Source organism: Balaenoptera borealis (genome assembly GCF_965194805.1).
Source record: "Balaenoptera borealis genome assembly, chromosome: 6".
NCBI classification, from domain to species: Eukaryota; Metazoa; Chordata; class Mammalia; order Artiodactyla; family Balaenopteridae; genus Balaenoptera; species Balaenoptera borealis.
In genome coordinates this window covers 125,931,474-126,075,652 of record NC_138863.1, presented here as the reverse complement: position 1 = coordinate 126,075,652, position 144,179 = coordinate 125,931,474, and the positions used below count along the sequence as shown (strand labels likewise).

Below are 144,179 nucleotides of genomic sequence, written 5' to 3'. Positions count from 1 at the left end.
GCTTCTCTACATGGAGGTTAGCTAATGTATTACAATGAGTGTATAATGAGGCTCAAGTTCTACTGCAAGTCGAATCTTCTGCCATCTTGGACCTAGTTGGTTCTAACCATTTTTTGTCGTATCCTCAATGGCTGTGTCATTCTTTTACAGGTTGTGCCCTGCCCTCTTCCTTCCTATCTCAGTTGAATGCTACCCAAACTGAGGAGACACTACTGATTCCCTGGGAGACTGCCTGCCCTTGGTCCATCTTGGCCAAACCACCTCTTTCATGTGCACACATGTACAAGAGTTAGACTCAGAGGTCATCACTTGATGTTTTATCAGATGGCAACTGGAGACATAATTCCCAACTCTCACCCCCTAAAACTTTCTCGTTTGGAATGGAGGGGTGGTTTCCAAGTCTTGATTTTCTCTAAGCACTTCTATACCCCAGGATTCTTTGGTTAATAAGGTGTTCACATCATAATAATTTCTTACTGTTCTTTTAATGTAGATTCTGTTTAATATGGGTTCATCCTCTCATTCCTGGGCTGCTTTCAATTATATTCTTAAAGAAACTTGAATAATCACCTGTTGGTGACTATAATTTAGATATTTATTCTGCTAAAATAAAGTAAAATACACCTTTTTTAGGCTATTTTTTTAAGATTGCTTTAGGAGGTTGTGGGGAGGTTTGAAGATGGCCTCCAAAGATTCTTGCCTCCTAGTATTCACACCCTTGCATGGTCCTGCGATATTGTAATTTATGAGAAATATATAGGGACTTCCCTGGTGGCCCAATGGGTAAGACTCCATGCTCCCAATGCAGGGGGCCTGGGTTCAATCCCTGGTCAGGGAACTAGATCCCATATGCATGCTGCAACTAAGAACTGGGGCAGCCTAAATAAATAAATAAATATTTAAAAAAAAAAAAAAAAAAGAAATATATGTATTTGGTCATTCAGATGACCAAAATATATCTCTCATAAATATTTGGTCATCATCTACAGTTCCTGGCTCACAGCTCCAAAATGCTTCGAATTTCCTGAGTGATGAGAGCTTAAAGATGTCTCTTAGGTTATATTAGTGAGATGACTTTTGAAAAGCACCTAAAGGTGAGGGCTATTTGCCAGAACCAACCGTATGATTAGAAGGTTGGAACTTTCAGTCGCCCCACACACACCCCCGAGGAGGTGAGAGAGGCTGGAGATTGAATCAATTGCCAGTGGCTAATGATTTAATCAATTATGCCTATATAATGAAGCCTACAAAAAACCCAAAAGGGAGGGGTTTGGAGAGCTTCCATGTTGGTGAATACATGGAGATTTGGGGGAAACGGCGCTCTCTGAGAGGGCATGGAAGCTCCGTGTCCCTTCCCATGTACCTTGCCCTATGCATCTCTTCCATCTGGCCCTTCATGAGTTATATCCTTTTATAATAAAAAGGTAATCTAGTAAATAAAATGTTTCTCTGTGTTCTATGAGCTGTTCTAGCAAATTAATCGAACCCAAGTAGGAGGTCGGGGGAACTTTTGATTTATAGCCAATAGTCTTGCAACTGGCATTTGAAGTCCAGGGAAGGGGTTATGGGATCCTCCGATCTGTAGCCCATCTGTCAGTACCACTGGTAACAACCTGGTTGTGTGATTAGTGTTTGAAGAGGGGGTGGGGAGTCAGTCTTGTAGGACTGAACCCTTAACCTGTGGGATCTGACACTATCTCCATGTAGAATTGACTTGAATTCTAGGACACCCAGCTACTATCCAAGAATTGCTTGCTGTTGTGTAGCAAGTCACTCCCCACCACGAACTGGAATTGGGATCTGGACAGTTTTAGGTCCCCTCCCACAGTGAACATGGATGACCTAGGTAACCAACAGATTATTGTGGAAATTATGGAGAACATCTTTCGAGATTAAGTCATAAAAGACATTGGTACTTCCCTCTTGCTCTCTCTTGCATCACTTGCTCTGGAATAAGCCAACTGCCATGCTAGTGTTGAGACTCAAGCAGCCCCACGGAGAGGTCTACGTGAGCAGGACATGAGCCCCAAGCTAAATGCCGGCATCAACTTTGTGGCCGTGTATGTGAATTATCTTGGAGTTGGATGTTCCCACTGTCCAATGGCTGCAATCTCTGCCCATATCTTAATTGCACCTAGTGAAAGACACCAAGGCAGATCCACTCAGTTAAGCCAATCACTGGCCCCAACTCACAGGAACTATGTGAGATAATGGTTCTTGTTTTTTAATGCCACTATGTTTTGGTATAATTTGTTACATATCTCAAAGCCACAAAGCAGTGTGGCCCTGTGCCAGTGCACACAGAATGGCCTGGGGCACATCAGCCCAGGGAGAACTGAAGTTGGATGGGCAAGGGGTACCCATGCTGGGAGTACAGGCAGCAGCTGTAAATTGTATCTTCATTACTCTGACCAGATATAGAGTTTTGCTAAGGAGTAGTCCATGCTTGTTTCATGCAATTTCTGAGGAATCCCTGCTCCATGTGGTATCCTGAGGCATGTAGCTCAATGATGCCTAGAAAAGAAACTCTGTATTCACTGGGAATCATTTTTTTCTCAATATTGTGTCTTTGTAAACAGTCTTGTAGGAAAAAAAAGTCCAACACCCCAGATTGTTTGAACTTGAGATGAGGTTTATCCATAGCAGCTGCATGTTAATGATAAATCTAGAACAGTGTTTAGACTGCAACAAACAGTAACATATTTCATATTGTGACATAATGCTCATAAACATGTCTATAAAACTGAAAAATATTTCATGAGACAATACTTTATACATTTGATCATGTAAAAACATTACAAAGTTGATATCGAATATTATTCTATTCATATGTATATATAATGCAGGAAAAAATAAACAATACAAAACAAAAAAATTGGAAGGACTTTGTTCAATGCCTGTTCTTGAGTGTATTTTAACCCAGAACACTCAAGGACAAAGCTATTATGCACATATCTGGTTGAGACTTATGTGGACGTTCATAATAAAAACTCAGTGGTAAGTCTCATATTTGCTAACTATAGATAAAATTCTCCTACATTTCACAGATGTGACTTATGTTATGTTAAAGTTAAACGCTACCTAATACAAAAGAAAACAATCAAACTAAAAAAGAAAAAAACAAAAACAAAAAAGAAAGGAAAGAAGAAATACAAAATCAACTGGAAAGCATGATTTAAAATGGCAATGAAAGGACTTCCCTGGTGGTCCAGTGGTTAAGAATCTGCTTGCCAATGCAGGGGACATGGGTTCAATCCCTGGTCCGGGAAGATCCCACATGCCTTGGAACAACTAAGCCCATGAGCCACAACTACTGAGCCCGTGTCCTGCAACTACTGAAGCCCGTGTGCCTAGAGCCCCTGTTCCACAACAAGAGAAGCCACCACAATGAGAAGCCGGTGCACCACAACAAAGAGTAGGCCCCGCTCACAGCAACTAGAGAAAGCCCATGTGCAGCAACGAAGACCCAACGCAGCCAAAAAAATTAATAAATAAATTTATTTTTTAAAATGGCAATGAATACATATCTATCAATAATCACCTTAAATGTCAAGAGACTAAATGCTCTGATCAAGAGAAGTAGAGTGGCAAAGTGGATAATAAAAGGGCCTACAATATGCTGCTGACAAGAGACCCACTTCAGGGCAAAGGACACACATATATTGAAAGTGAGGGAATGGAAAAAGATATTTTGTGCAAGCAGAAGTAACAAGAAAGCAGGGTGGTAATACTCACATCAGACAAAAGAGACTTTAAAACAAAGGCCATAAAGAAAGATAAAGAAGGATACTATATAATGATAAAAGGATCAGTACAAGAAGTGGATACTACACTCATTAAAATATATGCACCCAATGTAGGAACACCTTAATGTATAAAACAAATACTAAGAGATATAAAGGGAGAAATTGATGGGAGTACAATAATAGTAGGAGACTGTAGCACCCTACTGACATCAATAGACAGATATTCCAGATAGAAACTCAATAAAGCAAGAGAGATCCCAGATGACACAATAGAAGAGTTAGACTTCATTGATACTTTCAGGACATTACATCAAAAAAAAAAAAAACACACAAGAAACAGAATACACATTCTTTTCAAGTGCTCATGGAACACTCTCTAGGATAGACCACACTCTAGGACACAAGAGAAGCCTCAACAAATTTAAGAGGATAGAAATTATTTCAAGTATCTCTTCTGACCACAACAGCATGAAACTAGAAATCAGCCACAGAAAGAGAAATGAGAAAAAAATGATTACATGGAGATTAAACAACATGCTACTAAAAAACCAATAGATTAATGATTAAATCAAAGAGAATAATTAAAAATACGTTGAGACAAGTGACAATGAAAACACAACCATACAAAATCTATGGGATGCAACAAAAGCAGTCCTTAGAGGGAAGTTCATAGCAATACAGGTCTTCCTCAAAAAAACAAGAAAAAACTCAAACAACCTAACCTACCACTTTAAAAATTAGAAAAGGAAGAACAAACAAAACCTAAAGTCAGCAGAAGGAAGGAAATAATAAATATCAGAGAGGAAATAAGTAAAATAGAGATAAAAACAATAGAAAAAAATCAATAAAATCAAGAGCTGGCTTTTTGAAACAATAAACAAAGTCAACAGACTTCTGGCCAGGCTCACCAGGAAGAAAAGGGAGAGGACCCAAGTAAACAAAGTAAGATATGATAGAAGAGAGATAACAATGGATACTGCAGAAATGCAAAAATCCATAAGAGAATACTATGAACAATTATATGCCAACAAATTGGACAATCTAAAGGAAATGCACAACTTTCTAGAAACATACAGCCTGCCAAGAAGAAATAGATAAGTCAAGAAGAAATAATTTGAACAGACCAATCACTAGAAGTGAAAAAGAATCTTTAATTAAAACACAACAGAAAACAAAAAAACTCCCTGCAAACAGAAGTTCAGGACCAGATGGCTTCACTGGGGAATTCTACCAAACATACAAAGAACTTACCCTGACCCTTCTCAAACTCTTCCAAAAGACTGAAGGGAAGAGAACAGTCCTAAAGACATTCTATGGGACTTCCCTGGTGGTCCAGTGGTTAAGACTTAGCACTCCCAATGCAGGGGGCCCAGGTTCAATCCCTGGTCAAAGAACTAGATCCCACATGATGCAACTGAGAGCCCGCATGCCACAACTAAAAGATCCCGCATGCTGAAACTAAGACCTGGTGCAGCCAAATAAATAAATAAATAAATAAATAAATAAATATTTTTTTAAAGAATAAATTAACCAAAGACATTCTATGAAGCTACCATCACCCTAATAGCAAAACCAGACAAAGACACTACCAAAAAAGAAAATTACAGGCTAATATCATTGATGAATACACATGCAAAAATTCTGAAAAAAATATTAGCAAACCAAATGCAACAGCACATAAAAAAGATCATACAGGGAATTTGCTGGTGGTCCAGTGGTTAGGACTCCACGCTTTCACTGTGGAGGGCCCAGGTTCAACCCCAGTCAGGGAACTAAGATCCCACAAGCCACATGGCATGGCAAAAAAAAGAAAAAAAAAGATCATACACCACGATCAAGTTGGATTCATCCCAGGGTCACAAGGATGGCTTAACACATGCAAATCAATTAATGTGATATACCACATCAACAAAAGAAAAGACAAAAACCACATGATCACCTCAATAGATGCAGAAAAAACATTGATAAAATTCATTCATGATTAAAAACTCTTTCCAAAATGGGCAAAGAGGGAACATGTCTCTATATAATAAAAGCTATTTATGAAAAACCCACAGCCAACATAATACTCAACGGTAGGGCTTCCTTGGTGGCGCAGTGGTTGAGAATCTGCCTGCTGATGCAGGGGACACGGGTTCGAGCCCTGGTCTGGGAAGATCCCACATGCCGCGGAGCAACTAGGCCCATGAGCCACAACTACTGAGCCTGCGTGTCTGGAGCCTGTGCTCCGCAACAAGAGAGGCCGCGACAGTGAGAGGCCCGCGCACCGCGATGAAGAGTGGCCCCCACTTGCCGCAACTAGAGAAAGCCCTCGCACAGAAACGAAGACCCAACACAGCCAAAAATAAATAAATAAATAAATAAAAATTAAAAAAAAAACAAAAACAAAACAACTCACATTATTAAAAAAAAAAATACTCAACGGTTAAAAGCTGAAAGCCTTCCTGCTAAAATCTGGAAGGATGCCCACCCTCACCACACCTATTCAACATAGTATTGGAAGTCCTAGCCACAGCAATCAGACAAGAAAAAGAAATAAAAAGTATCCAGATTGGAAGGAAAGAGGTAAAATTGTCATTATAGGCAGATGACATGATACTATGTATAGAAATCCCTGAAGACTCCACACAAAAGCTACTAGAACTGATAAATGAATTCAGTAAGGTAGCAGAATACAAGGTTAACATACAGAAATCTGTTGCATTCCTTCACACTAGCAAAAAAATATCAGAAAGGGAAAGGTTTTTTTTTAAATCCCTTATAAAATCACATGCAAAAAATGTACTTAGGAATAAAGTTCACCAAGGAGATGAAAGACTTATATGCTGAGAACTGTAAAACATTGATAAAGGAAATTGAAGATGATTCAAAGCAATGGAAAGATATCCCATGCTCTTGGATTGGAAGAATTAATATGGTTTAAATGACCATACTACCCAAAACAATCTACAAATTTAATGTGATCCCTATCAAATTGCCCATGAGATTTTTCACAGAATTAGAACATATAATGCTAAAATTTATATGAAACCATAAACGAGCCAGAAGTGCCAAATCAATTCTGAGGAAAAAAAACAAAGCTGGAGGCATAACCCTTCTAGACTTCATACAATACTACAAAGCTACAGTAATCAAAACAGCATGGTATTGGCACAAAAACAGACATATGGATCAACGGAACAGAATAGAGAGCCCAGAAATAAACGCATATACTTTTGGTCAATTAACCTTCGACAAAGTAGGCAAGAATATACAATGGAGAAAAGGCAGTTTCCTCAGAAAGTGGTGTTGGGAAAGCTGGACATCCACATGTAAATTGATGAAGTTAGAACACACCCTCACACCATATGCAAAAATAAACTCAAAATGGCATAAAGACTTAAATATAAAACATGACACCATAAAAATTCTAGAAGAGAACATAAGCAGAGCATTCTCTGACATAAATCATAGCAATGTTTTGTTAGGTTTCCCAAGGCAATAGAAAGAAAAGCAAAAATAAACAAATGGGTTGTAATCAAACTTATAAGCTTTTACACAGCAAAGGACACCATAAACAAAACAAAAAGACAACTTAAGACTGGGAGGAAATATTTGCAAATGATGTGACAAACAAGGCCTATTTTCCAAATTAAACAAACTACTCATACAACTCAGTAACAAAAAAACAAACGACCCAATCAAAAAATGAGCAGAAGACCTAAATAGGCATTTCTCCAAAGAAGACATACAGACAATAGGCACATGAAAAGATGCTCAACATTGCTAATTATTAGAGAAATGCAAATCAAAACTACAATGATGTATCACCTCAATCCAGTCAGAATGGCCATGATTTAAAAAGTCTACAAATAATAAATGCTGGAGAGAGTGTGGAGAAAAGGGAAACTTCCTACTCTGTTGGTGGGAATGCAAATTGGTGCAGCCACTATGGAAAACAGTATGGAGGTTCCTCAAAAAACTAAAAATAGAATTGCCATATGATCCAGCAATCCCACTCTGGGGCATATATCCAGTCAAATATATAATTCAAAAAGATACATGCACCCCTACGTTCATAGCAGCACTAGTTACAATAGCCAAGACATGGAAGCAACCTAAATGTCCAGTGACAGATGAATGGATAAAGCAGATGTGGTATATACATATATACAATGGAATATTACTCAAGCCATAAAAAAGAAGGTAATAATGCTATTTGCAGCAACATGGATGGATCTAGATTTTATCATACTAAGTAAAGTAAGTCAGACAGAGAAAGACAAGTATCATATGATATCACTTATATGTGGAATTTAAAAATAGATACAAATGAACTTATTTACAAAACAGAAACAGACTCAGGGACGTAGAAAACAAACATGGTTACCAAAGACGAAGGTGGGGGAGGGATAAGGAAAGTTTAGGATTAGCAGATACAAACTATTTTATATAAAATAGATAAACAACAAGGTCCTACTGTATAGCTCAGGGAACTATATTCAATATCTTGTAATAAACCATAATAGAAAAGAATATGAAATAGAATATATATATGCATTAATATAACTGAATCACTTTGCTGTACACCAGAAACTAACACAATATTGTAAATCAACTATACTTTAATTAAAATAAATAAAATAAAATAACATATTTAAAAATTAGGGGCTTCCCTGGTGGTGCAGTGGTTAAGAATCCGCCTGCCAATGCAGGGGACACGGGTTCGAGCCCTGCTCTGAGAAGATCCCACATGCTGCGGAGCAGCTAAGCCCATGCACCATGACTTCTGAGCCTGCGTTCTAGAGCCCATGAGCCACAACTACTGAGCCCAGGCACCAAAACTACTGAAGCCTGCGTGCTCTAGGGCCCAAGTGCCGCAACTACTGAAGCCCACATACCTTGAGCCCGTGCTCTGCAACAAGAGAAGCCACCACTATAAGAAGCCCACACACTGCAATGAAGAGTAGCCCCTGCTTGCTGCAACTAGAGAAAGCCCATGCGCAGCAACGAAGACCCAATGCAGCCAAAAATAAATTTTAAAAAAGTTTTAATTAAATGCTATAAATCCACCCCCTGCCTCTTGGTAATGGTCAAACTGATCATTTACCAGTGAATCAAATGTCACCTATAAACAAAAGCTTGAGACAACAATAGTAGCAAATGCACATTCCTTGTACCATCTCACTCACAAATTTGTCAAAACTGGCATTAGCATTTGTCACAATGGGTGCAGTTTTGGAGTAAGAATCTGTGAAATGCAGTGTGACATTTTCTGTTCTTTTTTTTTTTTACTTGTCATAGCCCACAGATTTTTGGGTAGTTGGTCCACAGATTTGAAAACACTGGCTTAGAAGCTTTAACCTTTTAAATACATGCAGTATATGGTTCCCTGCCTGTATTAGTTTTCTATTGCTGCTCTTACAAACTACAACAAAATTAATGGCTTATAACTACACACTTGTATTTTCTTACAGTTCTATAGGTCAGGAATATGACATGGATCTCGCCGGGCTGCATTGCCCTCTGGAGGCTCTAGGGAAGGACCCACTTCCTTGCTCATTCAGGCTCTCACAGAATTCAGTTCCCTGGGGTTGTTTGACTGAGGTCCCCATTTCCTTGCTGGCTGTCATCTGGGGCTACCTTTAGCTCCTAGAGGCCTCCCTCTGGTCCATGCACATAGCTCCCTGCAGCTCAGAGCCAGTAACAGGACACTGAACACTTCTCTTCTGTCCTGGCATCTCTCCCACTGCAAGTCAGAAAGGTTCTCCGCTTCTAAAGACTCGTGTGATTAGATTGTGTCCACTTAGGTATATCTCCCCATCTCAACCTCCGTATCCTTAGTCACATCAGTTAAGTTGCTTTTGCCATGTCAGGTACCATTTATAGATTCCAGGGATTAGAACATAGAAAACCTTGGGACTCTTATTCTGTCAACCATGCTAACACACAGGTGCATGCTTACATACGTACATTTTATTGATAACAAAGCTTAGGATTGTCAAATGAAATTATTTCTTTATCATACTTGAGGATGTTGTAGATGCAGTGTTTTGGGGAGCTTTGTAAGCTTCCATCTGGTGCTTTCTCTGTAGACTTCAAAGTGCCATTTGCTTTTCCAGATGGTGTTTTAACATACATACATAAATCTGGGTACACACAATAGCACACAGGAGTCACGTTTAGGTGTAAACTCAGAAGAATACTAAAGATAAAAAAGAGGCAAATCCCAGCCAGTCTTTACTTGTAATTTGTTAGATGTGAAAAGGAAAACCTGAATTTTTCAGGTTTTCCTGAAAGTATCCTGAATGGGACAGTTGGTTCTTTACCCAGTACCCAAAGAATCTTCCTTTAGGCTGCAAACCATCTTGTGTCAGCTGTGGAGGTACCTACTATATACTTTCTAGTGTCCATGGCTCAAGACTCCAGAATCTTTTGAGATCAAACTAGTCACTGGCCAGTTGTGAGGTAGATTAAGTTTGGCTTTTACATAGTCTCTGGTCTCTGTGACCACCACTGACTTCCAGCAGCCGTACCTCTGGTTCCTATTCCAAAGCCCTTGTGTCACAGAATTCCCCACACATTTCCTTTTTTTTTTTTCTTTAACATCTTTATTGGAGTAAAATTGCTTCACAATGGTGTGTTAGTTTCCGCTTTATAACAAAGTGAATCAGTTATACATATACATATGTTCCCATATCTCTTCCCTCTTGAATCTCCCTCCCCCACATTCCTTGATGTAAGAGGGATGGTATATCTAGCAAACGTTCTTTCATTCATTCAGTTAATTAATACTCACTCTGTGCCAGAAACAATCCTTGGCCCTCAAGGAGCCCAGGCTATGGGGAGAGAGACAAAGACACAGATGATCGTAAAACAGGTGAAAGGCAAAGACAAAGGCCATTTTAGGCCATGGTCGTGTGCAGAGGAAGGGCACTAAGCCAGCAAAGAGAATCAGGGAAGGCTGCCTGTAAGCTGTTAACAAGTTTGATTACTTCTCTCTTTTATATGATAATGCTTTTCATTATTAAAAAAATATAACCCACGGGACAAAGAAAATTTGGGAAACTCACATATAGAAAAATTAACCTATACCTCTATCTTCCAAGCATGTCTTCATTTTAAAATTTCCATCTATTTCCTTCTATTATTTTTTCTATTCATAGATTTTCTTTTTTGCTTTGGGAGATTTTATTTTAATATATAAACTTTCACATGCAAGCAGCATTTTCTAAACCTTGAAAATTTAGGGACATCCCTGGTGGTCCAGTGATTAAGACTCCGCACTTCCACTGCAGGGGACGCGGGTTCGATCCCTGGCTGGGAAACTAAGATCCCACATGCTGCACAACGCGGCCAAAAAAAAAGAAAGAAAGAAAATTTAGCTGATCACTATCACATAGATTTGAAAATCCACTTGACATTACTATTTCACACAAATTCCTGGTGTAATTTAATTTTCAAATATTTGGGGATTTTCCACATATTTTTCTGTTATTACTTTGTAATTTAATTCTGTTATGGTCAGAAAACATGCTTTTTATAATTTCAAATTATTAAAATTAATTATAATGTGTTTGACAGATAAGAATATGGTCCATCACAGTGAATGTTCTGTGTGTACTTGAAAAGAATAATTCTGCTCATGTTGGATGAAATGCTCTAAAATGTCAATTAAGTCAATTTGGTTGATAGTGTTATTCAAGTCTTCTTTAATCTTCCTTATTTTCCTTTCTTTGTTATCCAAAAGGTAACATATTTTAGATATTCTTTTGCACTTCACTTTTTTTAACTTATATCCTGGAAATTATCTACATGTTCATGGAAAACTTCCTCTCAAATTTTTTTCTTTTTATTGTTATAGTTTAAATATGAACAGTTTAATGAACAGTTGTTTGTGTTTTAACAAACACATTCAATTGTGTAATGATGACTACAATCATGATGTACAAAAATTCCATCACCTCCCAAAATTCTCCCATGCCCCTTTGTAATCAAACTTCTCCCACCATCCCAGGCCCTGGTAACTACTTCTCTGTCTCTATCCCTGTAATTTTGCCATTTCCAGAATATCATAGAAATGAAATCAGTGTGTAGCCTTTCGAATCTGGCTTCTTTCACTTAGCATAATCTGTGTAAGATTCATATGTGTTGAATGAAACAATAGTTCAGGGACTTCCCTGGTGGTCCAGTGGGTAAGACTCTGCACTCCCAATGCAGGGGGCCCGGGTTCGATCCCTGGTTGGGGAAATAGATCCCACATGCATGCTGCAACTAAGAAGTCTGCATGTCGCAACTGGAAAAAAAAAAGATCCCACATGCTGCAACTAAGACGTGGCACAGCCTAAATAAATAAATATTTTTTAAAAAAGAAAGAAAGAAAGAAACAGTAGTTCATTCCTTTTTGTTACTGAGTACTATTCCATTGAATGGCTGTACCACAATTTTTTAGCCATTCACCAGTCTTTGAACATCTGTGTTGCTTGGTAATTATGAATAGAGCTACTATAAGCATTCATATGTGCATTTAATGTGAGCACTCGTTTTCATTTCTTTTGGGTAAAGCAGTAATACTTGCTGGATAATACTGTAAATGTAAAATTAACTCTATAAAAAATGGACAAGCTGTTTTTCAGAGTGACACAAGATTTTAAAAGCATTCACTTTCTATAATTAGGAAGATCCTGAAAGTAAGTACCTCTTTATGTTTGGCACACTCACTTTGCCTCACTTGCCTCACCTAGCCCCAGCCCTGTCTCTAATACATATAGGACTATTCAGGTTATCTGTTTCTTCTTGTGTGAACATTGGTAACTTGTGTCTTTCAAAGAATTTGTCTATTTCATCTAAGGAATTAGGAAACTTTTTCTATAAGTGACCAGATAGTAAGTATTCATAGGCTTTGTAGGTCACATATATTCTTCGTCACATCTTTTCTCCTCCTTCTCCTTCTCCTCCTCCTCCTTTTTTTTTTTTTTTGCCAGCTTTTAAAAGTATAAAAATCATTCTAGGCTCATGGGCTCATTTGACTCAAGAACCATAATCTGCTCCTGTCCTAAGTTATCAGATTTAGGGGCATAAAATTCATAATATCCTTGCTTCTCCTTTTTTTTTTTTTTTTTGTCATGCCACATGGCTTGTGGGATCTTAATTCTCGAACCAGGGATTGAACCTGGGCCATGGCAGTGAAAACACCAAGTCGTAACCACTGGACCACCAGGGAACTCCCCATTAGTTTCTCCTTTTAATAACTGTAGAATCTGTAAATATATTTCCTTTCTTATTTCTGGTATTGGTAATTTGTGTAGTCTTTTTCTTAATCAGTCTAATTAGAGATTTATTTATTTTAATTGCTCTTTTCAAAGAACCAGTGTTGCTTTCTTTGGCTTTTTTTCATTTATTTTTCTCTTTTCACTTTCAATGAAATTTGCTCTTTATTTACAGAATAGAACAAGCAATCCTAAAATTTGTATGGAACCACAAAAGACCCCAAATAGCCAAAATGATCTTCAGAAAGGAGTTCAAAGCAGGAGGTATCACACTTCCTGCTTTCAAACTATACCACAAATCTAAAAAACTCAAAACAGTATGGTACTGGCACAAAAACAGACATATAAATCAATGGAACAGGATAGAAAGCCTGGAAATAAACTCACATATTTATGGTCAATTAATCTATGACAAAGGAGGCAAGAATATACAATAGGGAAAAGACAGTCTCTTCAGCAAGTGGCTCTGGGAAAGCTGGACAGCTACATGTAAAAAAATGAAATTAGAACATTTTCTAACACCATATACAAAAAAAATAAACTCAAAATAGTTTAAAGACCTAAATACAAGACCAAAAGCCATAAAATTCCTGAAAGAAAACATAAGTGTAACACTCTTTGAGATAAACGTAGCAGTATTTTTTTTGGCTCTGTCTCCTAAGACAAAGGAAACAAAAGCAAAAATAAATAAATGAGACATAATTAACCTTAAAAGATTTTGCACAGCAAAGGAAACCATGGACAAAACGAACAGACAACCTACCAAATAAGAGAAAATATTTGCAAATGAAATGACTGATATCAGGTTAATATCCAAAATATATAAACAGCGCATACAATTCAATATCAAAGAAACAAACAACCTGGTTAAAAAATGGGCAGAAGACCTGAATAGACATTTTTCCAAAGTAAACATATAGATGGCCAACAAGCACATGAAAAATGTGCTCAACATTGCTAATCATCAGAGAAATGCAAATCAAAACCACAACAAGATATCACCTCACATCTGTCAGAATAACTAACTATCATCAAAAAGACCACAAATAACAAATGTTGGTGGGGGTGTGGAGAAAAGGGAACCCTTGAATACTGTAGGTGGGAACCTAAATGGGTGCAGCCACACTGTGGAAAACCAGTATGGAGGTTCCTCAAAAAACTAAAAATAGAACTACAGTATGATCCAGCAATTTAACTCCTGGGTATACATCTGAAAAAAACCACAAAAACACTAATTTGAAAAGATGCATGCACCCCAATGTTCATGGCAGCATTATTTACAATTGCCAAGATATGGAAGCAACCTAAGTGACTATCAATAGCTGAATGGATAAAGAAGATATGGTGTGTACATACAATGAAACATTAGTCAGCCATAAAAAGAATGAAATTTTGCCATTTGAAACAATGTGGATAGACCTGCAGGGTATTACCCTTACTGAAATAAGTCAGACAGAGAAATACAAATACTGTATGTTATCACTTATATGTGGAATCTAAAAAATAAAACAACCTAATGAATATAACAAAACAGAAACAGACTCACAGATACAGAAAACAGACTAGTGGTTACAAGTAGGGAGGGGCAAGATAGGAGTAGGGGATGAAGAGGTACAAATTACTATGTATAAAATAAATAAGCTACAAGGATATAGTGTACAGCACATAAAATATAGTGAATATTTTATAATAACTATAAATGGAGTATAATCTTTAAAAACTGTGAATCATTATGTTGTATACCTGAAATTTACATAATGTTGTAAATCAATTATACCTCAACAAAAAAGCAAAAAGAAAGAAAGAAAGATAGAAAGAAAGATTTCAAAAAAGGCAATCTATGGAATGGGAGAAAATATTTGCAAACCATAAATCTGATAAGGGGTTAATGTCTAAAATATATAAAGAACTCATACAACGTAATAGCAAAAAAACAATCTGATTTACAGAGATGATTTAAAGAAATGGAAAGATTTACCACACTCTTGGATTGGAAGAATTAATATTTGTTAAAATGGCCATGCGGGAGACACAAAAGACCCCGAATAGCCAAAGCAGTCATGAGGGAAAAAAACCAGAGCTGGAGGAATCAGACTCCCTGACTTCAGACTATACTACAAAGCTACAGTAATCAAGACAATATGGTACTGGCACAAAAAAATACATAAATCAATGGAACAGGATAGAAAGCCCAGAGATAAACCCACACACCTATGGTCAACTAATCTATGACAAAAGAGGCAAGGATATACAATGGAGAAAACACAGCCTCTTCAATAAGTGGTGCTGGGAAAACTGGACAGCTACATGTAAAAGAATGATATTAGAACACTCCCTAACACCATACACAAAAATAAACTCAAAATGGATTCGAGACCTAAATGTAAGACTGGACACTATAAAACATTTAGAGGAAAACATAGGAAGAAGACTCTTTGACATAAATCACAGCAAGATCTTTTTTGATCCACCTCCTAGAGTAATGGAAATAAAAACAAAAATAAACAAATGGGACCTAATGAAACTTAAAAGCTTTTGTAATGCAAAGGAACCATAAACAAGACAAAAAGACGACCCTCAGAATGGGAGAAAATATTTGCAAATGAATCAATGGACAAAGGATTAATCTACAAAATATATAAACAGCTCATGCAGCTCAATATTAAAAAAACAAACAACCCAATCCAAAAATGAGCAGAAGACCTAAATAGACATTTCTCCAAAGAAGACATACAGATGGCCAAGAAGCACATGAAAAGCTGCTCAACATCACTAATTATTAGAGAAATGCAAATCAAAACTACAGTGAGGTATCACCTCACACGAGTTAGAATGGGCATCATCAGAAAATCTACAAACAACAAATGCTGGAGAGGGTGTGGAGAAAAGGGAACCCTCTGGCACTGTTGGTGGGAATGTAAATTGATACAGCCACTATGGAGAACAGTATGGAGGTTCCTTAAAAAACTAAAAATAGAATTACCATATGACCCAGCAATCCCACTACTGGGCATATACCCAGAGAAAACCATAATTCAAAAAGACACATGCACCCGAATGTTCATTGCAGCACTATTTACAATAGCCAGGTCATGGAAGCAACCTAAATGCCCATCAATAGACGAATGGATAAAGAAGACATGGTACATATATACAATGGAATATTACTCTGCCATAAAAAGGAACAAAATTGGGTCATTTGTAGTGACGTGGATGGATCTAGAAAGTGTCATACAGAGTGAAGTAAGTCAGAAAGAGAAAAACAAATATTGTATATTAAGGCATATATGTGGAACCTAGAAAAATAGAACAGATGAACCAGTTTGCAGGGCAGAAATAGAGACACAGATGTAGAGAACAAACATATGGACACCAAGGGGGGAAAGTGACGGGGGTGTGTGTGATGAATTGGGAGATTGGGATTGACATATATACACTAACATGTATTGAATGGATAACCAATAAGAACCTGCTGTATAAAATAATAAATAAAATTAAATTAAAAAAAAATAGCCATACTACCCAAAGAAATCTACAGATTTAATGTGATCCCTATCTAATTACCCATGACATTTTTCACAGAACTAGAACAAATAATGCTAAAATTTATGTGGAACCATAAAAGACCCAGCACTGCCAAAACAATCCTGAGGAAGAAAAACAAAGCTGGAGGCATAACCCTCCCAGACAATACTGCAAAGCTACAGTAAACAAAATAGTGTAGTATTGGCACAAAAGCAGACATATGGATCAATGCAGCAGAATAGAGAACCCAGAAATAAACCCACACACCTATGGTCAACTAACTTTTGACAAAGGAGGCAAGAATATACAACGGAGGGGCTTCCCTGGTGGCGCAGTTGTTGAGAATCTGCCTGCCAAAGCAGGGGACACGGGTTCGAGCCCTGGTCTGGGAAGATCCCACATGCCGTGGAGCAACTAGGCCCGTGAGCCACAACTACTGAGCCTGCGCGTCTGGAGCCTGTGCTCCGCAACAAGAGAGTCCGCGATAGTGAGAGGCCCGCGCACCGAGATGAAGAGTGGCCCCCACTTGCCGCAACTAGAGAAAGCCCTCGCACAGAAATGAAGACCCAACACAGCCAAAAATAAATAAATTAATTAATTAATAGAATGTTTTAAAAAAAAATAGAATATACAATGGAGAAAAGACAGTCTCTTCAGCAAGTGGTGCTGGGAAATCTGGACAGCCACATGTAAATCAATGAAGTCAGAACATTCCTCACACCATACACAAAAATAAATTCAAAATGGCATAAAGACTTACATATAAGACACCATAAAACTCCTAGAAGAGAACATAGGCAAAACATTCTCTGACATAAATCGTGGCAATGTTTTCTTAGGTCAGTCTCCCAAGGCAATAGAAATAAAAGCAAAAATAAACAAATTGGACCTAATCAAAAGTATAAGCTTTTGCACAGCAAAAGAAAGCATTAAAAAAAAATAAAATAAAAAGACAACCTACAGAATGGGAGAAGATATTTGCAAGCAATGCAACCAACAAGGCCTTAACTTCCAAAATACACAAACAGTTCATATAATTCAATAACAAAAAAATGAACAACCCAATCAAAAAATGGGCAGAAGATCTAAATAGATATTTCTCCAAAGAAGACATACAGATGGCCAATAGGCACATGAAAAGATGCTCATCATCACTAATTTTTAGAAAAATGCAAATCAAAACTGCAGTGAGGTACCACCTCGAGCCGGTCAGAATGGCCATCATTAAAAAATCTACGTACAGTAAATTCTGGAGAGGGTGTGGAGAAAAGGGAAACCTCCTACACTGTTGGTGGGAATGTAAATTGGTGCAGCCACTATGGAAAACAGCATGGAGGTTCCTCAAAAAACTAAAAAACAGTGAAATAATGACATTTGCAGCAACATGGATGGACCTAGAGATTATCATACTAAGTGAAGTAAGTCAGACAGAGAAAGAGAAATATCATATGATATCACTTATATGTGTAATCTAAAATATGATACAAATGAACTTATTTACAAAACAGAAACAGACTCACAGACATAGAAAACAAATATATGCTTACCAAAGGGGAAAGGGTGGAGGAGGGATAAATTAGGAGTTTGGGATTAGCAGATACAAACTATACTATAGATAAAATAGATAAACAACAAGGTCCTACTGTATAGCACAGGGGACTATTCAATATCTTATAATAATCTATAATGGAAAAGAACATGAAAAAGAATACACATATGTGTGTGTATATATATGTATATGTATACATGTGTATATATATGTATATGAATCACTTTGCTGTACACCACAAACTAACACAACATTGTAAATCAACTATACTTCAATTAAAAAAAAAACAACAGGCAGAGGATCTGAATAGACATTTTTCCAAAGATGATATATAGATGGCCAACAGGTACATGAAAACATGCTCAGTATCACTATCAGGGAAATGCAAATCAACCCACAATGACATATGACCTCACACCTGTTAGAATGGATATTATGAAAAAGACAGGACATGGTAAAAGATGTAAAAAAATGATGTAGAATAAAGGGAATGGTTGGTGGGAATGTAAATTGGTGCAGCTTCTATAGCAGATGATATGGAGATTCCTCAAAAAACTAATAGAACTACCCTATGATCTAGCAATCCACTTCCAGGTATTTATCTGAAGGAAATGAAAACACTAACTCAGGTAGATATCTGCACCCTCATGTTCATTGCAGCATTATTTACAATAGCCAAGACATGGGAACAACCTAAGTGTCCATCAAGGGATGAATGGATAAAGAAAATGTGATAGAGATAGAGGTAGAGATATATTTCAAGGACTAGTATTCTGCCAAAAATAAAAGGAAAGAGTGAAAGCCTGACACATGCAACAACATGGATGGACCTTGAGGGCATTATGCTAAGTGAAATAAGTCAGACAAAGCAAAAAAAATACCATGTGATCTCACTTATATATGGCTATAAATTAGAAAAACAAAAAACTAACTGATAGGTACAAGAGAACAGATTGGTGGATGCCAGAGGCAGGGGTGAGGGATGGGCAAAATGAGGGAAGGTGGTCAAAAGGTACAAACTTCCAGTTATAAAATAAATAAGTCCTAGAGAACAAATGTATGTATACCAAGGGGGAAGGAGGGGTGGGGTGGGAGGAATTGGGAGACTGGGATTGACACATATACACTATTGATACTACGTATAAAATAGACAACTAATGAGAACATACCGTATAGCACAGGGAACTCTGCTTAATGCACTGTGGTGACCTAAATGGGAAGGAAATACAAAAAAGAGGGGATGGGACTTCCCTGGTGGTCCAGCAGGTAAGACTCCATGTCCCCAATGCAGGGGGCCTGGTTCAATCCCTGGTCGGGGAATTAGATCCCACATGCATGCCACAACTAAGAGTTTGCATGCCACAACTAAAAGATCCCGCATGCCACAACTAAGACCCGGTGCAGCCTAAATAAATAAATAAATAATTTTTTTAAAAAGAGAGGATATATGTACAGGTTTAGCTGATTCATTTTGCTATACAGTAGAAACCAACACAACACTGTAAAGCAACTGTACTCCAATAAAAATTAATTTAAATAAATAAATAAATAAAATAAATAAGTCCTGGAAATGTAATGTTATAAATAAAGTAATTGGGTTTCCTCTAGACAGCATATATTTGTCTCCACCTGCTCTTGCTAAGAATTTAAATTCCCTGAGTGCAAGGATTTTGTTGTTTTGTTTATAGCTATATTCCCTGTGCCCAGAAAACTGTTTGGCCTGAAGTAGATATAAAATTTTTACTGAATGAACATCCAGCTTAAATATACTTTACTAGAAAGATTTCTTCATTTAAAGGCATGGTATGGTTCTTCTTATCATTCCTCTGGTATTTATGTTGAGAGTCCTCATTTTTCTTTCTCTCCGATTTGAAAAATGTAATGTCTTCGTTTAGTCTTTTTTTTTCCCCTCTGTTCTTTTCTTATGAGAGTAACTTGCCAATTGAATCTTTGTCTTTTTGCCTTTCAAAGTGATGATTGTTTAGTTCAAATGAATTTCCCTGACTTTTATTTCCCTCTCCTTGAGTGTTTTGTGGTCACAGTATATTTTATTGTACTTCAGTGTAAATAAGAACCCTTACCTATAAAAATCTATTTGAACATTAAAAAAAAAAAAAAAAGAATTATCAGGCCTGGTGAGGGTTTCCCTAGATTTGCCCAATAGAAGGCAAATACATGGTATTTTTAATATGAATAAATTTCATTAACATTAGACTCTATTAACTTTTTTTTTTGGACTTCCAAAGGCATTTATTGAGCACCTACTATTTGGAGGTTCTGGGCTAGACACTTGGGACACAGCAGTGAATGAAACAGGTAATGTATTTACCCTCCTGGAGCGTAAAAACTGATAATAAATCAGTGAAGATGTAAATAAATAGAATATAGGAGGGTGGTAAGTATTTTTTTAATTTTACTGGAGTATGGTTGATTTACAATGTTGTGTTAGTTTCAGGTGTACAGCAAAATGATTCAGATATATAAATACATATATTCATTCATTTTAAGATTTTACCCATGGAGGTTATTACAGTGTATTGAGTAGAGTTCCCTGTGCTATACAGTAGGTACTTGTTGGTTATCTATATTATATACAGTAAAGTGTGTAGGTTAATCCCAAACTCCTAATTTATCCCTCCCCCATGTTTCCCCTTTGGTAATAACTTTGTTTTCAAAATCTGTGAGTTTGTTTCTGTTTTGTAAATAAGTTCATTTGTATCATTTTTTAAAATTAGATTCCACATATGAGTGATATCATATGATATTTGTCTTTCTCTGTCTGATTTACTTCACTTAGGATGATAATCTCTAGGTCCATCCATGTTGTTGCAAATGGCATTATTGTGTTCTTTTTATGGTGAGTAATGTTCCATAGTATATATGTACCACATCTTTATCCATTCTGCTGTCAATGGACATTTAGGTTGCTTCCATGTCCTTGCTACTGTAGATAATGCTGCAATGAATATTAAGGTGCATGTATCTTTTCGAAGTACGGTTTTCTCTGGATATATCCCCAGGAGTGGGATTGCTGGATCACAAGATAGCTCTATTTTTAGTTTTTTAAGGAACCTCCATACTGTTTTCTATAGTGGCTGCACCAATTTACATTCCCACCAACAGTGTAGGCGGAGTCCATTTTCTCCACATCCTCTCTAGCATTTATTGTTTGTAGGCTTTTTGATGATGGCCATTCTGACAGGTGTGAGGTGATACCTCATTGTAGTTTTGAATAGCATTTCTCTGATAATCAGTGATGTTGAGCATCTTTTCATGTGTTCTTTTGGCCATCTGTATTCTTTTGAGAAATGTCTGTTTAGATCTTCTGCCCATTTTTTGATTGGGTTGTTTGTGGTTTTTTTGTTGTTGTTGTTTTGTTTTTGTTTGTTTTTTACATAGAGCTGCATGAGCTGTAGACTCTTAACTTCTAATTCAGTGGTCATTGTATGCAGTTGTCAGACTCTGTCTCTGAGCAGCCCATCTCTCTACTGAACTTCTTCCAGAGCAAAAGCTGAAACTGTGGGAGTGCCCCCATAAAGGTACCAGCCAGACCTCAGCAGCTGGCCTGCACTTGTGCGCGTGTCCCGCAGGTCCTGGGGCACCCACAGGCATCTATGTAAATTGTTAACCAGATGTGTGCTGACATCTCATAGCTCTGCGACCCCAAGTTCCCATGCAAAACACTTGTAGGTTTCACCAGGAATAAAAATATCTTTGTTCCTTCCTTACAGACAGCCAAATGGCACATAAAAAGATGCTCAACATCTCTAATTATTAGAGAAATGCAAATCAAAACCACAATGAGCTACCACCTCACACCAGTCAGAATGGCCATCATTAAAAAGTCTACAAATAACAAATATTTACATATTACTCAGCCATAAAAAAGAATGAAATAATGCCATTTGCAGCAACATGGATGGACCAAGAGATTATCAACTCTCATACTAAGTGAAGTAGGTCAGAAAGAGAAAGACAAATACCATATGATATCATTTATATGTGGAATCTAAAATATGACACAAATGAACTTATCTACAAAACAGAAACAGACTCACAGACATAGGGAACAGCCTTGTGGCTGCCAAGGGGGAGGGGGTGGGGAAGAATGGATTGGGAGTTTGGGATTAGCAGATGCAAACTAGTATATAGAGAATGGATAAACAACAAAGTCCTACTGTATAGCACAGGGAACTATATTCAATATCCTGTGATAAACCATAATGGAAAAGAATATGAAAAAGAATGTGCATATATGTACAACTGAATCCCTTTGCTATATGGCAGAAATTAACAAAACATTGTAAATCAACTATACTTCAATAAAATAAATTTAAAAAAATCTTTGTCCCTTCCTTTGCAGTCACTACTTTTCCTTTCCAATTTTTTTATTGTGGTAAAATACACATAACATAAAATTTACCATGCTAACCATTTTCAAGCAATTAAGCATTTTTCACTATTTAGCCAGTCTCTCACAAATCCTTATACATGAAGATATAGCGGAAGAGTTCCTCTAACCTGCACTCTGCTCATAGTGTCTGGTGTTGAAACTGGCTTCAGCAAACGCCTGAGTCTAACCTTCTAGCACCACTTAGAGTTGAATAATATCAGAGTGGAGAGCACGTCCAAACAGCCCGTTCTGTTGGCGAAGATTATTTGGGTGCATAGAGATGGGAGCCACAAGATTTTACAGTCTCTGTGGTTTTGATTCGGCCAGAGAGCAGTCACCTAAGTCACAGAAGGAATACAGATGCAATCCCGAGAGGATGGCTGGGTCGATCATGATTTCATCACAAAAACAGAAGCCACTTGAGACAGTCCAGAAAAAATTAGAGGTTTACACAACTGTGCTGGGAAGACTCTAAGATGGCCACAGTGATTCCTCTCTCCTGCTGGCTGTGCACACCCTCATGTAATCCCATTCCCATAAGTGTGGATGACCTAGCAACTTGCTTCTAACCAGCAGAATGCAACAAAGACGTTGTACTCTAAGGACATCAGAGGAAGTCACCTTGGTGAGTAGGTTACAAGAGATTGTGACATCATCTTGCTAGTGGACTCTTTCTACTGCTTTTTCTATTTGTGTTGATGACATAAGCAGCCTTGTTGGAAAGGTTCACATGGCACAGAACTGAGGGTGGCCTTCAGGCAGCATCCAGTTGGGAACCTTCACAGCAACAGACCACAAGAAGCTGAATTCTGCCAACAATCACTTGAACCTGGAAATGGATCTTTTCCCACTCAAGCCTTCAGATGAAGCTCCTGTCCTGACCAACACCTTGATTTCAGCCTTGTGAGAAACTCTGAAGCAGAGGACCCAGCTAGGCCATGAGCAGACTCCTGGTTCAAAGAAACTAAATAATACATGTGATATGTTTTAAGCTGTGAGTTTGTGGTAATTTGTTTTGTAGTAATAGAGAGCTTATACAATAATTATTGGAAGGCTCAAGGAATGACTGTCCAGGAGGCTGTTACTGTCTCAGCTGTCCACAGCACATGGCAAAGAACTTAACTTCTACTCTGCATCTGAAATTGCCACCATAGATTCTCTTCTGCCTTCAAAATCTTGAGCAAGGGGACTAGCGGTTAAGTCCAGTGGTTAAGAATCCACCTTCCAACGCAGGGGACACGAGTTCGATTCCTGGTGGGGGAGCTAAGATCCCACATGACATGGGGCAACTAAGCCCACGCACCGCAACTACTGAGCCCACATGCACTAGAGCCCCTGTGCCACCACTAGAAAAAGGCCCATGAGCCACAACTAGAGAAACCTGAGCACCACAGCGAAGATCCCACAAGCCCCAACGAAAATCCCGGGTGCCACAACTAAGACCCGATGCAGCCAAATAAATAAAGAAAGAAATAGTTTTTAAAAACCTTGTGCAAAGGAAAATATGAGTCTGGAATATCTTGGATGCCATAAAATAAGGAAGTGCTTGAATAAATATGGGGGAATGCCGAAAGGACACAGAGCCAACCAGAAGTTCTCAATGGCCAAAACTCAAGCAATTTGGGAAATAAACTAAATAATAATAGTAATGGACAATAATTCATAGAATAAAATAAATATCCATGATTCCTTGCTGATATAAATTAATTAATTAATTGGAGAGAAGGGACAACCTTTCCTTATGGAAGAAAACCAGTTACAAAAGTATTTGGGGGACTTCCTGGTGGCACAGTGATTAAGAATCCGCAGTCCCAATGCAGGGGTCCCCGGTTTGATCCCTGGTCAGGGAACTAGATCCCACATGCATGACGCAACTAAGAGTTCACATGCCACAACTAAGGAGCCCTCAAGCTGCAACTAAGGAGCCCACGAGCCACAACTAAGACCCGGCACAACTAAATTAAATAAATAAGTATTTGGGTTGGCCAAAAAGTTCGTTCATGTTTCCATAACATCTTACAGAAGGAATATGAGAAATGTAAAATAACCACCAGGCAAATAGCATAGCAACAATTGTTGGAGGCAAGTTTCACCAAGGGATGCTAAAATCAGTGGGCAAAATAGGATATTAGCATAATCTCAGAGTAAATGTAAGATAGTTATAAATTACAAAGGGGAAAAATTAGTCATTTTACATTGGAGAAACCCAGCAAATAACACCTTAGCCAAGTGATCAAGATTCACCTTCTGATATGATGCACAAAGTACACAACATCCCATGCATAGCTTCAGTCTAATCATGAGAAAATATCAAACTCACACTAAGAGATATTCCACAAAATACCTCACCGATACTCATCAAAAATGTCCGGGTCGGGCTTCCCTGGTGGCGCAGTGGTTGAGAATCTGCCTGCCGGTGCGGGGGACACGGGTTCGAGCCCTGGTCTGGGAAGATCCCACATGCCGCGGAGCGGCTGGGCCCGTGAGCCGCAACTACTGAGCCTGAGCGTCTGGAGCCTGTGCTCTGCGACAGGAGAGGCCGCGATAGTGAGAGGCCCGCGCACCGCGATGAGGAGTGGCCCATGCTCGCCGCGGCTGGAGAAAGCCCGCGCGCAGAGACGGGGACCCAACACAGTCAAAAATAAATAAAGTGTAAAAAAAAAAAAAAAAAAAATGTCCTGGTCATGAAAGGCAAGGAAATGAACTGGAGTAGAATAAGGAAACACAAGTTGGAGGAGACAAGGCTGTACAAAAACTACATGCAATGTGTGATTCTGGATTGGTTCCTGGGACATTAAAAGGACATTAGAATAAAATAGATAACCAACAAGGACCTACTCTATAGCACATGGGACTATACTTAATATTATGTAATAACTTATGAGGGAAAAGAAACTGAGAAAGAATATATATATATATATATATATATAACTGAATCACTGTGCTCTACGCCTGAAACTTACACAATATGGTAAATCAACTTTACTTCAATAAAAAACTTCTTTTTTAAAAAAAAAAAGGACATTAGGGACTTCCCTGGTGGCGCAGTGGTTAAGAATCCGCCTGCCAATGCAGGGGACACGGGTTCGATCCCTGGTCCGGGAAGATCCCACATGCGGCAGAGCAACTAAACCCGTGAGCCACAACTGCTGAGCCTGTGCTCTAGAGCCTGCGAGCCACAACTACTGAAGCCCGCATGCCTAGAGCCTGTGCTCTCCAACAAGAGAAACCACCGCAATGAGAAGCCCGCGCACCGCAACGAAGAGTAGCCCCTGCTCTCCACAACTAGAGAAAGCCTGCACGCAGCAATGAAGACCCAACGCAGCCAAAAATAAATAAGTTAAAAAAAAAAAAAAAGGACATTAGAGAAAAATCGGTGAAATTTCAAGACAGTTTGTGGTTTAGTTAATAGTATTGTACCATTATTCTTTTCCTGATTTTGATAATCATACACTTATATGATCCTACAAGTTGTTAATATTAGGGGAAGTTGGGTGAGGAACATGTGTGAACTCTTTATACTATTTTCACAAATTTCTGAGTCTACGTTTTTTCAAAACAAAAGACTTGGCATGCGTACATAATCTCCTACTCATATGTAAAATGCCAACAAGCAACAATAATTCCATCATCCCAGTTCTGCCTAGCATCCTGATACTGGCCCTCACACCATCAGAGAGGCTCTTGTGCTCTCGCCAAGAAAGGGAGACCCTGAGCCCTAAAAGTCTCTCTCTAGTAGATGTTCATTCCTTTTCTAGATCAATTACAGTCCAGTTTTGATACATTGTAATCTGAAGTCTAAATTATAAGGTTAATATAAACAAATAAGGTCAGTACTAGCATATCATGCAGAACCATCTACAAACCAAGCCTGAGGGAAAAACTAGTCTGTCTCAGTGGATTGGTCATAGGGAACTCCCCACGAGGCCACGGTGTGAGAGAACAGAGTCAGTGCAGCAGGAAGGGCTACCATGGGATCTAAGCCATTTGCTCACACAAATCACTTGTGTTTTCAGGACAAGTTCATGCACAATCTTATACATACTGTTTCCGCTTGATGTAGAATTACTGGTATGCATGACCAACTTTATAGCTTCATAGATCCAATGACAAACACCTAGATCATGATAACCAACAGAGGTCAATCAATAAAGATGTTTAAAAAAAAAAAAAAAAAAACAGAGGTCAAATAATAACTTAGTTTCCCTTTGGTCTCTACTAGCACTGAGGAGTAAACCAGGGGCTGTTTCTCAAAAAGGGAATATCTGTCTTCAGAAAATGGCATTTCTTTGCTCCAAAATCCTAGAAGTCTGAGCTGAGATTCTCTATTGGGGTTTCCCAGAAGTCCCATCATAGCCATCAAAATATTAGAGATGCTTTGGAACCATTGAATCTACTGCAGTGCCTTCTCTTGCTCAGGCTTTCACTCAAAACTGAAACGTTAGGTATTACTCAGTAAATGTGTCAAATGTATATGTTGCCTCCAGAATCCAAAGTGACCCACCAAAAAGCTATGCCTCTTTATTAGTGGTAGGGGCACAAGCAGCAGTAACTCATTTCATTCGGGAGGGGACATCTCAAAATACCCCAGGCCAAAGAACCTCTAGAAACATCAACTAAGTGACAAACTTTTGGATTTTTATGAGGTTTATCTCCCATTCTCAGTCATGCAAGTGTATGAAAAAGAAATCTAGGGTATTTGAAGCATCTTCATTATCAGATCCAAACAGTGTCAGTGTAATAGACCAAGATGATGACCTGATGAAAGATTGTTTCCTGCAGACTGGATTATGACATAGAGCCAAAGATTCAACATCTTTGAGGAAAGATGATGAAGGTATACTACTGCTATTGTTGTCAGGGGAAAACAAAGTCTGGTAGGTTTTTTTTTAATTGGTATTTAGAAAAAAAAAATTTGCCAGATCAATTACCAATTGATCTGATTGCTGAAAACCAGCCAGAAAGGTCAATTTGCTCTAAAGAGACATGAAATCAGATGCAAGTGGAATTAAATTTATGATAATCCTTTGTTCTCTGAAATCAGTCTTTTGCACAAAACTAATAGGCAGGATAAATGGGGAATCACTATCCCTGCATCTTTGTTTTCTTTACTGGTGATGTTGATCTCTGAAATTTCCCAGGGGATGTTATATTTCTTTTGTGATGTGTGGGGTAATTCCTGGGCTTCCACTTGGCCCTTCCTACCATAATAGCAGCCTTCGTTCTATGAGTCGGAGAGCCACTGTGGGGTTTTACCAATTAGTGTGTATAGAGAAAAATATACAGAGTGAGTTCACAGACCACTAGACCTACTGTGAGACAGACTTGGACAAAAACTCCATGTACCATATGACTCCGTAAGTCACCCATTTGACTAGTAAAATGAAAAGTATTACAGTTTTAAGGGTCAAAATTTAAGATGGGCCAGCAGGGCTGCATTCCTTCTGTGGGCTCTAAGGAAGAATCAGTTTCTTTGCCTTTCTCAACCCCTAGAGGCCTCCGACTTTGCTTGGATCATGTCTCAGCACACTCTGACCTCCACTTTTCTCATCACATCTCCTCTCTCTCTGACCCTCCTGACTCCCTCTTATAAGGACCCTTAAGATTCCATTGGTCCCATCTGGATAATTCAGGATAATTTCCCCATCTTAAGATCTTTAAGGACATCTGCGAAGTCACCTATTCACAGGTTCCATTCTGGGGCTTAGGAAGTGAACTACTTCGGGAGAGGAACTATTCAGCCCATCCAGGAATCCTTGAAAATTCTGGGTATTTTCCTCCCCACAATACACAATCACTCTGGTAAATGGCCACAGATCCCGTGTGGGAGGTGAGGAAGAAGAGTGGCCAAGTTGCAGGGTCTTTCCTCAGGGAGTTTCCCCTTCCCTTCAATTTAAGGGGCCCTAGGGCTGTAAACTGGCTCAGGTGTGAGAGTCAGGTGACGGGCAATGACCCTACAATGTATAGCTCAAATCAGGTCTGTGGACGTCACAACTAGAACACTTTTACTTCTTAACATCGAGTAAAACTTTCGTGGAGTTCTCACATATTTTATTCCTTATTACATGTTCCCTAAGCCATCAGCAAGGATATCTTTTTTTTTTTAATTATTTGCTTTATTTTTTTTTTCTTTTTAAAATTTTATTTATTTATTTATTTATTTTTGGCTGTGTTGGCTCTTCGTTTCTGTGCGAGGGCTTTCTCTAGTTGCGGCGAGCGGGGGCCACTCTTCATCGCGGTGCGCGGGCCTCTCACTATCGCGGCCTCTCCTGTTGCGGAGCACAGGCTCCAGATGCGCAGGCTCAGCAATTGTGGCTCACGGGCCCAGCTGCTCCGCGGCATGTGGGATCTTCCCAGACCAGGGCTCGAACCCGTGTCCCCTGCATTGGCAGGCAGACTCTCAACCACTGTGCCACCAGGGAAGCCCAGCAAGGATATCTTGAGTGAAACCGTTCTGATTGCTGCCCCATCCATGCTCGCTGCGCACCGTGTAATTATGATTCCATTTCTAATGGTCTTTGGCCTGTACTTGGCCTCTGCCCCTTGGAAACTAGCAGCAGGGAGAACCACCGTTGCCATTAAGAAAGGTAATTTGGGGGAATTACTTGGCGGTCCAGTGCTTGGGATTCCACGTTTCCAACGCGGCAAGCCGCACAGCCAAAAAAAGGAAAAAAAGGTAATTTGGGTTTGTGAGCACAGACAGTCGTGAGAAGAAGAGCAGTCACAAGCCATGTGTCCCCGTCATCTTTCTGCGTGAGGGGTGAGCATCGGAGCACTCCCGGTATCTCTTCTGTTCTTTCTGTTCAGCCCGGGATCCTGGGTGACATGTGGCTGAGCCCCAGCCAGTTTACAAAGGCTGACCCAGGCTTGGCCGAAGTTTTTCTCACTTGTGTTCTTCTCACTTCAACTGTAAAGCGGTGCAGCCTAGACCCAGCAGTGTAAGCTGCACCCCTGCCCACGCCCACCTGATTCCTCTGAGGGTCGCCCCCCCCCCACGTCAGCGGTCTCAGCAAACTGTGTGGGATGAAGGACACGTGAGGCTGGAGGAACCCAGAATTGCCCCCTCACTGCCTTTAGCCTGCTTACATAGCAGTAATCATTGGGCCACTTTATCACTGTAAAAGGAATTTCTGACATGCCTACTACGATGATAGACAGGCAGGCTTGGAGGAAATTACTAATTGACCAGGATATAAGCCAAGTGCCTGATGTGGCACTACATAGTTAGACAATCAATGGTGTTGCAAAATCTTGGAAATTAGACAGTCATAACTCTGTGAATATGTCCTGATGTCTTAATGCCTTTCTGGAGAGGGGAGGGAGTGATGCCTAAGGTCTCCAAAAATGACAGAAGCACCACATCCCTCCACCTTTATCACCAGAGCACGAGAGCAGACCACCTGTGAGCTGCAGGGAAATCGGAAGAGTCAATTTCTTGTCATTTACAGAGGTGTCCATAAAGGCAGATGTGTATTATTCCAAAGACAGGAAACTAAAGCAGACTGTTCAGAAGGATTTATAACTAGAGTGAGATCTTAGAATATCCGTGTAACATTTTCCGCTGGCCATGCTGTAGTGAGGAAGGCCCATCAGTTTGTTCTGAGTGACAACAGCTTGGTATAAGTCCCACTTAACCCTGGGATGCCCCACCAATGTCCTCCCATCTGCATGTCCCCAACATCCTCACTCTTTCACTGACACCCCAGCACCTCACATGTATTGAGCTAACATGTTCCCTTTTTGGCAGCATCTGTGAAAGCTTCTTAGGATCCAAATCCAACCAATCAGATAACACCTCGTACAAAATTTAACCCACCCTTAATTAATGCATAAATACTTTTGCTTCTGTAATCTGGCCACTTCTCCCATTACCCTGTCATCACCTACCTCCAGCTGATGAAGCCCCATCTACTTTGAGAGTCCCCACTGGTGTGAGCATTAATAAAGTTTTATCTTTTATGCTTGTTGTTGGTTGTCATTAGCACAGCTATACAGGAAGCTCCTAGATGGTGGATCGCCCAGGGGAGCCCTTTGGGGAGGTCAACACACGGTGAAATAGGAGAGGTGTGTTGGGAGAGACAGTTCTCCATGGGTCTCTCATTTCTTGCTGGGTATACCAAGAATGCAAGTCCCTGACCACCCTTTCCCCTGGTCATTTCTCAGGATTGTGTTTGCAACAAGCAGCCTTGAGAGATGTGGTAATGTTTCATCCTGGGGCAAAGAGCAGGCTTGCATACTGCTTGCCATAAAACAGGAGGTTCCCCAAGCTCAGTGTTTCCCAGCTGTGACGCAAACTCACTGTGTGCACAAAAACTGTCAGGCCCGCGTTGCATCACCCCCATGGGGCTTGTGGAGGCAGTGGCGAGAAAAACACCATGCATGTATAATGTTGATGCTGCTTCCTGTGCTGTGGGTAATAAAGTCCACGCAGTGAAATCTGACCCAGGAGTCTGGTAACTTCCGCCAGCACCCATGAAACAGGAACAGGCCAACGTACTAGCTTGGAGAGAGAATGAAATAAAATCTCAGAGCCCGGAAGGTACAGGAAAAGGGCAACGCAGAGCCACAGAAGAAAGCCCAGAAGAACGTGGTCAAGGACAAAGCTGTTGGTGTTTAGGCATCTCTCTCTCTCAGCAGTACAGCCTTTTTATAGATAAATACCTGCCAGAAAAGTCTTAGACTCTTTGAAAGGGACTTGAGACTCACTACTATATATGCTTCGTAAAAAGAATGAGCACCAACACCACACACTGAAGGCAAACCCTGAGAAATGAAAAACTAAATAAAGAAGAGGGGCAACCAAGATCACAAATTTAAAGAGTTCCCTGGAAGAAGTCTGCAGCAAATGTAGAGAAATTCAAGGACATGCTACATTTTAAATTTTATTTATTTGGCTGCATCGGGTCTTAGTTGCGGCACGCAGTGTCTTTTGTTGTGGCTCGCAGGCTCTTTGTTGTGGCAGGCGGGCTTCTCTAGTTGTGGCACACAGGCTCTAGAGCGCACAGGCTCAGTAGTTGCGGCACAGGCTTAGTTGCCCTGCAGCATGTGGGATCTTAGTTCCCCGACCAGGGATCGAACCCAAGTCCCCTGCACTGGAAGGCGGATTCTTAACCACTGGACCACCAGCGAAGTCCCTCAAGGACATTCTAATAGCCAATATTCCTGTCTTAGACTTTCCTTCTCCAGAGCTTCCTCCTCCTATATCTCTCAGAAGATGGTTTAAATTTAGCATAGAAGACTGTAATAGAGTAAGACAGTTAATACAGACAAAAATGGGAAAACACCAAGCCAGTGATGATCCAGGGGAAGCAAACACGCATAATATTCTAAGTGAAGAGGCCTGCCTGAGGCTTGGGAGATGGTACCTGTGCTTTTGTTGCCTCTGTGTTGTAATGATTCGCTCTGATGGATTTGGACTAGGTAGACTCTAAGCTCTATGGGGTTCAATTTCTCTGGAAAAAACTAAATGGCTACTGGAAATAACTTTTTTCAAGCAACTCTAATTTTTATTTTCTCAACTACAGGATAATAAAGTAAAACAGTATGGTACATGTAATAATCTATTATGTCATAAAATATAATGCAAAATAATATGGAAGCCTAAAGGCTACCTTGAATTTGAAACATTCCTTCCATCATGCGATGGAAATCGTGCACCTTGGTGTGAATACACCATTCATGCATCTAAGTTAAGTCAGTTACACACTTTTAAAATAGCTTTATTGTGGCACAATTCATATAACATACAATTCACTAAGTGTACAGTTCATTGTTTTTAGAATCACTGCAGAGTTGTGCAACCATCACCCACAATCAATTTTTGAACATTTTCATCATCCCCAAAACAACTCTGTACCCGTGAGCAGTCACTTCCTATTTCCCACCAAACGCCACCCCGCTCACACTATCCCTCAGCTGCCACTAATCTACTTTCTGTCCCTATGGATTTGCCTCTTTTTGCCATTTCATATAAATGGAATCATACAACATGTGGCCTTTTGTGACTGGCTTCTTTCACTCATGATAATGTCTTTAAGGTTCATCCATCTGTAGTATGTATCAATACCTCCTTCCTTTTTATGACTGAATAAATATTCCATTATATGGTTGTACCACATTGGATGTATCCATTTATCAGTTGATGGACATTTAAGTTGTTGCTATTTTTTTTGGCTATTATGAATAATGCTGCTGTGAACATTCATGTACAAGTTTTTGTGTGGACATATGTTTTCATCTCTCTTGGTATATCTGTAAGAGTGGAATTTCTGTCCATATGATAACTCTATGTTTCAGGAACTGACAGACTTTTCACAAAGTGACTGCACGGTTTTACATTCCCGCCAGCAGTGCATGAGGTTTTCAATTACACTAACTGCTCACTAACATTTATTATTGTCCCTTTTACTATAGCCATCCTACTGGGTGTGAATTGGTATCTCATTGTGCTTTTGATTTGTATTTCTCTAATGACAAATGAAACTGAGCATCTTTTCAAATGCTTATTGGTCATTTGTATATCTTCAGAGAAATATCTGTTCATATCCTTTGCCTATTTTTATTTTATTTTATTTTTTATACATCTTTATTGTAGTATAATTGCTTTACAATGTTGTGTTAGTTTCCGCTATACAACAAAGAGAATCAGCCATATGCATACATATATCCCCATATCCCCTCCCTCTTGAGCCTCCCTCCTACCCTCCCTATCCCACCCCTCTAGGTCGTCACAAAGCACCGAGCTGATCTCCCTGTGCTATGCAGCTGCTTCCCACCAGCTATCTATTTTACATCTGGTAGTGTATATATGTCCATGCCACTCTTTCACTTCGTCCCAGCTGCCGCTTCCCCCTCCCTGTATCCAGTTAATTAGTACCATTTTTCTAGATTCCATATATATGCGTTAGCATACGGTATTTGTTTTTCTCTCTCTGACTTACTTCACTCTGTATGACAGACTCTAGTTCCATCCACCTCACTACAAATAACTCAGTTTCGTTCCTCTTTATGTTCTTTGCCTATTTTTAAATTGCTATTTGTCTTTTTGTCATTGAGTTATAAGATGCTTTGTATATTTTGGATATAAGTTGCTTAAGAGCTACATGATTTGAAAATATCTTCTCCCTTTCTGTGGATTTGTCTTTTCACTTTTTTGATGGACACCTAAGAAGACTTTGCCTAATGCAATGTTATGAAGACCTACTCCTACGTTTCTTAGACTCCTTCTTCTAAAAGTTTTATAGTTTTAGCTCTCTTTTTAGGTATACAATCCATTTGGAGTTAATTTTTGTGTATGATGTAAGCAAAGGGTCCAACTTTATTCTTTAGCATGAGGATATCCAGTGTTGTAGCACCATTCATTGAAAAAATTATTCTTTCCCCCATTGAATTATCTTGGCACCCTTTCTGAAGATCAGTTGATCATAAATGTGAGGGTTTATTTTTAGATTCTCAATTCTTTTTCATTGATCAATATGTATATTTTTATGCCAGTACCACACTATTTGATTACTGTAGTTTTGTAGCAAGTTTTGAAATCAGGAAGTGCAAGTCCTCCTACTTCTTTCTTTTTAAGATAGCTTTGGCTATTCTGAGTCCCTTTCATTTCCGTATAAATTTTAGTTTGTCAGTTTTGGGGGGTGGGGGAGCCAGCTGGGATTTTTGATACAGATTATGTTGAATCTGTAAGTGACACACATTTCTGGATGGAAATAGATGCCATGCTCTGTACTGCTCTTTTTTTTTTTAATTAATTATTTTTGGCTGCTCTGGGTCTTTGTTGCTGCGTGCAGTCTTTCTCTAGTTGTGGCGAGCGGGGGCTACTCTTCCTTGCCGCGCGCGGGCTTCTCACTGCGGTGGCTTCCCTTGTAGTGGAGCATGGGCTGTAGGCGCGCAGGTTTCAGTAGTTGTGGCACACAGGCTCACTAGTTGTGGCACATGGGCTCACTAGTTGTGGCACATGGGCTTAGTTGCCCTGCGGCATGTGGGATCTTCCCAGACCAGGGCTCGAACCCATGTCCCCTGCATTGGCAGGCGGATTCTTAACCACTGCGCCACCAGGGAAGTCCCTGTACTGCTCTTAAAAGAAGGAAAATCTGAAGACTGCTGGGGAAATAGTCAAATGTCCCTTTTACAGTTAAAGAAATCAAATGATTAGTTCTGCTTTTTCTCTTTTAAATGATCTCTTTACGTGATAAATCAGCATGTATTATAGTCATTGACTTTGAATCTCATTTTGCCATTTAGTCTTGGGAGGAATTTAACTTAATTTAATCTAGTACTGGACAGGCCATTGCAATTCTCCCTTGATTCACCTACACAGATATGCAACTTCTAGGTTTAACATTCATTTGAGATGTTACCATACCTTCCCTTAACTGTAAACTGCATAATTGTTTTCAGATGTAGGTTTAAATATTATTCAGGTATGGTGAGGCCAACAGATCAGGAAACAATTGCCATTGAAAAGACGGTTTCTCACAATTCCCAGAGGAGGGGGCATGCCTCACCATGCAGGGCCACATGGGAAGCAGGAGGGTCAGCCAGGAGGCAGAGAGAACAAGGGTATAATATGGGCAAGAGCTTCTATTGTGCTTCCCAGGGGAAGGAATGGGCGAGGCAGGGTCAGCAGGCTAAGCACGTTTAGGATTGCAAGTGTGAATAATTTCAGCAGGCTCTGGGGTATAGGGGCTGCCTATTACTTCTAATATTAGAAGGGGTACTTTTCAATATGATGCACATTGTGCTGGGTAGAGACAGTGTCAATACTGTATTGTTAGGAATATGTTTGGTACTAGAAAGGATTGTCGTTCATATTAGACAGAATTGATGGTACTTGTCAGGAATCTCCATGGAAACCCCTTTGTAAGAACAGAGGCTCCCTGGGCTTCCCTGGTGGCGCAGTGGTTAAGAATCCGCCTGCCAATGCAGGGGACACGGGTTCGAGCCCTGGCCCAGGAAGATCCCACATGCTGCGGAGCAACTAAGCCTGTGTGCCACAACTACTGAGCCAGTGCTCTAGAGCCTGCGAGCCACAACTACTGAGCCTGTGTGCCGCAACTACTGAAGCCCGTACACCTAGAGCCTGTGCTCCACAACAAGAGAAGCCACCGTAATAAGAAGCCCACGCACCGCAACGAAGAGGAGCCCCCACTCGCCGCAACTAGAGAAAGCCCGCGTGCAGCAACGAAGACCCAACACACCCAAAAATAAAAATAAAATAAAATAAATAAATTTATAAAAAAAAAAAAAAAGGGCTTCCCTGGTGGCGCAGTGGTTAAGAGTCTGCCTGCCAATGCAGGGGACACGGGTTCGAGCCCTGGTCTGGGAAGATCCCACATGCCACGGAGCAACTAAGCCCGTGAGCCACAACTACTGAGCCTGCGCGTCTGGAGCCTGTGCTCCGCAACAGGAGAGGCCGCAACGGGAGCGGCCGCGACAGTGAGAGGCCCATGCACCGCGATGAAGAGTGGCCCCCGCTCGCTGCAACTGGAGAAAGCCCTCGCACAGAAACGAAGACCCAACACAGCCAAAAATAAATATAAATAAATAAATTAATTAAATGGAATCATATAGTATTTGTCTTTAAAAAAAAAAAAAAAAAGAACAGAGGCTCCCTCATTTGCAGAGACGTGGATGGACCTAGAGACTGTCATACAGAGTGAAGTAAGTCAGGAAGAGAAAAACGAATAACGTATATTAACGCTTATATGTGGAATCTAGAAAAATAGTACAGATGAACCTATTAGCAAAGCAGAAATAGCGACACAGACATAGAGAACGAACATACGGACACCAGGGGGGAAAGGGGGGTGTGAGAAGAATTGGGAGAATGCGATCGACATATACACACTACTATATGTAAAATATTTTTTCTCACTTGGGGTATTAAAATTTTGTAGGAGAAAGTTCTTATTCTTAGGAAATTCATACTGAAGCATTTTAAGGTGAAGCGTCTTGATGCCTGAACTTATTTTCCAATGGTCTAGGAGGAAAAAAGTGGGTGTCGACAAACAGAATCACACATGAGAGAATGGGGGAGAGCATAAAGAAAGCAGATGTTAAAAATTGTGGTGCAAAATGTTGCAAATTGTTAAATCTAGGTGGGTGGCATCTAGCTGTTCATTATGCAATACTGTCAACTCTTCTATGTGTTTGAAATATTCCTAAATAAAAAAGTGAGAAAAGAAAAATAACATAGTGGTGAAGTGCTTCCAACAATCAGCTTAAAGGGAAAAACTAAAGCTAACCATGATGCAGAGCATTGTTTATTCCTAGACAGAAGCCTGGATGCGATTAGATATATACATTTGTCCCAGACTGGTTGCTTTCTAGATACACCCTCTGCACCCGTTTGCTAAAATCCAGAGTCTCCTTTAAGGGAGTGCTTGGGTCCTGATGGTGAGGCCAGGCTAGCCTGAGCAGTCAAGAATCTACCCAAACACCACTGCGAATGTACTTAATGCCACTGAATTGTATACTTTAAAACAGTTAAAATGGTAAATTTTGTTATATATATTTTACCACAACAAAAAAAAATTTTTAGAATCAGCTTGTTATAGTCACACACACACAGGGGGGAAAAAAACCTGCTGGGATTTTGACCAGGATGGTAGTGAGCCTCTAACACTTTGGAGAGAATAGAGGTTTTCAGGTTGAGTCTTCCAGTGCATGGAGATGGCATGCACCTCCTTTAAGTCTTCCTTAATTTCTCTCAACGTCATATTATAATATTTGGAGTATAAATCTTGCCATCTAATCACATTTGATTTTAAAATGTTGTTGTAAAACATGATACCTTCTTATTTTATTTTCTTCCTTTTTTATGATTTATTTATTTTACACTAGGTCCTTGTTGGTTATCTATCTTAAATATAGCAGTGTGTACATGTCAGTCCCAAACTCCCAATCTATACCTCCCCCCACCCCCAGTAACCATAAGTTCATTCTCTAAGTCTGTAAGTCTGTTTCTGTTTTGTAAATAAGCTCATCTGTATCATTTTTTAAAAGATTCCACATATAAGCAATACCATATGATATTTGTCTTTGTCTGACTTGTTTTACTTAGTATGATAATCTCCAGGTCCATCCATCTTGCTGCAAGTGGCGTTATTTCATTCTTTTTAATGGCTGAGTAATATTCCATTGTGTATATGTACCACATCTTCTTTATCCATTCCTCTGTCGATGGACATTTAGGTTGCTGATGTGTCTTAGCTATTGTAAATAGTGCTGCAATGAATATTGGGGTGCGTGTATCCTTTCAAACCATGTTTTTCTTGGAATATATGCCCAGGAGTGGGATTGCTGATTCATATGGTAGTTCTATTTTTAGTTTTTTAAGGAACCTCCATACTGTTCTCCATAGTGGCTGTATCAATTTACATTCCCACCGACAGTGCAGGAGGGTTCCCTTTTCTCCACACACTCTCCAGCATTTATTTTTGTAAATAACTTCCCACTTTAATTTCTAATTGTTTTCTGATTATAAATAAAAATGAAAATGATTTTTAAAAAAAAAGAATCATGACCCCCAAATAGATAAATGTTGGCAGTGGGCAGAGATGGGTGGGGAGCCAGAACAGACAAAGTAAATTAAGTAGGGCATTCCTGCCCAAAGGACACTAAAGGTCATCAGTGAACTTAGGCTATGTGGCCCAGACATGAGCCCCATTCCCCAGGACAGCTGGGGATTCAAGGTTCCAGTCCCCCCAGTTCCCTGAAGTCTCAGAGCTGCTCCTCCTCCTCTTCGTCATTCACGGGGCTCCCTCTAGAGGCCAGAGTGTGCTACTGACACGATGGCCAAGTAGGGGCCCGCAGCACAAGGCGGATGATCTGTCCCATAAAGGGGCGGGAGGGAAGGAGATTTAGTATGGTCCTTGCCCACGCCTGGAAGGTATCATTCTTTTCTTTGCGGGAGTGTGGAATTCCCCCAGTGTTGGTCAGGTGGGTGAACCAAAATGGGAGTGCTGTGTGCTCGTGGAAGACAAAGCGAGTGAAGATTCCAATTACTGTAAACTGGCACACTCCACGCTGTGGGGAATGGACATGCTCCATATGGCCACTGACGGTGGGCAACGGAAATGTGGACCTCTTGGGTCTGGAGGGCCTTGTATGGGGCTACAAATTCAGGTCATGGGCTGGAAGTCTAAATAAGAAATGAAGCGGTGAGGGAAGTCACAAAAGTAAGCCAAACATCCTCAGGAGGCAGGAACAGGTCCACAGGGCCTGGGACTGAAGGTTTCCCATTCTGTGCTGCTGATGTTATTAGCTGGTTTTCTAATGGCCACAAGCTCCTCGGGTGGCCTTGGATGGCCAAGACACCTTCTTCCCACTGGTCCTCAGCAGTCCAGAAGTTGTAACGCTGTGGGTCAGTTTCCTGGGCCGAGTGTCAGAGTAGGGCCACTGTCCTTGGGCTGCACTGCAAGAGCAGAGGTGTAAACACAGAGGCGGCCTTTGGGCAGGTGTCAGGTCAAAGTTAGAACCAAAGAAGTCCTCAGTGAAAAGAAACTGGTCAGAAGGAGAGTCTTGGTCATAACCAAAACAGTGGAAGTGGAAAGAAACAGGTAAGAAAGGACTCAGATGAAATGTAGCAGAGGCAGGACCTGAGTCTATAAAAATATACCTGTAGAGATTTTCTTAACCCGTTATCTGTCACAGACCCCCTTTGACAGTCTTGTGAAGCCTATGGACCCTTCTCAGAAAAATGTTCTTAAATGCATAAATACCTAGGGATCCTGGGGAAAGAAATTATATACAAACATGGTTATTATAAAAATATATTTAAAAAAACACATTTGTGCATCGTAATACACGTGCTCCTTTATTAATATATTAACTAACAAACTAATATACTTTCAATATAGGAATGGTTGCAACTTGTGTTTTGAGATAGAGTTTGTGTAATGTGATATGAAAATATACGTGATTTTAATTGGTGACAAAGTTACAAGTACTGCTAATATTACCAAAATCTGTTACTTCTATTTACAGTGTAAGGAAATGGTAATTTTCAGGTAGACATTAGTGAAAATAAACATGTACCTTCTTCCTATCCAAGTTCACACCCCTGTAAATTCTGTACACAGACTCCACTCCAGAACACTGTTCTAGAGTCATTTTCATAAGGAACCCATTTCTTTTCCTTAGCGCTCTACCCAGAAAAAGTGGAGCTACGGTTTCTCCAGGTTTGCCTAGTATAAGGTTTTAGTTCAATTGGCTTATATCAGAACTGGGAGGCAAAATCCTTCATTTCTTCCAGCTCAATGTTTTTCAAACATTTTGACCTACAACCCATAATAAGAAATGCATCTTGCTTTGAGACCCAGTGCACATACACACAAATGAAACTAAAATTTCACAAAACAATACTCTACTATATGTAGTATACGTATAGTACACAGTTTGCTAGGGCTGCCATAACAAAATATCACAGACTGGGGGCTTCCCTGGTGGCGCAGTGGTTGAGAGTCTGCCTGCTAATGCAGGGGACACGGGTTCGAGCCCTGGTCTGGGAAGATCCCACATGCCGCGGAGCAGCTAGGCCCGTGAGCCACAACTACTGAGCCTGTGCGTCTGGAGCCTGTGCTCTGCAACGGGAGAGGCCGCGATAGTGAGAGGCCCGCGCACTGCGATGAAGAGTGGCCCCCGCTTGCCACAACTAGAGAAAGCCCTTGCACAGAAACAAAGACCCAACATAGCAATAAATCAATCAATAAAAAAAAAAAAAAATATCACAGACTGTAGGGCTTAAGCAGTGGAAATTTATTTTCTCACAGTTCTGGAGAATGGAAGTCCAAGGTGAAAATGTCAGCAGGTTAGCTTACCCTTCCCCCTCCCCATATCCTCAAGTCCATTCTCTAGTAGGTCTGCGTCTTTATTCCCGTCTTGCCCCTAGGTTCTTCATGACCATTTTGTTGTTGTTGTTTTTATATTCCATATATATGTGTTAGCATACGGTATTTGTTTTTCTCTTTCTGACTTACTTCACTCTGTATGACAGACTCTAGGTCCATCCACCTCACTACAAATGACTCAATTTCGTTTCTTTTTATGGCTGAGTAATATTCCATTGTATATATGTGCCACATCTTCTTTATCCATTCATCTGTCGATGGACACTTAGGTTGCTTCCATGTCCTGGCTATTGTAAATAGAGCTGCAATGAACATTGTGGTACATGACTCTTTTTGAATTATGGTTTTCTCAGGGTATATGCCCAGTAGTGGGATTGCTGGGTCGTATGACAATCACTATTCTTTTTAACTTGCTGTAACAAGTTTAAAAAACTTGGCTCGTTAAATATCCTGAATGTGTCGAAATCATGTTTCTCTATTGTTTAAAATTTAGCTAAAAACTAAACATAACATAATACAGTCAAGGAAGTGACATCTCCTCACCTTTGCCATATTCTATTGATTAGAAGAATGTCACAGGTCCTGCCACATTCAAGGGAAAGAGATTACACAAGGTCATGAACACCAAGAGGGGGATCATGAGGGGTCATCCTAGAGTCTGTCCACCATACATACTCTGGAGGAGACAGAGTCTGAGTTTGGCCTAGGTAATAAACCAGATGAAGGTAATAAAAACAATGAATGTGAGTGAGCTCAAAAGCTTCACGTTCTTTACGCGTGTAGCTTTTAACCTATACAATAAGATTGAGATAAGTAATGGTGCTCTCATTTTACAGATGAGTTACCTGGAGGGGACTATATTTCCCTGGCTGGGGAGTTGGGCCAAGGGGAGTATCTGGACTTAGAGGAACCAAAGAGTCAGTATCATTAGACAACCCAGGCTCAGGCTGAGAACCATCCGGGTTCAGTGGCAGAGACCAAACAGAGCTTCACCCACACTTGCAGACCATCCACTGACGTTTGACTGACCACCACAGGACACTTGCATCGAGAACTTACTCTCTTTGTTGGCAGAGGGCAGTAGTTATTTGTTCTCTTGGTAACCACCCAGCAGATGTTGTGCCTGATGGTGTCTTTGTTCAATCCATCCAAACTCTCTTCTGTGCACACTATCTCCAAGAACCCAAGATACTAATAAGCCCCCGCAACTGGCAGAGGGGGCTTGAAGACCTGAGAAGTGTGGAAGGTTCACCCTGGTTGGGGTACAAGAAGGCTGTCTTCAACATGCCAAGCTCAGGGGATGGGAATCCTAAATCCTAGCAACACAACCATGGATGAAACATCTATTTTCCTTGAAGTATCCACTACATGAGGGACTAGAGACATAAGTGAATAAAGCAGAGACTGTCTCTAGTAACTAAGGAAAATTCAGATTTCATTCATGTACTACGGATGTGTTTGTGATTATACCCAGCAAACATTTATTGAATCCTTCCTGTTGATGGGAGATATAAAGATGAATAATTTTTCTCTCCGCCTAATCCAGGAAGAATACAGCGTAGATAGATTAGTGCTATAATAGAGGGACCGAAGAAGTATCCACGGAAGTATCCTGTAGGGCAGGGGGAAGGAGAGGAATTTCACGGAAGGCTTCTCGGAGAAGATAAATCATTTCCTTTGCAGTTAGGCATTGGAGAATTGGCAGCACTCTGCTACATGTCTGCTGAAGAGTGAGGCCTATATAAGGCAAAGCTTGAGCAAAACCCTGGAAGCCAAGCTGTGTGGAGAATTGGTGGAAACTATGGTTGAGAGAGTACTCAACCATACTTGAGAGGTACGAGGGACTGAATTATTAAGGCCTTTGAACTGGGTTTAGGGGTTTGGAATAGATTTTGAAGTCATTGGAACATCATGGATGGAAAGAACAGATTCAGAGGAATGCTTTAGAAAAAGAACTCTGCGGAGGACAGGTTCAGGGTAGGAAGAGATTTGAGTGAGGCAGTGTTAGTATAATCCAGACAGGAATTAATGAAAGGTTGAGCCGAGGCTATGGAAGCAACTGGAAAGGAGGTGCAGAGGTCCATAGGGTGACTCTGGGGGATGGAAGAGTGGAAACCAACAAGAATTAAACCAAAGGCAGGGCTTCCCTGGTGGCGCAGTGGTTGAGAATCTGCCTGCCAATGCAGGGGACACGGGTTCGAGCCCTGGTCTGGGAAGATCCCACATGCCGCGGAGCAACTGGGCCCGTGAGCCACAACTACTGAGCCTGCGCGTCTGGAGCCTGTGCTCCGCAACAAGAGGCCGCGACAGTGAGAGGCCCGCGCACCGCGATGAAGAGTGGCCCCCGCTTGCCACAACTAGAGAAAGCCCTCGCGCAGAAACGAAGACCCAACACAGCCAAAAATAAATAAATAAATGGATAAATTGAGAAAAGAAAAAAAAAAAGTTTTCTGTAAAAAAAAAAAAAAAACAAAGACAGAGAAGATGGTGATGCCATTAACCAAACCCAGAAACCAGGGGGAGGAGTACACAGGTGAGGCAAATCAATGAAGGTGTCCGATATGTTAAGTCTCAGGGGCTTGTAAGACATATTTGTGGGACTGTAGGTATACAATTCGAGAGAGAGTTATCTTGAGTTATCTTTATCACCACGCAGACAAAATACTGAGTCATTTTCGAGAACAGTATTTGAAACTGTGAGAGTGCATTAAACTAGTTAGGAAGATAGTAGAGCGCTGAGAGAGGGCTGGAGAGTGCTGTACACGTGAGAAAGAAGAAGTAGAAAGCAACTTAATAGGGACAGAAGTAGAATCAGGAGAGAGTGTGGTTCTGGTGACCAAGGGAAGAATTTTTTTTCTGAGGATAGCTGATTTACGATGTTGTGTTAGTTTCAGGTGTACAGCAAAGTGCTTCAGTTATAGACATACATATATCTATTCTTTTCCAGATTCTTTTCCCATAGGGAAGAACATTTTAAGGAGGAATTACTGTTGGTAAACTAGACAAGATGAGACCTAAGCAAGGACCACCGGGTGAGGTGAGTAGGTCACTGGCAACTTTGGGGAGCAGTTTGAGAAGAGTGGCAGAAGCAGAATGTTCTGCCTAAGGAGAAAGGAGGCTAAGGTATATCACATCAGTTACTTTTAGGGGAAATTTGAGAAGGGAAGAGTGTGAGAAAGGAAAGTGCCTTGAGGAAGGAGAGGGGGTATTTGAGACATTCTTGTAGCCACAAGCTACTCTTTTCCTAGCAAGAACACAGCACGATAGGAAGAAGGGATGCGAGCCCCATTTATTTCTTAACACAAAACTCCAGATCTAAATTACCATCAGGGAAGGGAGGAGGGGGACATCATCTCTATTGTCAGATTCAGATTTTGCTCCGGCAGCTTTGGCTAAGTCTACTGCAGCTGTACAAACTCCATCCCTCCACCCCAGACAAAACAACAAAACACCACCGCCTCCCTCCGCTTCTTCGTAATCTGGAAAAACCGAGCAGGTGCACCGTGCCGGAGTCCTGCGCCAAAGACCCCTCTCCGAGCCGGCTTTAACCCGAAGGTGCTCGGCTCCCGAGCGGGTCCGGCCTGGTGTGCAGCTCCCGACGCAGCGCGCCGGGCGCAAACCCGACAGGGTCGCTTCAGTTCCGCCCACCTGATCCTCCCACGATGCTCAGGCTTTGCGGGCCGTGGCCTCTGTGGGGACATCAAGAACAGTCAGGAAAACCCTCGGCCCAGCCTGCAGCCCCTTCGGCCCGCTGCAGTCGGCCTCCATTACCTTTTCCCGCGCCGCACCGCCCTCGGGAAAATGAAACCTTGTGCCGTCAGCTGAGGCAAAAGGGTATGAGCTTTTTACTAAGCAAAGAGAAAATGCAGAACCGACTCTACATAGCAAAGGGGTGTGTTGCCCCGGCCCGGTCGCCCGGACGCCCCGCCCAGGCCCGCCCTCTCGGCACCGGGGACTACATTTCCCAGAGGCCTCAGCGGCCCCGAGGGGCAGGCCCGTCCGCTCTCCGCTCACACTGAGCGGTGACTGGCTTCCCCGGAGGAGGGCGGGGCCTACCCCAGCCAATGGGTGAGAGGCTCGTTACGGCGGCGGAAGCAGTGGCGCTGGGCTGAGGGGTGGGGGGCAGAGTGCTAGCGCCTCGGCGGCGGCGGCGGGTCCGGGAGCCCGAGGACGCCGGCCCCACAGGCGGAGAGCGCACGAGAGCGAGCTCGAGGCGGCGCGGCGGCCACTCGGCGCAGCACTCAGGTAATGGCGGGACGGGCGCCTGGGAGCGGAGGGGAGGAGAGGGGAGGAGACGAGGGGGCGGGGCGGCCGAGCCGGGCTGCAGCGTCCTTCCCGCTGCGCGTCCCCGGGGAAGGGCAGCGGTCCCTCGTCTCCTGCTGCGCAAACCTGGGCTCTTTCCCGAGCTGAGCACGGAGGTTGGGCCGGCGGCAGAGGCCGGGTGTCCTGTGGCAAGGAAGGGAGAGGCGTCGGGAGGGCTGGGCTGATTCGGGCGTGGGGGCGTGGCGGGCGTGGGCCTTGGCGGGGAAGCTGAGAGGCCGGGGGAGCGCGGGCGGGCGGGCGGCCCAGGGAGTTTGGCTCCTGGAGCAGTTTAAAGTGACTCTCCACATCCGGGCCCTGCGCCCGCCGCTTTCAGACCCTGACCGAGGCGGGGCCTCCGAGCTCCCCGCCCCTTTCGCCTGCGGCGCTTGTCTGCCTCTGCCATTGGCTCAGCCTCAAGAGGTTTGGGCTGCCCCGGCGAGGCTCGCGCCTGATTGGCTGGCAGTCGGCGGGAGGGTGGGGCGGGATCTCAGCGCGCAGGCAGCGCTGGATTGGTGCGGGCCCCGGACTGACGCGCCCGGCGTGGGGCCAATGGGCGGGCGGGGGAGGTAGGGGCAGGTTCGGGGGAAGAGGACTGGAGCGCAGCGGCAGCCGGGCGGCGGGGGTGAGCGGGGCCGGCGGGGCTGGACAGCGGCGGGCCCGAGGCGCGCTGCGGCACGAGTCGTCCCCGCGACCTCGGAGCCCAGCGCTGCCACCGAGATGGGTCCTCCGCGGCACCCCCAGCCCGGCGAGGTGGAATCGGGAGGGGCGGGCGGCGGGCGGCGGCAGGTAAAGGGCACACTGGTCCCGGGGCTCCTCAGAACGCCTGCCCCCCTCCCCAGGGATGGAGTCTCAGAGACCCGGAGTGTCTGGAGACCTGTGTTCTCCGATCTCAGCGGGGGGCTTCAGGGTGGGGGCAGGATTGCGGGCGTATCGGGGATATCGGCTCCTGAGGGAAGAGTGGGGGTCGGTTTTAGGGAAAGTGGTGAAGATCTCGGTTCCCTTTGGCTCAGTGGGGCTCTGTGAAAGGGGCGGGGGAGAAATCCGTCAATGGAGGCCTGTGCAGAAAAGCGTTCGAGAATTCTTTTCGGATCAGGTCTTGATGGAAGGTTTCTGATCCCTTCTTAGGACAGGGCATCTGCCTCCGATTCCTCCTGTGACACACTGATGACAGTTCTGTTCACCTTGGTGTGAGGCTTAAGTCTTTCAAAGGCACATGCCATTTGTCATGAAACTTTACACAGAAGTATATATATTGTGTTAAGACTTGTCACGTGGATGTTATACACAATGTAGTGTCGACTTTTTCTTGTGGCAATCCACAGGTATTGGGGGGCGGTGTCATAATATCCCCCAGCACCACATAAACGATTTTACCATTAATTGAACCTGTGTACATCAAAAACTTAAACAGCTTACACCATTTCTGCACTGTATGTTGAATACAAGTATCATTTTAGATAGATGATGCTACATTTGCTTTTCTAAGGGAAGATGTAGGTACTAAAAATGCTTTACTTTCTCCTTATTGATTCTAATATCAGAATCCAGTAATGACCATATGCCTATGCACTGCAGGTGGAAATGAGTTCTCAACAGTTTCCTCGGTTAGGAACCCCCTCCACCGGGCTAAGCCAGGCTCCTTCACAGATAGCCAACAGTGGTTCTGCAGGATTGATAAACCCAGCTGCAACAGGTGAGATGTGTGATATTTTTCTATATTGCTTCCTGCTTTAAAAATATTGCCAGTTTTCTAATTTAAAAATAAGCAAATTCTTTGTGGGATTTTAGTAAATACTAGATTATCAAATTTGAAAAAAGGATATATTACAGTCCTAATTTAAATAGGGCTTTCTTTCTTCCTGTTTTAACCACTTGATTCACATGTTCAGAGTGTACGTGAAACTTATAGTGAAGCACGCCTACAGGAACTATTTTTTTAAATGTATTAATGTGTTCTTATTTAATTAAGGCCCAGAGGTGTAATAATAATGCCATGAGGGAATGCAAAGGTGTGTAAGGCATAGGTCTTGCCTTTCAGGAGCTTACTGTATAGGAAAAGAGATTTTAAAAAGATGTGTATACGCACATATACGCAATTTGGTTTTTAGTTGTATACTTTTTGAATGCTGAAGATCAGTGGCCTCAGCTGGTGATGGTTTTGCCCCCCAGGGAATATTTAGCGATGTCTCCATACACTTTTAGGTGTCACAAGTAGGGGGTGCTCTTGGCATCGGATATTTAGAGGCCAGGGATGCTGCTACGTACGCGCCGTTAAGCAGGACAGCCCCCAGCCCCACAGCAGAGTACCTAGTCCAGTCAGCAGTGCTGAAGTTGAGTTACTCCTTCAAGTAATTCTGTATTCTGTGTATCAAGTGGAAAGGTGGCGTTGCCAAGTGAAGTAAGGTACTCCTTTTTTTATTCCTTTCTTTACTGCCTGATTTCTATGTTCCTCATTATGGTAAATGGTACTACCATCTACTTATTGCTCAAACCAGAAACTCAGGCATGGTGTTTAATTGTTCTGTCTTTGTCTCTCACCTGTGAGCTGTGGCCTCCTTCCTATTGCTTCACCTCCTTCCTGCCAACCTAGTTTTTGTTACAAATTTATTTTAGTTCTCTTTAGACTTGAAGTAACTTTAAGCTACTTTATTCCTCCTGCTTAATAGTAGCTGCTCATATTTTCTGAACAGATGATAAGTTCTCAATCTTCTTGACCTTGGGACTTTACACAGTCCAGTTTTGTTTTGTTTGCCACAGTCTTTCTTCTTCCTTTGCACACTTATTTATCTGGCTAACTCTTTGTTCTTCTTTGAGGTTTCCTCTCAGATGTCACTTTCTCTGGGAAGTCTTTACTGACTCCCATCATCCACTGCAACTCAAGGTCGGGCCTCCTCCTAGAATGAAGGCCAGGACTTTTCTGTCCATGCTCCTTTGTATGTGCTATCCTTGCTACAGGGTAGAGGTCAACAAATTCTTATAGAGCCACTTCAAGTTCCTGACCCCTTAACAAAGATTTTTGACAGTGTTTTATCTTTTGTATGAATTCACCGTGGATTTTTTTTTTTTTTTTTGGCCAAGCTGCATGGCTTGCGGGATCTTAGTTCCCCGACCAGGGATTGAACCCAGGACACAGCAGTGAAAGCGCCAAGTCCTAACCACTGGAGTGCCAGGGAATCCTCACAACAGAATAATTTAAAGGAGCATAGCTAAAGAGAATATTTTTGAACATCTATTTGCAAGAATTATACTGCTCATTAAACAGGGTATCAATTAGCAATAATTGCCCTCAGACTTTGTTGAGAAGGAAATCATTGACTTAGACCAAAATTGTCTATAATTTTACTTCTGAAATGTGTATGTTGTTTCCTTCAGTTGCTCTAAAAAGAAAATAAAAGTTTTCCTTAAGTAGTTAGATGTCTTTCTATATTTCCTGTTGCTCTTACTGGAAGAAGTAATTTGGGATTCTACGCATGTCAGGATTTCAAGTACATGTTCACAGTACAGAAGTATAGATTACAACCAGTTCTCTTAACTACTGCTTCAAGGTTCTTTTCTGATAAAAATAAACAACTTCAAATACCTAGAAGGAAATGATACATAGTTGCAAAAAGAGCTTAGTGGAAAATGGTCAGTGCCTTATATCTTAAATGAAAATGTCAAAAATCAAAGTCTTCCTGGACAGATAGGTTTGGGGGAAAGTTATGAAATTGTCCAGTTCCTTTAAACTTTTAATTAGGGGAAAATCTGGGCAGTGGGGAAGGTTAACAATCAGTTGATAATGGAAAGACAGAAGTAAAACTCTTTATTCACAAGCATCACGTATACAGAAAATACTAAATGTTTTTTAAAAGCTGTTAGAACTAATAAGTGAAATTACTAAAGGTTGCAGGATAAAAGTTCAGTGTACAGAAATCAATTATATTTCTAAATACTAGTAATGAATAGTGAAATTTTAAAAATGTCATTTACAGTAGCATTAAAAAAAAAAAACCCACAAAATACTTAGGAATAAGTTAACAAAATATGTGTATGACCTGGGATTAGAAAACTATGTAAAACATTGCCGAGAGAAGTTAAAGACCTAGATAAATGAAAAGATCTTTCACGTTCATGGATTGGAAAACTCAGTATTTTCCTTTACCCAAAGGGATCTGTAGATTCAAATGAATCTTAATCAAATTCACATCAGGTACTTTTCTAAAAATTGAATCTAAAATTGAATCTAAAATTTATGTGAAAACCAAAGGACCTAGAATAGCCAAAGCAATTTAGACAAAAAAGAAGAAGAAAGTTGGGGGACTCCACTGCCTTACTTCAAGACTTGGTATAAAGCTGCACTAATCAAGACAATGTGGTATTAGCATAAATCACTGGATCATTGGTACAAACTAGAGGATCCAGAAATAGACCCACACATAATGGTCAATTGATTTTTGATAGAAGTACATAGATAATTCAATAGGGGAAAGATAGTCTATTTAACAAAATAGTGCCAGAACACCAGAATATCCATATGAAAAAAATAAACCTTGACCTTTACTTCCACTATGCACATAAATTAACTCGAAATGTATAATTATGGACCTAAATATAAAACTTAAAATTTCTAAAAGAAAATATAGGAGAAACTGTTTGTTACCTTAGAGTAAGTAAAAATTGCTTAGGGCACAAAAAACACTGATTAAAAGGAAGCAACTAATACACTGTACTTCATCAACATTAAAAATGACTGCTCTGCAAAAGACACTGTTAGTAAAATAAAAAGGCAAGCCACCAAATGGGAGAAGACATTTGTGATAAATGTGTCAGCAAAGGACTTACATCTGGAATACATAAAAAACTTGTAACTCAATAGCAAAAAAGGCAAACAACTTGTTTTTTTGTTGTTAGTTTGTTTGTTTTTAAGGGATGAAATATGTGAATAGACACTTTACCAAAGATGCTATATAAAGGCCAGATAAACAAAAGATATTCAACTGTATTACTCCTCAGGACAATGCAAATTAAAACCACAGTGAGGAACTACTATACACCCACTAGAATGACTAAAACAAAAAGACTGACAATACTGAGTTTTGACGTGTTTGTCGAGCAAGCAGAACCCATGCATTGGTGGGAATGCAAAGTAATCTAGCCACTTTGGTAAGCAGTTTGGCACAGTATGTTAAAACATTTAACGTAAGCTTACCGTACAACCCAGCTGTCTCATTCCTAGGTATTTACCCAAGATAAATGAAAATGTGTGTCATACATACAGTGACTTCTCCTTCAGTGTTCATAGAAGCATTATTCATAATAGCCAAACCCTGGAAAGAACCCAGATTTTACCAACTGGTGACTGGATAAGCAAAGTTTGGTTTAATCCATACAGTAGACTACTACTCAATGGTAAAAAGAAGCAAACTAGCATTATACACAGTAACGTGGATGAACGTCAAAAGCATTTTACTGAGAGAAAGAAGCCAGACCCAAAGGACCACATACTGTGTGGTTCTATTTCTATGAAATTCCAGAAAAGACAAAGCAGTGGTGGTAGAACCATCAATAGATCAGTGGTTTCTAAGGAGTAGGGGTGGGAGGGAGGGAATTGACTGCAAAGGGGCATCGAATGAACTTGTTAGAGTAAGGGAAATGTTCCATGTCATGATTGTGTTTTGATTACAGTACTGAATACATTTGTGAAAATTTAGTTTTATACAAGAAATTAGACTTTATATGTAAATTTTACCTCAGTTAATAATAAAGCTGATTGATTAAAAAATGGATAAGATATGAACATATACTTCACAAAGGAAGATGTATATGAATGGCCTATGGTCACATAAAAAGAAGTTCAACATTACCAGTCAGCATGGAAATGTTAATTAAAACCACAATGAGATACCCAGTACACACCCACTAGAATATCTGTGTGTCAAGAATCCGTGAGGATAAGGGACAACTGGACCGCTAATGCACTGCCAGTGGGAACATGAGATAATACAACCACTTTGGAAAGTACTTTGGCAGTTTCATATAAAGTTTACCATTTGACCCAGCCATTCTGCTCCTAACTTGTTGGTGAGAATGTAAAAAAAAAAAAAATCATTGAACTCTCTTTAGAATAGCCATTTTATTGTACGCAAATTATACCTCGATAAAGTGGTTTTAAAAATCAAAATTTTTTAAAAATCTGAATGACCTAGGAGAAGGGTCAATGTATAGCAGAATATAAAATATATTAATCTTTTCTCCCAGCACTTTTTTCCTCCAAGAGAAAATTTCTGATTTTTTTTCCTGAGGAGATCATTGAACAAGGACTCAGAGTACATATGGATATTGATTCTAGAGTTGTAGACAATAGCAAAAATTTGGAAATAACCTAAAAGCTCATCAATGATATAATGGTTTAAAAAGGTATAGTACATCTATTCAATAGAATTTCATTTAGCACTGTTGAAATAATGCGGTGTATATTCTATATTACTTAGCAATTCCACTCTTAGGTGGAATCCAATAGAAATGGTAATGTTCACCAAAAGACATACACATGAATATTACTAGCATTCCTATTCATAATAGTAAAAAAAACTGAAAACTAACTGGGAGTAAAATGGATAATTTGTAATTTATTCACGCAATGGCATACTGTACTGAGAATGAAAGAGCTACAGCTACATGCAATAACACGCACAGATCTCATACCTGTAAGTGAGAGAGACCAGAACCGGGTACATTTGTTACGAGTGTGTTTATATAAGTTCAAAAACAGACAACGGTAGCCTGTAGCTTTAGAGGTTAGCACAGTGAGTGTCACTGGGAGGGAGAGCGACTGGAATCAGGCTGAGCAGGGGCTTATGGGAACCAGTAGCGTTCTGCTTGTTGATCAGGGGCTGGTAACTCACGCGTTCTCCGTTTGTAAAAGCTCACTGAGCTGTACACTTGTCTTTAGGAAGGTTATAGTTAAATAAAAAGTTAAGTAAATAAAAACCCACCTAAAATTACAGAGCTGAGAAGTGTCTGACATTTTACCAAAATAGTAACTTGGTGCCTTTAGGGGATAGACTTTGGGAGCAGCTTTACTTTCTTTATAGTTTTCCAAGTAATTAAAATTTTTCACGTAAGTATAATCTTTATGTTCAGAAAAATAATGTCAGTGTTGTTTTGGGAAAATGATAGTGCAAATTAATATTTTCACAGACTCTCCTCTTTCATTACATGAGTTCCTTGATTTTTAATAAATTTTTTTTATCAGTGTGTTCTGAATTCACAGCATTTTAAAATTTATTTTTATTTTTGGCTGCGTTGGGTCTTCCTTGCTGCGCGTGGACTTTGTCTAGTTGCGGCGAGCGGGGGCTGCTCTTAGTTGCGGTGCGCAGTCTTCTCATTGCGGTGGCTTCTCTTGTGGCAGAGCATGGGCCCTAGGCGCACGGGCTCTAGAGCGCAGGCTCAGTAGTTGTGGCGCACGGGCTTAGTTGCTCCGTGGCATGTGGGGTCTTCCCGGACCAGGGATCAAACCCGTGTTCCCAGCATTGGCAGGCGGATTCTTAACCACTGCGCCACCAGGGAAGTCCCAGTTCCTTGATTTTTTAAACTTAATTTTTAAATACGTTACATGTTGTCATGGCCCAAAATTCCAAAAGAAAAAGAGTATACACTGAAAAATATCTCTGCTTCCTGTCCCCCACTCATCCACTTTCTTTCCTTTCAGGCAACCAAGATGCTTTGCAGATATGTTATCCATATACAAATACAAATGTATTTGTATTTGTGTGTATTTTATTTACTTTTTTTCTGTTCTGTACCTTGGTATTTTCATATATTTTTTTCATAATATATATATATTATACATTTTCCCATAAGAGTACCTAAAAAGCTTTCTTGTTTTATTTTTATAGTTGCATGGTAGCCTATTGTGTGAGTATACCATAATTAATATAACCAGTCCCCTATTGATGGACATGTAGGTTTTTCGGTTCCTTTGCTAGTATAAAAATACTGAAACAAATAACTTGTACCTGAGTCATTTTATACACATGCTGTGTATCTATAGGGTACAGTCATGCAAGTGGAATTGTTAAGTCTCAAAGGGTGCATGCATTGTAATAATGATAGAGCTTTACTTGTTCACTCTGTAGGGATTTGGACTGAGAAATTGGTTACCTTTTTTTTTTTGGGGCCGCACCACACAGCATGCAGGACCTTAGTTCCCCGAACAGGGGTCAGACCCGTGCCCCCTGCAGTGGAAGCATGGATTCTTAACCACTGGACCGCCTGGGAAGTCCCCAAGTCACCTTTTTAATATTAGGTTTTTATAACTTTTTAAATATTTTAAATGAAATTGTCTTATATTACAATTTCAAGTATTTTAGGTCATTCTAGATAGTTTTCAGGCCCTTTGTTCATAGGAGTAGGAAATTGCAATATTTAAAACAAGTCCCATGTTCCATAGGTGTGACTTTCCAGTTTGCTATCCATCAGGGGAATTTGGTGCCCAAATTTTCCTTGTTAAGAAAATCTCACAAGGAAATGGTCAGTTTATCAACCCTGAAACTTAACTGCAAGTGCCACTCTTATATGTGCTGTTCTATTATTTGATATCGGAAGGGCATGACACACTGTTTCACCCTTCATGTCTTCACTAGTCAACGATGAATCTAGTCGAGATGCTGAAGTCACTGCCAGGGAGCACGTGGGTTCCAGCAGCTCCCTACAGCCCCGTGAAGAGAAGCAAGAGCCTGTCGTGGTAAGGCCCTATCCACAGGTGCAGATGTTGTCTACACACCATGCTGTTGCATCGGGCACACCTGTCACAGTGACAGCCCCACCAGCACATCTGACGCCAGCAGTGCCACTCTCATTTTCGGAGGGACTTATGAAGGTAATGGAGAGGTTTAAAATTTCACATTGAACGACAGCTAAAGACTGGCTAGTATTTCTGACAGTGCTCACAGAGTCTTAGGCTGTATCCTAGGATCATAGCTTTTTCTTTTTGACCTATCAGTTCAGCGCCTCTCTGTAACTCAGAGTGCCGCTGTTCTGCAGTGCCTAGTCTCGTGCCGCTGGGCAGTTGGCATCACAGGATCTTTTCTCGTACCCATTTTGACGTTGATTTTATTTCAAGTTATGGGCATGCTAGTGTAGCTTTTATCTTGGAGTGGCACTCTTCTCCAAGGTTTTGTTTTGATAGCTTGCTAATTTGGGTGTATCAGAATATCGCCTTGTGTATTAACCATATGGATATGTGTCAGTTACTGGGAGTTTTGTTTACTTCCACCCAAACTTGGGAGGCAGCACGGTATAGAAGAAAGAATGTGGGCTGTGAGCCATACAGATCTGGGCTTTATTCCCAGTTCTAGTTTTTACTGTCTGTGTGGCTTTAAGCAAGTGACTTAGCCTTGCTTTGTATGTTTCCACATCTGTAACATGGAAATGTTAGCACTTCAATGGAAAGGCTGTGATGCTAAGAGGTAAAATACATAAGGCTTCTGGCATCTTTCCTGGCACTCCCCAGGTTTGATTTGTGTACGTATATAGAATGAAATGCATCACTAGTAAAAAGCTGTTGATATGTTTCGTGTGGTTTTCTGTTTGCAGCCGCCCCCGAAGCCCACCATGCCTAGCCGTCCCATTGCTCCTGCTCCACCTTCTACCTTGTCACTTCCCCCCAAGGTTCCAGGGCAGGTTACCGTTACCATGGAGAGTAGCATCCCTCAAGCTTCAGCCATTCCTGTGGCAACAATCAGTGGACAACAGGTTTTTTTCCTCTTAATTTGCTGATTTTCAAACTGAGATGCCAAACTGTTGATCATTATTTATTGAATGCCAGCAGTACATTAGGCACTGGACTAAATAAAAAATTAACTGGTCACTGGTATCTGCAAGGGGACGAGAGTAGAGCGGACAGAGAAGGATGGCATCGGGAGTAGGACCAGTATGCACCGTGGTCTTGTCATTTAGCCCGTACGTAGTGAGTGTCTGCTGTGTACGAGGCACCACCTGCAGTGTGAGAAGCAGATCTAGATAAGGCAGCCCGTGACCTTGAGGAGCACAGGAGTCCGGTCGTGCTGGGTTACAGGTCCAGAACTCTCGTGGGCTGAGAGCAGCCTCGCAGCAGTAGTGCTTCTCTAAGCTTATTCTCTGAGGAGAGGGATGTGTACCTCTTGGGCGACTGGCAGGTTCCCTCAGCAGCCTGCCAGTTGTGAACATTTATTTTAAAGTCTCATGTTGTAACTTAATTTTTTTTTTTTTTGAAATTGCAGTCCTCCTCCATAATATGTATTTGATTTATTTAAATATTTTAAATTACTTACCAATGAAAACTGAATCTCACAACTCACTCCCTTCAAGGTTTTAGGAAAAAAATGGTATTCCAAAAAGATGCACTGTGGTTTTTTTCCTTTTGTAATACTGCTGAGTCCTCCCAGAAGTGCTGGAATGTCCACCTGAGAAGCACTGGCACCAGGGTTGGGCAGGTGTGAGGAAGGGACACTTAGGGGTGAGCTGAAGAACTGACGGGGGAGTGCCCGTTGGATGCTGACTGAATTTATTTAGAAATCCTGGCTAGCATAAAGAACGCATGAGTGCAGTGGCGTGTAAAGGAAGTAGTGAGAATAGGAAAAAATAAGCTATAGGCCAAGACAAAGAAAACAAGGGTAAAAGACTAATATTGAAGATGAGAGTGTCTGAAAGTGGACAGTCAAATGTGTCATCAGTGGCAGGAATCTAACACCTAGCTAGACTCAAGGCAGTTGACGGGTCCTCCCTGTCCTGTACCACACGCCTGCTGGCACAGGGCATCGTGCAGTGCGCTGTGAAAAGAAAACTAAATGTCCTTTCCCTTGGGGTGCTCACTATCTAAGAGGAACAACATGACCCACATTTGGAGGCAGCTGACTTCCTAGAAGCAATGGCTAAGCACCCGTGGCTAAGACCAGGCACTTGGAAATAACGTCGCATCCTGTTTCTTGCAGGGACATCCCAGTAACCTGCATCACATCATGACCACGAACGTACAGATGTCTATCATCCGCAGCAACGCACCTGGGCCCCCTCTTCACATTGGAGCTTCTCATTTACCTCGAGGTAAAGGCTGCATGTTTTCTTCAGACTATTGAAATGCAGTGACAGGTATACGTTTGGTAGAAGATACAGTAACACAAAGCATATCCAGAATGAGCTTTTTAAAGCTGCAGGACAGCAGAAATAAACTTAGATTAATGCACATTTTTAGTGTGGCCTAATGGGTGCTTATTATAGTTGTATTGCAACACATATGTGTATGTGTATAAACTCAGAGCAATTCAAATTTTCTGTATGGTCTAAAAATTGTCCTTTATACTAAGGAACTCCTGAAAGCTGTGGTAGTGTAAATATGGGCTTCATTTTTAATAAATAAGTCACAAATGTTAATACTGAGTATTTCTGAAGTTTAGTGAAAATGCTTAGTCAAATCTTTTTATTCACATGGCAATAAGATGAATTTATTCTTCCAATTAAGTTCTGATAGGTTGTAAGGTATTCAGTTTAATGAGTTTTTTCAATTACTTGATCAGAAATTGTTACCTTCTATTGGAGAGGATAAAATTATTGTCGGCAAAATCAGGCGAACGAATACTCTCTCTCAATGTAACTTAGTGGTTCTCAGAGTGAGGTTCACAGACTGCAGGGGGATCTGTGTGAGGATGAAACTAAGACATGTGCCCTTTTGTCAGTGCTGATATTGGCACTGATGGTGCAAAGGCAGTGGTGGTTCAAGTGAACTCTCACTGGTGGTTAAACTGCTGCAGCCTTGGCTTGAATCAGGGTAATAGCAGCACCGTGCTGTGCTTCACTGCTACATACTTGCAGTTTTTAAAAAGAAAAAAAAAAAAAGCCAGTTTCATTTAAGAACACCCTTGAAGAAGCAATACAGATTATCAGTCTTACGAAATCTCAGCCCTTGAGTGCACGTTCTCTTAATTTTCTATATGATGACATGGGAAGTATACATAAAGCACTTAAGCTGAATACTGACATACTGAGCTTATAGGGAATATAATTGTAGCTATTTAAATCATGAGCCCGGAAGCCATACTAATAAAAAAAATACTGTTTTTCCAGGTGCAGCAGCTGCTGCTGTGATGTCCAGTTCTAAAGTAACGACGGTCCTGAGGCCGACCTCCCAGTTGCCAAATGCTGCTGCAGCCCAGCCGGCGGTGCAACACATCATCCACCAACCCATCCAGGCACGCCAGGGTCGTGGGCAGCCAGCCGGCAAGCGCTAAGCGCCTACTCTGAGTTACTCACTGCTTGGCACTGTGCGAGTCCTTGAACCTCAAGCGACTTCGGATCTAGTTGCCGAGATGTAGAGAAGGCTGAATTATATACAGTGTCATGTGATCCGCTGTAGGAATTTAGGAGAGAGGTAGTAAGGGAAGGCTTTTGGTTGGGATGGGTGTGGCAGTGGGGATTCTGAGACGTGAAGGGCACATGAAGGGGGGCAGCCCTCTGAACAAGGCAAGGAAGATAGTGGTGGTTGTACACAATGTGGAGTAAAGACTAGTTAGAACTAAGGGATTCTAGTTTGGGTCGGGGTGTGTGAACCCCTAAACATTTTATGCACATATATATGCTTTTGGAGGAAGACGGTCCATGCCTTTCAACTTTTTTCAAAGAAATCTGTGGCCTCAGTACTACTGAAGTATATCGTGTTACTGCGTGATAACCGTATCTGTCTCTAAATTCGGGACTCTAAGATGAAGGCTGTAAACTTGATTTTGTGCACAGCAGAGAGCTACTGCGTCTTTGGAATATACTGATCTATGGTCAAAGAAATCTCTTTGAAAGATTAATCTAGCTGAATTGCGTACAGAAGGTAGAAGTTCAGTGCCTTTGGGGCCAGACTGGTAGCATGTATGAAATAGCTGGGTTTAAGGTACTACGGAAGAGTGCTGACTGGGACGCAGGGTAAGATATGTCTAGCCTGGAACTTTCACATTAAACAAAATAGAAGACCTTGCTAGTAATAAAACACATGTGGAGAGTGATTAGGGCCCCAGGAGTATAATGGTAGGAAGGGTTGGAGAAAGAGGAGAACCAAGGTCAGGAGCTCAGTAGTGAGGAGGACAGCACAGCAGTCCTAGTGTGAGAGGACAGGCTGTGAGAGCAGCGCCAGGGGGACGAGGTCTGCAGGTGAGAAACAGATCAAGAATGGGCAGAGTTTGCTGAGTTAACCTGCACGTGGCAGGAGCAGGAAAGAAGGACTACTCAGAAGAGCTCAGATGACTGGAGAATCTGATAGTGGGCAAGCGGGTGAAGCCCAGTGTGGAACTCGTTTGTCAGGTGAAGATTTTAACACACAGATGTAGGGGTAAGGGAAGTGTATCCATATGGAAACATCTAGAAAGCATCTGGGCACCCTGCACCTTCCGCTGGTAAAGAATGCTGTTACCACGTGTTTGCCTTTTTTGCCCTCAGATGGCGTGAGAGCCAGCATCCAGTTCTGAGTAGGCCCTCTGTGGGAAGCCCTAGGTTGTGTCGTCATGAAAAGTGTCTGCTCTAGGACCAGCGACAGCTCTGTGGGAACTAGAGCTGAAGGGCTAGATTCCAGTCTGTACTAATCGTAGGACAGAATTTTGAGTCCGGTCATATTCGAAAAGGAGGGGCTTGTGTGCTGTCCAACCAGAATTGGATTTTTGGGGATAATTCTGGCTCTTGGACTTCTAACAACCTATCTGGAAAGAGAACTCGGTAATGAGAATGGTGAGAATTTATTTTCATTTGGACATAAACGCCCTTATTTCTAGGCCCAGTTTTCAAATTATACTTGCAGTGTTTTTGGCATACTATATTTTGCTTTTGTTTTCAATGAAATATGTTTTTCTCTTCTCTTGGTAGTCTCGTCCACCTGTGACCACCTCTAATACCATCCCTCCTGCTGTGGTAGCAACTGTGTCGGCCACCAGAGCTCAGTCTCCAGTCATTACTACAACAGCAGCCCATGCCACTGATTCCGCACTTAGGTATATTCGGGGGTTTGAAGATCAGCCATCCTGCCATCCTCCCTTCTTCTCTCTCCTTTTCTTTTCCTTCCTTCATTCAACTCAATAAATATTTATTGAGTGCTTTTTTCTTTTTTTTAATGAGCTGTGTTGTGTTCTAGACACTGAGGGTAAAGCAGTGAACAAATAAAAAGAAATTCTTGCCCTCATAGAGTTTCTGTTTGTAGGAACTGTGGCTGGAGACATACAATAAAAAAATATATAGTTTTTTAGGTGGCAAAGAGTGCTTTGGGGAAAAATCAGGTAGGGCAAATGGGATTTGGAGTGACAGGGTAGGCAGTGCGGGGAGCTTACTGTGTCACATAAGGTGATCAGGAAGGGCTTCGTTGATAAGAATGCGGTTGAACAGAAAAATGGAAAGATGTGAAATGAGCCATATGGCTGTCTGGGATAAGAGTGTTCTAGGCAGTGGGAACAGTAAGTGCAAAGGCCCTGAGACAGGAGTATGTTTACCACATAAAGGGGCAGCAAGAGGCTAATGGTAGGAGAGTGGCCAGAGATTATTTTAGGAGGTAGCAAGGTCCCCAGGTCATGCCGAGCTTGGCCTGTGCTGGGGGGCAATGGGAAGCTTTAGCAGAGTTTGGAACAGAGCAGCGCCATGATCTGAAGTAGCTGCATCAGCCTGGTTGCTGGAGAGAATAGGCTGTGGGGAGGCAAAGTTGGAAGCAGGTTGTTGGGAAGAGTATGGCAGGAATCCAGGAGAGATGGTCGTTGGAGGTGGAAAGATGTGGTTAGATTCTGAATAGAACTTTGAAGATAGCGGAGGGGATTTCTGAGGAATCACGTACGGGGTTATTAGAGAATGAGAACAGTCGGGCTTATGCTAGGGCCGGTTGGCTGTGCAGCTGGGAGAGTGGAGTTGCCTAAACTTGGGATGGGGAAGAATGGGAGGAGTAGGTTTGGGGAGGAATTCCAGACTCTGGTTTGGGGCATGTTTAAGGTTGTGCTGACTTCTGAGCACCCAAGTGGAGATGTTGAGAAGGCTTAATATATGAGTCTGGAGTCCACAGAAGAGTTTGGGAGGAGGTGATTTAGGAAGGCAATGTAGATGGGGAGGAGGTTTATGAGAGAGAAGATGGCTCCCAGTTTAGAGGGCTGTCGAGGGAAGCAGCGTTCTCAGGGAGAACCAAGATTCATTAGGGCAGGAAGATAGTGGATATATTCACAGAAGAGGTTGAGGTTACAGGAGATTTTGCTAAAGATGGATTGTGAGTCCAGAGGGTATAGTAGAAAGGTTGGGTGGTTGAGAAGTGAAGCCAGTACAGTTAAGAGATTTACAGAGCCATACAGGGAGAGAGTCTGGTCGATGAGGGATGGTGTCTGATGCTTCTTGCGAGTGACACAATCAGGGATGAAGACATCAAGGTATCTGTCCTCACGACCCCCAAGCGTATTGTGCTGGGGAAGCTGTGAAAGTTGGGGAAGGCAGTGGCGTGAGAGTCTTGCCGGGAGCATGCAGTGTTCCAGTGGTCTTTCTTGATGCTTGCCATCGATGATGTGGGTGCCGGGGAAAGAGCCTTCGGCAATATGAACAAGAAGTGATTCACTGGACAAAAGCAGGGGGATAGGGCATGGAGAACAGAGCTGTCGGGAACTAGAGACCCTCTGGAAGACTTGTCTACCAGTTGGAAGCAGTCTGAGATGCCTCCTTGGTTTCCTCCTTGCTTGACCAAGTAAATGAAAAAGAAACAAGGGAAAGAAAGCAGATTTATTTATTTATTTATTTATTTATTTTTGGCTGCATTGGGTCGTTGCTGCACGTGGGCTTTCTCTAGTTGCAACGAGTCGGGGCTACTCTTCGTTGCGGTGTGCGGGCTTCTCGTTGCGGTGGCTTCTCGTTGCGGTGGCTTCTCGTTGCAGAGCACAGGCTCTAGGCATGTGGGTTCAGTAGTTGTGGCACACGGGCTCTAGAGCGCAGGCTCAGTAGTTGTGGATCATGGGCGTAGTTGCTCCGTGGCATGTGGAATCTTCCCGGACCAAGGATCGAACCCGTGTCCCCTGCATTGGCAGGCGGATTCTTAACCACTGCGCCACCAGGGAAGCCCCGAAAGCAGATTTTAAAGAGAAGGTTAAGTTTTGTGATACTGAGTGTGTTTGTGGCAACAGGTAGTTGAAGAGATGTCTGTGCTTGAGAAGTCATTAACGCAGGCTACAGTTAACGCTCTAGGTATCTGAGTCTACCCAGCGGGAATAAATACAATGAGAAGAGGGCCCAGAACAGAGCTCTGAAGAAAATAACACTTAAGTGCAGAGTAGTGCCTAGGACTTAACTTTAACCACTAGCTCTGTCACTTACTAGCTGTGTGCCATTAGGCAAGTGTTTTTAACTTCCCTGATCCTTAGTTCCCTCTTCAATAAAATGAAGACACTTTACTTCTCGGTAATTGAAAATATTGCCGGAGGTACAAAGAGACACAACAGCCCAACATAAAATAGACTGTGTTATTCATGTTAACTTTATAGTACCTTCAAAAAATTAATATATTCAGATGGTATGATGAAATTCAAAAGGTATAAATGTGTTTACAGTGAAAACGAGGGTTATTTTTTTTTTTAAACCATGTTGTTGAATTATCTTTTCCAGTTTATTGTTTTTACTAAAAAATGGATATTGGATTTTGTCAGATATATTTTTAGCATATAACTGTATTTTCACTCCTGTGACAAATATTATTGTGTGCCTCGTCTGTGCCAGTCACTGCTCTAGGCACTGGAAATACACTAGGGAATTAAACAGGCAAAACCGTAATGATCAGATGATTTTCCTACTTAAATTATCTATAACTGTGACAAATTCCTAATGTCTGACTTCCTAGCTAATGGATGTACTGACGGGCATTTTGGCATATGTTGCATGTTTGTGATGGTGTGCCTTCAAGGTGTATTCCTGGAAGTGGGAGTGCTAGGTGAAAGAGTAAAGAGTAAATGTCTCCATTTCCTCACCTAGAAAGTGGCAGTAATGTTACCTCCCTTGACATGGAAGTTAATATATAAATATTAATATGTAAATATGTATATATTAATATTAATATATAAAGTACTTAATACATGCCTGACATGTAATGGTCATTAATACTTGTTATGTATTAACACTTGTTATTTTTCATTAGAGTAAATGAAAATCAAAGACTAGTATAGTCTATGCTTTCAGAAACACTTAACATATCTAAATACTTATTAGAAATGCTCTTTTGGGGGTATATTTTTGTATGAGCTGGACCTCTTAAAATATGAGCACGTTTAAGTTTGAATTTAGGAGATCCTTTCCGGGTGATTCTGTTGGCATTCTTCTTTGTTACAGGTATCTTCAGAATTGTTCCCATAATTAGATTCCTCCACCCTAAAATTTGTGATTATTTTAATTATGTATTCACGTATCTCTCTGAATGCATTTCATTGTAAATGCTGGGAGTGGGCAGCTTTCACTGTACTCTGGTGACCTAAGTCATCAACTATTAAAAATCCAGTCTTCAATAGTAGGCTTTCTCCTCAGTAAGTTCCACCAAGTGTCATAGTTGCACCTAGGATCAGGTCTGATCTTAAAGCATTTTGAGAGAGGATCCCTGTGATGAAACCATTGGTTAGTTTGGATACGTGAGGTCCCAATCACATTTCACCCTTACGGCTCAACTTTTCATGTTTTCTCCTTCCTGATTTATAATCACATGGTTCCAAAATACAAAAACATAAAAAGGTATTCAGTAGGGAGTATCACTCCCCTGTCGCACGTCTACCAAGTTCCTATGTTCCTTTCCCTTTGCCTTTGTAAAGTAACATGTTTATAGCTTTCAGGGTATCCTTCCAATGTTTTTTAAATACAGTCGAATTCACTGTAATTCATCTTAATTCACTGTTAAGATGCAATTCTTAACTTTTATCCTTTTTACCCCCAAAATTGTTTAATTCATAGATTCCTAAGCTGCCCTCTTATTGCAGCCAGCAGTGTGTCAGTCTCATGATTCGTATGTTCCTCTTTGGGTTTTTTTCATATAACAACATATGTTGAAAGCTTTCCATTTCAGTACGTGGAGTTTCGTTGTTCTTTTAGCAGTAGTATGATGACCCATCGTGTAAATGGATTTGAGGTTGTTTTCTATACTTTACTATCATAAATAATATTGCAGTGAATAACTTTATACTCTTGTCATTATGCATGTGTGCAAGAATATCTGTAGGATAAATTCCCAAAAGTGATCAGAGGGTATATGTGATTGTAATTTTGATACCTATGTCTTATTGCCTTCCATGGGGTTTGTACCAATTTATACTCCCTCCAGAATATTTAGAAGTGCCTGTTCCCTTACAGCTTGAACAACAGAGTACCCTGTCAGTTTTTTGGATTTTTGCCAATGTGATAGGTGAACGATGATGTATCAGTGTCTTTTAAATTACATTTCTCTTCCTCTGATTAAGACTTAGTCTTTTCCCTTTGTTAAGGGGTCATCTGTGTTTTCTTTTTCGCAAACTGACTATTCATATCCTTGGGCTGTTTTTTTTTTGGCCTTTTTTTTTTTTATTGGGCTGTTATTTTTCTCATGGATTTCTAGGAGCTCTTCGTATATTAAGATTACACTTTCACCTATGAGTCTTTTTTTTTTTTTTTTTTTTTATATTTTATTTTTGGCTGTGTTGGGTCTTCATTTCTGTGCGAGGGCTTTCTCTAGTTGCGGCAAGTGGGGTCCACTCTTCATTGCGGTGCGCGGGCCTCTCACTATCACGGCCTCTCTTGTTGCGGAGCACAAGCTCCAGACGCACAGGCTCAGTAATTGTGGCTCACGGGCCTAGTCGCTCCGCGGCATGTGGGATCTTCCCAGACCAGGGCTCGAACCCATGTCCCCTGCATTGGCAGGCAGATTCTCAACCGCTGCGCCACCAGGGAAGCCCCCATGAGTCTTTTTACTTTGCTTGTAGTGTGTTTTACTGTGTTAGGAGGTTTGCTTATTGGTTTACAGAGTCAAATTTCTTGATTTTTTTATAGCTTTTGGATTTTGAGAGCTTTTAATTGTTAGGAAGCTCTCCCCCACTCCAAGGCTATTCAAGAATTCTATCTTTTCTTCATGTACTTCTTTATTTTCCATTAAACCTTTCATCATTTTCATATTTATCCTGGTGTACTGTGTGAAGTATGGGTCTAATTTTATTTTTTCCAAATAGCTATGTCATCTTCCTAGCATCATTTATTAAATAGCCCATTCTCTCCCCTCTGTTTGAGATGTCAACTTTGATACACTGTCAAGTTTTCTTACCATTTTTGCAATTTCAGTAGCATGCTTCCCGGTTAATTTGACATGCCGTCTATGTTGATATCCCTTTCAATTATGAGGCAGTCATAACTGTAACTTTATCTTCTGGTAAAGGATGATATAAAATTGGGGGAAGGAAGTCAGTGCTTCAAGGTCACAGGTTAAGCTTCCGTTAATCAAGGTTTTCTGTAATATTACCTCATAACAGTTAGAACCTTAGTTCGTATCTTCAGCTTTGTTCACAGAGTGAAACGTGTTCGTTATAGTAATGTTTACTCGAGATGGTCAGAGAGTGTTGATTAATTATATCGAGGATACTCAGTATGACTAAGGGTTAATTTATTTGGTTCATGGTACACGTTGATACCTTTTAAAATGAGGCTTACGGCAGTTTCAGGAGAGAAACTCGATGGGCAGTTAACTTCATTGGTTCACCTGTGGACTTCACAGACCTGTGAAAAATAAAACTCTGACTGTGACCCAGCACCAGACAGTAAGTGGCCTTGACTGCCTGCATTGCGTCTGGAGACAAGTCCTAGATCGTAATGTCTTTTCTGTCTTCCCAGTCGGCCAGCTCTGTCTCTCCAGCATCCACCGTCTGCAGCGATTAGTATTCAACGTCCTGCCCAGTCGCGGGATGTGACGACAAGAATCACACTGCCATCTCACCCTGCGCTAGGGACGCCAAAACAGCAGCTCCATACCATGGCTCAGGTAAAACCAGAGATGAAGAGCCATCTGTTTACTCTGTGGGTTAAAACCAGAACTGTGCAAAACTCGCTAAAAGCCTGGCAATATCGAAGGCAGTGATTGCGTTTAAGCGGGATTGGGTGGGAGATGTTCTTGTTTCTAACTGTGTTGTGGGGTGTCCCCCCCACAGAAAACGATCTTCAGCACTGGCACACCGGTGGCTGCAGCAACGGTAGCACCTATTTTGGCAACCAACACCATTCCTTCCGCAACCACGGCTGGTAAGTCGGCAGCCTTGCTCTTCCTGCCGGGGAAGAAGGAGGCATAAGGCGTGGGTTCATTTTTTATTTCTCAGCTTCAGGCAGAGAACAAGAGTTAGGTTAGAAAAATTCTCTTACTTTTTCCCAAGAGCTTTTCTTGGGTTTTTGAGAATCTGTAATGTGTGCAGAGAGGCCATTGTTGAAGAATTTCCCTTCTTCTCCTGTTCCAGGATCGGTGTCACACACACAAGCTCCCACGAGTACAATTGTTACCATGACAATGCCCTCACATTCATCCCATGCTACAGCAGTGACCACCTCAAACATCCCGGTTGGTAAGTGGCGTGCAGCCTGCAGATGGAAGCTTACAAGGAATTTTTCAGCCCCGCTGACCAGGTCTTCATATAGCTGGCTAGTGTTGATTTTTTTTTTAATTGTTAATTTTCAAAGCAACACTGACTTTAACTTTGAGTATTATTTCATATACAGATTTGGCATTTTGATGGTAGGGGGAGAAAAAAGAAGATAACCGTCTCTGAGAGCTCAAAGTAAACTACTTAAACTCCACTTTTGACTTATTCATCAACCTTTACCTTTTCTATGTTTACCTTTTAAAAAAGTAAGTTAACTTTACTGATAAAAGTTTGACAAGAACAACAGGAAAAGCAAGAAAGAAGCAAAGGTCTGGAGTGAAGAGACCTTGTACACTGACAGATTGTTCAGGAAAAATCTCTGGGTGATGCAACAGTGGGAAGAATGCTAACCCTCAAGTCACTTCCCCGAGGTTCTTATCTGGGTGCCACCCAAGGTACTTCACGACCATCCTAAAATTCCTTCCAGGCTTTGTTTATTCCCCTTTTAAATATGTGTATATTTCAGTATTAAAACATCTTTGAAAAGTTTCTGGCAGCCAGACTTTAGTTATCAAGAGCAGGGATTGGCAAGCTTTTTCCGTAGAGCCGGATCGTAAGTGCTTTAGGTTCTGCAGGCCTCATGGGTGTGTGCAACTACCTAGCTATGGACAATATGTAAACAAATGGGTGTGGCTGTGTTTCAGTTAGATTTTTTTATGGACACAGAAATTTGAATTTCATGTCATTTTCAGGTGTCACAAAATAGTCTTCTTTTGATTCCCCGCGCCCCCCCCCCCCGCCGCCATTTAAAAGTGTGAACCCATTGTTAGCTCATGGGCCAAAACAGGCATCAGCAAGGTTTGGCCGGCAAGTTGTCAACGCCTATCGTCAGAGCTGATAGCTCACTGTCACAGCTTCCAAAGCAGAGGCTGTGGCCTATGAGACAGAACACTTCCTTCTTTAACCCACAAGTCACAGGTTTTAGTTTCTAGTGTTACCTATGCCTTGGTTCTGTAACAGTGAGTGTGTCATCTTACTCTCCTTCACTTCCAGAGATGTGGGACAGCTGCCATATTTTTAATCTGCTGTACTTTTAGAAGTAAGACTGCCTTTTATGAGAGGATGCACTGACATACTCGATGGTCAGAAATCTGGTGACCAGACACAGAAGTGTCCCCCCTACCTGCTGTGTCCCAGCAGTGGGGTGGTCCCTCCCTCCCTGCTTCCTTCTTTTGCATGTGTGACAGGCTGCAGCTTCCACAGCCCTCCTAGCAAACTTTGAGGGCACTTTTCCAAAATGACGGTAGGACCCAGGAAACCCTTGCTCCTCTTTTAAATAACTGGGCCATTCCAGCCCTTAAATTGGTACTCAGCCCCACAGATGGCTTTTAGCAGAGAAAATAACTGCGGTCTTTCTCACGTTACTGCTCACTCCAGCTTGGCATTGGAGAAACCAAACTTCTGTCACACCCTCTGAATTTAATCTCACTTCTGTGAAGTCTGGCGGTGGGGGTAGGGGTTCGGCATTACAGCACTTTCGTTGAAAAAGATCGTTGATTGTTCCATGTTGTCATTTCAGGCTGTTTTCTGGCTATACCTAACAGTGTCATCAGTTATCCACAGCGCTGTCAAGTCAGAGCCAAGCCCCTTCTTTTCATCTTTATAGTCGAGAGTCTCACTAGGGAATGTGTAGCTATGAAGAAAATCAGACCAGTAAAGAGGGGCAGCGTACCCTAGGGGGCTGTCTGGTTGCATCTTGAACCCTCTCTGTGGAGAATTATTTAGAGATCAGTTCTTCTTAATGTCGCTGTGTCTTCCTAAGAGTAACACTGTGGAAGTAAACTCACTGAAAGTAGCAGGAGACAAATAATGTTCATTCATTTGGCTAAAACTACCAACTTCTTACCTGTCCTAAGTTACCGTATTGCTGTGTTCTCTAACTCCGCAGCTCATTTATCTTTGAATTTTTACCATTTACTAAATTCTAGATATGAAAATCATTTGACAGAAGTGTCCATACAGATTTAAAAATCTACTTAGTGTGATTGCTTTTGTCGAAGTTCCATCAGGTTTATGCTCTAGTTTTGTTTTCCTCTTGTGTAGTACCCCAGATGTTTGTTACATCATAATGGGATCCCTGTACAGAAAGGCCTCAGTTGAGAAGGGAAACCTGATATTAACCCTAGAGCATTGATTTTCAAGTTGAGGGCATAAGAGCTATATTAAAATCACCTAAGTGGCTTTTTCTAAGTGTCACTTGCTTTCTCCAGGTGAGATTAGATATTGAATTCACCCATTGTTATTAATAGGAATGTGTTGGATCAGGGGAAAAGCCTGATAACCCCAAGCATAGGGTTTTCACCTGCAATGAATGCCCGTTTCCAATAGAATGCCACCCTTATTTTCTCCACACATGACAGTGGTCTCAGAATTATAAAAAGCAGAATCAGATGATCGCAGCCTACAGAAAACAGGGATTATCTTTGAAAATAGCCCCAACTTATGATTTCTGCATTATGTTTTTCCTGAAGTTTTTTTATTCTAAATAATTGAGGATGTATGGCCCTTTTAATTAGGAAAAAGTGAAGGTATGATTCATGTGTGTGTGTGGTTACCATCTGATGCTTAGCTACTCTGCCAAACACAGCTGCTTTTTTATTGGAAGCATAATTTTCTCCTACCTTTTATGGGCACAGTGAAAACACAGGCTTAGTCACTTTTCCCTCAGCACCCTCTCAACTGACTACTGATGGAAAATACATCATGCCAGCTTCTCTCTGCGTTAGCCAGCAGAGGCCATCCTCGCTGGTCAGACTGGGCATCTCACCCATCATCCTGCAGAAACTTCTCCAGCTGCCTCCCTCAGAAAATATCTGGGCCCGGGGGGGTTGCTGCTTACCTTTGGCGTTCAGTGTGCTGCACCTTGGGTAACGTGGTGGCGTCCTCCCAGTCTCTAGTGTTTGCGTGCCTGCCATTCGTATGACTTGGGTCTTTACAGATAGAATTAAATTTGAAAACTGTATGATCATTTTGATTTTGCCATAAAATATTATGCAAAGTCACAGGACACTCAGAAGACTTTAGAAATTAAGTGATTTTTTAGAGAAGGCCTCCTCATAGATGAGGAAACTAAGACTTGGAAATTAAAATGACCTTCTCATTACTTACTAGCTATATAATTACTAATTAGTTATGGGCCCCTGAGAAGAATCTAAGGTATTTGCCATTTTTGTATTCAAATTTTTGTTAATTTTTTTTTTTTTTTTTTTTTTAAGTTTTCTCCTTTAAAAAAAAAGGTCTCCAAGAAGCCAGGTCAGGGGAAAAGGGCCTAGTTGCTGATGTTTTTGATGAAGTATTAATGTTGAACCCTGCTTTAACAGATAGCAGTGTAAATATATCAGTGGATTATTGGATTGAAATAATTCAGTTGAACCATAGGTACTCATCTTTTCATTTTTTATTTTGATGAAAACTAAAAATCCAGGCTTCTTATTACTATTTGCATTCTTAAGATTGTTGCTGGCCAAGAATGTTTTGGCATGCCAATGAAAGCATATGAGCAGTAATGTAATTGGATTATACTTTTTGTAGCTAAGGTGGTGCCTCAGCAAATCACACATACTTCTCCTCGGATCCAACCCGATTACCCTGCAGAGAGGAGTAGCCTGATTCCCATTTCCGGACATCGAGCCTCTCCAAATCCTGTGGCTATGGAAACCCGAAGTGACAATAGGTAGGAGGGAATGTGCCCCATCGTGGCACGAATTGTTTTGATTTTTCAGTGAAACCAATTGTCCCACAAATATGGCATGTATTTCCTTATTTTCAGTTTTTCCCCCTGAAAATCTAATACATTGTGTAATTTCTTTTATTTTATGAAACTGTGCTGTATTTATTCATTCTCCTTTTGATGAGTGTTCTAGTATCTTTTTTTTGACTTGTGTACTTCTCTTTTTAATTTATTTTGAGCCATTTTGAGTGTAAGGGTGGCAGCATCGTGACCCCTTATCCCTAAGTATTTCCATTTTCATCTCTAGAGAACAAAGCTGTTCTTACTTAACCACAGTACAGGTATCTGAAACGATCCTTTAGCTTTCCATTCTCTTTCATACTTTGAAATTTTTGAAGAGTATAGACAGGCCATTGTTTTTGCAGAATATTCTTCAATTTGGGCTTGTCGGATTGTTCCTCGTAGTTAGATTGAGGCTGTGCATTTTTTTTTTTTTTTAATTTTTATTTATTTATTTATTTATTTATGGCTGTGTTGGGTCTTCGTTTCTGTGCGAGGGTTTTCTCTAGTTGTGGCAAGCGGGGGCCACTCTTCATCGCGGTGCACGGGCCTCTCACTATCGCGGCCTCTCTTGTTGTGGAGCACAGGCTCCAGACGCACAGGCTCAGTAATTGTGGCTCACGGGCCCAGCTGCTCTGCGGCATGTGGGATCTTCCCAGACCAGGGCTCGAACCCGTGTCCCCTGCATTGGCAGGCAGATTCTCAACCACTGCGCCACCAGGGAAGCCCGGCTGTGCATTTTTGAAGTGAATACCAGTAGGTGATATGTTCTTCTCACTGTTATTACATCAGAGAGCTCATGCTCTCCCTTTGTCCCATTAATAGTTATCTCAACATTAATTACTTAATGAAGGTTATGGGAGATTTTTCTGCTGTAAAGGTGTACTTTTCTTTTTTGTAAATAACTAATTTGTGTGGAAATACCTTGAGACTGTAAGTGTCCTTATAAGCTTTCACTCAGTAGTTTTGCTTCTATTGACGATTCTTGGCTGAATCAGTTGATGGTTGCAATGTGATGGTTGCAAGATAGTGACTTGTTCGATCATTTCGTTGATATTTATCAGTTGACATTCTGATGTAAAGAAAGTTCATCTATCCCCATTTATTTATTTTGCTGTGTATTTTATTTTTGAACATCTGCATGGGCTCATGGATTTGGTTTTATTTATTCATAATTATAAACTATTACTGTCGTCTATTTCGATGCTCAAATTGTCTCCAGGTTCGTCCTTGGGAGCCCCTTCAGACTAGTTCCTGGGTTTTGCTATGTCCTGGTCATTCTAGCCCTTCCTTACTTCTCACCACATTAAGATACTTGAAACTCTTCCTGAACTTGGTCCCTCTGAGCCCTGGAATCTGCCATTTCTCCAAGGAGCCCTGGTTCCTTTGCATCATTTAGAAACTAAGATCTAGCCGTTAGTTCTGTTCGTTGTTACTGGATTGTCACTTCTAGGCCCTTTCAGCAGGCAGAGGTAGGAAGTATATAACATTTTAAAGACTAAGTACATTCTGGTATCTCTGGTCCAGCCCCATTACCTCCCCCATTCTGTATTTGTATCTCCCTTCTCCCACCCCACAGTGAGAACCTGGTGGAGTGCACATGGAGTAATTTCAGAATTGGATCATTTTTAAATATTCTTGTTTGATTATTGTGGTGTATAAAAATACTTATTAGTTTTTTTCTTTTCTTTTTTTTTTTTTTACCAAAGTACAGTTGATTTACAATGTTGTTAGTTTCTGGTATACATCAAAGTGATTCAGTTTTTTATATATATATATATGCTATACAGTAGGATCTTCTTGTTATCTATTTTATATATAGTAGTTTGTGTCTGCTAATCCCAGACTCCTAACTTATCCCTTCCTGCCCCTTTCCCCTTTGGTAACCACAAGTTTGTTTTCTATGTCTGTGAGTCTGTTTCTGTATTGTAAATAAGTTCATTTGTGTCATATTTTCAATTCCACCTGTAGGTGATATCATATAGTATTTGTCTTTCTCTCTCTGACTTACTTCACTTAGTATGATCATCTCTAGGTCCATCCATGTTAAAATATTACTCTCTCTAGGTCTGTATCCTTTGATATAATTGTTTGGGATGCAATTTGGGAAACGTTAGTATGGCAATTAAAAGTAAAAAGAGTTTGTAGGGGATGGGATCATTTGAAGGGAAAGAAGAAAAACCATTGTGGTTCATATTATCTGTGTTCCATCTATAGACCATCTGTTCCTGTTCAGTTCCAGTACTTTCTGCCAACGTACCCACCTTCTGCATACCCACTGGCTGCTCACACCTACACCCCGATCACCAGCTCTGTGTCCACCATTCGACAATATCCAGGTATGAGCCCCACTGTTAAGATGACTTTTAACATTTTAATTTTTGCATGCAATGAGATAGAAATTGATCAGTGAATATTTCTAGTATAGATTTAATTACTCTAGCTTCTATTTTCAGATTCAGATAAGGCTGAAATCTGAAGCTTTAAGGTTGTAAATCACCATCCCTGACATCTAAAAAAGTTGTTACTTATTAGTGATAGTAGCATGATTTTATCCCACCCAGAGGATAATTATGTTAACAGTTTTTGTTATCCTTTAAAATGGAAGTGCAGTTAAAAACAAATAAAGCTGTACTCTTATGGGGCTTCTGTTGTTTTGTGGGTTATTTGTTGTGTTTTAATGTTAGTCCAGTTATGCTCAAAATTCACTATCCAGTTTGGTGAATAGTGTTCTTTTTGCCAATCCAGAATAAACAATACTACTTAAACCTCAGGATTTGTGTAGTCTTTTCCTGTGAGACCCTCAGCTCACTTCAGGCATAAGAAAGCCAGGTTGTCAGATTGTGGCCATTGCCTGTCTGCTGTGCCGTCCAGGACTGCAGCTGCGCCCACATGTGGCCGTTGAGCATTGAAGGGGATCCAGCACAAAGGAAGAACTGAATTTTTTGTTTTACTTAATTAAAATGAGAGAAATTTCAAATATGTTTGGAGCAACTTAGTGATATGCAACTACTTTTTCCAAAATTGTAGATTTTATGGAATCAAGATACAAATCGAATATTTCTGAAATTTAGTCTCTGAATTGAGACGTGTTTTAAGAGTAAAATGTACCCTGAATTTTGAAAACATAATATGGAAAAGAGAATGTAAAGTATGTTATTAATAACTTTTATAGTGATTATATTTTGAAATGATAATTTTTGGATATATTGAGTTAAACAAGATATGTCATTAAAATTAATTTGGCCTGCGTTTTACTTTATTAATGTGGCTACTGGAAAATCTGAAATTGCATGTATGACTTATATTTTCGTTGGGACAGTGCTAGTCTAAAACTTTCAAACACTGAGGTTTTTAAAAAATATATATATAAATTTATTTATTTTATTTATTTATTTTTGGCTGCATTGGGTCTTCGTTGCTGTGTGCGGGCTTTCTCTAGTTGTGGTGAGCGGGGGCTACTCTTCATTGAGCTGCATGGGCTTCTTGCAGCGGCTTCTCGTTGTGGAGCACGGGCTCTAGGTGCGCGGGCTTCAGTAGTGTGGCTCTTGGGCCCTAGAGCACAGGCTCAGTAGTTGTGGCGCATGGGCTTAGTTGCCCCGTGGCATGTGGTATCTTCCCGGAACAGGGCTCGAACCCATGTCCCCTCCATTGGCGGATTCTTAACCACTGTGCCACCAGGCAAGTCCCAATACTGAGGTTTAAATAGCTTTGAAAATAGGTTCCTCCATCTCTACATTGTTCTATGTGTGTGTTTTGATTTTTTTTTTTTTTTTTGCCGGGGGTGGGGGGGTGTTTGTTTTTCAAAACTTTCTTTTTAAAGGAACTTCATAATGGTGTTTTATTTATTTATTTATTTATTTATTTATTTATTTCTTTTTGGGCTGTGTTGTTGGGTCTTTGTTTCTGTGCGAGGGCTTTCTCTAGTTGCGGCAAGCGGGGGCCACTCTTCATGGCGGTGCGCGGGCCTCTCACTGTCGCGGCCTCTCGTTGCGGAGCACAGGCTCCAGACGTGCAGGCTCAGTAGTTGTGGCTCATGGGCCTAGTTGCTCCGCGGCATGTGGGATCTTCCCAGACCAGGGCTCGAACCCGTGTCCCCTGCATTGGCAGGCAGATTCTCAACCACTGCGCCACCAGGGAAGCCCATAACAGTGGTTTTTTATTAACAGTCTTATAAAGTAGAATAATGTTTAATTGATTGTTGCCAAAAGTAAGATGCAAAAAGTATCATAGAAGCATGTTGACAATTAGGAAGTAAATTTCATGCGTGTGTGTGTTACACTAATTGCTGAAAATTCTTAAGTCTCTGTATCAGTAACAGCACTTGCCTTCAGGTTCTCTCCTTCATCTACTACCTTGGCCAATTGATAACTTGTATAACAGTGCAGTCATTTTGCTTTTCTGGAGAAGGTCATTCATGACCACTGTGTATTTCTCTGAATGCTAGCCAGCTGAAAAGGGCATGCAGAGTCTCTCTTGACCTAGAATCAACTATGCAGACACTGTCATTCTATATAAACCTTTATTGTAAAAATCCATTCATAAGAGCACTGTCTCAAGTGTTGGGGATCCTGCCTGTCATCTGTTTCTCTACATTATTCTCCTTTCATCACTGCCGTAGCCCTGAGAGATACACAGAAAAATGAATAGTACATTCAATACTTTATTTCTTCCAGGATCAAACTGTCATTGTTGGTGCAGATGAGAGGTAATATATTATCTCTCAGACATGTGAATCTAAACATGGATGGACACAAATGAAAAAATGATTTAGTAACCAGCTTACAGTATCCTATTGAATATTTATTGAAACCCTACTTTATGTAGGGTCCTATGCTAGGCTCTATTTCTAAAGTTGACTTTTAAACAGCTTTCAACAAGCTTAGAGTCTAGTTGGAAGATTAGACATGAAGAGATACTATAATATGCTAAATCTCAAAAGAGGGGCTTGAGCAAAGCCATGCTGCTTCTGAGGTAAGAGGTTATTTCTACTTGAGGAGGTAGGGTTGGAGGTCAGGAGTGATTTCCTGAAGGAAGTGACATTTGGAAAGCATCTTTCAGGAAGTATAGGGCAGAGCCGTAGTGGGTTTGGAGAAAAGCACTTTTCTGTCTGTGAATAAAGTATTAGCTAGACTATGTGGTCAGAGCAGAGTGGTTTGGTTTGGGCAGGAGCATAGTGTGAGTGAGAACACAAAGTGTGAAATAAGATTGGATCTTAACAAGGCTTGGAGTGGTGACTAGACTGCAGGTTCAACAGCAGGCAAATGACCAAAAACTGTTATTTAACAGAAATAGCACAGATACACTTCTCAGGAAGAAGCTATAACGCTCTGGAAATTGTGTATGTATGTATTTTACAAAGGAAGAATTATAAACCGTGACTATAAATTTACATGTACTAACTTTTCACTATACTTTTCTTATGCATAATAATAATTTAAACCTTTATCTCTGTGGTTTATAGAACGTTTTCAGTCAGATTATTTTTTAAAAATTGAGGTATAATTGACATATATTAGTTTCACATGTACAGCATAATGATTCAATATTTATATATATTGCAAAATAATCACCACAAGTCTAGTTAACATCTGTCACCGTACAGGTAAAGATTGTTTTTCTTGTGATGAGAACTTTTAAGGGCTCCTCTCTTAGCAACTTCCAAATATACAATACAGTATTGCTAACTATAGTCGTCATGCTGTACGTTACATCCCCATGACTTATTTATCTTATAACTAGAAGTTTGTACCTTTTGGCCACCTTTACCCATTTCGCCCACTCTCCACCCCTGCCTGTCACACCCACCAGTCTGTTCTCTGTATCCAAGAGCTTGGTTTATTTTTGTTTTCTGCATTTTAGATTCCATATATAAGTGAGATCATACGGTATTTGTCATTCTCTTTGTGACTTATTTCACTAAGCATAATACCCTTTAGGTCCATCCATGTTGTCACAAATGGCAGTATTTCGGGTTTTTCTTCTTTGATGGCTGAGTAATATTCCATTATGTGTGTATGGATATATATACCATATCTTTATCCATTCATCCACTAATGGACACAGATTGTTTCCATATCTTGGCTATTCTAAATAATGCTGCAGTGAACATGGGGATACGTTATATCTTTTTCCAGATTGTTTTGATGACTGAGAAGAAAAGTCTTTTGTTTGTTTTCTTTCCACAAACAGTGAGAAATCCCTTCTTTTTTTGTCGCTTCCTGGGAATGTTTTTGTTTTCAGTTTTGTTGTTTGTTCGTTTTTAATATGCACGATGATATGTTTGCCTGATAGATAAAAGGACAAGTTAATTCTCTCTTCAGTGCATATTTTGGAATTTAAAATTCGCAACTACTGTATTTCAGAAGTGCCTGTGATAGTGGTTCTATCAATTAAAGCAAAGACTCTTGACCTGGAGGCATGGATGTATCTCAGAAGTTTTATATTAATTACTTACATAGTTGCCTGGCTCACATTTGGCTTTTAATAAATGATCGCTTTTTTCTCATTTTAATGCTATTTCTAGCAATCTGCAGAGAGATCGTATCAAATTGGTGGAAGTAGGGGGAAAAAAACCTCAACGTATAGAGTTTATGTAGCACTTTTTTTTTTTTAACTGGGAGTTTAGATCTTGAACAGTGGAAAAATTGTTTTGATTTGAGTGTTTTTCTCCTTATGTGGACTGTGCTAATCAAAGCTAACATTTTTGTCACTTTTTGCATCATTTTTAGTTTCAGCTCAGGCTCCAAACTCTGCCATCACAGCTCAGACTGGAGTTGGGGTGGCGTCCACCGTCCACCTGAACCCCATGCAGTTGATGACAGTGGATGCATCCCACGCTCGACATATCCAAGGGATCCAGCCAGCGCCCATCAGTACACAGGGGATCCAGCCAGCTCCCATTGGGACCCCAGGGATCCAGCCAGCCCCCATAGGCACACAGGGAATTCACTCAGCAACCCCAATCAGCACCCAAGGACTTCAGCCTGCACCAATAGGGACCCAACAGCCTCAGCCTGAAGGAAAGACTTCAGGTAATTTTAATTTTTTACATGGAAGTTGGTGTGGAGGGAAAAGGTACACAGGGTTTGAATCATGATTCTGCTACTTGCTGGCCTTGTGGTTTCAAGTAAGCTCGCTAGGCCTTAATTTTCTCTTTGTAACATGAGTTGCTTAGAACTTACCTGTCAGGGTCTTTGTAAGCATTAGAAACTACGTACATAAACAGTCTAACATGCATTTGCACATGGGGAGAAGTGGTCTAAAAGAGCTCTTAGTTGAGAGAGTACATTCACCTTATAAGACTAGTGTTCTCATTCCATTTCAAGATTTTCTTTTTCTTTTTTCTTTTTTGGTCGTGCTGCACGGCTTGCGGGATCTTAGTTCCCTGACCGGGGATTGAACCTGGGCCCTGGCAGTGGAAGTGCGGAGTCCTAAGCACTGGACCACCAGGGAATTCCCTAAGATTTTTTTTGGAGTTGTTTGTAAAGCTGTAAAGATAGACTGGAATGTTGGTACCATTATTAGGAATTGAGAGGTGGTGGTATTTCACCAAAAAACTGTAGCAGAACATTTCTTGCAGTATACTATATATTTTATGTATCTTATCTCACTTACTAGTAATTATGACTGTAGAGCAGAGAAAAGAGGTTCTTAATGGTGCATCAGTAGACTTTGTAACCTCTCCCACTTTGCCATCTGCTTTTGTCCTTATCCCTCATCTTCTTGACATTGGACAGTCCTAACATGGATACTCTTGATTGTGGTGGTCTGATCGTTGTTCTTTGTCTTATGTGACATTTTAGTAACATTACTTCCGTTTCCTTCTCCTCATTGCTCTTTCCTGTCCTCCAGCAGTGGTGTTGGCAGATGGAGCCACAATTGTAGCCAACCCTATTAGCAACCCATTCAGTGCTGCTCCGGCAGCAACAACTGTGGTGCAGACTCACAGCCAGAGTGCGAGCACCAACGCTCCAGCCCAGGGCTCGTCCCCACGGCCAAGTATACTCCGGAAGAAACCTGCCACAGATGGGTGAGTAGACCCAGAAGTGCCAAATGACACCTCTACTTCTGGATATAATTGGTGTAAGCAGTAGGCAGTAATCCAGTGCTGATAGCAAACTCAATTTCCTCCAAGATAACTTGACCACCGGGTTATTCAGTAGAGCCTTGCCAAGCTCAGACTGCAGGATGGTAAGAATCCAGGAGTCAGTTGGGTGTCAGTTTGTAAGCATGTGTTGCGTATTACGTACTTTTAGGAGTTCTCTCTGGTTCTGAGAGTTTAATCCTAGAGCCCCTAAAGTAGCTTGAACGGAACTCTTCAGGCTTGTGTAGCTAGGCACAGTAATGTGTGCTGTGTGTTTTTTCCTCATTGTCCTAAATGAATTGTTGCTCGGGGCAAACAGTTTCCCAAGTGTATTAAGGGTCATATTTAGTAGCAAATAGTGTTCTGTGTTGTCATATAAGCTTCTGAGTTGGTGGGTCATAGGTGGGAAGGTATGTGCTCTGCCATAACAGAGACCAGAGTCTCTGTCTTAATAGTAAGTCCATGACACAGTAACCATATCAATGAAAACACAAGGCAGAGCTTGTAGTTAAGATGGCAGATGGAATATGCACTTCTAAATTTCTCTTCCTCTCAAAACCCTACAGAACTTTTAGTAAAGAGGCTTTTTAAAAAGACTGTAGGGAATTTCCTGGTGGCCCAGTGGTTAGGACGCCACGCTTTCACTGCCAAGGGCGCACGTTCCATCTCTGGTTGGGGAACTAAGATCCCACAAGCCACACGGTACGGCCAAAAATAAGTAAGTGGATAAGTAAATAAATATTTTTTTAAAAAAAGATTATAAACCCACAGGGATGGGGAGAATAGGAGAAGACACAACAGCAACACGACTTTGAAGCTGGAAAGCAAATAGGCAAGTGCTCACTCGCTCCCTTAGCTGTGAAAAAGGTGAACATTAAGTCTGCAGAGAAGAACGATGAGAACCATCCTTGTTTAAATTGTGAATCTCCAAAAGGACCAGGAGCAGGAAGAACTGGGGGTAAAAGGCTGGGCTGAAATCTGTCTGAAAAGCGGTTAGAGCTCTGCCTTTCCTTCTCTACCCACACTGTTGGGTGCACTGCCCCTCCTCTCTAACCCCAGTGAACTCTGTAGATGGTCCACTGGGATTAGCCAGCACATTGAAGGGCATGGTGCTGTACCAAAAACGGATTAGGTGACCAAGCCTGTGTGGAGTGCTGAGACTTCTCCCTCGTGGCTGACACGACCCTGGCAGTTGAATTTAACTCTGTTGGCAGAAAGTGAGAAGATGGCTGTACTCTCCTTCTAGGGGCCATTCCAGCCCGAGGGGAAAGAGCTAAGGATACCGACAGTAGGGGTATAAGGACACTCAGGACAGGGCTCTGATTGCCCTTAAAGTAAACAAGCCCTGCCACAAGCTCAGAGCTTCCAACCAGCTTTTTAGTCCCCCCACGCCTCATCATGAGCGTGCAGCCAAGCATATCAGGTATCTGAGGGTTCTTCTAACAATGCAAGATAGAAGCCACAGTGAACACACTGAAAAAAGCAGCTTGGAAGATGCAGAGGCTAGGCAAGGAGAATAAAACTAAAAACAAAACATAAGAACACAAGAACAGAGACAGACACTGTCAGTACCATCTTCAAAGGACAAAAGAAAACTGCATCCATGAAACAGGAAGGCCGTGCTCCACGGAAGGAACATTCCGAGAACAAGAATGTGTCCAGAAATCAAAAAGTCAGTAGAAAACTTGAAAAGTAAAACTGAGGAAACCTCTCAAAAGTAGAGCAAAAAGAGAGAGAGAGAATAGGAGAGAAAAGACCAAAAACTTAAAGAACCAGTTCAGGAGATCCTGCCTCCAAGTGATGGGGTTTCAGCAAGACAGATGAGACAAGAGGAGAGGGATGACTTAAAAATAATTCATAGAAAATCACCAGAACCGAAGGGTAGGAGTTTCCTGATTTAACGAACCATGAAATGCTCGGTACAGTAGATGGCAATGGATGCAAACTGGCACCAAGATAAAATGTTTTGAAATTTCACAGCACTGGACAAAATGAGATCTGCCCCTTCTCCCATGCTTCGTCACCTCCAAAGTCCCTTCTGCTGTGCCCTCTGAGATCGTCTGTCATCATCTGAGTCCCCTGTGGCCTGACCTCTTCTCTGAGCATGGCTTCTTGCTTTAATTGGAACCTGGCTCTTCTTTGGGGTCTCGACTTCCTCGACTCTCCGCAGGGTGGTGGCTGTCTGTCCCTCCCCATTCCTTCCTGTCACTGGGCCTGGGGGTGGGGTAGCTGTCCTCTTTGAGCCTCACTGCCACTTTCAGGCCCGTCCTTCTCAACAGCAGACATGCTTCCTGGTCTGTATTTAGATTTCATAAAATTCGCAATTGAAAAAGTAGTTTCACATAGCCAGGTTAATCCAGACACACTGAAAAGTTTTCCAGTAACTGAATCAAATACCGTTTTTAAATTCAAATTAGTTTAAATGAAATATTGTTAAAAATCTTGCTCATCAGTTGCACTTGTCACCTTTCAAGTGCTTAGTAGCCCCATGTGGCTGGTGGCTACCTTGTGGGACAGATTCAGGTTTGATTTGGGGTCTGTGTTTGTCCTTCAGAAGGTACATAGTGTCTGGCTGTGTCATACCGTCTTCAACTTTAATGTAAACAGAAATGATTTCCCAGCTCTCTGGCCTCTCAGTTGCTTGAACGCATCCTCTGCACCCGCCCTCCCTCAGCAGGGCACACCCATGAGTGCTAGCACTCCACGGCACAAAAGCTCAGCAGCTTTTTCTGTACCCTAGGGTCCCACAGCCCGCCTCTCTTTCCATGTCCCTGGCAGCGACTCCCAGCCAGACCCAGCTGGGAGCCTTCAGTCTGTTGGTCCTTACCACCCTTTCACTTTTCCTCACTGCCTTTCCTGGCCTCGTTGTCTGCTCTCCCTGGTTCAGAGTCTGTGGTCCGTTGCAGTCATTTCCTTGCCTACAGCCTCAGCTTCCCTGTCCTCCTCTTCACTTTGTCAAAATCAGAGTTAAAATCCAACGTTCTGCCTAAGTTGTGTTGTGCCGCTTGCCTGCGTGCAGCAGAGTGTTGCCTCGTCCTGCTTAACCTCACACACCTCCCCTGGGACCTCACAGCGGGCCAGCACAGTCTGCCGGCCTTGACCATTCCTCCAGACACCCGTGTACCTCTGCTGCTTTCCAGACTTCCACGCCTCCTCTCCCACATCCACTTGTAGCTAATGAATGTGCCGCCTGCTTTTTTCTTTCTGCTATTTTCTTGGGAAAATGGAAACAAGCAAAAGAGAAGTTCACAAACTAGCTATCACATACTTACCTGGCTGCCTGTCTCCTGCTCCGCCTCCATCACTCAGTGGCGGGCTCAGCACTCAGAGGTGAGCTCTGGGGGCATCTCTCCAAAGCACCTGATTGCAGCCTGTCTCACCTCCGTGAGAACAGTGCCCCAGCTCTTCTGCCTCTCTCCTCCATCGGTTTTTTCTTGTTAGTGGATCCTTCACATGAAAAAGTATAAACTTGTTGTCATTTCTTCCACTTTGCTCCGCTCTCTAACCCATTTTTTTGCTCCTGTTTGCAATGAAAATGAAGGCGTTGTCTCTATTTGCTAGCTCCACTTCTTCCAGTCTCTCTTTCTTTCAGCACTTTCACTGAAGTGTAGAAAACTGCACAGATAATGTATGTACAGTGTAATGAGTTAGCACAAACGTATAACTGCTGTATCAGTCAAGAAACAGAACATTACCAGCACTTTCTCCCAAAGATTACTAACCAGTTTTTCTTTTTACCCTGTGGATTTGTTTTGCCTCTTTTTGAGCTCCCATAGAATCATATACATTTTTTGTGTGAGTCCGTCTTCTTTCACTTGGTTTTGGGAGATTCATCCATGTTACTGCATATAATTGTAACTTTTCTTATGGTTCTATAAAATGCCCTTGTCTGAGAATACCATGGTTTAACCATGGATATTTGGGTTATTTCCAGTTTAGGGCCATAATGTTACCCCAAACATCATTGTGCATCACCTTTGATGCATCCATAAATGCAGTGCTGTTATGCACCTCGGAGGGGATTTGCTGGGATGTGGGCTGTGCTCGTTTTCAGCTCCAGCAGGTAACGCCAGCAGTTTGTCCAGGTGTCTGTACCCATTTACACTCTCACCAGCAGTGGGGTCCTCGCCTTCATCATCATCGACGCTTGTTATTTGGCACTCTTTTTTAAGTTTGGTCATTCTGTGGGTTTATAGTAGTGTATCTTTTTAGGGGTTTGGAGGGCTTGTTTGTACTGAGGGATGGGGGGTTGAGTGGTCTTGCTTTTTTGTTTATTTCTTACTTTTTATTGTGGAAGGTTTAAACATACAAATTTGAACATCTGAATTTATACCCATCATTCAACTTCAGTTATTAACTTATCAGTTCGTGTTTTATCTGTATGCCTATCCACCACCTTCCACCATATTATTTTGAAGCAAATCATAGGGAACACGTCATTTTGTTTGTATATATTTGTATATATTTCAGCATGTGTTTATTGAAATACGTACTATAAAAAATGTAACAACCCCATAATGTTATCAAATATTTAGTCATTGTTCAAACTTCCAGTGATCTCAAATGTCACAAATTTTGTTTTGTTTTATATTATTTATTTGAGTCTGTATTCTGATAAGGTACACACATTACGATTGGTCGATATGTCTATTAAGACTCTTCTAATATATGTTACCTCCATTTCTTTTTTCCTTACAGTTTGTGTGTTGAAGAAACTTGGTCTTTTGTCCTGTAGAGTTTTCCTCTCCCCTCCCAACTCTCTCCCTGACTTTGTCGATTGCATCCCCATTCTGTTAGTTCCCTAGGGCTGCTATAACAAATTACCACAAGTTTGGTGGCTTAAAACAACAAAAGTTTATTCTCACAGTTCTGATGACTAGAAGTCTGAAGTCAACACGTCAGCAGGGTTGGTTCCTTCTGAACACTCTTGGAGGATCCACTCCATGCCTTTCTTCCAGCTTCTGGTGGCTGTTGGCAGTCCTTTGTGTTGCTTGGCCTGTGGATGCGTCACTCCAGTCTCTGCTTCCATATCCACATGGCCTTCCCTCTGTGTCTGTGTGTCTCAAATCTCCCTCTCCTTTCTGTTAAAAGGATACCCATCATTGAATTTAGGACCTACCCTAAGTCTAGAATGATCTTATCTACTTAATTACATTTGCAAAGACCCTATTTTTTTTACATTCACAAGTACCAGGGATTAGGGCTCGGATGGATCATGTTAGGGGACACAATTCAACCCACTACCCCCATCGCCTAGTTTCACTTGTTATTCTCTCCTCCACATTTTCTCTAAGTTGTTGCTTGAATCTAAAGGCTTGGTTAAATTCACTTTTTCTCCCATTTGGCAAGACTCCTTCATAAGTTGGTGGTTTAGTCTTTTTATCAGGGGAAGTATGCTGTGTGGAAGTCAGCCTTTTTGAGATGTTAGCAGTCTTATGATCAGTGTCTGCATCCATTCATGATTTGGCATTGCAAAGTGGAATGTTCTAGCCATTTTGTCTCAGACCGACTCTTCTAGCATTTGCTTGCACCACTCTGCCAAAACTAAGCGTGTCAAGATCACTTATGACTTCCACATTGCTAAGCTCCAGTAGTTAGTTGTCAGTCGGAGCCACGCGTGGCCTCTCTACTGTGTGACACAGTTGATCACTGGCTACCTTGATCAACTGTTTTCACTCAGTTCCTCAGGTCAATATAAATACATAGGTACAATAATGATTATAACTGCTAAACAGATTTAAATTTTATTTTATTTTTTAAATTTTTTATTATTTATGTTTTATATATTTATTTATTTATTTTTGGCTGCGTTGGGTCTTCATTGCTGTAGGTGTGGGCTTTCTCTAGTTGTGGTGAGGGGGGCTACTCTTAGTTGCAGTGCACGGCCCTCTCATTGCGGTGGCTTCTCTTGTTGCAGAGCACGGGCTCTAGGTGCAAGGGCATCAGTAGTTGTGGCGTGTGGGCTCAGTAGTTGTGGCTCGTGGGCTCTAGAGCACAGACTCAGTAGTTGTGGCGCATGGGCTTAGCTGCTCCGCGGCATGGGGGATCTTCCCTGACCAGGGATTGAACCCATGTCCCCTGCATTGGCAGGCGGATTCTTAACCACTGCGCCACCAGGGAAGTCCCTAAATTTTAATATTAAGTACAAAGGAGATGTGTAGGTAGAAGGTAGAAGAAACAGGTAAAAGAGTCGCAATGGTTGCTTCCTGAAGAGAGACGGGCAGGAAGCGGGGAGGCAGGGGGAAGGGATCTGCTGTATGTTATTAAAAGCATTTTAGTACTATTTGGTTTTTTAAATAATCTGCCTTCATTACTTTGATAAAATTTGAAAATCCATTAAAAAATTCCTAGCCATAGGTACACTTAGCAAATGTGTAGCTCTTGTCCTTTAATGCCGTCTGGGTTTGTCTCTTTACTCTTTCAGAATGGCAGTTCGGAAAACCCTCATTCCTCCTCAGCCTCCTGAAGTGGCTAGCCCTCGAGTGGAGAGCTCTATGCGGAGTACGTCTGGGTCGCCTAGGCCTGCAGGGTGAGCACATCATTGAGGACAGAAAAGTCTAATACATGTCGCAGACTTCACGTCATTTGCCTCTAAAAAGAACCACTAGTGTGTGCATCTGAAAGAACCACTTTCTAGCTATGAGATCTGGACACATTTCTCAACCTCTCTGATCCTTATTTACCTCATTTATGAAATGGGCATACTTATAACACCTGCCTCATAGGCTCCTTGTGTATTTAAACCACTGTGAACAGAGCCTGCCTCATAGTGAACACCCAGTTATTGTTGCTATCGAAAATGGCATCATGACAATAGTTAATACATTCTGTTTTCTTTACTCTTTATCTCCTTAATTCTAAAAGTAATATTTTGGAAAAGAAAATGAGACAATATAAAAATATTTAAGGTATAAAGAGAAAATCGTCCTATTCTCCACCCCCCTCTCCAGTCCCACTCCCCACAGTAATATTGATTGGTTAAAGTTTTGTTAAGCATCTTTCCACGTCTTTTTCTACATACACGTGTAGATAGGTTGATAGATTCTTAAAAACAGGATTTTGTTGATTGTTTTATATACTGCATTTTATACTTATATCCGTAATAGCTTACCATGTTAATATATTTAGATCTACTTCTTCATAAAGCTTCAAAAAAAAATTTATGAATGCCATGTGTGTGCCAAGTATCATTTTAGAATCTGGGGATATAAGAGTGACTGAAATAAAGTGTCCATTCTCCTTAAGCTTGCTATCTAGTGAGTGTAGAGAAATAATAAATATGTGAAGAAAAAGAAAACAGTGTAAACAGAATATAAGGGATGGGAGGAAGGGGTGGTGACTTATAGAAAGACCTCTCTGAGCAGAGGCTTTAAGAGCATGGAGGAATAAGCCACATGCTCCCTGATGTCAGACTGTGTCAGGCAGAGGAAAGAGCAGGGACTAAGACTTTGAGGCAGGAGTATTTGCAGTCACCACTTTGTGCATTAGTGCAGGAATGTGCAAATAACCACGTAAACGGAAACTGTGCATGGTTATTTATAATTGTTCTGTGACCTTAAAAACATTTGTGAAAGTATCAAAAATTCTCTTAACTGTCAGTTAAAATACATAGGGAAATGAAAAACATAGTAAAACTAAAATTTACTTAGTACACTGGAATTTGAACATCAGAAGCGCTAAGAATTAAAGTATTTTATTTCTTTCTAAAAGCTAATGAAGTGTGAATTCCCTGGCGGTCCAGGGGTTAGGGCTCCACACTTTCACTGCTGAGGGCCCAGGTTCAAACCCTGGTCGGGAACTAAGATCCCACAAGCTGTGAAGCATAGCCAAAAGAAAAAGAAAAAATAAATAAAAAAATAAAAGCTAATCAAGAGTACAGTTGGCCCTCTGTATCTAAGGGTTCCACATCTCAAGCATCCACAGGTATCCATGGATTTTGGTATCCGCGGGGGTGGATATTAAGGGACGACTGTAGTTGGAACGGTGCTTCCCTTATTCACATTGAATAACTTATGATACAGAGAGCAAGAGTCCTTCTATGCTTTGGTGAATTGTCATACTCCTTTCTAAGTTTGGGTCTGCCCTGACATTTTATCCTGTCTTTTTTTTCTTTTGGCTGCATTGGGTCTTCGTTACTGTGAGCGCGGGCTTCAGTAGTTGTGGCATGTGGGCTCAGTAGTTGTGGCGCACAGGCTTAGTTGCTCCACGACGTGTGGGATCTTCCCGGACCAGGGATCGAACCCGTGTCCCCTGCATTGGCAGGCGGATTTTTTTTTTAAAGAATTTATGCATTTATTTATTTATTTATTATTTTTTGGCTGTGTTGGGTCTTTGTTGCTGTGCGCAGGCTTTCTGTAGTTGCAGCGAGTGGGGGCTACTCTTCGTTGTGGTGTACGGGTTTCTCATTGCAGTGGCTTCTCTTGTTGCGGAGCACGGGCTCTAGGTGCGCGGGCTTCAGTAGTTGTGGCACACGGGACTCAGTAGTTGTGGTGCATGGGCTTAGTTGCTCCGCGGCCTGTGGGGTCTTCCCGGACCAGGGCTCAAACCCTTGTCCCCTGCATTGGCAGGTGGATTCTTAACCCCTATGCCACCAGGGAAGTCCGGCAGGCGGATTCTTAACCACTGCGCCACCAGGGAAGTCCCTATCCTTTGTCTTTTCAGTGTTGTAAATTATTTCCAGAAGTTCCTTAATGTGAGGTTGTTGCCAGCATCACTCCCAGGGACATCTTTATCCTTTTATCAAACCATCTGCCTTAACTAATCCTTGGAATCTGGGTGCACGTTCCACGGCAGCATCTTTATCTGTGCTCGCAGCTTCACCAGATAGCTTACATTAATCAAATTAATGCTGACTGTTGAAAAAATGAATCCAGCCTTTATTGGCTGTAAAAGGTTTTGGTTTTTTTGGTTTTTTTAATCCTCCTTGTAATTTCCATCTTCTTTCAATGTGGCAGTTAATTCAACACTTTGGTCTGAGTGATTGGGTTGTTGTGGGGTTTTTTTTACAGTCTTCAATCCAAAATGGAAGTAAATACTCCGTTTCACTATAGTGGCTTACTGATCCTACTGCAGTTTCAACTAAAAGATGGTATGAAGTGACTTTACCACCTTTTTTATATTCATTGGACTTTCTCAATGTGGTCCATGCCATAGCTTCGTACAAGCCTAGGTCTCATCCTAAATTATCTTTGCTGTTACCATTTTCAGATCTTCTAATCACATCCCATTTTACTTCTAGATTTGTCACATTTTTTTCCTGCGTTTTCATCACTGTTGGCCAGTTCTCTTTCAGTCTTTCATTTTTGTAAAATTTCACCTGGGTTTATCACTAGGAAACTAGACAGCACAACTACACACTTTGCTGTCTGCATGAACTGAGCAGTAGATGTGCAGTCATCATCCAGTCAGCAACATCCTGCAGAAGAAGTGATGTGCGATGTGCATGTCTGTGAGTTACAGAGTGATTTGTGGACTGAAGAGCTAGTAGCAAAGGTTGCACTTTGTGAAGTTACTCACAATTAATAAATATACTCTAGTAACTGGAATTCGAACAGTGTTGGCGGGGGACTTGGGGAATACAGTTACACGTATGTATGTGAAAGTCACACATATCAGTGTTGTGCGAAGTAAGCACTGTCTGTGTATTAGGAATGAACAAGGAGCAGCAAGGGAGAGCAGCCTAGAACGAGGGGCAGGGTTGTACAAAATAGTTCAGAGATAACAATGAGACCCAGATTATGTATACAGGGCTTTGTGGGCCATTCAAAATCTTTTGGATTTTGTTTTGAGTGAGACAGGAGTGCCATCAGAGGGCTAAGGCATAGGAGTGACATGATTTGACTTATTTCTAAAAGGATTGCTCTGGCTGCTGTGCTGAGAATCAACTGCAAGAAGACAAGAGTGGAAGCAGTGAGACCAAGTAAGAGATGATAAAACCTTAGACTCTCTTAATGGCTTGGACCAGCATGGAGGTAGTAAATGTCTTCAGAAGAGTTCAGGTTCGCAATATGTATTGAAGGTACAGCTGTCGGAATTTTCTAACTGAGTGGAGACAAAGGGAAGGAGGCAATGATAGCTACCAATTTTTGCCTGAGCAACTACAGATAAGGAATTACCCTTTCTGAAGTGAGAAATAGCAAGGGGGAAATCAGGAGTTTACTTTTAGATATTTTAGTTTGAGATATCCAAGTGGTTAAACACACCCAAGTGGAGATGTCACGTGCATAGCTGGATATATATTTCTGAAGTATGTACAATTCTGGAATTGAAGATGGAGGTCCATGCTGATGATTAAGATTTGGGAATTAAAGCAGGTACCGGCATACCTTGTTTTGTGGCGCTTCACAGATACTGCATTTTTTACAAATTGCAGGTTTATGGCAACCCTACATCAAGCAACTCTATCAGTACCTTTTTTTTTTTTTTTTTTTCAGCATTTGCTTACTTTGTGTCTCTATGTCACATTTTGGTAATTCTCACCGTATTTCAAACTTTTTTGTTATTGTTATATCCGCTATAGTGATCTGTAATCAGTGATTTCTGATGTCACTGCTGTGAGTCCCTGAAGGCTCAGATGACGGTTAGCTTTTTATAGCAAAAAAATATTTTTTACAATTAAGGCATGTATATTGTGTTTTTTTAGGCATAATGCTGTTGCACACTTAATAGACTACAGTATAGTGTAAACATAACTTTTACATACACTGAGCGACCAAAAAATTTGTGTGACTCGCTTTATTACGATATTCATTTTATTGCAGTGGTCTGGAGCCAAGCCTGCATTATCTCTGAGGTATGTTGTATGTATGCTTTAACACCATGAGAGTGGAAAAGCTCCCATTGACAGTGAGTATAAATAGAGAAGTGGTACAAGGACCACACCTTAGGACATAACCATCTTTAGAGGTCAGGAAAGTGCAAAGCCAGAAAAGGAGACTGTATTCCTGTACTGTGTGATGTTCCCAGATAGGCTGGTGCCATAATTAAGTCCTCAGTTAATGAACATTTAAGTTATTTCCATTTATCACTGTAATAAACATTACTACAGTGAATCTCATTATCTATCATTGAGCCTCGTTGCAAACATTTCTCAGGGATAGATTTCTGGAAGTAGCATTGATGGGTCAAAGTAAACGTGCAGTTTAAATTCTGATTTCCAATCACTCTACCTTTTTACATCCCATTTCCTGCACACCAGATATTAAATTTTGCAAACGTAATACACTTATTTTCAGTTGTTTAAGATTTTTTTTTTAAAACAAAGCAGCATATGGAGTTACTTTTAAAGTGGTAGAAAAAAAGTAGTTCATGAAGGTGAAGAGCACACTGTGATGTATCAATACAAAAGTTTATCCCTTGTGAGCAAAATGTGCAGAAACTTGGGTGAGGAGGGGCTGTTGCAGACTCTTTCCTGGGCTTAGTATGGTTCAGAGAAGTTGTGGGGTGGGCCCCACACAGGCACCCAGGCTGGCCTTTATTTGCAGTTGGCAGTCTGTGTCTGTGGCACCTGAAAGAAGAGAGTATTTGGATTGTGAAAAACAACCAGCTGAAAGAGCAGTTTTCCTACCCTCCCACGCCCAAGGAGTCTCACGTAAATGGCTGTTTCTTGGAATAGCCCAACTCATTTACCGACGAGTAATAACAGAAGGATTGATGGGAAAATAAGTTTAAAAAGTAGGAAAAAAGCAACAAAATATACTAGTTGGTTCACTGAGAACACGCACCAGAAAAACATTTACAGGGGACAGATGAAATTTATAACAGAATATTTGACTGTGAATAGAAATTACTTAACAAAATAGCCACCACTTTTATGAAACATAACACAAGGATGAAATAACAAAGACTCCCAAGAATAAATGAGAAAACATAAAGAGATGACACATGAGTGGACAGAATTCAGTAAAGATCTAGAAGAAACCATCACAGAATGAAGTACAGTTAAAACAGAAAACAGTGTAGGCATAGAGGATGGAAATGAAAAAAGTAAACAAAAATTTTAAAAGAAACAAAACGAAAACCATACAGAACACGCTGTGATACAAGTAAGATCAAACATATACATGTCAACGTCTCTGAAATCAATATATAACTTTAAATTGACTGCATGTTAATATCCTATCATTAAATAATGTATTTTTAAGTTGTTCACAAAATATTGGTGTATTGTATGGTGTTGGCAACTTAGATTCAATGAAATACTGAAATAGAGTGGTGTTGTGTAGAGATGGTAGTGGGTAGAGTGCAGTTGCTGAGTTGCATTGTACATGTATATTTTTAGTTTTATAAGAAACCTCCAGGGCTTCCCTGGTGGCGCAGTGGTTGGGAGTCTGCCTGCGAATGCAGGGGACACGGGTTCGTGCCCCGGTCTGGGAGGATCCCACATGCTGCGGAGCAACTAAGCCCGTGCGCTGCAGCTGCTGAGCCTGCGCTCTGGAGCCCGCGAGCCACAACTACTGAAGCCCCCGCGCCTAGAGCCGGTGCTCTGCAGCAAGAGAAGCCACCGCAATGGGAAGCCTGCACACTGCAGCGAAGAGTGGCCCCCACTCGCCACAGCTAGAGAGGGCCTGTGTGCAGCAACAAACACCCAACACAACCAAAAATAAAAATAAATAAATACATAAATGAATAAAAATAAATTTATAAAAAAAAAAAAAAAAGAAACCTCCAAACTGTTTTCCAGGGTAACTGGACCATTTAAAATTCATACCTGCAACATAGGAGATCCTTTTATTATACAACCCTGCTAAACTCATTTATTAGTGTTAGAAGGTTTTTTGTAGAAATAGCTACTCCACATTCTTTCCTGCACTTGGTATCTTAGGGTATTATATTTTCACCATTCTGATATGTGTGTGGTCGTATATCATCAAAGCTTTCTTTGCATGTCTCTAATGGCTAATAGTGTTGAACATTTTCTTGTGTGCTTATTAGCCATCTGAATATTTTCTTTAGCAAATTGTTCATTATTCATGTGTTGTGCCCATTTTTAATGGGATTATTTGTTTTCTTAGTGTTGAGTTTACAGACTTCTTTATATTTTCTAAATATAACTCCTTTATTAGATACGTGTTTTGTTTTCATTTTTTTAACCATCTTAAGTGTATATTTCAGTGGTATTAAGCATATTCCCAGTGCTGTGCAACCAATCTCCAGATATTTTTCATCTTGCAAAACTGCAGCGGTATACCTGTTTTACAGCAACTCCCCATTGTCTCTCATTTCAGCCCCTGGAAACCACCATTCTGCTTTCTTTTTCAGTGAATTTGACTACTCTGGGTAGCGCATATAAATGGAGTCCTACAGTACGGTCACCCCTCGGTACCCTCTCGGGGCATTGGTTCCATGACCTGCGCCCCTGCATATATCAAAATCCGTGGAAGTTCAAGTCCCTTATATAAAATGGCATAGTATTTTCATGTAACCTACGCATCTCCAGATTACTTACAATACCTAATACAATGTAAATGCTGTGTAAATAGTAGCTAGCATGCACCAAGTTCAAGTTTTGCTTTTTGGAACTTTCTGGAATTTTTTGTCTCTAAATATTTTCCATTCACTGCTGGTTGAATCTGCAGATGTGGAGCCTGCGGGTATAGAGGGCCGACTGTATTTTTGTGATTGGCTTATTTTACTTAGCATAATATTCTCAGATATATGCAGTATGTGCTTTGCAGATATATTTTTCAGGCTCTGCCTTGTCTTTTCAATCTCTCAAAATGGTCTTTAGCAAAGCAAAAGTTTTTAATTTTGATGAAGCCCGATTTATCAGTTTTTTGTGCTTTTGGTATCATACCTAAGAACTCCAGTCATAAAAGTTTTATAGTTTTACATTTTTACATTTAGATTTATGATCCTTGTTTAGTTCATTTTTGTATATGGTGTGAGGTTTTGGTCAATATTGAATTTTTTGCCTATATAAGTCCTGTTGCTTGGGGCCTTGAACTTGAGGGGTATTATCTTGTGTTGCTTTTGATATTCTAAATTTTCAGCAGTAGTATATAAATTTTCAGCAGCAGCAATATAAATCAGTAAAGCTTTACAGCTGTCAAATGAAATATTTTACTTAAAAAAAATGTTTGAGAAGAATTTGTAATGACATCGATGACTTCTTATAAAACTGAAAAAAGTAGAATATACATTTTTGAAGACTGTATTTGTAGTTACTTTAGATGTCTGGAGTATTTCTGGTAAAACATACTGGAATGTTGTGGTGACCCTGGGTAGAGGGCTGGGTGTTGGAAGTGGAGGGGAGTTATTCTCAATTTGTATTCTTTTCGATCTTTTCCATGTGCATGAGTTTCCTGTTTTATAAGAAGTAGGTTTACAAATGACATATGAAGTGTGAGTATAGTTGTTACTAAAAAAAAAAAAAACCTCCTAAGGCAACATACACAGTAATGGAGGGAAAAATACACTAATGTAATGAAAATTGGTTGTCTTTCAGTGATGTGACTTTGATTTCTTTAAAATGTTCTTTTTTTTCCTAAGTTAATTTTATTACTGCCTATAAAAACGATGGGGATGGTTCTGAAACTTGAATTCCCTTTAAAAGTTACCTTAAAGTTCAACTTTTAAAATCAAGGAATAGAGTTTTAGTTGTGCTGTGTGTTGTACAAAAAGAATTGGACAAATATTCACCTTCTGAGATGATGCAGGTTAAGGCAATTTTTTGTGTTTGCTACCTCATCTTTGCTTTCGTGTTTCAGTGCCAAACCCAAGTCAGAGATCCACGTATCGATGGCCACTCCAGTCACTGTGTCTATGGAGACCATGTCCAATCAAAATAACGATCAGCCCACTGTTGCAGTCCCACCCACCGCTCAGCAGCCTCCACCAGCCATTCCGACTATGATTGCAGCAGCTAGCCCCCCGTCACAACCAGCGGTTGCCCTTCCAACCATTCCTGGAGCAGTTCCCGTCACTCCACCCATCACCACCATTGCCACTGCCCCTCCACCGCCAGTGGCTGTGGGCAGCAGTCTCTCCTCTGTTTTGGGCCCTCCTGTACCTGAGATAAAAGTTAAAGAAGAAGTGGAACCAGTGGACATCATGAGGCCAGTTTCTGGTAAGTTCATTCACAGTATACTCTTTGCTGGCAGTTGCTTCTTCCCCTTTTCCTAACTCTCCTCAGAGTCCAAACTCTTGTGTGACCCTCAGCCAGGAAGCCTGACACCTTGATGCCCATTTGAAATTTGTATTTCATTAGTTTTTAATAGATAGAAGAAAGCATTTACGCTCCTTTTGAAAACTAAAACCATATTGCTGCCCTTTTGTAGTTAATTTTCTAACCAAAATCATGAAAAAGATTATTATTTCCCCAAGAATATCTTTAAACATAGCTTCTTGTATTCATTAAGAAAATATTGCCATGTAAAAGGGGTTCACAATACAATCATAGCTAAGTGCTGATTAGTTTACAGTGTATTCCCTGCCAGTTTTTGTTGCCTTGTGTATGCAATAAAGTAAGATTTGTGTTGTAGAAAGTAGTCTCTTAATAAATTTATTTGTGATTAGTAAAATCTCAAAACTACCATTACCCCCTCCCTCTTCTCAACTCTAAACTTCTAGTTTGTAGAAGGCAGGTCACTAAAAAAGTTTTCTTTTTGTTTGTTTGGTTTTCTGTTATTTTAATAACTTATGTGGAATCTTATTTTTCCTGACTACAAAAGTAACATTCAGTGTATGAAATTTATAAAATACAGACAAAGCCAAAGTGGAAAACAAGTCAGTTTGTCCCATAGTTACCCAGTATTACTCTCTTACCATTTCGGCATGAAGGCCCCCATCTCCCATGCCATCTGTTCAGTTATGAGGTGTGGTCATGCTGTGTCTACAGTTTTTAAACCTGCTGTGTATTTATTTGCTTATTTATTTTCATTTTATTATGCCAGGAAATATCCTTCTATGGCACCCATATTTAGCCTCAGCACTTCAGTTGAAAGGTACTGTGGATAACCCTGGAAGGGAAAGGAAATGGTCTCACTTTTGCTGTTCATCTGCTCTTTCAACGTTCTGGATACTTCCTCTTAACCTCTCGGTACTAGGAAGTTGGCAGTAGTCCTTCCTCAAACCGTAAGGCTCTGCACCGGCCTTTGTCCTGTAGGGCTCGTCACCAGGCACTGATGATGCAACCTTGTACAAAACAAGCACAACTCCATCCTGTTGGAGCTTACCTTCTAGCAAGGGCGACAGATGATAAAATGAAGTAGAGACAAAATATAAGGGAAAGTTAGGGCTGGAGCTGTGATTTTTAAGAACGTTTTAAAGGGAAGGCCTTACTGAGGAAATGATATTTGCACAGAGACATTAAAGAGATGAAATGCTGGCCATGAGGATATCTGGAAAAAGATCATTTCAGACCAAGAGAGCAGTAAATGTAAAAGCCTGGTGTGCTCAAAGAATAGCAGAGGCAACAGTAGATGGAGCTCAGTAAGTGAGGGGAGCAGGATAGACAAGTTCAGAGAAACAGGGTCAAGACTGTGAGAGCCTGTGGGCCACTGTAAGGCCTTCGGCTTTGCTGAGGGAGGTGGGAGCTATTAGAGGGTTCCGAGCAGAAGAGAGACTTGAGCTCACTTCCATTTTTAACAGACCACTCTGGCTGCTCTGTGGGAAAAAGACTGGGAACAAGGGTGGAATTAAGGAAGTGTGTTTAGAGGCTGCTGCGTTAATTGCAGGGACCAGTGAAGGTTTCAGCCAGGGTAGTAGCAGTACCAGTAGTATGAAGTGGTGAGAGTCTAGATATATTATTGAAGTAGAACTGAGAGGATTTCTTTATTAAGATGGAATGTTGTGTGTGAGGAAGGGCATCAGAGGCAGCTATAAAGTTTTTGGTCTTAGTGTATGGAAGCATAGCGTTGCTGGCAGCTGAGGTAGGGGAGGGTGCAGGGGGACTCCATTGTGTAGGGAGAGATGAGGAGTTAGTTTTTAATCTTATCCATTAAGTTAGATCTTAATGGATAAGATCATCTGAGGAATGAGCGCCGATAAAAAAACGGAAGCAGTTGTGAACTGAGCCGTGGGGCACTGCAGCATCTTGAGGAGGGAGAGGAGGCCGAAGCTAGCAAAGGGGAGACTAAGTGGAGGGGCCAGAGTGATCGGGACAAAGCATGGAGCATGAGGTCCTAGAAAGCCAGGACAAGGGTCACGACTGATGAGAGATCAAGTAAGGTAAGCACTGAGCAGGACCGTTGGATTTAGCAATACGAAGGTCATGCAGATCTTGAGAAGAGCAGTTTCCACGTCATGATATTGGCCACAGCATGATGGGGAGTGGGTTCAAGAGAAAGCTGGGAAATAACTATTAGAGACAGTGAGTATAAACAGCACTTGAAGAGTTTGTTATAAAGCGCTAGAAAAAAGAAGGGCAATATCTGAAGGGAAATGATGCCAGGGAGAAGTTACTTTTAAGACAGGACAAATGAGTTTTGTATGTTAATGGGAGTGATCCAATAGAGGGGAAAGAAGTGATGATGCAGGAAAAAGAGATGACTTCCTGGAGCGATGTCTGAGGAGGTGAGAGTGGGTGGGACCTATTGTGTATGTGAAGGAATCTGTGTCTGCTGAAATCACAGAGAGAAAGGAAGTGCCTGGTCACAATGCATGTAAGTGGGTATAGCTGGTGGGAATTTATGGACATTTCCTTCTGATTATTTCTGTGTTTTCCAGTAAGATAGAAAGCAGGGTCATAGCTGAGGGTCAGGGTGGTATAGGAGGTGTTGAGGGTGAATGGACTTGGCAGATGCGGGAGGATCGTCCAGCAGCAAGGGCCTGCTCGAGGCCAGCGAGCATGCTAACAGGACACCTGTGCCCGTTGCTGTGTGTTTTTCTCTGGCTACACTCAGCTGCACAGGTGCAAACTGGTTGGAGAGTTGGATTTAGCCTGTTGTGCTTTTTGCTCAGTGAGTACAATGAAGCAAAAGAAAGGACAATAAATGAATAAAGTGAATAAAATTGATGGGAGAATTAAAACCCAGTGATATGAGAGAGTGGACATTTGAGGGATGAGTGACAGCAAATAAGTGGTATGATTAATGGATAATAGTTCCTAATGGGGTCTAGGAATTGTTGGAGGTAAGTTACTAAGAGAAGAGACCTAGAAAGATAGTTGGGCTATCTTTGGGCTGGAAAGTCAGGTGCTAGAAATTGAGATGTGATGACAGAGTGAAGGGTATGACTGTTGAGAGTGGGTGGCTGAGGAAGGGTGGAGGGAAAGGATAGGCCAAGGATATATGGTATAGAAGAGTTGAGGAGAACTTTCTCATGCTTTGCGAGTCCCCAGGTACATGATCCATACAAGCCCAAACAAATGATGTTAACTTTGTACTAAGCATGCTGCTTATCTGGGGGCAGTGGACTGTGGTAGTCAAGTAGTCCAGGCTCCGAAGCCAGACTGCCTCTGTCAGCTCCCAGCTGTCCCACTTCCTACTAGTGTGATTTGTGCCACGTTTTCTCATCTTTAAATTGGGGCATAATATAATGCCTACTTACTCAGATTACTTTTAAGATTATATGAGTTAATGGGTTATCTCCTAGAAATCAATGCTCAAAGGCTTGAAAAACAGTGGCTTGAACATGTAAGGTTTTATTGTCTCCCTTGAAGCGAATCCTGAGGCAGACAGCCCAGGCATGGTATGTGGACTCCATAAAATCATTAGGGATCCAGGCTCCTATCACCCCTAGCATTTGACCCTCATGCTCTTGATTCAAGATAGCTGCCGGAACTCCAGCTATCCCATCTGAGTTCCAGGGTCACAGGAAGAAGACGAGTGGGTCATGCCTTCTTTCTTTTAAGGAAACTTCTTAGAAGTGCTACAGAGCACTTGTATTTTCATTTCAAAAGGCCACAATGAACTGTAAGGGAGACTAGTAAATATGGTCTTCCAGCCAAATGACAGTGTGCCCATTTCAAAGTGAGGGGTGCTCGTGCTAAGGGAGGTGAAGATGTGCGGTATTAGAAAGCAGTTGGCAGCCTCTGCCACAGTTGGAGTGCTTAGCGTGGTGCTGGGCATGTCAGAGGACTCCATAAATGTTAGCTCTCTTTCCTGTCTTCCTCATCTTTCTCACTGATGGAAATCAAGTGACACTTTCCACTGTGTTTGGGCTCTCATGCATGTGTGCACCCTTTTTCCTATGACAGCAGTTCCCCCCCTGGCTACCAACAGTGTGTCTCCGTCTCTTGCATTGCTGGCTAACAACCTGTCCATGCCTACAAGTGACCTACCACCCGGTGCTTCGCCAAGGAAAAAGCCTCGGAAGCAGCAGCACGTGATTTCAACAGAAGAAGGGGATATGATGGAGACAAACAGCACTGATGATGAGAAGTCCACTGCCAAGAGTCTTCTGGTGAAGGCAGAGAAGCGCAAGTCTCCTCCCAAGGAGTATATCGGTAATGCTCACTTGAGCTAAATTTTGTCACGAGAAGCTTCCCACTTAAGTCAGGGGTCCATCCCTGAGGCTGTTTACATAGCCAGATTTCACTTACGGCTCACCTGCAGGAATTGTACCAGGAAGATTTTTGCAAATAGATAGTAAGCTATTTAATGTCTTCTTTTTCTTCTCTTTTGAATAGATGAAGAAGGTGTGAGGTATGTCCCAGTGCGTCCAAGACCTCCCATTACTTTGCTCCGTCACTATCGGAACCCCTGGAAAGCTGCATACCACCACTTTCAGCGGTACAGTGACGTCCGGGTCAAAGGTCAGTTTCCCCAGAAATGTTCGGTGTTAACACTTGCAATGGGTCTTTCACTCAGCTATATTGAAATCACAGTAGAATAGAAAAACAGAATCACAGTTTCCCAGTTTCAAAAAGAACCATAAGTTTTTGTTATAAAATCTCAAGACTTTATTGTTTAACTTAGACAGACTATACAGTTGAGCATAAAATTTGGAAAATTATCCTTTGCTTCAGAAAGCTATGTGTACTTTACTGGAAACACAGTCTAATGAATAAATGACAACATGTGTTGCCACTCCCCAGGTGGTCACAGATGACCTCTTCAGCCCTCAAAGTAGTTGAGGAAGAGCTATACTAGACTGTTATTGGACATGGTCCACAGTAGTTCCAGGATGCTCAGATATACATGTGTGATAAGCCCCAGGAAGTGTATTTTCCAAAAGACCTTTTGTTCTACATATGTGAAGCTCTTGGAATGGTCCAGTGCAAGCACTCAGTGAATGTTTTTGTGGTTTTGAACTTGAGAATAACATTCTCATAAACCCACTTATAATAAAAATGTCTGATAGTACTTTGCAAATATCTGCAAATATTTCTATGGATAGACTTCGTGTCATTAATCTCAAGTATAATCATTGCACAGAGAAGTGTAAGTTTTCAGGGAATTGGTCATATTTCCCATTCCCTCAAATAAACTTTACTTGGAAGCTTCCTTGAAGCCTCAAGATGAGTCTGAGTTGGATGGTACTGACTAATGCCTATCAGCAGGAGTGAAGGTCCTGACAGTTCACTATCTGAATGGAAGTACAGAGGTGGCTGCACTGCCCAGTTTTTCTTCCTCACAAGTACACCCTGAGGATTGAAAAGAGGGTGAGATTTCGAAAGAGAAATCAGAGAATGTTGGCCTTTGGTGGAAGCAGGATATGAGCCACCAAACATTTCTTCACACCACAGGAATTCCATATTGTAGCGGGAAAATATTTACAGTTTTCCCTGGTAACATTTTAAGCCATAAAAGATTTTTATTGCTTATTGGAACTCACTCTTCAAAAGCTATCTATCTCAAGAAAGATTATTTGACAGCTGAAAATGCTGATGATTCCTAAATCTTCTGTTTGGATATGTACATATTAATCACCTTGTGCCAAGTCTCTTGACTATTAAACTTTAATTGAACTGTTTTGCCTAAGCTTTAAAGTCATATTCATACAAAGAAATAAAGATGGAGTACTAAAAACAGGTAATTCACAGGGAGGAAAGAAAAGAGAAATAGGAGAATAAGAAGCACAGAAAACAAATAATAACATGGCAGGCTTAGCCTTACATATCAGTAATTACCTTAAATGTAAATAGTCTGAAAGTACCAATTAAAACACAGATGGGCAGAGAGGATTAAAAAAAAAGATCCAACTATATTATGTCTGTAAGAAACTTCAGATACAGTGAGTCAGTAGAGTGACAGTAAAAGGGTGGGAAAATATGTACAATGCAAAAACTAATCAAAAAACAAGAGTAGTTATAGTAATATCAAATAAAAGTAAACTTCAGAGGAAAGGAAATTACTAGAAATGAAAAAAGGCATTACATACTGATTAAAAATATATAGGCAACAAAAATCGAGAGCTTCAGAATATATGAAGCAAAAACAGCTGAAAGGAGTAGTAGGCAAATGTGCAGTCATAGTTAGAACTTCAACACCCTCTTCTCAGTAGTTGATAGAAGTACTTGATAGAAAATCAGCAAGGATATACAAGAAGTGAACACCACGAACCAACATCTAGTAGACATTGTAGGACACTCGAACTGCGGCAGAATACATACTCTCTCAAGTGTACACAGAACATACAAAGACAGACCATATTTAGGTTCATAAACCTCAACGAATTAGGGAGAATTGAAGTCATACAGAAAAATATAAAGTATCTTCATTGACCATAATGGAATCAAACTAGAAACCAGTGACAGATAAAACCTCCAAGCCATGGATTAAGCAAAACACTTCTAAATAATGGGTCAAAGAGGAAGTCTAAAGGGAAGTTTCTAAAAATACTTAAAACTGAATGAAAATAAAAACAACATACCAAAATATGTGGAAGGCAACTAAAGCAGTGCCAACAGGAAAATCTATAGCACTAAATGTTTATATCAAAACAGAGGAGGAAATATCTCAATCTCAGTTTCTACATCAAAAAACGAGAAAAAGAAGAACAACATAAACTCAAAGCAGGTACAAGGAAGAAAACAGTGAAGATAGCAGAAATCAGTGAAATTGAAAACAGAAAATAAAATGAAAAAGCTAATTCTTTAAAAGAAAAATCAATAAAATAAATCTCTAGCAAGACTGAAGAAGGTAGAAGAGAGAGAACGTAAATCATGAATATGAAGAAGGAAACAGGAGAGACAGCACTGCAAACATCTGCAGACAACAACCGTACGCTTACTGCATATGCAAGCATGGCAACAAACAGTGCTTGACACATGATATTCTGTGTCAGAGATTATTTAGCTCAAGATGGCAGAGTAGAAGGATGTGAGCTCAACCCTTCTTAAAAAAACACCAAAACCACAACTAACTGCTGAACAACCATCAACAACAAAAAAAAGCACTAGAACCTACCGAAAAAGGTAGCCTACATCCAAAGACGAAGAAGCCACAGTGAGATGGTAGGAGGGGCGCAATCGCTATAAAACCAAATCCCATACCCGCCAGGTGGGCAAGTCACAAACTGGAAAACAGTTATACCACAGATGTTCTCCCACAGGAGTGAAAGTTCTGAGCCCCACATCAGGCTTCCCAGCCTGGCAGTCTGACAACAGAAGGAGGAGCCCCCAGAGAATCTGGCTTTGAAAGCCAGCAGGGTTTGATTGCAGAAATTCCACAGGACTGGGAGAAACAGAAACTCCAATCTTGGAGGGTGCACACAAGGTCCCATGCACACCAGGACCCAGGGGTAAAAAGCAGTGACCCCATAAGAGACGGGCAGACCTACCTGCTAGTATTGGAGGGTCTCCTGCAGAGGTGGGGGATGGCCATGGCTCACTACAGGGACAATGACACCAGCAGCAGCAGTTCTGGGGAGTACTCATTGGCGTGAGCCCTCCCAGAGGCCACCATTAGCCCTACCCAACAGCCTGTAGGCTCCATGCTGGAACACCTCAGGCCAAATGACCAACAGGGCAGAACACAGCCCCACCCCTCAGCAGACACGCAGCTTAAAGTCTTCCTGAGCATGGCCCTACCCACCAGAGGAACAAGACCCAGCTCCACCCACCACTGGGCAGGAACCAGTCCCTCACATCAGGAAGCCTGCACAAGCCTAATCTAGCCTCATCCACCAGAGGGCAGACAGCAGAAGCAAGAACTACAATCCTGCAGCCTGCGGAATTGAAACCACAATTACAGAAAGTTAGACAAAATGAAACAGCAGAGGAATATGTCACAGATGAAAGAACAAGGTAAAAACCCCAGAAGAACAACTAAGTGAAGTAGAGATAGGCAACCTACCAGAAAAAGAATTCAAAATAATGATAACGAAGGTGAGCCAAGACCTCGGAAAAAGAATGGAGGCAGAGATCGAGAAGATGCAAGAAATGTTTAACAAAGACCCAGGAGAACTAAAGAACAAACAGAGATGAACAACACAATAACTAAAATGAAAATTACACTAGAAGGAATCGATAGCACAATAACTGAGGCAGAAAAATGGATAAGTGACCTAGAAGACAAAATGGTATAAATCACTGCCATGGAACAGAATAAAGAAAAAAGAATGAGAAGAAATGAAGACAGTCTGAGAGACCTCTAGGACAACATTAAATGCACCAACATTTGCATTATAGGGGTCCCAGAAGGAGGAGAGAGAAAGAACCTGAGAAAATATGTGAAGAGATAATAGCTGAAAACTTCTCTAACATGGGAAAGGAAACAGTCAACCAAGCCCAGGAAGCGCAGAGTGTCCCAGGCAGAATAAACCCAAAGAGGAACACGCTGAGACATAGTAATCACATTGACAAAAATTAAAGGCAAAGAAAAATATTAAAAGCAACAACAGAAAAGCAATAAATAACATACACAGGAACTCCCATGAAGTTATCAGCTGATTTCTTAGCAGAAACTTTGCAGGCCAGAAGGGAGTGGTGAGATATATTTATAGTGAGGAAAGGGAAGAACCTACAACCAAGATTACTCTACCCAGCAAGGCTGTCATTCAAATTCGACAGAGAAATCAAAAGCTTTACAGACAAGCAGAAGCTAAGAAAATTCAGCACCACCAGACCAGCTTTGCAACAAGTTCTAAAGGAACTTCTCTAAGTGAAAAAGAAGAGACCAAAACTACTATAGAAACAAGAAAATTACAATTGGAAAAGCTCACCAGTAAAGGCAAACATGCAGTAAAGGTAGGAAATCATCTGCACACAATATGATATCAAAACCAGCAAAATTGTGAGAAGAGGAGAGCACAAATGCAGGATGTTGGAAATGCATTTGAAATTAAAAGACCAGCAACTTAAAACAATCTTATTTATATATAGACTGCTATATCAAAACTTCATGGTAACCGCAAACTGCAAATCTACAATAGATACACAAAAAAGGAATCCAAACACAACATCAAATCACAAGGGAAGAGAACAAAGAGGAAGGGAAGAAAAACCACCTGCAATAACAAATCCAAAACAGTTAACAAAATGGCAGTAAGAACACACATATCGATAATTACCTTAAATGTAAACAGATTAAATACTCTAACCAAAAGACATAGACTGGCTGAATGGATACAAAAACAAGACCTGTATATATGCTGTCTACAAGAGACCCACTTCAGATCTAGAGACACGTACAGAATTAAAGTGAAGAGATGGGAAAAGGTATTCCATGCAAATGGAGATCAGAAGAAAGCTGGAGTAGCAATACTCATGACAGACAAAATAGACTTTAAAATAAAGACTATTACAAGAGACAAAGAAGGACACTACATAATGATCAAGGGATCAATCTAAGAAGATATAATAGTTGTAAATAGATATTCACTCAACATAGGAGCACCTCAATATATAAGGCGAATATTAACAGCTGTAAACGGAGAAATTGACAGTAACATAGGACTTTAACACCCTGATTTCAAAAATGAACAGATCATCCAGACAGAAAATCAGTAAGAAAATACAGGCCTTAAATGACACATTAGACCAGATGGACTTAATTGATATTTTTAGAGCATTCCATACAAAAGCAGCAGAATACATATTCTTCTCAAGTGCACATGGAACATTCTCCAGGATAGATTACATCTTGGGTCACAAATCAATCCTCAGTAAATTTAAGAAACTGAAATCATATCAAGCATCTTTTCCAACTACAACGCTATGAGATTAGAAATCAACTACAATAAAAAACTGCAAAAACCACAAGCACGTGGCGGCTAAACAATATGCTACTAAACAACCAATGGGTCACTGGAGAAATCAAAGAGGCAATCAGAAAATACCTAGAGACAAATGAAAACGAAAACACAATGATCCAAAACCTATGGGATGCAGCAAAAAAAGTTGTAAGAGGGAAGTTTATAGCAATACAATCTTAGCTCAGGAAACAAGAAAAATCTCAAATAAACAATCTAACCTTATACCTAAAGCAACTAGAGAAAGAAGAACAAACAAAACCCAAAGTTAGAAGAATTCATAAAGATCAGAGCAGAAATAAATGAAATAGAGATGAAGAAAACAATAGCAAAGATGAGTGAAACTAAAAGCTGGTTCTTTGAAAAGATAAACAAAATTGATAAACCTTTAGCCAGACTCATCAAGAAAAAAAAGGAGAGAGCTCAAATCAGTAAGATTAGAAATGATAAAGGAGAAGTTACAACTGACACCACAGAAATACAAAGGATCATAAGAGACTACTACATGCAACTATATGCCAATAAAGTGGACAACCTGGAAGAAAGACAAATCCTTAGAAAGGTACAATCTTCCAAGACTGAACCAGGAAAAAATAGAAAATATGAACAGACCAATCACAAGTAATGAAATTGAAACTGTGATTTAAAAACTCCCAACAACAAAAGTCCAGGACCAGATGGCTTCACAGTTGAATTCTATCAAACATTTAGAGAAGAACTAACACCTATCCTTCTGAAACTGTTTCAAAAAATTGCAGAGGAAGGAATACTCCCAAACTCATTCTATGAGGCCACCATCACCCTGATACCAAAACTAGACAAAGATACCACAAAAAAAGAAAGTTACATACAGGCCTATATCACTGATGAACATAGACGCAAAAATCCTCAACAAAATACTAGCAAACCGAATCCAGTAACACATTAAAAAGGGTCATACACCATGATCAAGTGGGATTTATCCCCGGGATGCAAGGATTTTTCAGTATCTGCAAATCAATCCATGTGATACACCATATTAACAAATAATTGAAGAATAAAACTTATATGATCATCTCAATAGGTGCAGAAAAGGATTTTGACAAAATTCAACACCCATTTATGATAAAAACTCTCCAGAAAGTGGACGTAGAGGGAACATACCTCAACATACTAAAGACCATATATGACAAACCTACAGCTAACATCATACTGAATGGTGAAAAGCTGAAAGCATTTCCTGTAAGGTCAGGAGCAAGACAAGGATGTCCACTCTTGCTACTTTTATTCAACATAGTTTTGGAAGTCCTAACCACAGCAATCAGAGAAGGAAAAAAAAAAAAGTCATCCAAATTGGAAAAGAAGTAAAACTCACTTTTTGCAGATGACATGTTATTATACATAGAAAATCCTAAAGATGCTACCAGAAAACTACTAGAGCTCATCAGTGAATTGAGTAAAGTTACAGCATACAAAATTAATACACAGAAATTTGTTGCATTTCTATACACTAACAACAAAAGATCAGAAAGAGAAATTAAAGAAACAATCCCATTTACCATCACATCATAAAGAATAAAATACCTAGGAATAAACCTACCTAAGGATGCAAAAGACCTGTACTCCAAAAACTCTTAAGATGCTGATGAAAGAAATCAAAGATGACCCAACACATGGAAAGATATACTGTGTTCTTAGATTGGAAGAATCAGTATTCTCAAAATGACTATACCACCCAAGGCAATCTACAGTCTTAAAATTTGTATGGAGACACAAAAGACCCCGAATTGGCCAAAGCAATTTTGAGAAAGAAAAATGGAGCTGGAGGGATCAGGCTCCCTGACTTCAGACTATACTACAAAGCTATAGTCATTACTACAGTATGTTACTGGCACAAAAACAGAAATACACATCAATGGAACAGGATAGAAAGCCCAGAAATAAACCCATGCACCTGTGGTCAATTAATCTATGACAAAGGAGGCAATGGAGGAGAGACAGTACAATACAGTGGAAGAGAGACAGTCTCTTCAATAAATGGTGCTGGAAAACTGGACAACTACATGTCAGAAAATGAAGTTAGAACATTCTTTAACACCATACACAAAAATAAACTCAAAATGGATTAAAGACCTAAATGTAAGAACAGACATTATAAAACTCTTAGAGGAAAACATAGGCAGAACACTCTTTGACATAAATTGCAGCAGTATCTTTTTTGATCCGTCTCCCAGAGTAATGGAAATAAAAACAAGAATAAACAAATGGGACCTGATTAAACTCAAAAGCTTTGCACAGCAAAGGAAACCATAAACAAAACAAGAAGACAACCCACAGAATGGGAGAAAATATTTGCAAATGATGCAGCTCACAAGGAATTAGTCTCCAAAATTTACCAACAGCTCATGCAGCTCAGTGTCATCAAAACAAACAACCCAATCAAAAAATGGGCAGAAGACCTAAATAGACATTTCTCCAAAGAAGACATACAGATGGTCAAGAGGCACATGAAAAGATGTTGAACCTCACTAATTATTAGAGAAATGAAAATCAAAACTACAATGAGATACCACCTCACACCAGTCAGAATGGCCATTGTCAAAAAATATACAAACAATAAATGCTGGAAAGGGTGTGGAGAAAAGGGAATCCTCCTACACTATTAGTGGGAATGTAAATTAGTACAGCCACTATGGAGAACAGCATGGAGGTTCCTTAAAAAACTGAAAATAGAGGTACCATATGATCCAGCAGTCCCACTCCTGGGCATATATTGGAGAAAAACATGGTTCGAAAGGATACATGCACCCCAATGTTCATTGTAGCAGTATTTACAATAGCCAAGACATGGAACTAACCATAGTGCCCATCAACAGAGGAATGGATTAAGAAGGTGTGGTACATATATACAATAGAACATTACCCAGCCATTACAAAGAATGAAATAATGCCATTTGCAGCAACATGGATGGAGATTATCATACTAAGCAAAGTACATCATACAGAAAAAGACAAATATCATATGATATCGCTTATATGTGGGGGGAAAAAACATACAAATGAACTTCTTTACAAAACAGAAACAGACTCACAGACTTAGAGAACGAACTTATTGTTACCAGGAGGGAAGAGTGGGGGGAAGGGATAGATTGGGAGTTTGGAATTGATATGTACACACTGCTGTATTTAGAATAGATAACCAACAAGTACCTACTGTATAGCACGGGCAAGTCTGCTCAGTATTCTGTAATAACCTAAATGGGAAAAGAGTTTGAAAAAGAATAGATACATGTATATGTATAACTGAATCACTTTCCTGTGCTCCTGAAACCAACACAACATTGTTAGTCAACTGTACTCCAATATGAAATAAAAATTTTTTAAAAAGAAGGAAACAGGATATTACTAAGACTGTGCAGCCATTAAAAGCATAAGGAAATACTACAAACAACTTTATGCTCATAAAGTCAACTGCTTAGATGAAGTAGACCAATTCCTTAAAAGCTACATACTACCAAAACTCAATCAGAAACAGGCAATCTGAATAGTCTTATAACCATTAAATAAGTTGAATCCATAATTTAAAAGCTTCCAAACAGGAATCTGTAGGCTCAGATACTTTTACTGGGAAATTCTACCAAATGTTTAAAGAAGAATCAACACCAGTTTCCCACAATCTCTTTCAAATATAGGAGGGAACACTTCATTTTATGAAGCCAATATTTTCCTGATACAAAAACAAGACAGAGAGAGTACAACTATAGAAAACTACATATCAATATTCCTTAATGAATGTAGATATAAAAATCCTTAACAAAATGTTAGCAAATTGAATCCAGCAATATCTAAGTAGAATTTTACACCTTGATCAAGTAGGATTTGTTACAGCTATGCAAGGTTAGTTCAGCATTTGAAAATCAGTGTAGTTCACTGTTTTGTAATTCACTGTTTTTAACAGGCTATATTAATTTCCTAGGGCTGCCATAACAAAGTACTACAAGGTGGATGGCCTAAAATAACAAATATATTCTCTCATAGTTCTGGAGGCCAGAAGTTCAAAATCAAGGTATATGCCAGATCATGCCCTCTCTGAAGGCTGTAGAAGAGAATCCTTCCTTGCCTCTTTTTACCTTCTGGTGGTTGCCAGAAACCCTAGTTATTCTTCGGCCTGCTACTGCATTACTCCGATTTCTGCCCCCATCTCCAGCAGAGCATTCCTCCCTGTGTTTCTTGACTCTTTGGATTTAGGGCCCACCCTAATTCAGTATGACTTCTTAACTTGATTACATCTGCAAAGACCCTCTTCCAAATAAGATCACGTTCACAAGTACCAAGGGTTAGAACTTAAACATCTTTTGGAGGGACAATTCAACCCACAACAGAAGCTAAAGAAAAATTACATGATCATATCAATTGATGCAGAAAATTTGACAAAATTCAAAACGTTTTCATGATAAAAACTCAAAAACAGAGAAGGAGGAAGACTTCCTCAACTTGATAAAAAGTCTACAAAAAAACTAGAGCTAACATTATACTTAATGGTAAAGACTGAACGCTTTCTACATGAGATTAGCAAAAGGATAAGACTGTCTTGTCTCACCACTCTTACTTAGGATAGAACTGGAAGTTCTAGCCACATTGTAAAGTAAGAAAAAGAGATAGAAGGCTATACCGGTTGGAAGGGAATAAATAAAACTCTCTATTTGCAAATGACATCATTGTCTACATAGAAAATCTCAAGGATTCTACCAAAAACCCCTGAAACTAGTAAATAAGTTCAGCAAGGTCACAGGCTACAATATCAACATGAAAAAAATCAATTATAATTTTAGATACCTGGAATGTTGTGGAAACATTAAAAGCATAATGCCATTTACAATTATTCCCCCCAAAGTGATATACTCGGGTACAAATCTAGCAAAACATGTACAGGACGTGTTTGCTGAAAACTGAAAAATGCTGATGAAAGAAATGAAAGAAGATCTAAATAAATGAAGAGACATACAGCATTCATGATTAGAAAAACTCAGAGATGTCAGTTCTCCCTAGATTGACCGATACATTTACTACAATTTCTACCAAAATCACAGAGGTTTTTGTAAACTTAGTAACTTGTTCTAAACATTATGTGGAAAGGCACAGGGACTAGAATAGGTAAAATAATCTTGAAAAACAAGAGAAATCTTACAAATCTTCTTTAGCTTCAGTACTCAAAACAGCATGGTGTTTGCAGAAGGATAGACGTGTTGATGACGGAATGGAATAAAAAATGCAGAAATAGACTCACACAGATATGCTCAACTGATTTTTGACCAAAATGCAAAAGGAATTCAATGGAGGAAGGAGAGTCTCTTTAACAATGCTGGACATCCGTATGTTAGGTTGGGGTGGGGGGGCCTCAACCTAATCCTCACACTTCCTGCAAAAACTAACTCAAAACGGATAATAGATTTAAATGTAAAACTGTAAAACTTTTAGAAAAAAAACCTAGGAGAAGGTCTTCAAAACCTAGGGCATGGTGAACAATTCTTAGACATAACACCAAAAACACCATCTCTAAAAGAAAAACAATCAATAAATTGGACTTCATAAAACCTTTTTTTATCTGTGAAAGACCCTATTAGGAGGATGAAAAGACACGCTATAGACTGGGAGGGAATATTAGCAAACTACATCTCTAATAAAGGACTCATGTCTAGGATATATATTAGGAACTCTCAGTACTTAACAGTAAATAAAAACAGTAATCCAGTTAGAAAATGGACAAAGGCATGAAGAGACATTTCACCAAAGAGGATACATGGATGGCAAGCACCTGAGAAGATGTCCAAGGGAATATAAATCCTAGTCCTTAAGTGTGGGCTATGTAGAGTCTTTGTTCCAAAGTGTGCAGTGTGGTGGAAGGGGGTGTCTCTCTCTCTTTACAGTGGAGACATGTGACAAACATCACCTCAGCCAGGTGATCAAAGTCAGTTTCAATAGTGATGAATCAGTGATGACAATGGTACTTCTCTATGTCTCCTCTCAAAAATCTATAACCTCTGTCTAATCCTAACAAAAGCATCAGACAAATCTAACTAGAAGGTCATCCTACAAAATAGTTAACCAGTACTCTTGAAAACTGTCAAGGTCATCAGAAACAAGGGAAGTCTGAGAAGCCATCAAGCCAAAAGGAGTCTCAGGAGACATGACAAGTAAATGTACTGTGGTATCTTGACTGGATTCTGGAACAGAAAGCAGTAAAATTTTATTTTTAAAAAGCGTTTATCCCTAGCCATTAGAGGAACTTAAATTGAGTTGCCTATCAAAATAACTGAAATTAGGGAATTCCCTGGCAGTCCAGTGGTTAGGGCTTGGTGCTTTCACTGCCGGGGACCAGGGTTCAATCCCTGGTCAGGGAACTAAGATCCCACAAGCCACGCAGCACAGCCAAAATAACTGAAATTAAAAATACTGATAATGCCAAATGGGGATGTAGAGGAACTAGATCTCGCATATGTTCCTTTGAGCATTTTGAATGTTATCCCACTACTTTCTAGCCTCCATTGTTTCTCTAGAGAAGTCAGCTACTGATTTTATTGGGGTTATCTTGTAAATGATGCATCATGTTTTGTCTTGCTCCTTTGAAGATTTTCTCAACTTTGACTTTCAACATTTTTATAACACTATAATATGTCTTTTTGTATCTTTGCATTTATCATACTTGGGGTTCCTTGAGCTTCCTGTATATATAGGTTATTGGTTTTCAGTAAATGTGAGAAGTCTTCAGCCATTTTTTCTTTGAATATTTCTCCTCCTTTCTCTCTTTTCTTTTTGGTACTCCCTTATACATATTTTGGTGCTCTTAATGGTGTTTCATGTTTCTTTGAGGCCCTGTTCATTTTTCTTCATTTCTTTCTCGCTTCAGTTCTTCAGTGCTGTTGGTCTGTCTTCAACTTTACTAATTCTCTTTTGTACCAATTCAGATCTACTGTTGAGCCCCTCTAGTAGATTTTTAACATTTTGTTTACTGTACTTTTTAACTCCAGAATTTCCATTTGGTTCTTTTCTTAAAAAATTATTTCTATCTCTCTACAGATATTCTCTATTTAATGTGACATGATCATCATACCTTCTTTTACTTCTTTACTCATGCTTTCTTTTCATTCTGTGAATTTATTCATAACGGCTACTTTGAAATCTTCTTCTGATAAATCTGACATCTGGTCACTCTCTCAAGCAGTTTCTGGTGCCTGTTTCTTTTTCCCTGTGTATGGGTCATATTTTCCTGTTTCTTTGCATGCCTCATAATTTTTGTTAGAAACTGGACATTTTAGATACTATATTGTAGCAACTCTTGGTACTGATCTCCCCATCTCCTCCAAGACCCACTATAGTTATTTGCTATTTGCTTGTTTATCTGTTTAGTGACTGGCTGGATTCTTTTCGTGAAGTCTAATCACCTGCACCCCAGCAACACCACCAAGTGTTAAGCCTCTGACGTTACTCCTTGGGGAGGCACAGCTTTGGGTGCCCAAGTCACCTGGGAAGACAGTGGCATTAGTAGGGTTCTCCCCCACTGTTTCCCTGACCACATCCAACTGATAAACCCCACTACTTGCTTGCCACTTGATCTACTAGAACACAGTACTGGAATTTGACCTTAAACACAAATTCCTCTGCAAACTAATCCAGCCGTATTGTAGCTCCTTGCCAGAACGGCTTCTGAGGTCAGTGTTTGGTGTTTGTGCTTCCCCCAGGAGAGCTCCTGCCAGCTGTCTTACTCTTTGTTCTCTCCTGAAAACTGGTCAGCCCACAGTCTAGGCTGCGTCGTTCACTGGGTCTGCACGTTTCCTCCTACTCACCTTCACTACACTCTCCACTGCTTTTGGCAGCATTTGAACTTGCACACTCTGTTGAAAATGGAGCCACCTCCTTTGGGAAGAGATTAGAAGCTTCCTGTGCTATGGCCTGTTTCTCCCTCCAGGCAGAAGCTCTGAGCCTAGGGCTCTGGAGGTGGGGGTGGGACAATGACAGCCTTTTCTCTGAGTAACGCCTTGCTCTAGGAGGTGAGCACTCAGTGTAGGGGAAGAGGAGTGAGTAGCCTGGGGTCTGTCCACTTGGTTTGCCTCTCCTAATGTGACGCCACCATTTAACAAGCCAGGAGAAGGGCTCCTGGGGCCCCAGTGTTCTCAGCACGCCTTGCCTAAGGTGCAGTCTCCATCCTACAAGTGGGGTTGAGCAAAAGGGAGCCCCCATGTCAGTTAGACTCGCCTGGGACTTGGCTTCAGCAGCAGGGAGCAGGATGAGAACTGTCTTGCCCCTGCTGGGAGGAGAGCCGTCTTCCTGGGAGCTGGAGGAGAGGGAGCTCCGTGTTGTGGGCTGCAGCCGTCTGGAAGGGAGTCGCCGCCTCTCTGAGCTGGAGAGAGGAGAGAGGGAGCAGTCTTGGGTTAAATACCACAGACTTCCTGTTCTTTGCACATTTTAGTAGATTTGCTTGAGTAGATGTTTCTGCATTGCTCTTTGCCCTTAGGACCTTTCCCAGAGGTTTAAAGCGTTTTTTAAAATTTTTCCCCAGTTTCACTGGGGAAGCAGCTTAGAAGAACACTGTCATATCACAAGTCAGTTGTCTCTTCTACATTGCTGAGCTACTCTGGAAAAAAAAAAGTTTAGCAGTTTTATAAAAACCAAACATACACTTACCATATGACCCAACAGTTGCACTCCTGGGCATTTATCCCAGAAAAATGAAAACCTGTGTTCACACAAAAATCTCTACACAGGTGTTCATAGCAACTTTTTGGGAAGAGCCAAAATCTGGAAACAACACAAATGACATTAAACGGTTAAACAAACTATAGTGCCATTGAATACTACTCAGGAATGGAAAGGAAAGAACTATTGATCATGTAATAGCTTAGATGGATCTCAAGGGCATTGTGCTTATGCTTAGTGGAAAAAGCTAATTTTAGGAGGACACATACCAAAAAGAAAAAAAAGAAGACATATCATGTGATTCTATCTATATAACAATCTCTAAGTGACAAAATTATAGAGATAGAGAACAAATTAGTGGATTTTGGGGTTAATCATGGGGCAGGGGTGGTGTGACCATAAAGGTGTGGCACAGGAGAGATCTCTGTGGTGATGCAATAGTTCTGAATCTCGATTGCGGTGGCAGTCACATAAATCTAAAATGGCATATACTCACTTTACATCAGTGGCAGTTTCCTGGGTGCGATACTGTACTACAGTTATTAAGATATAGACAGTGGTGAAGGAGAAATACCTGACCTCTCTTTACTATCTTTTTTCCCCCAGTAATAGCTTTATTGAACTATAATTCATGTAGCATACAATTCATCTATTAAAATGTACAATTCAGTGATTTTTAGTATGTTCACAGTTGCACGTCCATCACTACGGTTAGTTTTAAAACATTTTCATTACCCCAATAAGAGACTCGACAACCCTTAGCCATCATCCCCAATCCTGCCATCTTCACTCCTCCCTACCCCCAACCCTAGGCAACCTCTGATCTGCTTTCCATTTCTATAGATTTCCCAGTGCTGGACATTTCCTATGAACGGAATCATATATTATACAGTCTTCTGTGACAGGCTTATTCCACTTAGTGTAATGTTTTCAAGGTTCATCCATGTAGCATGTATCAGTACTTCATTCCATTTTCCTGCTGAATAATATTCTATTTTATGGATATATACCACATTTTATTTATCCATTCATCACTTGATGGGCATTTGGGTTGTTTCCACTTTTTGATTATTATGAATAATGGTGCTGTGATCATTTGTGTCTACATTGTTTTTATAAATTTATTTTATTTATTTATTTTTGGCTGCGTGGGGTCTTCATTGCCACACGCAGGCTTTCTCTAGTTGTGGCCAGCGAGGGCTACTCTTCGTTGCGATGCGCGGGCTTCTCATTGTGGTGGCTTCTCTTGTTGTGGAGCACGGGCTCGAGGCGTGCAGGCTCAGTAGTTGTGGCTCACTGGCTCTAGAGTGCAGGCTCAGTAGTTGTGGCTCACGGGCTTAGTTGCTCCGCAGCATGTGGGATCTTCCGGGACCAGGACTCGAACCCACGTCCCCTGCATTGGCAGGTGGATTCTTAACCACTGCAGCACCAGGGAAGCCCCATGTGTCTACATTTTTGTGCGAACATCTGTTTTCATTTCTCTTGGACATATACCTAGGAATAGAACTTCTGGGTTATTTGATAACTATAGTTAACATTCTAGCAACTCCCAGGCCGTTTTCCAAAGCAAATACATTTTTCCCACTGGCAGTGCATGATGATACTTCTGATTTCTCCATATCCTCACCAGCACTTACTCTTTTTTTTTATTACAGCATCCTAATGGGTGGGAAGTGGTACTTCACTGTGGTTTTGATTTACATTTCCCTAATGCCTAATGATGTTGAATATCTTCATGTGATGTTGGCCATTTGTATATGCTTTTTGGAAGAAATGTCTTTTTGGATCCTTTGCCCTTTTTAATTGGTTTGTCTTTTTATTATTGAGTGGTAAGAATTCTTCCTATGTTTTATATACAGGTGCCTTACCAGATACATCTCTAGACTATCTTTGCAACTTCTGTGAAACTAAAAAGTTTTTTTTAATGTTCATAATGAAATATACACATCCATCTAAAACTGGTGAAATCTGAATAGGGTCAGTGGACTCTGTCAGTGTCACGGTTGTGATATTGACTGTAGTTTTGCAAGATCTTACCACTGAGGGAAAGTGGATAAAGAGTACACAGGATTCACAACATTGTAAAGCAATTATAATCCAATAAAGATGAAAAAAAAAAAAGTACACGGGATCTCCCTGTATTATTTCTTACAATTGTATGTGAACCTACAGTTCTCTCAAAAAGGTTAAAATTCTTTCATCCCATTCATGCTAATACTTGCCTAGTAGACAGGTTTTTTTTAATTGCTCTGAGAAGTAAAGCTCGTCAGTTTTAGGTTCACAACCATATCGAAAGAGATCTTCCATGTCCCCCCCACCGCCCCTCCCGAACATGCACAGCCTCCCCTACCGTCAACACCACCACGAAGTGGTGCATTTGTTGCATCTGCTGAACCTACACTGACATACAAGTATCACCCAAAGTTCATCATTTACGGTACGGTTTGGTCTTGGCACTGTACACTGTATTGGTTTTGACAAACATATAGGTAGGGTTTTTTTCAAGATTAATTTTTAAAATAATAAAGTAAGTTTTTTAATTAAAAAATGTATTTTTAATTATCCATGTACTATGTAATTACATTTTAAGTCCTAGTTAAACAGTGATATTAAAACTTCACAGATACAGCTAAACTCACCTTTGACAGGTGCCCCTCAATCCTAGTTTTTTTCCCCAGTCCAAATGATACAATTCATATTTATTTTACTACAGTGCTGGTTACTGGACTTTTCTACCTACATTTAAATGTGACTCAAGTTGGAGCCCTGTGATTTCTCCAAGATCTAGATGACACCACGGAGCTTCTAAGCTTCATGCCCGAACTCTCCACATGCTGGCCAGCATCACACATGAGCAAGGCTCCGACCCACTAAAGACCATTTCCTTCCTTTAAGAGTTTAGAGTACTAACTTACTCTCTTTTGAGCTCACTAGATTAGCAGAGTAAGTCTTTAAAGAATTCTGCTGGTGTGGACACACAGAGCTTTTATTCATGTTGTGACTTGTATTTTCAATGACTTAAAGATATTTAAGTAAAATTCTTAATAAAGTAGCGGCTTGAACACAAATGACTTTAGCTCTATAAAAATTGAAATATACTTTTTTTTTCTTTTTTTTTTATGGTTCCAGAGGAGAAGAAAGCTATGCTGCAGGAAATAGCTAATCAGAAAGGAGTATCGTGTCGTGCCCAAGGCTGGAAGGTTCACCTCTGTGCTGCCCAGTTGCTGCAGCTGGTAGGTGGCGCTCTAGCAGTTGTTACGTCCTGCTGAAAAGAAGGATGGATGGTGGAGACATCTGAGTTCATAGAACATTTTCTTTAGAGTGATTCCAAAGCGTTCCCAGTTAACGTGGGTCATGGTAGAATTTTTATGTGTGCTGTGTGATATTATAATTACTGTTATCTATTCTGTGGATGTAATTGTAATCTAAATATATCTTAGTTTTGGTCCCCATAAGTGAAATGTACTGAACAACTTAAGTTTGTGAGATGTACAATTAAGGTTCAGTATTACGTGTGGCCGTGACATCTGAAAAAGAGGGGGCACCAGATGACCTAACTGTGTAAGCTCCTCCTCCTCACTGCTCCTTATCGCGGGGACCAGGCACAGTTCCCACTTCTTCCTGAAGAGGGCTTCAGTTCTCTGCCAGCTGGCGATACTCACATAAGCCAGTGACCTCCTCCCGGGAGCACCAGGGGGGCACCACTCCCTCGTGATACTACAGTGCCTGCCTCCTACTGCCCCTGCTCCTTCACTCCGTTCCCTGCTTGTCATGGAGTGCAGCCCCCACGTGGGCGTGCGTGGTGTGCGGTGTCCTCTTCCCCTGGGCTGTGAGTATACTGACTAGTAAACTGCTGTTGATCTCATCTGTCCCACGTGTTAGGTGTCCACCCTTTCCATAACCCTAGGTGGGAATCCTTCCTTCAACAAGGTAAAGAGGAAGTGATCAAAATAATAACCTCACAGAGTTTTTCCGTCTTTGGAGTAGCAGTGATCTGAAGAACATTGTCTTTTATGAGTATTGTTTTTAAAGTAGTGCCATGGCTAGTTTTTTTATGTAGCATAAAAGCATATTTCTCTGAAACTTATAGACTTGTTTTTCAGAGGAATTGTGAATTCCTGGCAGAATTTAAAAGTTATCCTTGGACTTCCCTGGCAGTCCAGTGGTTAAGACTCTGCACTTCCACTGCAGGGGGCACAGGATCGAACCCTGGTCGAGGAGCTAAGATCCTACGTGCTGTGCGGTGCGGCCAAACAAACAAATAAATAAATAAAGTTATCCTGGGGGCTTCCCTGGTGGCACAGTGGTTGGGAATCCACCTGCCAATGCAGGGGACACGGGTTCGAGCCCTGGTCCAGGAAGATCCCACATGCCGCGGAGCAGCTAAGCCCGTGCGCCACAACTACTGAGCCTGCACTCTAGAGCCAGTGAGCCACAACTACTGAAGCCTGCGCGCCTAGAGCCCGCACACCCAACAAAGAGTAGCACCCGCTCGCTGCAACTAGAGAAAGCCCATGTGCAGCAATGAAGACCCAACGCAGCCAAAAATAAATAAATAAAATTAATAAATTTAAAAAAAAAAAGTTATCCTGGAAGATGGACTCTGAATTATGGCAAATTGTTGTTGATCAGTTTTCTTTACTGCATCTGAGTCATTGGGAGAAATGATTTTATCACCCAAACAGATCTGATACCAGTTTACACAGGTGATTCAGGGTGGGTTGTTTGCCTGAGTTTGACAGAAGTATCTCTGAGGTCATGACGCCCTCCCTCTTGTTTGTTGCAGACAAATCTAGAACACGATGTTTATGAAAGACTCACCAACCTACAGGAAGGGATCATCCCAAAGAAAAAAGCAGCAACTGATGATGATTTACACCGAATAAATGAACTAATACAGGTTTGAAGGAGCCCTTTCCCTCTCCTTATTCTCCCTTTCCCTCTCTCGTCCACTAATGTCTTTAGTAGAAACCTATTACTTACTTCAGCTTGCATTATCAAGAAACACTAAAACATTTTTTCTGTGTGAAAGCCTCAAAATGGCTCAATCCAAAGGTGAGAAGTTCTTTAAAAGCCACATTGTCTCAAAAATTACTGACTGACGATGTCATGTCTTTTGTTTCAGGGGAATATGCAGAGGTGTAAACTTGTGATGGATCAAATCAGTGAGGCCAGAGACTCCATGCTTAAGGTTTTAGATCACAAAGATCGTGTCCTGAAGCTTCTAAATAAGAATGGGACTGTCAAGAAGGTGTCAAAATTGAAGCGAAAGGAAAAAGTCTAGACCCCGAATCAGGACTTTGGAAACAGAATTTATGAAGAATGGTGTTGGGGGTGGGGGAGGGCTTTGGTTATTTTCAAAGCAGAACATTGAAATTAAGAAAGCGTTCCTTAACTCAACGCTCGAAAGCAGAGGGGCCCATAGCATCCAGTGACACGGAAGGATCAGAGCTGATCTGACACAGTGGACTCCAGGCTTTCTTTCAGGCGTCTCCCTCTTACACTTACTGTGTCATACATGATTCCTGATGCATCAGTGTCTCCCAGTTGGAATCAGTGACACAAGTGACTGGCTGGCGTTTTTCGGCCTTCCAGTTGATAAACTGTATTTATCTGCTGGATTCCTGCAGGACCCATACTGAGTCTGGACTGAAAGTACCCACTCAGACCATCTGTTCTCTCTCTACGCTGAAAACCGAACCTCTTCCCCTCACCCCAGTCGGTCCTTACTCTGACCTTCAGATGCCCACGCTGGCCTTCTAAAGCAGTGCCATGGCACCGAGAGACCTGCCACGTCTCACTTTAAAGGGTTTGAACTATCAATTCTTGTGATTTTTTTAAAGAACCATTTCAAAGTGAAATTGTTATATTGTCTGTCCTGCGTGTGTCAGAGCTGGGTTTTGTGGAGGTTCAGAGCAGGCAACACCGTAAGTTGCTCGAAGATCTTTGTTCCGAAGTACATCCTTGATTATCTGTACTTCTGTAGCTGGTGTGATGCTGTTAATTGTATGTACCACACATCTCCAAACGTTAATAAAGGACTCAAAGAGGTTTTTGTACAGAAGCAGTTTACATCTTTTTATAAAGTTAATCAGTGCTGTACTGCACATCGCTCGAGTGTTTACCCTACTGTAGTTTCTCTCACGTTGTTGAGTCTACTGTGTTAAAGTTTTGTTGTTCCACATAGAGTTCCACTTACCCTCATGTCTTGAAGATGTCACAGATGGTGAAGCCTGTTGGCTTTTGGTTATCTTAAATACAAGACTACATTGTATCCCACTGCAGATAGAAATTGGTCATGTTATAGGACAATTAGGCTGCAGTAATAGGGGTAGAGCTTCCAGGAGAGTGGAGTTTCTTTACAAGGTTGCTTCCTGTGAACTAGCTCAAGTGGGAAGGTAGCCCAGCCTTGCTTTTTGCCTTGACCTGCACAGATCTGAGACAGGAGTCTATGCCGAGTCTGATCCAGTCTTTGGGACCAGAGACGGCCCTCCTGGGACGGCCTTCCTGGGATGGCCTTGGCTCTCCTGGGACAGCCTTCCTCGAACTGGAATGGTAAACTCTCATCTGTTGTAGGATTGGGGAAGAGAGAAGCAAAGCAGGCTTTCAGCCTTCCCCCGGTTAGGCCACATGGCCTGCATAGCATAAGCTAAAGAGGTCCTCGGAACAGTCAAGGCTGCTTCACTAGAGTGTTTCGACCTGAAGATATTACTGACTGTGTACTAGACGATGCCGGTTTAGTGTTGTGTGCAGTATAGTGCCTGTGCTAGCACAGGGCTCCTTGCCTCCATTTCTCATCTGTGCACATTGCCCAGGTATACGTGATGTGCTGGCTCTGAAGGACAGGACCCAGGTACTTTGGATCCTGCTTTGCAGACCTGTTCTCTCTAAAAGTATTGTTACCTCTGTTTAAACAAAACTTCGATAACCCTGGTCAAAGGAAGATTGTCAGTACAAGCTTTGCCGTCAGTGCAGGTTAGAATGGTGGTGTTTTCTGTTTTCCCTCGCCTTATGAGGACAATATGATCAGAAGATAGGAGAGGGTGGAGGGGGAGATGAATTATCTGTGTGTACAGCATTATTTAAAAACAAAGCACCTTAAAGTATATAGTCTGATAAGATCTTACATACATATATGCCCATGAAACCATCACCACGATCAAGAGAGTGAAGATATCAGTCCCAAAATTTTCCTTGTGCCTCTTTGTGATTTCCTGCCTCTCACCCCTCCCTGCCTCACCACCCCCCATCTCCAGGCAAAGATTAATCTGCTTTCTGTCACTCTAGATTGCATTTTCTGGGATTTCATTTGAACGAAATCACACAGTATGTTCTTTTTTGAGGGAGGGAGTCTGGCTTCTTTTACTCAGCATAATGGAAATTTATGCTGAGATTTGCTCATGTGGCTTATTTCAATAGTTGATTGCTTTTTATTGCTGAGTAGCAAGCACTCCATTGTATGGATATGGCTATTCCTTCCACAAGTTGTTTCTGCATTCACCTGTAGAAAGACATTCAGGTTGTTAGGTTCTGGTTATTACAGACACAGCTACTTTGTACATTTCTGTTCTTTGTATGGACAAATGTCAGTACACACCTTAATTGGTGATTTTATGTTGGTTGTACTTTCCAGGGACTTATGACCAGGAGATAGTGCTGAGAAGTCCAGACACCCAGTGGCTCTTGGTCCAGAAAACTATCATTCACATACTTAAAGATGAGAAAGAATTAGAAATATATTTGAGGTAGGACGTCGATGTGGTTTCTGTTCTTTACAGTAGAAAATTAAATCTGGGGGGAAAAAAAATTTTTTTTTTAATATTTATTTATTTATTTGGCTGAGTCGTGTCTTAGTTGTGGCACGTGGGATGTTTTAGTTGCGGCATGCAAACTCTTAGTTGTGGCGTGTGGGATCTAGTTCCCTGACCAGGGATTGAACCCAGGCCCCCTGCATTGGGAGTGGGGAGTCTTAGCCACTGGACCACCAGGGAAGTCTCTGGAGAAAAAGTTTTAATCCATCTGCTTGGTCTAGAAAATCTTTCATATTATTTTCTTAAATATTTAGGTATTTCAAAAGATCATTAAATAGAAAATGCTCTAGAATATTTTCATTGATTTTTATCATAGTAATAGTATAGAATCACACAGTTTTAGAGTTTAGAAGTTATTTAGAGGTTATATAGTCCAGCCCAACCTGTGATGAAATGGACACCTTTGAAAGGATGTTAAGTTTTTGTACTTTTTTATAGTAAAATACAGCACAGGTAAAGAAAAGTACATGAAACAAATGTATAGCTTTATAAGTTCTTAAAAGAAGAACAACTTTGAAATGGTCCCCCAGAGTAAGAAATAGAACTTTGCTAGCCACAAAACGCTCTATCCCAATCACGGCGCTCTACCTCTCCCTAAAATAACCACTATCTTGACTTTTCCCTCCCAAATAATCAGTTTTATTGTGATGTAATTACAGAGAGTAAAATACCCAAATCTTAAATTTACAGTTTTGTGCATTTTGACACACATACACAACCATGGCTAACATCCAGATAAAGATACATGACATTACTGTAACCTCAGAAGGAGCTCCTTTGTAGTCAAGTACACCTGTGTCCTCCCACCCACACCCATTAGTTTTGTCTGTTCTTGAATTTCGTGTGAATGGAATCACACACTATACTTATTTGTGTCTGGCTCTTTTGCTCAACATAATGTGAGATTCTTCCATCTGTTAAATGTATCCTAAGTTGTTTCTTTTTACTGCTGTGTGACTATGCCACAATCTGTTTACCCATTTCCCCACTGAAGGGCATCTTGGTGCTTCCATCTCTTGACTATTACGAGTAAAGCTGCTGTGAACATTTGAATGCAGCTTCTCGTGTGGAATCTCAGGTTTAAATCAGTTGAGTAAAAACCTAGGAGTGTGATTGCTGAGTCATAAGGTAAAACTATGTTTAGTTTTGTAAGAAACTTCCAAACTATATTCCAAAGCAGCTGTACCATTTTACAGTCCCACCAGCAATGAGTGAGAGTTCCTGTTGCTTCACATCCTCGTCAACATTTAGTGTTGTCAGTGTTTAGATTTTAGCCATTCGAACAGGTGTGTAGTGGTTTCTCATTATTTTCATTTGCAGTTCCCTAACGATATGGTGTTGAGCATTTTTTCAAATGCTCATTTGCCATCTTTATATCATTTTTGATGAAGTATTCAGATCTTTGCCCATATTTTAATTAGCTTGTTTGTTTTCTGATTGAGTTTTAAGAGTTCTTTATATATTTTTGATACCAGTCCTCTTTCAGATGTGTGTTTTGCAAATATTTTCTCCCTGTCTGTAGCTTATGTTGCCATTTACTTAATAAATGATACCTTTTGAAGAGCAGTTTTTAATTTTAATAAGGTACAACATCAGTTTTTTCTTTCATGAATTGTGCTTTTGGATAATAGCTAAAGACTCATCACCAAACCCAAGGTCACCTAGGTTTTCTCCTATGTTTTGTCATAGTGGTTTTATAGTTTTGTGTTTTACATTTAGGCTATAATTATCAATTTTGAGATAATTATTTTGAAAGTTGTAAGGTCTGTGTAAAGTTTTTTGGGTTTTGGTTTTCAGGGTTTTTTTGAACATGGATGTCCAATTGTTCCATAATCATTTGTTGAAAAGACTATTCTTAATTAAATTGCCTTTGCTCCTTTGCCAGAGATCAGTTGACTGTATTTGTGGAAGTCTATTTCTGGCCTCTGTATTCTGTCCCATTGATCTACTTGTCTATTCTTTTGCCAGTACCACTCTGTTTTGATTACTGTAGCTTTACAGTAAGTTTTGAAGTTGAGAGTATGAGTTCTCCAACTTTGTTCTTCAGTATTGTGTTGGCTATTCTAGGTCTTTTGTCTTTTCATATAAATCTTAGAATCTGTTAATATCTATAAAACAGCTTGCTGGAATTTTGACTAGGATTACATAAATCTAAGATCAAGTTGGGAAGGAATTGACATCTTAATAATGTTGAGTGTTCTAGTCTGTGAACATGGACTGTCTCCTCATTTATTTAGATCTTTGATTTCTTTCATCAGTCTTGTAGTTTTCCTCATGTAGAGCCTGTACATATTTCATTAGATTTATACCTAATTATTTCGTTTTTGTGTGTGTGCTATTGTAAATGGTACTTTTTTTTTTTTTTTTTTTTGCCACACCGCATTGCTTGTGGCACGTTAGTTCCCCAACCCCAGGGATTGAACCTGGGCCCTCAGCAGTAAAAGCACGGAGTCCTAACCACTGGACTGCCAGGGAATTCCCTATTTCAAATTCTGATTGTTTTCTGGTGTTATGGGAAAGCAGTCCACATTTATATACTGTTAACCTTGTGTGCTGTGATGTTGTTGTATTCACAGAAGTTTTTTGTTGATTCTTCAGGACTTTCCATGTAAACAGTAATTCCATCTGTGAACAAATACAGTTTTATTTCTTCTTTCTCAATCTGTTTAGGTTTTATTTCCTTTTCCTATCTATTGCACTAGGTAGGCCTTCCAGTAAGGTGTTGAGTAGGAGTGGTAAGAGGGAATATCCTTGCCTTGTTCCCAGTCATAAGGGTAAAGTGTCCAGTTTCTCATCATTAAGTATGACATTAGCGGCAGGGTTTTTTTGTAGATGTTCTTTATCAAGTTGAAGTTCTCCCCTCTTCCTAGTTTGCTGAGAGTTTTCAGTCATAGAATGAATGGTGGATTTTGTCATATGCTCTTCTGCATCACTAATATGATCATATGAGTTTTCTTCTTTAGCATGTTGGTATGTTAGATTACATTAATTAATTTTTTACTATTGAACCAGCCAGTCAAACCAGCACACTTGAAATAAATCCCACTTGGGTATGGTGTATAATTCTTTTTACACATAGTTAGATTCAGTTTGCCAACACTTAGTTGCATCTGTGTTCATGAGAGATACTGGTCTGTGCTTTCTTTTTCTTACATGCCTTAAGTATGGTTTCAGTGTCTTGGTAATAGAATGAGTTAGGGAATGTTCTCTCTGTTCTCTTTTTGGGAGGGGATTGTAGAGAATTGGTACAATTTCTTCCTCAAATGTTTGGTCAAATTCAGCAGTAAAAACATCTGGACCTGGTACTTTCTTTTTTGGGAAATGATTAATTGATCCAATTCTTTAAATAGACATAGGCCTACTCAGATTGTCTCTCTCCTTGTGTGAGTGTTGGTAGTTTCTGTCTTTCAAGGAATTGGAGCATTTCGTCTAAGTTATTTGTGGGCATGGAGTTGTTCCTAGTATTCCTTTATTATTCTTTCCATGTCTGTAGGTACAGTAGTGATAATCTTTCATTTCATTTTTTTAAATATTTGAGATATAACTCACATAACGTACAATTCACCTACTTGAAGTGTGAAATTCAGTGACTTTTACTATATTCACAGAGTTGTGCATCCATCACCACAGTCAATTTTAGAGTATTTTCATTGTCCCCAAAACAAGCCCTGCGCCCTATAACCATTACTCCTGTTTAGGAGTTTAATCTGTTTTGAGTTAATTTTTGCATCTGATGTGACGTAGGGAGTCCAACTTCATTCTTTTTTTTTTTATTGAAGTATAGTTGATTTACAATGTTATGTTAATTTCTACTGTAGAGCAAAGAGATTCAATTATACATACATATATTCTTTTTCAGATTTTTTTCCGTTATGGTTTACCATAGGATATTGAATATCGTTCCCTGTGCTATACAGTAGGACCTTGTTGTTTATCCATTCTATGTATAATAGTTTGCATCTGCTAATCCCAAACTCCCAATCCATCCCTCCTCCTTCACAACCACAAGTTTGTTCTCTTTGTCTGTGAGTCTGTTTCTCTTTTGTAGATAAGTTCATTTGTGTCATATTTTAGATTCCACATAAAAGTGATACCATATGGTATTTGTCTTTCTTTGCCTGACTTACTTCACTTAGTATGAAAATCTCTAGGTCCATCCATGTTGCTGCAAATGGCATTATTTCATTCTTTTTTAATGACTGAGTAATATTCCATTGTGGAATTGTGGTATATACCACATTTTCTTTATCCATTCATCTGCTGATGGACATTTAGGTTGTTTCCATGTCTTGGCTATTGTAAATAGTGCTGCTGTAAACATTGGGATGCATGTATCTTTTTGAATTATAGTTTTCTCCAGGTATATACCCAGCAGTGGGATTGCAGGATCATATGGCAACTCTATTTTTAGTTTTTTGAGGAACCTCCATACAGTTTTCCATAGTGGCTGCACTAATTTACATTCCCACCGACAGTGTACACACCCACACCCTCCACACCCTGTCCAGCATTTGTTATTTGTAGACTTTTTAATGATGGCCATTCCTACCAGTGTGAGTTGGTACCTCATTATAGTTTTGATATGCATTTATCTAATAATTAGCAATGTTGAGCATCTTCTCATGTGCCTGTTGGCCATCTGTATGTCTTCTTTGGAGAAATGCCTTTTTAGGTCTTCTGCCCATTTTTTGATGGAGTTATTTGTTTTTTTGTTATTGAATTGTATTAGCTGTTTGTATGTTTTGGAAATTAAGCCCTTGTCGGTCACATTGTTTGCAAATATTTTCTCCTAGTCCATAGGTTGTCTTTTTGTTTTGTTTATGGTTTCCTTTGCTCTACAAAGGCTTGTAAGTTTGATTTGTAAGATCTCATTTGTTTATTTTTACTTTTATTTCTATTGCCTTGGGAGACTGAGCTAAGAAAACATTGCTATGATTTATGTCAGAGAATGTTTTGCCTATGTTCTCTTCTAGGACTTTCATCCAACTTCATTCTTTTGCACATGCCTAGCCAGTTTTCCCACCACCATTTGTTGAAATTTCTTTCACCATTGAATTGTCCTGGCAATCTGTCAAAGATAAGTGAGTTGTATTTGTGAAGGCTTATTTCTGGATTCTCAATTCTATTCCTTGGTCTAGCCTTAGGCCACTACCACACTGTCTTGTTTACTAAAACTTTGCCATAAGTTTTGAAATTGTGAGTTCTACACTTTGGAACTCTTTTTCCATATTGTTCTGGCTGTCCTGGGTCCCTTGCATTTCCAGGTGAGTTTATGAACAGCCTGTCAATTTCTGCAAAGAAGTCATTTGAGATTTTTATAGGTATTGTGTTGAATCTATAGGTAAATTTGGAAAAATTTGCCCCCCTTAATATGAAGTCTTCTGATCTGTGTACCTGGACTGATTTTAGAATTTATTTAGTTCTAATTTAAATTCTTTCAATTGTTCTATAATATTCAGAGTAAAAGTTTTTCATTTGTCAAACTCCTAACTTTTATTATTTTCATGCTACTGTAAATGGAATAGCTTTATTTTTTTAATATTAACTATTGTTAATTTATTATACAACTCACTTAACACATTCAAGCAGAAATACAGTCAGGCCCAGAGGAAGACAGTTTCTTTTCTGCCCCTGTGCCCCTTGGTTATTACAAATTTTAATAAGACATAATCCTTACTGTAGTAGATTCTTCATGTCATCACAGCTTCCTGCCATTGACACATAATTGCTGGCATTAGTAAGTGTAAGAAAAATGTTGTGGGCTGGTCTGTGTAGCAAAAATATTTGTGGCAGGCCCCTTTGATTAGCTTTATTTTTTTATTTTATAATTTTTTATTGAGGTATAATTGATTTACAGTATTCAGGTGTACAGCATAATGGTTTACAATTTTTAAAGGTTATTCTTCATACACTTATAAAATATTGGCTATATTCCCTGTGTTGTACAATATATCCTTGTAGCCTATTTATTTTATACATAATAGTTTCTATCTCTTAACCCCCTACTCCTATCTTGCCCCCCTCTTCCCTCTTCCCTCTCCCCACTGGTAACCATTAGTTTGTTCTCTATGTCTGTGAGTCTGTTTTTGTTTTTTGCTATATTCACTAGTTCGTTTTATTTTTTAGATTTCACATGTAAGTGATATCATACAGTATTTGTCTTTGTCTGGCTTATTTCACTAAGCATAATACTTTCCAAGTCCATCCATGTTGTTGCAAATGGCAAAATGTTATTCTTTTTTATGGCTGAGTAGTTGGAACAGCTTTCTTGGTTTCATTTTTTGTTTGCTTATTGCTACTGTATAGATACAATTGATTTTTTAAATATTGTACTTATTATTTATTTTGAAACAGCTTGACAAATATAATTCACATACCATACAGCTCACGCATTTAAAGTGTATAATTCATTGGTTTTTGATATATTACATTATTAATTTTTTAATTGTAGTAAGAAATACATAACGTAAAATTTGCCATTTTAACTATACAGTTCAGTGGCATTAATTACATTCACAATATTATGAAAACTTTACCACGACTATTTCCAAAATGTTTTCATTACCTCTTTGTAACCATTAAGCAGTAACTCCTCATTCCCCCTTCCCCAACCACTGGTAATCTCGAAACTATTTTCTGTCTCTGTGGATTTGCCTATTTTTAGGTACCTCATGTAAATGGAATCATACAATATTTGTCCTTTTGTGTCTGCATTATTTTGCTCAACATGAGCTTTTCAAGGTTCATCCAGGTTGTAGCAGGCATCAGAACTTCTTTCCTTTTTATGTCAGAATAATATTCTGTTATATGTACATAGCACATTTTATTCTATCCATTTATCTACTGGTGAACACTTGGATTGTTTATAAATTTTGCCTATTATAAATAATGCTATAACGAAAATTGGCATATAAGTCTTTGTTCAAGTGCCTGGTTTCAGTTCCTCTGGATATGTATCTAGGAATGGAATTTCTGAATCATATGATAATTCTGTGTTTAGCTTTCTGAGGAACCACCAAACTACTTTCCATAGTGGCTGCATCATTTTACATTGCAAAGTACGTTATTCTTTTTGATGCTATTGTAAATTGAATTGCTTTTACAATTTGCTTTTGTCTTGTTCATTGCAGGTATATAGAAATACAACTGATTTTTGTGTGTTGATTTTGTATGTATCCTTCAGGTTTGCTGAAATTATTAGCTCTAACAGTTTTTTGTGGAATCATTAGGTTTTTTTACATGTCAAATCATAACATATGCATACAGAGAGAACTTTACTTCTTCCTTTCCAATTTGGATGCCTTTTATTTGTTTTTCTTGCCTAATTGCTCTGGTTTGAAATTCCAGAACCATGTTGAATGGAAGTGGTGAAAGGTGGCACTGTTGCCTTGTTCCTGATCTTAGAGGAAAAGCTCTCAGTCTTTCACAATTAAGTATGATGTTAGTTGTGGGTTTTCCACATATGACTTTTATCGTGTTCAGGAATTTCCCTGCTATTCCTGGTTTATTGAGTGTTTTTATATTGAGTTTTATTAAATGCTTTTCCTGCAACAATTGGAATGATCATGTGGTTTTATTCCTTCTTTCTAATAATGTGATTTACTACATTGGTTAATTTTAATATGTCAAACCATACTTGCGTTCCAGGAATAAATCCCACTTGGTCATGGGATGGTCTTTTTCATGTGCTGCTGAATTTGGCTTGCTAGTATTCTGTTGGGTGTTTGCATCTATATTCATAAAGATTTTCATCTGTTGTTTCTTTTCTTGTAGTGCCTTTGTATAGTTTTGGTATCAAAGTAATTCTGGCTTCATAGAGTGAGTTAGAAAGTGTTTTCCTCTTCTTCAGTTTGTTGGAAGAATTTGTGAATAATTGGTATTGATTCTTTTTTAAACGTTTGGTATAATTCACCAGTGAAGCCATCTGGTTCTGGGATTTTCTTTGTTGTGAGGTTTTTCATTACTAATTCAATCTCTTTACCACTTACATGTTATCTTAATTCAGGCTGCTGTAACAGAATACCATAGACTGGGTGGCTTAAACAACAAACTTATTTCTCACAGTTTTGGAGGCTGGGAAGTCCAAGATCAGGGTGCCGGCATGCCTGATGACTGGTGAGACCACTCTTACTGATTTGCAGTGACTGTCTTCTTGTTGTATCCTCACATGGGGGAGAGCAGAGAGGAAGCAATCTCTCTCGTGTCTCATCTTATAAGGACACTAATCCCATTCATGAGGATTCCACCTCATGACCTAATTACCTCCCAAAAGCCCCACCTCCTAATACATTAGAGGTTAGGATTTCAACAGATGAACTTTGGGAGGACACATGTCCAGTCCAAAGCACTTACATTTAATGTGATTACTGATAAAGAAGGGTTTACTTCTGTCATTTAGCTATTTTCTGTGTATCTTCCATGTTTTTTATTCCTCATTTCCTCCATTACCGCCATTTTTGCAGTAAGTTAGTTTTTTGCAGTGTACCATTTTGATTCCCTTCTTTCTTTTTCTGTATATTTTAAAAGTTATTTTCTTGGGAGTTACCATGGGGATTACAACTAACATCATAAAATTATGATAATATGCTTTGAATAATAGTTCTCATAGTATACAAATGCTTTGGTCCTGTATATCTCCTCCTGTCCCTCTTTATGTTATTATTGTCACAGATTACATCTTTATACATTATATACCCGTTATCATAGATTTATAATTATTTTATGCATGTTTCTTTTAAATCATATATGAAAAGGGAGACATTGGGACTTCCCTGGTGGCGCAGTGGTTAAGAATCTGCCTGCCAGTGCAGGGGACACGGGTTTGATCCCTGGTCCAGGAAGAACCCACATGCCGAGGAGCAACTGAGCCTGCAAACCCCAACTACTGAGCCTGCGCTCTAGAGCCTGCAAGCCACAACTACTGAGCCCGCTTGCCACAACTACTGAAGCCTGCGTGCCGCAATAAGAGGAGCCACCTCAGGGAGAAGCCCACACACCACAATGAAGAGTAGCCCCTGCTCGCCGCAACTAGAGAAAGTCTGCACACAGAAACGAAGACCCAACACAGCCACAAAAAAAAAATACACACACACACACACACACACATATATATATATATACACACACATATATATATATGTATGTATGTAAAAGAAAAGGGAGATATTATAAACTAAACCCAAAGTACAGTAATACTGGCTTTTTATTTACCTTCATGAAGTTACCTTCACTACTGTTTTTTAATATTATGTCTTTGAGTTACTGTCTCGTGTTCTTTCATTTCAGTCTGAATAACTCATTTTAGGATTTCTTTTTTTTTTTTAATATTTATTTATTTATTTGGCTGCACCAGGTCTTTTCATTGCAGCATGCGGGATCTAGTTCCCTCACCAAGGATCAAACCTGGGCCCCCTGCATTGGGAGAGTGGAGTCTTAACCACTGGGCCACCAGGGAAGTCCCCATTTTAGGATTTCTTGTAAGGGAAATATACTGGTAATGAGCTTCCTCAGCTTTTGTTTATCTGGAAATGTCTTAATTTCTTCTTCATTCTTGAAAGATAGTTTTGCCAGATATAGAATTCTTAGGTGGCAGTTTTTTTATTTCAGTATTTTAAGAATGTCATCCCATTGCCTTTTGATCTTCATGCCTTCAGATGAGAAATCTGCTGTTAACCTTACTGAAGATCCTTTGTACATGAGGAGTCACTTCTGTCTTGCTGCTTTCAAGATTCTCTCTTTGTCTTTGAGTTTTAGCAATTTGACTATAATGTATTCCTTAAAAAGATGTGGATCTCTTTAAGTTTACCCTGTTTTGGGTTTGTTGAGCTTCTTGGAGGTGTGTATTCATATCTTTCATCAGATTTGGGAAGTTTTGGCCATTATTTCTTCAAGTATTTCTTCTGCCCCTTTCTGTCTTCTCTTTCTGGGATTCCTATAATGTATATGTTGTTCTGCTTGATGGTATCCCACAGGTCCCTTAGACTCTGTTCACTTTTCTTCATTGTTTTTTCCTCATTATTTTTATCCTCAGATTGGTTAATTTCTTATTATCTAATCTTCAAATTCATTGATTCTTCTACTTGTTCTGATCTACTTTTGAATCCCTCTGTTTTTCATTTCAGTTATTGTACTTTTCAGATCCAGAATTTCTTTTTCATTGCCCTTTATAGTTTCCATCTCTTTATTGATATTCTCATTTTGTTCAGATGTCACCTTACTAATTTCCTTTAGTTCTTTGTTCATGGTTTCCTTTAGCTGATTAACATTTAAAATAGTCGCTGTAACACCTTTGATTAATAATTCTAATATCTGGGCTTCCCCAGGGATAATTTCTACAGACTCTTTACTTCTTGTGACTGGACCATACTTCTCTATTTCTTTGTATGTTTTGTGTTTTTTGTTGAGAAGTGGATACTCTGAGCATCATGTTGTGGTAACTCTCTGGAAATCTAATACTCCCACTCATCAGGGATTGCTGAGTTTTCTTTGTTGATGGCTGGAACCATCCTTCTGTAGCTTTTCTGTACTATTTTTTGCAAAGTATATATTCTTTGTTGTGTATGTTCACTGAAGTTTCCCTTCTGTTGTCTCTACAGTCAGCCAGTGTACTGACAAAGATTTCCTTAAATGGCTCTCAAAAGAGAGAAAAAAACCTATCTCTTTAAACTCTCTCTTGTCTGGGAGGCCCATCAGCCCATGGGTTGAAACGATGGCCCACCTCCGTGGCTGCTGCTCATTTATCAAATCAGAACCCACAACCCCATCTTTTGGAGGGCAAAGTCCTTATGACCCACTCTGGGTCCAGCAAGCCACACCAAGAGTGTGTGTAGGCTGCTGTTTCCGTAGCTGCCTGCTCCAGGGCTTAAGGCTGAGGAATAGCAGCCACCATCTCACTGAAGCTGAAACAGACAAAAGTTTACCAGCCTCTTCATCCAACTGTCTCTTGGATGGTGCAAGTGTTCTACTCTACTGGCTGTACCATGTAGTTGCTTCAGACAGTTCCTGGCAATCTGATGGGTCAGTGGAGGGATAGATTCCTGGAGCTTTCTACTCTGCCATCTTTCCTGATGTCACTACAATACAATTTGAAGTTGTCTATATACAGTTTGGATTTTGTGTGTTCCCACAAACTTGCTAAACTTGTTTATTTCTTCTGACAGTTTTTTACTGTATTCCTTAGAATTTTATATATACAAGATCAAGATCCTGTCATATGCAAAGAGAGATAGTTTTCCTTCTTTCTTTCCAGTCTGGACATCTTTTATTCCTTCCTTCCACACCTTTTATTCATTCCTCCCTCCCTCCCTCCCTTCCTTCCTTCCTTCCTTCCTTCCTTCCTTCCTTCCTTCCTTCCTTTCTTCCTTTCTTCCTTCCTCCCTCCCTCCCTCCCTTCCTTCCCTCTTTCAGTAAATATTGAACATATGTGGTGAGAGAAAACATCCTTGTCTTGTTCCTGATCTTAGGGGAAAAGCATTTAGTCTTTCACCATTAAGTATGGTGTTGAATATGAGTTTTTCATAGATGCCCTGCATGGGATTAAGTTCCCTTCTATTCCTACTTTGTTGAGTGTTTTTTAATCATGAAACCGTGTTGCATTTTGTCAAATTCTTTTTCCACATCTATTGAGATGATCATGTGGTTTTTGTCCTTTATCCTATTGATGTGTAGTGTATTACATTAATTGATTTTCAGATATTAAATCAACTTTGTGTTTCTTTGGATATATCCCATTTGGTCATGATGTATAATCCTTTTTAGTAATGTACTTGATTTGCTAATTTTTTAAAGTTTTTTTAGTATATATTCATTAAAGATATTGTTCTGTGCATTTCTTTTTGTGTGTGATGTCTTTGTCTATTTTTGTATTAGAGTTATATAGGCCTCAGAATGAGGTGGGAAGTGTTCCCTGCTGTCCTTTCTTTTGGAAGAATTTGTGAAGGGTTTGTATTGATTCTTCCTTAACGTTTTTTAGAATTCACCAGTGAAGTCACTTGGTCCTAGGATTTTCTTTGTGGGAAGTTTTTTGATTACTAATTCAATTTGTTTATTTCTTATAGATCTATTTGGATTTTCTGTTTCGTCATGAGTCAGTTTTGGTAGTTTGTGTCTTTCTAAGAATTTGTTCATTTCATCTAAGTTATCTGATTTGTTGGCATACAGTTGTTTCTAGTATTCCTCTATGCTTTTTATTCCTGTAATGTCAGTAGTAAAGTCCTCTCTTCAATGTCTGATAGTAGTAACTTGTGACTTCTGTTTTTCCTTGGTTGGTCTAGCTAGAGTTTTGTCAATATTTTTAAAGAACCAACTTTTGGTTTTTGTTGATTTTGTCTGTTGATTTCCTGTTTTCAATTTCATTGATTTCTGTTGTGATTTTTATAATTTCTATGCTTGTTTTAGGTTTAAATAGCCATTCTTTCTCTGGTTCCCTAAAGTGGGAGCTTAGATTATTGATCTTCAATCTTTCTTCGTTTTTTACTTTATGTATTTAGGGCCATAAAGTTACTTCTAAACACTGTTTTCTTAGTTGCAGCATGCACACTCCCAGTTGCAGCATGTGGGATCTAGTTCCCCAACCAATGAAGATCCTGTGTGCTGCAGCTAAGACCCAGCGCAGCCAAAAAATAAATAAATATTATATATATATTTTTTAATGGTCCACATCAAAACAAACAAACAAAAAAAAACACTGCTTTCACTTCATCTTACAAATTTTGAAAATTTGTATTTTCAATTTCATTTAGTTCAAAAAATATTTAATTTCTCTTGAAACTCCTTTGACCCATGTGTTATTTAGAAGTATGTTGTTTAATTCCCAAATATTTTGGAATTTTCCAGTTATCTTCCTGTTATTGGTTTCTAGTTTAATTTCACTGTGGTCTGAAAACATTCACTGTATGATTTCTGTTCTATAAATTTGCTAACACGTGTTTTATGGCCCAAAATGTGACTTATCTTAGTAAATCAACTCTAGTATTAATGGACTCCTCTATCTTGACATTTATTGTAATCATAATTTTACATTTCTCTATGATTTTAATAACCAATCATGTCTATCTAAACATTACAGTTCATCTTGCCTGTTTTCTTATTGTCTTTGATATGCCTTTTATTTTTAACACCTTTATTGGAGTATAATTGCTTTACAATGTTGTGTTAGTCTCTGCTGTATAGCAAAGTGAATCAGCTATATGTATACATATATCCCCATATCCCCTCCCTCTTGTTTTTCCTCCCACCCTCCCTATCCCACCCCTCTAGGTGGTCACAGAGTACCAAGCTGATCTCCCCATGCGATACAGCTGCTTCCCACTAGCTATCTACTTTACATTTGGTAGTGTATATATGTCCGTGCTACTCTCTTACTTCGTCCCATCTTACCCTTCCCCCTCCCCCTGTCCTCAAGTCCATTATCTACATCTGCGTCTTTATTCCTGTCCTGCCCCTAGGTTCATCAGAACCTTTTTTTTTTTTTTTTAGATTCCTTATATATGTGTTAGCATATGGTATTTGTTTTCTCTTTCTGACTTACTTCACTCTATGACAGATTCTAGGTCCATCCACCTCACTACAAATAACTCAATTTCATTTCTTTTTATGGCTAATATTCCATTGTTGATATGCCTTTTAAATCTTTAGTCAAAGGTGGCCTTCCTGTTGTTTTTTTCTTAGAATTTGTTTGTTAAGGAACTCAATCCTTTCCCCACAGTCTGATTTTTGCCAATTGTACTTAATAGTATAGTTAAACGTGATTCTCTGTCCTCTGGATCCAGAGTCTTGATCTGTTCATTTTTGATTTTTTATTTTGGTAGGACTGTGTGTGATGTTGTATTCTTTCAACAGGAGTTACTTACTGCCTAATTATCTCTTTTTATAATGTTAGCAGCCAGTAGGAGCATCTTCAGGTTGACTCCTGATTCTTTTTGTTATGATCTTGCTCTCTGGTGTGACAAGATGTTCTAAACGCATCTTGTATATTTCCTGCTTCTCAAATTGGTCATTTCTCTAAGAATCTCTAGTTTCAATTACTAGGAAGTGGTGTTTAAACATCACAATCTAGGCAGTGGGGCATGATTATTGCTATTGGGTATGTAATTGTTTCTAGGACTTTTCAATAGACAGATATACAAATGCATATTTAAGTGTAGTGATTAATTACACTTTCCCACCTCCTTTCCATAAACTACTCTTTGGAAGCAAGTCACTAAGTATAGCCCACGTTCAAGCGATGCAAAATTAAGCTCCAACTCCTTGAAGGCTCTCCCCTCATTATTTTATTTTATTTTATATATTTATTTATTTATTTATTTTTGGCTGCATTTAGTCTTCATTGCTGAGCGCAGGTTTCTCTAGTTGCAGCGAGCAGGGGCTACTCTTCATTGCAATATGCAGGCTTCTCACTGCGGTGGCTTCTCTTGTTGTGGAGCACGGGTTCTAGGCACGCAGGCTTCAGTAGTTGTGGCATGCGGGCTTCAGTCGTTGTGGCTCACTGGCTCTAGAGCACAGGCTCAAGAGCTGTGGCACACGGGCTTAGTTGCTCCACGGCATGTGGGATCTTCCCGGGCCAGGGCTCGAACCTGTGTCCCGTGCATTGGCAGGTGGATTCTTAACCACTCTGCCACCAGGGAAGCCCTCCCCTTATTTTTTATTGTTAAAAAAATTTTTTTTTAAATTAAAAAAATAAAAATTTTTGGCCATGCGGCATGTGAGATCTTAGTTCCCCAACCAGGGATCGAACCCGCACCCCCTGCGTTGGAAGCATGGAGTCTTAACCACTGGACCACCAGGGAAGTCCCTCCCTCATTTTTTAAATAGTTGTACTATACCTACAATATCAGAGCATGTCGACAGTAAGGAGCATACTACTCTCCCTTGTAATCTTCAATTGGTATTAGTTCTAGAAATAACTATATATTTAGTGTTTACCACCAGTCCTCATGTCAATGTCTCCATTTTGTTGTTTGAAACTTGTTCTCCGGTGAGTTCCTCAAGAAGGCCTCAGAGGTACAATATTCCTTCAGTTCTGGTGTATCAGTAATTGTTTGTCCACGCCTTTTATAATTGAATGTCAGTTTGACTGACCTTAATAAAATTCTCTTAATAAAATTCTTTTTTTTTTTAAATATACATTTTAGATAAGCAACGCATACTCTTTTTTTAAATTTTATTTATTTATTTATTTAATGGCTGTGTTGGGTCTTCATTTCTGTGCAAGGGCTTTCTCTAGTTGTGGCAAGTGGGGGCCACTCTTCATCGCGGTGCGCGGGCCTCTCACTATCGCGGCCTCTCTTGTTGCAGAGCACAGGCTCCAGACACCCAGGCTCAGTAATTGTGGCTCACGGGCCTAGTTGCTCCGCGGCATGTGGGATCTTCCCAGACCAGGGCTCGAACCCGTGTCCCCTGCATTGGCAGGCAGATTCTCAACCACTGTGCCACCAGGGAAGCCCTCTCTTAATAAAATTCTTGATTCACATATAGTTTACCTTTTTGTTTTACAAAGAGGAAGTGGAAACTTTACAAAGAAAGTGTATATAATCTTTTCATTCAAACTAGCATACCAGTGTTTTAAAAGGCTCACTTATAAGTTAACTTCTACCATTTTAATAGCATGTGATTGGTATTTTTATTTTATTTTATTTTACTTTATTTACCTTTTTTCTTTTTTTTTTTTTTTTTGGCCGTGAAGCTTGCGGGATCTTAGTTCCCCGACCAGGGTCTGAACCTGCACGCTCGACAGTGAAAGTGCAGAGTCCTAACCACTGCACCGCCAGAGAATTCCCATGATTGGTATTTTTAAAGCACTCTCAGGGATTTGTGGCTATCAGGTTGCTACAATTATTGCATTCAGGGTGTGAATCATCCCTGCTTTTTCTTCTCATTACATTTATCCATATTCTCATAGTTTTCCATGCTGTGTAATAAGTTACCACAAATACAAAACAACAATATTTATTATTTCAGTGTCCATGCTTCAGGAACCCAGCAAAGCATAGCTGCAACCCTGGGCAGGGTTTCACGAGGATGCAATCATGGTATCCACCAGGACTGGATATCATCTGAGTCCTCTTCCAGTCTCACATGTTTTTTCAGCATAATTAATTTCCTATTGAACACATGATGGCTTGCCTCTTCAAGGCCCAAAGGAGTGCTTTTCTGGCTTCATAACACCAGAGGCCAGGCAGGCATAGTTACCGCAGTGGACAGCAGAGTCAAAGCAGCAATCTGAATATTTTGACTCGCCATAGGACTCAGACCTATGGTGTTGGCTAGTTAATCATGAGGTTACTAGACATGAAATAGATAGGAAGCCTACTAGATTCTTAATCTGTATAAGCAGAAAAGTTCTAGGTCAAGTGAACAGAAGTCTAGCTCAAATTATAAAACTAGAGAGTCACACCCCCTCAATCAATTCCCAAACTTGAGCCAGTTGACAGATCCAGAACCTTTTGAATGAAGGGGAGTCTGGGTCCCCTTGAGGAAGGACCCCAGTACACTACCAAAAATGTATACTGTTAATCTTTCTCCCAGCCTTCTCCAAAGGGACCTACAGCCTTTTACCACTTTTACCAGAATATCTATGCACTGGGGAACAGGGAATAACCAGACCTTTCAGGGACACTGGCTGTGACTAGGCATTGATTTCAAGAGACCCAAAAATGTCATGTGCCCTACAGTCAGAGTAGGAGCTAATGGGGTTCTGGTCATCAATGGAGTTTTAGCTCAGGTCCATCTCACAGTGGGCCCAGTAGGTCCCCAAGCTCATCCTGTGGTTATTTCCCCAGTTCCAGAATGCAGAATTGGAATAGACATACTTAGCAGCTGGCAGAATCCCCACATTGGATCCCTGACCTTCAGAGTGAGGGCTATTGTAGTGGGAAAGGCCAAATGGAAGTCATTAAAACTGCCTCTTCCTAAGAAAATAAGAAGTCAAAGCAATACCCCATTCCTGCAGGGATTGCAGAGGTTAGCACCACTATAAAGGACTTGAAAGTTGAAGGGGTTGTGATTCCCATCACATCCCCATTCAACTCTCCTATGTGGCCTGTGCAGAAGACTGATGGATCTTGGAGAATGAGAGTGGATTATCATGAACAACTAAGTGGTGACTCCAACTGAAGCTGCTGTAGTGGATATGGTTGCATGGCTTGAGCAAATTTACACATCTCCTGGTCCCTGGTATGCAGCTATTGACCTGGCCTTTTCCTCCTCACCTGTCCATAAAGCTCCCCAGAGCAGCTTGCTTTCAGCCTTCACTGTCCTACCGGAGGGGTATATCAACTCTCCACGCTATGTTACAGTTTAGTCCACAGGGATCTTGATCACCTTTCCCTTTCACAGGATGTCACATTGGTCCATTACGTTGGTGACACTATGCTGATTAGACCTTGTAAGCAGGAAGTAGGCACTACTTTAGACTTATTGGTAAGACACGTGTCGGAGGATGAGAAGGAAAGCCAAGTAAAATTCAGGGACCTCCTACCTCAGTGACATTGCACACAGTTGTGTGCAACATGTCAAGATATGCCTTCTATGTTGAAGGATAGGCCTCTCCTATAACCAAGAAAGAGGCAATGCCTGGTGAGCCTCTGTATATTGGAGGCAACATAGTCCTCATTTGAGTGTGTTACTTCAGCCCATTTGCTGAGTGACCCCAAAGCTGCTGGTTTCGACTGGGGCCCAGAACAAGAGAAGGTTCCACAACTGGTCCAGCTGCTGTGCAAGCTACTCTGCCACTTGGGCCCTATGACCCATCACATCCAGTGGCGCTCGAGTGTCAGTGGTGGACAAGGATGCTGTCCGGAGCCTTTGGCAGGCTCCTGTATGTGAATCGTGTCACAGGCCTTTAGGATTTGGGAGCGAGACCCTGCCATCCTCCATGGATAACTACTCTCCTTTTGAGAAATAGCTCTTGGCCTGCTACTGGGCCTTAGTAGAGACTGCATGCTTGACCATGGGCCACCAAATTACCGTATGACCTGAGCTACGCATCGTGAACTGAGTGTTATCTGACCCACCGAGCCATAAAGTTGGGTGTGCACGGCAATGCTCCATCATCACATGATGGTGGTATATATATGTGATTGGGTCTGGGCAGGCCCTGAGGGCACAGGTAAGTTACATGAAGAAGTGGCCCAAATGCCAATGGTCCCCATTCCTCTTACATTGCCTTCTCTCTCCCAGCCTGTACTCTTGGCCTCATGAGGAGTTCCCTACAATCAGTTGACAGAGGAAAAAAGACTCAGGTCTGGTTTACAAATGGTTCTACATGATATGCAGGCACCACCCAAAAGTGGACAGCTGCACAATAGTCCCTTTCTGGGACATCCCTGAAGGACAGTGGTGATGGTAAATCTTCCCAGCGGGCAGAACTTCAGACAGTGCACCTGGCTGTTCACTTTCTTGGCAGGAGAAATGGCCAGATGTGGGATTATATACCCATTCATGGCTGTGGCCAATGATTTGGTTGGATGGTCAGGGACTTGGAAGGAATATGAATTTCTTTGGTGACAAAGAAACTTGGGGAAGATGTATGTGAATAGACCTCTCTGGATAAGACTATATTTGTGTCCTATGTGAATGTTCACCAAAAGATGACCTCAGCAGAGGAGGATTTTAATAATCAAGGGGATAGGATAACCTGTCCTTTGGATACCAGTCAGCCTCTCTCCCCAGCCACCTCTGTCATCTCCCAACGAGCTCATGAACAAAGTGGCCATGGTGGCAGGGATGGAGCTTATGAATGGGCTTCCACTCATCAAGGCCAGCCTTGCTCTGCTACCAGCAGCAGGGATCAACACTGAGCCCCCATGTGACACCATCCCCTGGGGTGATCTGCCAGCCACCTGGTGGCAGGTTGATTACATTGGACTGCTTCCATCATGGGAGGAGCAACATTTTGTTTTTACTGTAATAGACACTCTGGCTATGGATTTGCCTTCCCTACATGCAATGCTTCTGCCAAAACTACCATCCGCGGACTTACAGAATGCCTTATCCACTGTTATCGTATTCTACACAGCATTGCTTCAGATCGAGGAATGCACTTCACGGCAAAATAAGTGTGGCAATGGGCCCATGCTCACAGAAGTCACTGGTCTTACCATATCTTCCACTAGCCTGAAGCAGCTGACTTGATAGAATGGTGGAATGGCCTTTTTTTCTTTTCTTTTATTATTATTATTATTTTTAATTGAAGTGTAGTTGATTTACAATGTTGTGTTAATTACTGCTGTACAGCAAAATGATTCAGTTATACATATATATACATCTTTTTTTAAAATATTCCTTTCCATTATGGTTTATCATAGGATACTGAATATAGTTCCCTGTGCTATACAATAGGACCCTGTTTTTTATCCATTCTATATACAGAAGCTTACACCTGCTAACCCCAACCTCCCACTTTATTCCTCCCCCAAACCCCTCCACCTTGTCAACCACAAGTCTGTTCTCTATGTCTGTGATTCTGTTTCTGTTTCATAGATAGGTTCATTTGTGTCATATTTTAGATTCCACATATAAGTGATATCATGTGGTATTTGTCTTTCTCTTTCTGACATTTCGCTTAGTATGATAATCTCTACTTGTATCTGGAATGGCCTTTTGAAGACTCAGTTACAGCACCAGCTAGGTGGCAATACCTTTCAGGGCTGGGTCAAGGTTCTCCAGAAGACTATATATTCTCTGAATCAGTGTCCAATATATGGTGCTGTTTCTCTGATAGCCAGGACTCACAGGTCTAGGAATCAAGGGGTAGAAATGGTAGTGGTACCACTCACTGTTACCCTTAGTGACCCCCTAACAAAATTTTTGCTTCCAATTCCTGTGACTTTGTTCTGCTGGCTTAGAGGTCTTGCTTCCAACAGGAGGAATGCTTCCACCAGGAGACACAACAATGATTCCACTGAACTGAAAGTGAAGACTGCCACCAGGACACTTTGCATTCCTCATGCCTCTGAATCAACAGGCAAGGTAGGGAGTTTCTCTGGTGATTGATCTTGATGACCATGGAGAAATTCGACTACTACTCCACAATGGAGGTAAAGAAGAGTATATCTGGAATACAGAAGATACCTTAGGGCATCTCTTAGTATTTCCATGCCCCGTGATTAAGGTCAATGGAAAACCACAATAACTCAATCCAGGCAGGACTACTTATGGCCCCAGACCCTTCAAGAATGAAGGTTTGAGTCACCCTACCAGGTAAAGAACCATGACCAGCTGAGGTGCTTGCTGAAGGCAAAGTGAATACAGAATGGATAGTAGAAGAAGGCAGGTATAAGTACCATCTACAACCACACAACCCATTACAGAAATGAGGACTCTGATTATCATGAGTATGTCCTCCTTATTATACCAACCTGAATTATACCACCAGCTTTCTTGTTTCTCCAGTTTGCACACAGGAGATTGTGGGAAACTTAGCCTCCATAACCACGTGAGCAAATTGCTATAATAAATTTCCTCTTATGTATATCTCTATACATCCTATTGGTTCTGTTTCTCTGGAGAACCTTGATACATACGGTTTCCATGATTCAGGAGCTCAGGACACATAATCAGGAGCCTGATCAGGGTCTCAAAGGCAACAATTATGGTATCATCCGGGGCTGGGATCTCATCTGAGTCCTCTTCCAGGCTCACATGCTTTTTGGCAGAATTCATTCCTGTGGAACTCCTGGTGGCTTGCTTCTTCAAGGCCCAAAGGAGTGTCTTAAGCCTCTCTTAAAGGGCTCCCTGATTAGGTCAGGACACCCAGGATGATCTCCCTTTTAATTAACCTAAAGTTGATTGATTAGGGACCTTAATCACATCAGCAAAATCCCTTCAGTTTTGCCATATGATGAAATCAAATTATGAACGTAAAATCCCATCATATACACAAGTCCCACTCACACTCAAGGCAAGAAGAAGGTCGTGCACACCAAGGGGAAGGAAACTTGGGGGCCATCCTAGACTTCTACCTAACACAAGTTGATTTTTAAAAAAAAATTTTTAAGTGTGTAACAATTGCATTTTGGAAAACATGCTGCTCTCTTTTGTCTTGAGTTTCTAATGTGAACAAGGTCTAGGGTTAAGTTTGAGGACAGATAGAGCAAAGCATGTTTGTACTTTCTGGCTGTTTTTTTGCAGACTGTTTACATCAAAAAGAAAGGCAGCAATAGACAGCAGCATGTGCTAAGCGGTAAATCAGGTACATAAAACAAAAGTGCTTTCAGTGTTTAGAGAAGGAAATCGTCACAGGATAGGAGTGACAGAATGAGGTTAGCAATTGAACTAGATCTTGAAATTGAATTGAACAAATATTTATTAAGCCCTGAGTGACTCTATCGAGGCAGAAAGATGAATCAGACAGTCTCTGCCTTCCAGGAACGTATAGTCTGGAGGGAGGGACAACATTGAACCAAATGAATGTGGGCAGGTTAAAAAGTTTGTAGATTAGAGATAGAATACATAGGGAAGAAATCCCATAAATCATAAAGGATAAATAGTCTGCAGGAAAAGGAAAAAGCAACAAATGGCAAAGCAGAAGGGCAGGGTGCAAGGGGAAGTAATAACGAGAGAGAAAACCACAAATGTGCCAGAGCCCAAGGCTCGGGGTCTTGTACGCCCAGCTACATAATTTTCACTTATCCGTAAGAGTCATGGGAATTCTGGATTTCCCTGGTGGCGCAGTGGTTAAGAATCCGCCTGCCAATGCAGGGGACACGGGTTTGATCCCTGGTCCGGGAAGATCCCACGTGCCGCAGAGCAACTAAGCCCGTGTGCCACAACTACTGAGCCTGCGCTCTAGAGCCCGCGAGCCACAACTACTGAGCCCATGAGCCACAGCTACTGAAGCCCGTGCACCAAGAGCCTGTGCTCCGCAACAAGAGAAGCCACCGCAAGGAGAAGCCCGTGTACCACAATGAAGAGCAGCCCCCGCTCGCCACAACTAGAGAGAGCCCGCACACAGCAACAAAGACCCAACACAGTCAAAAATAAATAAATTAATTCATTCATTCATTTTTTAAAAAAAGAGTCATGGGAATTCTTCAAGGGGCTTGGAGAGGGAAGTGGAGGGCAATAAAGGCACCAAGTAGGATTTTGTTTCCTACATTTCTTCAATTACCCCTGGGAAAGCTAATTAACATCTCTAAGCCTCAATTGTCACATCAGTTAAACTGGGATAATAATAATTTCTATTTCCGAGGTGTTGATGAGATGATGAAATAGAATATTCTGTGCAAAGCCTTTAAGATAGTTCCGAAGGGCCAATATTCAGACAGTGATGAATATTTAGCTACTTTGGTCAGAGATGAAGAATCTCTAGGTAAGAAATTACCCTGCTGCTCTCTGCCAAAGTCTCTTGCTTTGTCTGAGAAGCAAACAGCACAGTTGTTAGGGGAACCACTAACCGAAACTGCCCATCCTGGCCAGGCCGGATAGTAGCCACCTGCAAGAGTTCTCTTACAACAGGAGGTCCTGGTAAAGAACGTGGAACTAACAAGCTACCACCAACTGGAAGAATTCGGGAAAGGTCAAAAGAGAGAGGAGATGCCAGTCCATATGTCCTACCAACCTCCCAGAATCCTCTCACTGGAATCCACCTTGGCTGAGGGGTGTGCGCGCCACCAGGAAGGACCCTGAGTCAGACCAAATATGGACCAAGCAAGATGCTCAGCCAGAGACAACCCGGAAACTAACCCCATCACCATAAAACCTGAGACTGCGAGCCATGTGGCAGAGCAGCTCTCCTGGGTTCCCTTAGCCTCCTGCTCTCCACCTGGGCACCCCTTCCCAATAATGTCTCTTGCTTTGTCAGCACGTGTGTCTCCTCAGACAATTCATTTCCGAGTATTAGACAAGAGCCCACTCTCAGGCCCTGGAGAGGTCCCCCTTCCTGCAACACATTGAGTTAGGCAATAACTTCTTAGAAACAAGACCAAATGCACAAGTGATAAATGAAAAAAAAATTATTTGAACTTTATCAAAATTTAAAACTTTTGTGCTTCAAATAACACCATCAAGAAAGTGAAAAGGAAATCCTCAGAATGGGAGAATATGTTTGTAAATCTTGTCTCTGCTAAGGGACTTGTATCTAGAGTATTTAAAGAACTCTTACAACTCAATAATAAGATAAATAAAGCAAATTTTTAAATGGGCAAAGGATTTAAATAAACATTTATTCAAAGAAGATACATAAATGGCCAGTAAGCACATGAAAAAATACCTAACATCATCAGTTTTGCAAATCAACACCAGATTAAGATACAAATGCACACCCTTTAGGATTACTATAATAAATACGATGACAATAACAAGTTTTGTCCACAATGTGGAGAAATTGGAACCCTCATATATTGCAGGTTGGAATGTAAAATGGTGCAGCCACTATGGAAAATGTTCTGGCAATTTATCAAAATGTTAAACATAGTATTATCATGTGATACAGCAATTCCACTTCTAGGTACACACTCAAAAGAACTGAAACCTATGTCCACACAAAAACTTGTATATGAATGTTCATAACACCGTTATTCATAATAGCCTAAAAGTAGAAACAACCCACATACCCATCAACTGATGAATGGATAAACAAAATGTGATATGTCCATCCATCATCCATACGGTGGAATATTATTTGACCGAAAACATTATGCTAAGTGAAAGAAGCCAGACACAAAAGACCAAATATTGCATGAGTCCATATACATATGAAATGTCCAGGTTAGGCAAATCCATCACAGAGCAATGGTTGCCAGGGGCCGGAGAGAGGAGGGAATGGGTGACCGTGACGGGAGAGGAGGTTTCTCTTTGAGCAACGAGAATTTTCCAAAATTAGACTAGGGTGATTGTTGCAAAACTGTACATATACTGAAATCCATCAAATTGTACACTTTAAACAGATGAATTTTATGGTATGTATTTATATCTCAATAAAGCTGTTTTTTTTTAAAAACGCAAGTTTCTTCAAGGGGTCAAACATTAGACTTCTCCATGCCAAATGCAATAACAGAAAACTACAGGGCAATGCCTACAAAATCCTAAGGGAAAGATTGACCTAAGAATTTTATACACCGTGAAGATATCTCTTTAAATACAAGAGGAACAGACGGACTGCTGATAAAGCTACCCAAAATGAAATCTAGCTAAATAAGAAAGATTCAAATGAAAGAATTCAACAACAGAGGAGTCAAGGTAAAAGGACTGAAGGTGAAAATGGAATCAAGTTAAAATTAGAACCATGATTAAACAGTGGGGGAAATATGATTTGAAATAAAATGTAAACGTTACTGACCAGGGTTCTTGGCCTCCTTAATTAATCAGTAGAAATTGATCAGAGGCCAGACAAGAAATTCAGGCAAGGCCTTGGGAGCGAGAACACACAACAAGTTCCCTTGCTTGCTCACTCACTCAGCAGGGGCGAGCTGGTTCCTTATGTGGGGTGAGGGTAGGGGTGTGTCCAGGGGTCGGCGGGAGGGGTGGCAGAGGTGGTTTGCCCACCCCTTTGGTAGTGTTGTGTGCAGCGGGCATGCGCGGTACCCTGCCTTTGCTCCTGACCCCCTGCTTTTGCTCCCGGATCCTCAGAAGTGGCAGTTGGGATTTCTGGTCTGTTTGAATCTTGTCCAGAACTTGCCCCAACTGCACATGAATGCACACAGTTACTTTTAGTCCCTTATAGTTTCTTTGTATTTTATTGCTCCAGGGGACCTTCTGTTCAGGTGCAAGCACTGCAGCAAAGGGTCCCAGGTCCAAGCCTGTCTCATAAATATTATAAACAAAGGAGGATCATTAACTCCTGTCTTTTAGAGATGAGGAGAAAAATGTTAAACTTCCTTCCTGTTCCCCTCCTTCTGCCTTTTGACTTTGTTGTTTGTATGTATTTTTCAGGTGGTGAGCAGAGGTTAGACTGCTTTTTGTCCCACAGGAACAAACAACTGTGTCATCTCAGTGGCTCAACGGTGCAGGTGTTCTGTGCCAACGTTCCACACCCAACACTGGTTGTCCGGGGCTCCACTCCACACTGTCACCTGGAGACCCGGATCAACAGAGGGTCACTGTCCTGTAGCTGCAAGGCTGGGAACACCTGGCCCTCACTGTCAACACCCCAGGGAATAGCCTGCTGAGCGGGGTTCACACAGGCAATAAAATGCGTTAGCCCAGAAGTTGGGAATTCCCTGGCGGTCCAGTGATTAGGCTGCTTCGCTTCCACTGCACGGGGTGCGGGTTCAATCCCTGGTCAGGGAACTAAGGTCCCCCATGCCACGCTGCACGGCCAAAGAAGAGAAAAGAAAAACATAAACAAACAAAAACAGAAGTGACACCTGTCACTTTGAATCCCAGCCCATTGCCCTGTCTTAACTGCAAGGGAACAGGAGAGCGTGACTTCAGCTGTCCCTGGCAGAGAGGGAAAGACTGGATACGGGCAAGCTCTAGAAGTGCCTGGAATACATCACTAAGATACATCACTAAGGGTCAGGAGTAGCAGGGACTCCTCACCTCTAATGGTTTTGAAAGGCTTCCCCTTTCCTGGGGCGCCAGTGCCCACAGCCCTGTCCCTGGGGGAGCTTTGGGATC

General features: G+C 40.7%; 1 protein-coding gene and 1 long non-coding RNA gene across 7 annotated transcripts; one reads left to right on the top strand and one right to left on the bottom strand.

Moving 5' to 3' along the window:
- Positions 1-43,582: 43,582 nt before the first annotated feature.
- On the bottom strand, positions 43,583-44,365 carry LOC309630855. Its single transcript, XR_014245951.1, has 2 exons — positions 44,088-44,365; positions 43,583-44,005 (listed from the first exon to the last, which is right to left on the bottom strand). It is a non-coding gene; the product is annotated as an uncharacterized lncRNA (long non-coding RNA).
- A 29-nt stretch (positions 44,366-44,394) lies between these two features.
- Positions 44,395-116,875, top strand: SAP130 (Sin3A associated protein 130). 6 transcript variants are annotated; one of them, XM_082396624.1, is made up of 21 exons: positions 44,395-44,561; positions 46,194-46,311; positions 53,243-53,478; positions 54,195-54,353; positions 55,571-55,682; positions 56,700-56,824; positions 58,476-58,600; positions 64,449-64,596; positions 64,763-64,853; positions 65,063-65,167; positions 68,777-68,918; positions 71,193-71,314; positions 75,707-76,009; positions 76,830-77,007; positions 83,486-83,590; positions 91,770-92,128; positions 96,203-96,448; positions 96,632-96,757; positions 113,941-114,044; positions 115,598-115,711; positions 115,937-116,875. In XM_082396624.1, exons 2-21 carry the CDS (start codon positions 46,200-46,202, stop codon positions 116,093-116,095), a joined length of 3,171 nt encoding a protein of 1,056 aa, XP_082252750.1. In that variant the 5' UTR covers positions 44,395-44,561; positions 46,194-46,199; the 3' UTR covers positions 116,096-116,875. The 6 variants fall into 6 exon arrangements, with proteins under 6 accessions (XP_082252750.1, XP_082252749.1, XP_082252747.1 ...); XM_082396623.1 differs by having other exon boundaries at positions 44,397-44,561; positions 76,833-77,007; positions 96,200-96,448; XM_082396621.1 differs by having other exon boundaries at positions 44,397-44,561; positions 96,200-96,448.
- The last annotated feature ends 27,304 nt before the right edge of the window (positions 116,876-144,179 follow it).

Coding starts and splice junctions, on each gene's coding strand:
- SAP130 (XM_082396621.1), top strand. CDS start 46,200: ATGAGTTCTCAACAGTTTCCTCGGTTAGGAACCCCCTCCACCGGGCTA. Junction 56,825..58,475: donor TCATCCACCAACCCATCCAG/GCACGCCAGGGT, acceptor TTCTCTTGGTAG/TCTCGTCCACCTGTGACCAC. Junction 77,008..83,485: donor AAGAAACCTGCCACAGATGG/GTGAGTAGACCC, acceptor TTACTCTTTCAG/AATGGCAGTTCGGAAAACCC.